The sequence below is a fragment of the Panthera leo genome, chromosome A1 (assembly GCF_018350215.1).
Source record: "Panthera leo isolate Ple1 chromosome A1, P.leo_Ple1_pat1.1, whole genome shotgun sequence".
NCBI lineage: Eukaryota > Metazoa > Chordata > Mammalia > Carnivora > Felidae > Panthera > Panthera leo.
Window position 1 is genome coordinate 129,276,798 of NC_056679.1, and position 144,179 is coordinate 129,420,976.

Genomic DNA, 144,179 nt, shown 5'->3' on the forward strand with positions numbered 1-144,179 from the left:
TAATCATCAATGTGACAGTTTCAAAGGCAGATTTATACATGTCCTATGGGTGACTCAAATACCATGATATGATTTTGGGAAATGATGACTAGTGCTGGGAAAAGTTTTGGAAAAAGCAAAGTAAATCCTTCCCCATTTTCCACTGCAGTTTCATTATGGAATAATTAAGGATATATTGAAACCGCGCAAAAAACTTTTGGTGTTTATATGTAAAACGTAGTTAGGCTCTTGTCTCAGAGAACTGTAAATAGGATTTTCACCTGCATCCATACCTGGCAGGACTTCAGTCGCGGGGAAAACTGGACAGTTCTTTGCTGTGACCGTCTCAGACATTGCAGAAAGGCTGCGTCTCTGTCCTTGTCCTGTAAATGCTGATAGTGCTTCCCAGTTATCGATACAACCAAAAACATGCCCTCAAGCTTCCGCAGTACTCCTGCTGAGAACCACTGGCCTTGAGAGACTAAGGAAGAATAGTGACAGTGGACCGAGGCTTCCTGAAGCACATTGCATGAGAACCCACTGCCTGGAACAGGAGGTGTGTTTCCCTGGGAAGGAGCCCCAGCCAGATTGCCTCCACTAAGCTGAGTGTGCAAATCCACGACTGCTGAGTGGACACAAGTGGCTCATGTTCTGTGTCACAAAGACAGAAGCTGGTTTCCCAGGATAAGACATTTTCAAGATGCTGAGACATAATTACACATCTTTCTAGGCACAAATTAGCGCCATTGGTGTTTCTACTCTATTAGTCAAGTGAGGCCACAGTCGTGGCCTTGTTCCTGTTCATCCTGGAGGAGAGGGAGAAGTAGATCAGGTAAGCCTGGCTCTTCCTGGCTGCCACCCATTTCTCTGGCTTCATCGGGTGCTAAGCCTCTTTACGTTTACTCTGTTAATTTGTTTTTGCTTTTGCTTTTGGGGTTTCTAGAAGCTTTTGGAGGTCTCAGTGGTCTCTTATAAACCATTCTCTGTGCCCACAATGTTCTCCTGCTTTCTTATCCAGTTTAAATGACCCTTCCTTAGGGAAGCCTTCCTAGACCCCCAAGACCAGGTCACAGATGGGCCTTCTTTCCACGTCCTGTCCTTTCCGTGTCCTGTCTTTCCGAACTTCTTTATAACTTCAGCCACAGTACTAACTACAGAGTGATTCCTGCTTAAAGTCTGCCTGCCCTTTCACATGGGAACTAGTTCCACTTCCCAGCACAGTGCTTGACACCAAGCAGACGCTCACCCCTTGATTGCTGAATGCATATGAGTCAAAGTGGAGGGATGTAATTAATGAATTAATTAATTGCATGTTTATTTATTTATTTTGAGAGAGAGTGCACATGCATGCATGAGAGAGAGAAGGGTAGGGAGGGCAGAGACATAATTCCAAACAGGCTCCACACTGTCAGCACAGAGCTCAATGTGGGGCTTCATCTCATGAATGGTGAGATCATGACCTGAGCCGAAATCAAGAGTCAGGTGCTTAACTGGCTGAGCCACTCAGGCTCCCTTATTAATTTATTTTCATAATAATGATGAATTTGCAGGCCAGGAGTCTATGGTAGGATTGAGATAACCTAAGAAATACAGGGAGGCATGGGGCACCTGGGTGGCTCAGTTGGTTAAGCTTCTGACTCTTGATTTTGGTTCAGGCCATGATCTCATGGTTTGTGAGTTCTAGCCCCGCATCAGACTCTGTGCTGATCATGCAGAGCCTGCTTGAGATTCTCTTTCCCTTTCTCTCTCTGCCTCTATGCTGTTCACATTCTCTCTTTCTTTCAAAAATAAATAAGAAAACATTTTAAAAAAATACAGCAAGGCACAGGTGAGTTCTTCTGAAAGAAAAAGGAAGCTATGGGATGTGGAGAAGTTTCGGGGCAACCATACAGCCGGCTGCCTGACTATCTGCAGTTCTGCTGGGCGTGGTTTGGGTGTATTACACATGTGGTGTCTGTAGATCAGCAGGAAAAGGATATGTGTGGACAGAGTGAGAGCAATTCCAGAGAGCTCGATACACATTCCAGGGGGTACAGATTACTAGATCTGCTCATGAGCTGGAAGGAGCACTTAAACTTTTGCCCCACTGGAAAGTGACTTCATATAAGGCAGGGCCCTAGCTTGCTTTCCAGTGTCCATTGTTTCTAGACTTTGGAGAAGTGAATGAAGTCCCTTTGCCTTCAGGTGTGTCACCTGTGAGTGGGGACATTTGCTATGTCAGAGACCATCGAGGAGGATAGAGCATGGGGTTTGAGCAAGGCCTTTGTATGTTATAAAGTATTACACAAGTGTTTATTACTTGTTACTCTCTTTACGGCCCAAGCAGCTTCCTCCACACCATCTGTGATGCACCTGGAAACCCTGAAGAAGCCCGCATGGTGCTGTGCTTGTTCAGTGATTACGCTCAGCCACTCTACTGAGCGCCCGCTGTAGGCCAGGATCTTCTCTAGGCCTGGAGAACTAGAACGTAGGGTGAACAAAACAAAGCAAGTGGCAGTTAAGTGGCACAAAGCAAATTAAAGTGGGGTAAGGGGCCAGAGATGGACGGAGATGGGGTGTGACAGTTTGGCTCGGACCATCAGTGACTCTTGAGTAGAGAGATCTGGCCAAGTGAATGAATGAGCCTCACGGTAGTGTATCAGGGTATGGATGAGGTTGTTATTTAATTGAATCTTTTCAATAATCCTGGAAGGCAGGTATTTTTATATGAAAGGATATGGGAGCAAGGAGGTGGGAAGCAAGGTGCCCGAGCAAGCAGGGCAGGGGAGCACAGGGCGTGTCTCGTCCTGCAGCACTGCTCCCCATCCTGTGCCCACACTGCCCCTCTCTTTCCATCATCAGCCACGTCATTCTGTCCTCCTCTTTCTCTTCCCACCCTGGTGACATGGGCCTTTCTTCAACTTTCCTGGGGTGCTGATTTTAAGCTCTGAGCTGGATCTCGCACACGCTCATTCCTTTCCACCTCCTCAGCCAGGTCATCATCATCTCTTGCTAGCAGAAGCTCCCAACTGCCCTCTGTGCTTCCAGTTCATTCTCTGAGCAGCAGCTCAGGTGATCTTTTGCAAATGTAAATTGGATTGTGTCACTCTGTGTTGGAAATCCTCCAGTGGCTTCCCACTTGTGCTCAGAATAAAACTCACACTTCTCGCCCCGACTCTAGCCCGGTGCGATCCCGCCTCTGCCTACCTTTCCAACCTTTTCTTGTGCCACTTTGCCCCTTGTGCACTCAGATCTTTTTTCAGTTCCTGAAACATGTCATGCTCTATGCCCTTTACATTCTGATCCAAGCGCATGTACCCCCTGAGCTCTAGCCAAGTTTTCTTCATTTTGAGTCTTCAAATTAAATGTCACTTGTGCAGATAGGCCTCCTCTAGTCCCCCAGCTTAAATTAGGTCTCTCTTGCTATGATAGACTATGATACCATGAAAAACCATGGCCAGAGGCTGGCCATGGTAGGCAGGCTTCACCGCAGCCCCAGTGATCCCACCTCCTGGCTTTCACAACCTCGGGTAATTCTTACCCCTTCAGTGGCATCTGAACCCAGTGATTTGATTTGAATCAATAGAATATGGCGAAGGTGCAAAGATATCACTTCTTCAATTAAGTTACAAGAGATCATGACCTTTGCCTTGCATTCTTGGCCTGAACACTTTGTTGAAGCAAGTTATCATATTGGAGAGACCCAAGTGGCAAGGAACTGGGGGCGGCTTCTGGTCAACATCCATCCAGGAACTTGGGCCCTCGAGAAACTGAGGTTGGAAGTAGAGCTTTCCTCGGATGAGCCTTCAGGGGGAACCACAGACTCTGGGCTGACGTCTCCAGTGCAGCCTTGTGAGAGGTTGTGAAGCAGAGGACACAGGTATGCCGCACGTGGTTTCCACTCCACAGAAACCGTGAGATAATAAATGTGTGTTGTTTTCAGGTACTCAGTTTTGGACTAATCTGTTATGCCACAACAGGTGACTCTTACACGGTCTGAACATTCATTCATAAACATTTTTTTAATGAATGAATGATTGCCTCTTTCATGCTGTGAACATATTAAGCAAGATTGGGGAAGGAAGTGTCCCAAGACACCAAGATCAAGCTTATAATCTTTGTAGCTCTCAAGTCTCATAGGGCTTTATTTCCCAGGCCACATAGCAAACTGAATAGAAGGCCTGTTGCCTTCCTGAAAAGCTAGTTTTAAGCAAATGACCTTACCTTTGACCATTCTCAAGACCATCTCTTGATCCTCTCAGGATCTGGTGTTCTAATAAGATAAATTCCGAAACCCGATATGCATTGTTTCTGACAGTGCATGAATTCTCCAACTGCACAAATAACCCCACCCTTTTTCCTAGTTATCAGTGATGCCACGCTCATGTGATAATGCCCCGAAATGAATAATTTATGGTTTATGAGTACACTTCATGAATATACAGGATGCCATATAAAATAACATAAATGTTTCCTAATAGAATTAATACACTTTCCAAGCAGTTCAGCTCGAGGCAATTATTGCACTTCCTGGGAGATACAAATTACTTTGCCCTCAGCCTCATGCCAAATAACCCCCCTAAGACACACACTAATTACCCAGAAATACACGGCCTGCCATAGCTCATTGACTAATTGACAATCAGTTTAAAACTTCAGCAAAATATCTTAAAACTTAGGCTTCGCATTTAGCAAGGAAACCCATTTTGTTTATCTCCCCATTTTTGGTCTGCCTCATTGGCAGAGTTGTAGCTTGGCTTGTCAGTAATGACTGAGCAGACTTATTATAACGATCAATGGTAAAGGAACAGCATTCCATCATAGCATGTAGCATTTCCATCTTTCATTTCTGTGATTCTATTAAGAACAATTACCAATATTATATCCGTTAATATGGTACAAAAATAGAATGCAACAGTTACTGCTAATGTGGTCCATGAAGCTCACGGTATAGCCTCAGCCACCTGCTTCCTCTTGCACTTGGAAGATGCGCCTTTCCGTGCCCTGTGCCCGTTACCTTCTGATCCGGGCACGTGCACCCAGCACGTGATCGTGCTGCACCTTCATGCCTTCCTCCTGCTTCAGAAAGAAGCTCTGGGCCAAAGCCAAGGCCTTGGGAATGGTTCCACACTATATCCTTCCTATCTACAAGTCACTGTTGGCAACCTCCCTTCGTTAGCAAGTGTATGCACCTCCCTGTGCTTGAGTCTTCTTTCAGAACATTCCAAGAGTTGACATGTCATCTCAAAACTTTTTCTGGATTTTCTAGCACGGTCCAGTCTTCTAAGGGATGTGTACCCAAATTTCAGACAACTGACTTGTAATGAAATATCCGGGACATAGCCTGTTCATGCACTGGAGATGGCTGTCACAGGTGGTGTGGAACAGATCCGGAGGGGTACAGAGCTAGGAGATGCAATTGTCGTGGGATCGTTAGACTGGTGCATCATCTGGTTGCAGCCACAGAATAGTCAAATAAGAGTGGCTTGAACAGTTAGGAAATTATCTTTCTCACAGAACAAGACTTCCAAAGGCAAGAAGTCAGGGGCTGGTGTTGCGGCTTGTTGATGGCATCAAAGTCCCCGCTCCTTCTCTTTTTCTCCTCTTCCATCCTTGGCATGTGGCAGGTTGTCTCCTGTTCTGGAAGTAGGAGAGGGGTCTGCACCAGCTGTGTCTAATGCTTCCAACAGGAAAGTGCAAGCTCTGCCCTACATATTCATCACACTTCAGCTTAGGTCTCAGTAGCTAAAACTGTGTCACACTGGCCATTTTGGCTAGAAGGGAGGCCTGGAAATGGTGTTTAGCTGGGCACGGTGCTGTCCCTAATAAATCAGGGCTCTTTTAGCAGGGGTACATGGACACAGAAGTGGGGGGCAGGATAAGTGAGTGTGTCATAAGTGGGAAGTTCTGAGAGAAGAAGGGATTGTCTAAGCTGGAATGTGAGGGATGGGTAAGATTTAGGCAGGAGACAGGAGAGGAAAAGGATCTTTTGTAAAGTTACAGTGAGTAACTCTGTGCAAGGAAGTATGACTGGCATGTCTAGGAGATTGGGGGAACATTGCTCCAAGAAATTTTGTTCTGAGAAGTTGGAAAAAAGTCAGCCCAGTGAGGTGTGTCCAGTTCTGGGAGGAACCCCCCCCCATCCCTGCCCCCAACACATTCCCCCCTCATGCTCCCTTCTGGAGCCTCCTTGGTCAGATTCAAGCAGACTTTCTGACCAAAAAGAATGAAATCTTGGGGCGCCTGGGTGACTCAGTCGGTTAAGTGTCCAACTTCAGCTCAGGTCATGGTCTCACTGTTCGTGTGTTCGAGCCCCACATCGGGCTCTCTTAGAGCCTGGAGCCTGCTTCAGATTCTGTGTCTCCCTCTCGCTTTGCCCCTCCCCTGCTCATGCGCTCTCTCTCTCTCTCTCTGTCTCTGTCTCTCTCTCTCTCTCAAAAATCAAACATTAAAAAAAAGAAGAAGAATGAAATCTTAAGAGGATTCTGCTCCCTGTACTTTGATCTCTCCTCTAAGCCAGTTGTTTGCAACACTGGCTACACATCGGAATAACTTGGGAGAAGTTGTAAAAATCCTGATACGAAGGCCATTCCCCAGACCAATTAAGTCAGACTCTGGGTGGGGTAAGTGGAGTGCTGGTAAAAGTTTAATAACTGGCTCCTTAGGAAAAAAAAAACCACAAACCCATGCATGTATATACATACCTAAATTTATTATAAATTTTACTGATACAAAGAATGTGTAGCCTACCACTTACAAACGATCATAAAATAGACAGTACTCTTTTTTTTTTAATGTTTATTTATTTTTTTGAGAGATAGAGACAGAGCATGAGTGGGGGAGGGGCAGAGAGAGAGAGAGAGAGAGAGAGACAGAGTCTGAAGAGGCTCCAGGCTCTGAGCTGTCAGCACAGAGCCTGATTCAGGGCTTGACCTCACAAGCCGGGAGATCGTGACCTGAGCTGAAGTCAGACACTTAACCGACTGAGCCACCCAGGCGCCCCTAGACAGTACTCTTTATTATAGAATGTTCTTTAGGCCATTGATTCTCAGATAATGCTTTCCTTTTTTCTTTTTTTCTGAGCTCTTGTGTCTGTAGTTAGCTTATGGCTGTGATTTGACTGTGATTTCACACAATCAGACTGCACACGAATGCTTGGTTACTTTCCAAACTCACCCATTGACTCATGGATGTGATTCCATCATAAATGTTAGTTGACATTTTCGTTTACGTTGACAAAGAAGATGAACACAAAACAACAAAGATATATGTTAGAACTTCACTTGTTCATCAGTGACACGAGAGATTTCTTTGCTGATGAGGCCTTAGTTTTCAAATACTGGAAGAATAGTTCCTTAATTTTCTGTGCCATTCACCATGTGACATTTAGAGATATGATACACTTTTAAGTTTAATTTGTATTATTAACCTCTCACCTGTCCCTTTCATAAGTCTAGACCAGGGCTTGGCTAAGTTTTTCCAGTAAAGAAACAGATAGTAACTATTTTCTGTTCTGTGGACCACAAAGGGTCTTTTTCTCCTTGCCCCCCTTTTTATTTTTATTTCTATTTTTTTTTTAATGTTTAATATTTATTTTTGTGAGAGAGAGAGAGAGCAAGAGCGCATGCACAAGTAGGGAAGGGGCAGAGAGAGAGGGAGATACAAAATCCAAACTAGGCTTCAGGCTCTGAGCTGTTAGCATAGAGCCTGACGCAGGGGTTGAACTCACAACTGCGAGATCATGACCTGAGCTGAAGTTGGATGCTCAATGGACTGAGCCACCCAAATGCCCTTGTGCCCCCCCTTTTTTTTAATTTTTTTTTTAACGTTTATTTATTTTTGAGAAGGAAAGAGACAGAGCATGAATGGGGGAGGGTCAGAGAGAGGGAAACACAGAATCGGAAACAGGCTCCAGGCTCCGAGCTGTCAGCACAGAGCCCGACGAGGGGCTTGAACTCACGGACCGCGAGATCGTGACCTGAGCCGAAGTTGGCCGCTCAACCAACTGAGCCACCCAGGCGCCCCTGTGCCCCCTTTTTAAAACAATCTTTTAAAAATGTAAAAACTCATGAGTCATGCAGAAACAGACTGTAGGCCAGTCTTGGCCTGTGCACTGTAGTACGCCCATCCCTAATCCAGACATCAACACAGCAAATCAAGCCCTGATTTATAGTATTTGCTGATTCCTGTGGTGTAAAGATTCCATAAGCCACCAGTGTGACAGCACTGAATGTGGAGCTGGGCAGAGATGCGTGATGACACATCATTAGGTAGTGTTTCCACCATTCAGGTGCAACAGACAATCCCAAGAGCATAGACAGTAGTCTAATAATCAGAAAGTGATGAATGTTGAGTATTTACCACCTTTATTTTATTTTTTAAAACTTTTAAAGTGATTTTTTAATGTTTTATTTATTTTGAGGGGGGGAAGGGGGAGAGAGAGAGGGAGAGAGAGAGAATCCAAAGCAGGCTCCTCGCCCAGTGCAGAGCTCAGTGCGGGGCTCCAGCTCATGACTGTGAGATCATGACCTGTGCCCAAATCAAGAGTCGGATGCTTAGCTGACTGAGCCACCTAGGTGCCACAAATACTTCTATTTTTAATAAGACTCATTTGTTTGTGTGCTTATATAATCTGTTTTTGCATAGTGGCTGTGTTTAACAACTGGCTTTGGAAATGTAGCATTTTCTTGTGAGCTGGGAAGAATTGGCTCTGGTACACCAATAGATGGGATTCAGGTGTCTTTCTGTGAGGGGAGGGTATTTTTTTTTTTTTTTTTTACTGTTTTATTTATTTTTGAGACAGAGAGAGATAGAGCGTGAGCAGGGGAGGGGCAGAGAGAGAGGGAGACACAGAATCCGAAGCAGGCTCCAGGCTCCGGGCTGTCAGCACAGAGCCTGACGCGGGGCTTGAACTCACAAACCGTGAGATCATGACCTGAGCCGCAGTCAGATGCTTAACCGACTGAGCCACCCAGGTGCCCCGGGGAGGGTATTTTTTTAATAGACTTTATTTTTTAGAGCTGTTTTAGGTTCACAGTACTATTGAGCAGAAATTACAGAGATTTCCCGTTTACTCTCTGCCCCGACATGTGCATAGTCTTCCTTTTATTATCAACACCCCCCAGCAGGGTGCTGCATTTATTACGGTTGATGAACCTCCACTGTCACCTCATTATCACCCAGAGTCCATGGTTTACATTACAGTTCACTCTTGGTGTTGTACATTCTATGGGTTGGACAAATTTATAATGACATATATCCACCATTATAGTATCATAAAGGGTAGTTTCGCTGCCCTGAAAATCCTCTGTGCTCTGCCTCCTCACCCCTCCATCCCCTCTCCACACCCCCTGGCAACCACTGATTTTTTCTTTTTTCTTTTTTTACTGTCTTCATAGTTTTGCCTTTTCTGAAAAGTCATATAGTTGGGCTTATACAGTATGTAGCATCTCAGTTGACTTCTTTCACTTGGCAATCTGCATTCTGCCTCTGCCTTTCCCAGTAGTCAACTCCTGGTTTTGTCGCACCTGAGTTATTGCCACTCTGCCAGCCTAACGGAGCCTCCTGTGGTCACCTGCTCTAATTAACCACCATGCCTTCTCTTCTGCCGACACAGGTAAGTCAGCAGCCTCAGTCTTGATTATTTATTTGCAACTCCAGGGCTGCACTCCCCCATCTTCCTCCTGGAACTAGTGCCTGGCACAGTCCGTACACAATAGATATTAGAAGAACGAGCTTTCCAAGGACAATCCGGTTTCTACCACGGCTCTGTAGGCAGGAGAAGCCAGGTCAGGGAGGCCTATCATGAAAGTCATTTATGTATTTGATCTCAGATCCATCATCTACCTTCCCCACTTTGAACCTCGACATACTGCCCTCCTGCAAGCTTCCTTGTCACCTGGCTTTGGAGATAGTGTGGTCTGTGGAAGACTGGCGAGCAATGGGAGAAAAGGAGCCAGAGTATTCCCCACTTTTTCTTCCTGCCCTGGGTGGTGTCACCGCAGTGTCTGTGCCCTATTCCACACTCCAGCTCCTACTTACCAGTGCCTTCTGTGATCGTAGCTTCCTGGATAGCCCCGGCTCCGGGGCTCTGCTCTTCTCTGGCCCCAGGTACTGGCTCCCACTTGTGCTCATTTGCCTTACCATGCCTTTCACCTCGTTCAACATCTTTGTAACAACTCCCCAGCATTCCTTCTCTTGAGGTTCGTTCTTAGCAGGACCTTGTCAGATTCAGTTTGATATGCTTGGCTGAGGATTCTGGGCTTCATGCTTTATGGAGGGTGGTAGGACAATGCTGAAGGTTTCTGAGGAGGAAATGGATATGATCAAATGGGTCTTTTAGGAGGATTCATTTAGCGGAGGTGGAAGGAATGGACTATAGGATCTATGGATCCCTGGAAGATGTGTAGATAGCCTTTACGAGTCTGTGGATATTCTACAACTGTATACAAAATTTTGTGTATATGTGTGTAAGTGTAAGTGAATTTTTTCTGTGGAGGGAGGCCATGCTTTTCATCACATTCTCTGTGAGATTCTAATTGTGTTAAGAACTACTAGGCTAGAAGTAGGGAGGCCAGTTAGGAAGCTAAGTAGTTCAGTGTGTCACTGAGGGTTCTGGCAAAAAACAGCATTCACCTGAGAATGTTCCCATGGCGGCCTTAAAGAAGAGAGTGCATTCAGAAATATGGGCAGGTTTAGATGAATGAGGAAGAAGCATCGGGGCACCCAGAGATCAGCATCAGTAGGAAGCTATCAGCTTCCCCCGCCCAAGGACTATAGGGCAAGGGGATGAGACTGAATGAAGGGGGCCCAGGACAGCTGGAACCCCGGAGGAGAGGCCACTCTGTGGAGCAGGAGTGCTGGAAGGATCAGCCTCTTCAGAAATGGGGGATCAAAGCAGGGAGCCAGTAAGGAAGGCACATGCTGGCCTTTCTCCTCCCACTCTCTGATCGACTATCATCAGGGCCTCCCCATGGTCTCTAATCACCAAGGTTTAGAGAGGCTAACCTTCCAAGTGAAGCTGGGTGATGTGATCAGCAGGGCCAGAGCAGGGCAGCAAGTGTGGGTAAATGGATGGACTGAGACAGAGCAGTGTCCCAGAAAATAAATAACACACAGAGAACATGTTACTTAGAACTTCTAGAATTGTCGAAAAGGGGCTAGACAGAGTTGAATCTGACTTCTGACTGATTTCTGACAAATCATCGTCTGATTTCTGAATTCTGCTTTTTATCAGACTGTCCTACACTAGGTTGGCCCTACCCAGCGACACCAGATAAAGAGAAGCAAATATAGAGGATTTTGTTGTTGTTGTTAACTTTGTCCTTCCACTACTGCTTATAAGCTCTTTGACGTTGGAAGTCACAGAATGTCCCTGAGCCTCCCTCATCCATAAAGTCTGAAAGTTGCATTTGATGTTCTCTGTGGTGCCTTCTGGCTTGAAAGTTTAATGATGCTGTAAGGGGCGCTTTGGCTTCCTTCCTGTGAAGGGCGTTCAGTGTTCTGGCTCCTTCCAAATAGGTGAGCAACCTTCCCTTGCCTGCCATCATCTGTGAAGCCTGGAGACCAGCAAAGGCAGCAAGTACCCTGTCCCTCTGAGGAGCCGACTGCAGGCTGTTAGCATTTTATCGACTTTGGCTGTGCTGTTAGTTTTTAGGATTCGTAGTGAGACGCTTTCATAGATGTTTGAGTCAAAGTGTTCCCTGGGCCGAAGGAGCATAGTTTTGAAGATATGTTTGCATTCTGTCTGTGTTCTAGAGAGGCCTAATATAAAGAAACAACCCAGCAACTCTGCTTGGGAGGGATTGGGGAGAGTTGCTGAAAGGAGCTTGCTTTTGTACGTGTTTCAGAGATTTAATTTTATTAGCCGATGCAAATGATCTGTTCCACACATGTAAAACAAAAGGACAAGAAAATGATCCCTGTGTCAACATCAGGATGTCTGACTTAAAATCCCATTCAAATAACTCCCTAAAAATGATCAGACACTGAATACATTATTTTTCTGACTTTGACAAAACCAGTCTGCACAAAGAAGCGGCCCCATGAGGTTATGGATAAACCAGCCACGTTAAAACTCCGGCATTTTCATGTCAGTCACAGATTTTCTTAAGGGCCAACTCACTGTTTAAGGACTAATGTGTTTGGAGAGGGGAAAAAAATCGCACTGTGTTATTAGGCAGAATCCCCTTTATATACAGGGATTGGATCAGTTTGACCCTGATTGTGTTGCCTGCTTTATTGTCCTACTTCAAACACGGGGCCCTGGGCATCATCTTAAGGAAGGGCTGATTGAACTGTCGGCCTGACACTTGTCAGCTGTGGATAATACGGGTTTCAGTCCGTCATGCTCACACATAAATGAACCATGACAGAGATAGACTGTTGAATAGAAAAAGCAGTTTTACTGTGGATAACCTTTCTTGAATAAATGCAACAAATAATAAAGTCTGAAAAAGGGGACATGTACCTTAGGAGAGCAGTGACGTTCCGAACCAAATGGTTATTATCTTTTGGGGCCCTCAAAAATTGCCCATCTATCAGAGCATGTGATGGAGAGAAAAGGGAGAAGTGCTATATGATTATAAGAAAAATGACGGCAGTTGAGTCCATGCAGCCTTCAGTGTGATAGCACATAACAAAACCCCGTTCCAGCTCACCGGGGTTAAAAAAGGAGGCATTGTTTGCGTACCAAATGGACTCCACAATTGTTTGTAGAAGATGGTGGCACACATCTTAATTACAACGGCAGAAAAAGAATCTGAAACTATTTCTCTCCAACGTCTCTCCCTTTTCATTTAAAAAGAAAAAGAACTCCCCGCAGAAATGGCGGAAATTCTACATTTCAATCAAGATGGTCCAAAGAATGATTTGAATTTACAGGCCTGTAATTGGAACAAATTGGAAACAAAAGAAGAGCTGGTTGAAGCCACGTGATGTGGCCACAGTGCTACTATGTACAGTAGTCTGCTAGGAAAAAAAAATCATGTTTCTTTAAAGCGAAGCTAACTCCGCTGCAAAGCTCCAAGCAATTTGCATAAATGTCTCTACCATGATTTTTTTTTTTATTTATGGGCCCTAAGTTTCTAATTAAATACTAATTAATACTATCACCAGAATTGTCTCCCATCCCCAACTCTTCATAGCTTTGTCACTTTGATTAATGCATAGTCATTTATTAACTTATTTAACAAGCCAGGGTGCCTCATGACAAACTAGATTAAATTATCCTCATAACAGTCTCATTACTGAAAAAAAGGGAGTTTTAAACTTAATAAAAATTATCCTCAATAACGTTAAAGCTTTTCCACCGCACCCTTAAAAGATAGAAATAGGTTTCTTGTTTGATTTATAATATATGGAGTTGTATAAAGCATCCATTAATAAAATTTATAAGTTCATTTAAGCTTGCACATTACAGTAGTGCTGTAGCCTTGGGTGCTTATTATTTAACTTTTGCTGTAGTTATGAAGATAATTAATGTCCTGACCAGACAGGGACTAAAATACCCACTAGAATGAGGTAATTAGAGACATAAATAATGTTTAGGTTCTTGTGTGCTGCTTTCTAAATTAATTGTTTTGTTTTCCACCCAAACTTGATAAAGAAGAAAATAAGAGTTTACCAAGGAAGTGTACGGTGAAGGTGAGGTGTTTGTTTCTGGCGGATCTAGAAACTGTTAAGAAGCCTCACAGTTTCTGGCCTGGAGGAGGGAGCTGGGTGTGCCGGGGCATTCAGCGCTTCCCCGGGAAACCGTGGGCCCTCCTTGCTCTCTGGCGCCCTCCAGTGGTCAGGTCCTGGAGGCGAGCACACCTTGCAGGCCTGCGGATCCGTGGACCCCGGAAGCCCAAGGGGGTGAGTCAGAAATGAGAACTGAAGGAAGTGTCTTCATACAGCGATGGTGTAAGCTTCTCAGTCAGACTCGGAGGAGGAGAGCCCCCGGGGTGGGGGGGGCGGGAGAGCCGAACAAGTCTATGGCAGCAGATCTTTCATGCTGACAAGGCAGAACATGGGAAGCTGTGGCAGAGGCCTGCTGGTCTCAAAACAAGTATGTGTCAAGACATTAGAACATATGTGGAGCGCTGACCCGCGGTGGGGTGTATTACCATAGGAATGCAGCACGTCCTTGGGCTTATTCTGTTCTCGTTTTCGGTTTCTTGCTAAGATAGCACTCTCGTTGAGATTCCTAGGTAATCTGGCAGGAGGGCGGTGGAAATGCATGCACCGATGGAAACGTGTCTTGTTAGTTGAGCTTCCTTATGGCCTGTGGTGTCTCGAGTCTTTGGGTGGGGGTGTCGGAAAGGGGCACTAGCTCCCTTGTTGCAGGTAGAGAGCTGATGTTCTGTATGGATATCCCTTCACCATTTGCGAAGCCCTTTGACACGCATGCTGAGTCCCTCCGGCATCCCATGAGACCAGAGGGAGGGCCTCTCACTGTGGTTGCTGAGGAGCCACGTGGTGCCTTGGATCCACACAGTGGCCCATTGGTTACTCCAGCCCTGGGAAGAGCGCCTGGTTCCTTTCCTTTTGGTTTCTGGTGTCCCCCCCCCCCCCCCCCACTGCTGCACCTCCCCTCCATTTCTTCTCTCTCATGCCCTCCTTCTCCCTCTCACCTTTCCTTTTAGTCCTTGATTCAGAGCAGAGATAACAATAGCTCTACCTGTTCATGTACGAAAATAGCTCACTTGTCAGAGCCGCACGGGGACTGGTGCCTCAAAAACTCTGTAAGTGGAAGAATGGCTCAGAGAATTTTCTTCAGGTTTAGAGTGTTCTGTGGTCATCGCCATCTCTAGCTCACGACCCATCCCCGGGAGGTAAGTGGATGGCAAACATCCGCATTATTTATAACCCTTGTTTAGCATTGATTAAGATTTCCATCTTGGCAAACCTATTAGTAGAGACCTATTAGTAGACGTGGCTTTGGCCCAAAATAGATCAACATTAGGCCAGACCTCAGGTCCCTGTTTTCCTTAGTTTCCCCCTGGCAACTTTGAGTCCAGTGTACTAAGTACCCAGCTGGCCCAGTATTCATTTTGGACAAGTGGGCCAAATTAAGTTAAGCAGGGCCCCTAAGAACCACGTGAGATGTCCTAGGTTAATTAAAATAAAGTACAGTAAGGGAAGAGCTCATGGTCAGCACAGGAGGGTGAGAGCCCAGGGGGCTCTTATTCCTGCCTAGGTCCTGCCATTTGTGTCTCCCTGGGCTTTATCATGATGGCCTGAGATGTGGAGTGGCAGAGGGGGGACGGTGGCAAGATGAGAGGGGATTAAGGATTAAGGATGCACAGTTGGGAAAAATAGAGAAGTAACTGTTTTCAGTGGTTCTCAAACTTTCATGGGCAAAACAATGCAGATTCTCTGGCTCTGGTTTCAGAGTTTCTGATGCCATCTGTCTGAGGCCCAGGAGTCTGCATTGCTAATAGGCCTGTGACTCTGATGTAGGGGTCAGTCCGTGGACCCCTGGTTATAAAATATTGGTCTAGGTAGGAGGGTACAAAGAGAAGATGGAAGAACTGACAGGAGGGGAGAGAATTTTGCCCGAATCATCTTCACCCCTCTGAGAAAGTGCCATGGTTGTTATGTGTCCTTCTAAAGGCCCGGCTTACCTGGGGATGTGTCTCCAGGTGGCAGATGGCAGGCAGGGGGCAAGGAATGTACAGATGTGAAAGATCCCCTCACCAGAGGAGTGTTTGGTCACAAGCACATGTCCTTAGCTCTCCCCAGCACGTCTGCTAAGTGTTTGCCCTGTCCTCCTTATTGCATCCACCGCAGTCAAAATTTGTCACTCCCCTGTCCACCTCTTCCTTCTGACAGCCGAGGAATCCTTCTGTGAGGGGAAGTCTGAAGGAGATGGGGGTGCAGTAGGACCCTGAGCCCAGGCTGCTCCAAGCATCTGGGGAAAGAGAAGACTGTCTGGAGGGGCCCTAATGCCTCCCTCCACAGCACCCCCACCCCCTCCCAGAATAGGGAAGGTGAGGCATGGGCTTTGATTAAGCTGTCTCAGGCGCACATGGCCTAAGTCAGGCTGGGGTCAGCTGCGCAGTGTCTGGCTTCTGAAGGCCAGTCTGTTGGGCGGGTCGGTGTGCGACAGGTGCTGTGAGAGCAAGTGTTCCTCATACCGCTTCAGAACTGAGCACGCGCTCAGCGGGGACCTCCTGACCCACTGGGCTTTCTCCACGTGCTCCTCATGCCTTTACCACGATGCAGGCGGGGTGGTGGGTGTGACACATGTGTATATAGTTCAGCACAACAAACACTACTGGGTCACAGGCAAGTGCTAGGCACTGTGCTGGGCGCTGGTGATACAATGATGAAGGGAGTTTTCTTTCCAGTTGGCTTGACTGTGCTCCCAGAGGCTATCAGTGATGTTGCCCTGAGGGGAAAGGCTAAGTCTGGAGAGGTCACCTGGGGCTCAGCCGGTTCCCCAGCTTCATGCAGCCACCTGGTATAGAAAGGGAGCCTCATGGCTAGATGGATTCAGGTATGGTTTGCAGGGTGAATGTGACTGAGGGAAAAAAGTGACAGGGCTTAGGACTGTGGATCTCAGACTGGGGTATGCAAACCTCCAGGGGCTGTGTGAGACAACCCACCCGGAATGAGCCGAGAATACCAAAGCTCTTACTGTATTGGTCATTCGAAATCTTGTCATATATGCCTTTCTATTTTTGCGGAATGTTCTAAAATGAAGGAAGGTCAGTCCAGTAGTAAACTTTATGCAATTTATGAAGGAAGGAAGGAAGGAAGGAAGGAAGGAAGGAAGGAAGGAAGAAAGGGAGAGAGGAAGGAAGGAATGTCAGAGATAGGTGGTCAGTTATGTTTCTTGTTTCACGTTGGATGTGTATCATGAAATGAACTGACAGGTCATGGGTTAGAGTACTGCCAAAAGAGTGGCTGAAGCCCTGGGTCCTGGAGTCTGGGCTGGAAGGAGAAGGAAGCAAAACCTTGAGGGAGCCGAGAAGATGGGGAATGTGGAGAGAATGGGGGATGGCAGCGCTCCACCTGATGCAAAGTCAGAGTTAGTGGATTTAAGCGAACGAGGTCTTAGGAGAGGAAGATGAGATCAGAGAGCCAGAGGAGGACTGAAACTGCCTTGGGTGGAACAAGGCAGGTGATTCAAAAACCACCTTGTAAAACAGGGCAGGGAGGGAAGGAAGGGGAGTGGGGGCCGGTGCGGTGGATGTACTGTCCACGTGGACATTAACGTGCCTGACTTGATGGCAGATTGCAGGATAGAAAAAAAGATGGTAAGCCACTAAGGTGCCTTTAGAAGGTCTGTGGGGGGGTAGTGGTGGGCAACCAAGTGGCACAGGGAGGGAAGGAGGGATTGACTTGAAGGAAAATGAGTAAAGGTCTCTTTGAGGAGAAAAGGAGGACAGATCTGGGAGTCTGGGAAGAGTGGAGAGGAAGGAGCAGTGCCCAGGCTCCAAAGGAAGCAGGAAAAGAAAGTTCCCTACCCCTAGGCTAATACTGAGGAGGTTGCTTACCATGGAACAGAGTTCCAGAGGGATGGAATCAGGTGTGCAGTGGGAGTAGGTGTCGGAGGAGGGGAGGGGAGCAGGCTGGAAGGAACCCTGCCCGCACTGGTCAAGGCGTGGCCTTCTCCACGGTGGGGAGGGGAGGGAGGAGGAGGCGGGGCAGGGGCCTGTTTGGTGGGTTGCAGAATAAACTTTGAAATCACAGGTGGCATTAAAAAAAAAAGGAATATACAAATGACTTTTTCGTTCAAAACCACAAAATATGTTATCTATAGACATGCACAGTGACAGCCATAAACCATCCTGTACCTTGTCAACTGAAACCCATAACCTGTTCTTTAGTTTTCAGTTTCTCTGACCTTATTGGTGAGAATCATACTTTCAACTTCTGGTAACAGTTCATTAGTAGCAATCATGCGCGATCTGAGGCATCAGAACATGCTACCTCCATGCCACCTTCACCCACCGTGCCCATGCCAGGCTCCTCCTCCTCTTCGGGGTCTTCGAGATCACTTGTGCTCGGTTTCACACAGCAGGGAAGCAGCCCTCAGTACCTTTAATAGTGCCGACAGTACCTTTCCCGCCCTAGCCGCAAAGTCTCGGAGCGAAGCATCACAACCAACTTCGGAATGGTTTTGCCTAACGTTCTCAGCTGTCAAGGGCCCTTCTGGTGTTCTTGGCAAGGTTATTGCAGACAGTTTGAATGTTTTCAAGAATAATTTCTGCATTGGTTTTTGAAATCTTCATTCATTGGATTTAGTGAGTCCAAAGGTGAAACACATGGAAGCCAAGCCCAGCCACCTCCTTAGCAAGATGCCTTCTTCAAAACCAGCTGTAGCAGCCCCCAGTTGCATCGGGAACGCTTCCTTTTCATTCACTGTACCTCAGTTGTCCCGCCAGACTGCAGCATGGCTGTTGTATCTGAACATTTGCCATATGCTCATTCAGTTCTCCCTCTTCGTCCTCACTAGCAGCAACCTTTCTTGAATACATTTTTCAGCTTGTGACTCATCACCTTTCCCTTTCAAGAGCGAGGAGTCATCTTTGGTCTCAATGAATTCTACTTTTCTGAGGCCAAATATCTTCAAGATTTAGGGTCAGCCGCTCTCCAAACACCTGCAAATGCATTTAAAAATGGGTCAGTTCCAGGGTAGAGTTTTTCTTTTATGATACCAAATGTATTCATAATACATTATGCAGGTGTTTTGATGAGAATCCAGAAACATCTTGAGACACCATATTTCTCAGAAATGTGAGAATTTAAGACCATTGCTGTTCCAACAAGTCTTGTGTATAGAGCTTTTTATTGCATTCATTTGCATTATTTTGTTTACTTCTCAGAACTCTGTCAATTAGTCGCAACTCCATCTCACAGATGAGAATGGAACACAGAGAAAACTCACCTAAAGTCACACACTAGGAAGACGGTGGAGCCAGAGCTAGGCCCGGTGTTCTCTACGCTAGATCATTCTGCCTTTCAGGATTAAGGGCCAATCAGACAATAAGGTCATTCCACAACCAGGCACCTGGCAGGTTAGAGCTGAAAGAGACCCCTTTCTGTATGTAGTTCAAGCCCTACCTTCCTAGATATTCAGTAAATGTATCTAATTAGAAAAAAAAAATGTGAATCGTTTGACTGTATACCTATAAATATTATCCCTGGAAAGAAAAGGAACATTTGGTAAATGTACAAAAGATATGGGAAAAATTTGCATGTTATCCTTGTGGAGGGACCATGTTAATCTTGTCTGTATTGTTCCGGTTTTAGTATACATGCTGCCGAGCACTCTCCAGAATATTTTAAAATGAATATACCACGATAGAAAACACCAAAATGTATCACATATAGTAAAGGTCAGTATTGTTTTGTGAGACTTTTGTGTTGGTTGCATATATTTGTAGATACTGCGGGTCATGATATAGTATTTATTTCATGCTGTGGATTGTGCTAACAAATGGCGGAAGGCCACTGGTGTGGTAGAAAAAGCACTGGAAAATGGGCTCAGTTACTGGACTCGAGGCATTGCTCTGCCAGTAACCACCTGCGTGAGCTTGGCCAAGGAACTTAACCCATCAGGGCTCCATTTCTTCATTTTTAAAATGAGAGGGTCGAGCTAGATGTTTTTGAGATCCCTTTCCCTAAGATTCTATCATTCTGGTGATTCTCTCATGGCATCGATGAGGCACAAAAGCCTTTGAAACGAGGAAGGTGGGTGGAGAGAGGTGTCAGGAGCAGCAAGGCAAGCACGAGCCGGGTGCAGACACACAACTTTCCCACAACAGCTGCTGCCCCGGTGCTCATTCTTGCTGCTTGTCATCATGCTGGTAGCACCCCAAGATGTTGCCGCCACGAGGGTGTGAATGATGACCGTGCTTAAATCCAAGTTGGAGCCTGTGGACAGCAGTGGAGGTGAGGACTGCCAAGCACACACACCTGGTACCACTCTTGGCACTGCGAGGTGCTCAGAAGCAGTTCTCGATGACAAGCATGATGAATATTCCAGGGAGGAAGCAAGGGAAAGGCAACCTAAATAGAAAAAGTTGAAACTCAGAAGCCATATTTCCTCTACAGTCTATGCAGCCCTAGAGTAATAAAGGTTTTCCTTAGAAAAAAAGAGGGGAGCAATTTCAGAAAATATGCAATGTGAAATGTTTAGTATCATTCCTTTTCTGGTGTATACTAGCACTTAGTTTTCTGTAAAGAACAGGGACCAGTTATCACTTCCCACTCATTTGATGATAAGATGTAAAGTTAATTTCATGGTGGAGAAATACCCAAGAGATTGCTTGCTTTCCATTCATATAGAAGACATTTTTGACACAAGCACATAGGACGTGTACATGTACGCATACACACATGTACACACACGAGACCTGATAAATACATTAAATGTCTAAATTATTAATTGATCTTAAGACAGCATACAACATGACAAGCAACAAGATTATCTGTGTGATATGCACCCACATGTAGAAACTGAGAATGTGTTTTTTTTTTCTCACATAGAGACGTAATACCAGAAAACATTCTGCCTTTGAAGAACAAGAGTACAAAGGTGTTCCAACAATTGAAGGTTACAGTTTTGCCCAATTGCTTATTATTCATTGCACTTGGAAATAGGACATGGAGGGGACAATAACCTTTCCCAGCCTGGATCTCTTTAGCATGCTTTAATTTAGTGTTACCCCCTAGGTAAGATTTAACAAGATGTCTCTGTTGGCCTGCAAAAACAAAACAAAACAAAACAAAAAAACCTGGTTGACAAGAGCCTTGTGTGTCAGGAAGCAGATCAGAAGTGGACTTGGTTATTGTTAAACACTGTGTACTTTTAAAGAAGTAGATTAATAATTTAAGGCATTTTAGTACTTGTGGAGAGCCCTGAACTGACAGCTCTAGGGCCCATTGCCTGTCTGCAGCTCAGGTGCATCCTGGGTCTAAACATGGAAACAACCCCATAGATGAGACTCTTCCAGTCACTCCAGCTAGACTGAGGAGAAGACACAGCCTGGTGGTTGAGTCTCACCATGACTGTGGCCGTGCGGCAGGCACTTCTGAACAGAGTCGGGAGGAGATGCACTTGCTAGACTCTCCTTTTTGTGTAGGTGACTGGAGAACTTTAAGAGATGAATACTTTTTGTCATAACCTATTGTGACAGACACTAAACGCATGAGACTACTGTGGAATGTTGATGTAGCGTCTTTGGTTGGTCTGTTTACTTCCAAAAGACAAACACAAAATAAAACAAAATCCAAAACCAAAACAAAAAATAACTCCAAACAAAGTCCCAGCCACAGGAAAAAAATACCCAGCCTATACTAACCGAGTGGCCGTTATTTTTGGCTGTGGGCTGGGCTGGTGAGACGCTGTTTGGCCGGCTGTCACTGTGCACAGCCGTCTGACTGGAATTTTCGTGAGCTGGGAAAGGAATGGTTATATTTGGCCTCTGGAAGGGAAGTTGCTGAGATAGAAAGGCAGCTTTGGGTCATAGGGTTTGAGCCCATGCCAAGGGGAGGGGAAGCGGGTCACCCGTTTCCAGCTGAGGAAGTTGGTGGGACAACCAAGCTGAACCCTCTGGTAAGGTTGTGGTGGGGAGCCTACAGGGGAGTGTACCACACATCCGGGCTGGACTGCTGGAGAAGCTTGTTCCGGTCCAGTGAGCCCCGCTGCCCCTGGCTGAGCCGGCCAGGACGGCCAGTGCCTGCAGAACAGGATTCACTGACATCTGTTTTCCTTTGCTTTGCCGCCAGTGCTCAGCGTAGGTTATCTCCTGGTATTGATTCATGGAAGTTTCCGTGTCGTTTACTAGTTATCATTTACACACCCTCTGTTCACTACTAGATCATGGGTGCTTCTGCTTTACCTTCAGGATCCTCAGAGCTTCCACACACCAGGACATTTAAGAACCAAAACAGCATGAGGTTGCCCCCTTCCCCCCCGTGCACTCTGGGTTATGTATATATAAAGTAAATGATTAAATCTTCAGTTGTGTTATAAAAAGAATGACACTTGAGTCATGATAGAAAAACAAGATTGTTGTTTATGAATACACCACTGAAATATGCATTTTGTAAGGCTCATTGATTTATTTCCAATTCGAGAAACCACATAGACATACAAAATGGTTCATTAGGTATTCATTATACCTCCTTAGCTGCTTTTATTAGAAGTGCCCCTGGTGCCAATGGCAAGGCTGATGGTTTCAGGGGCTGAGTCAATGCTTGAAGCTCATCAATTTCTCATAGGCAGCTTTGGTTTAAGGTATTTCGATGATTTTATAGAAATGTTTTATCCCATTAAAAGCTATAACTTAAACTGTGGTGCGGGGTAGGCACACATTCGATGATGAATGGCTCTGTGTAAGAGATTTCCAATTTGTCAAATCTGCATTAAAGAACTATATTTGAAATTGGTTGGAAGGTTGGGTGAATTCTCCAGATGAAAATGACATTTGTTTTATGGATCCCTCTGAAACAATTCCCCCAGAGTTTTCATTTGAATAAATCGTGTCCAAGTTCAGCACTCCAGAAACACCTAGCCTGGTAGAGTTGTGTCGGATGCTCTTCTGGTTCCTCCTTTTAGGAAAGAGGGCTCAGTTTTCTGATTTGTAAAGGAGGCAAGACTAGATAACCTGGAGGTATGAAGCTTTATACCCTGTCATTCGTTTCTTCATTCATTCATTCATTCATTCCACATGTATTTATTGAGTAGGTGTGGGCATGTCCTCTCACTAAAGAAATGGCAACAAAACCTAGACCTCATGCTCATGGAGATGATATCCTAGGAGAAAGACAATAAACAAAGAAAATCATTTCATAGATTGGTAAGTGCCCTGAAAGCAGCAGAGTATTGTGATGGTAGGTTGTTGGCAGGTGGCCCCGCACCTCTCTGAGAAAGGGTCACTTCAGCTGAGAAGCCACTGGAGTGAACATCTGAAGGAGCAGCATTCCAGGAAGAGGGGCCCGCTAAGGCCATTGGGTGGCAATGCAATAGTGTGCTCAGGGAAGAGAAAGGCCTAAGTTTTTTCTTCATGGGTCTTCTTCCCCCACCTCTAGAGCTGTGAATATTCTGCTGCATGGAAATAATGAGACCAGGGGTGTTGTGGGACATGTGTAGAGTGGAGGGAAGTGAGAGGGAACCCCAAGATTGGGGTGGATAGCCATGTTAAGGTAGACTAGGGTATGCTGCAGTCATGAATAACTCCACGTCTCACTGCCTTAACCAAACAGGATTTCCCTGCCTATGTCATGGCCTGATTTGCGTCTGATGGTGCCTCTCTCTGCAGGGAAGCAGATTCTTGGTATCATGTGTCTCCACCATCTTGAAGTCCTTTCTTTGCAGCCTCATGACTTGGGAGGGGAGAATAAGTAGAAGTCTGGATTAAATGTTTTAGGGGCCAGGGATACACTGGCCACTTGACTGGAATCCAGGTTCATGACTCTAAGTATAAGGGAGGCTGGAAAACATGATCTTGCTGTGAGCTGAAGGAGGAGTAGCTGAACTGATAAACAGTCTTGCCCACAAGAAAGGAAGGAGGAAAAGAGGGAATGCATTCCCTATATCCCTAAAGTCCTGCACAGCACATGTTCCTTCATGGCCAGGAGTGCTGGCAAAGGGCTGAGTTTGTCCTCACAATGTCCTTACAATGATGGTTTCTCTCCATCCCACCAGACAATACACAGAGAAGGGGGGAAATATCCTAATCAGCTCTGGAAGGGAACTCACCTAGATGAACCCCCAACTTTAGGCTCAAACTCAGTCATTTCACTGCCTGTTAAGAGTCTGGAGGAGAAGTCGCTTTTGATGCTAGAGACTCCTAACTCCTATTGCCTGGCCTTTCTGGCTTCCTTCTGCCTGATTTCACCCCATGTTAATCCAACCCTGCTGTTCATACCTCAGACCATCCACTCTAGCCAGGCCTGACTTCTTGAGGCTTCCCACTCAGCAGAAAACAGATTTTGTCTCCTGTGTTCTCCCTCTCATTCTCTTGCAATGCCTGAATGCTCCCCTCTATCAAATCCTACCATCCTTCTTAAAGTTTATTTATTTTTGAGAGAGAGAGGCAAAGAGAGAGAGAGAGACAGAAAGACAGAGAATCCCAAACAGGTTCCGTGCTGTCAGTGCAGAGCCTGACGTGGGGCTCGAACTTAAGAACTGTGAGATCATGACCTGAGTCAAAATCAAGAGTCAGATGCCCAACTGACTGAGCCACCGAGGTGTGCCAAATCCTACAGTCCTTCTTATCTTTGTGGAACCTTCCTTGCCTTCTCAGACTTCAATGGAGTATAATCACAAAGAGGCTGTATGTCTCTTCCGTTCAAGCTTCCCATGCTCAGGTGGGTCCCTATTTCCCCCTCCTTTAGAGACATTTCATGCAGATTGCATTGTTTTCTGGATCCCTTTCAACTATTAGACTAGCCTCAATTTTGAAAATGAGGTTTATTTTCAAGTATTAGAAGTCCAGTCCAGTCTAATGTAAACCTTCAGTCTCACCTTCAACTCGGAGTTACCCTAAGTTCAGGGTTGTGCAGTTGAGAAAGAGGGGTTGATTTTCTATTTTCCTTCCCTCTACCTCATGCCCCTGGGGGCTCTTTCAGGATTCAGGTTGGTATTGGTCAGATTAGAGGAAGAGGGGCAAAAAAATAAATCTGACATCAAGAGTCCCTACAGGCTAATATAGAGAGGCCACACAGGGCAGTCCTTTCTAGCAGGGACCATCATCCGTTCTCTGCTGGGGTGCATTTTGGGCTACTTTGAAGAACCTACTCTCTCTGATCACGTAAACCTCATCCATCCATCTTCCTGCTCTGCTCTATCCACTCTGGCCTTCTTTCCACATCTCAGTGTTGACATGTTCCTTTCTGCCTCAGAGCCTTTGCAGTTTCATCCCTCCAGCTGGGAGCCTCCCTCCCTAACCCCTCGACCAGGTAACTCCTAGTCATCTTTCAAATCTCAGCTCAAGCATCAATTCTCTGGACAACCCTAACTTGAACTCAGCTCAGGGAAGCCTCCAATCAGGCACTCCCACAGTCATTAATGAAGTCATTGATTATGTACATAGTTGTTTAACATCTGTCTTTCCCACTTGAATGTGGATTCCAAGAGGGCTTGATAAACAGACATTTGTAAGAATACGTGGATTTTCCCAATAAGCTCACAGGCACTATGACGTGCCAAGCAGATAGTAGGTATTCAATAAATACTTGTGGCACTGACATGAAAAGGAAGGCAGGAGCCATCCCTGTTAATCCCTGGATTAGTTATATGACTTAGCACATAGTAGGATTTCAGTAAATTTCTGTTAACCCAAGTGTTTTGAACAACCTGTTCAGAGTTAACCTAAATAATGGAGAATTGGCTGAAGTGCATTTCTGACCTGACCTATGTCTTATGGGTGTTTCTGAATGTCATTCAAAGAGTTGCTGTGTTATCTTTGGTAAGCCAGACCACTCCTCTGCGGACTTCATATTCCAAGGTTCAGGAGGAATATGTAGCAAAGGGACATGGATCATGTGATCATAGATCCACAGAGTGACGAGTTCTAATAATTTGTCCCTTAGTTCCCTTCAGTACACTTGTATCTCTGTCAGCCTAACCAATCCAATCCTTGGTTCCCCAAGCAGGGTCCACCATATGTGCCTTCAACCTGACTTGCATGAAGACTTGTTTTATTAGTCACAATTAGTTGCAGGTGCAAAGACTGAGGGCACAACTAACTGTAGCTGGAATCACCTCCTCACATACGAAATTAAACACTTGCACACTCAGAATTAGGTTCAAGTGGCTAATTGCACCCGGAAGTAGGTAATTGCAGGTGCAATTAGCTGCAAGTGCAGTTTTTCACCCGAGACTAATTGCTCCCAAAGTAAGGAGATAGGGATTGAAAATTCAGCACCGAATGGATGTGTGGTTATTGCAACCACCTGTGATTTTAATAGTTCCCCCCCCCCCACCGCCCCCCGACTTACAGTATGGTGGCCTCCCTTTGGTCTTTATGAACAGTTAGGTTGCTAAAATTTTTTGTATATCGTTCTACAGGATTCTTTTTTCAAGTTGGGTTTTTATTCCCTTGCAAAGTACCTCTTCTTGAAGAGTTCTGGAATCCCCAGCTTTTTAAAGGACACATATTTCTCTACAGTGTATCTTCACCTAAAGCCCCATCAGAAATAAGAAATGGTCAATAAGTTGGACCGCTTAGTGGGTGCTAACTTCCAATTAATTTTTTAACACAGTTTCTTGAGGATTGTCATTTGAACATGATGGATGAAAAATTTCTTCACCTCAAGTGAGGAAGAGATGGGCTCTCCAACAAACTACCCAGAAAAGCGTCTTTACTAGCAGGTTCATTCTGACATATTTTTTCCTAATAGCTTTTCTCCAATACCAGTATAGGATTCCACTCAAGAAAACAAAAACCACCATAGTGTGTTTTAAAGTCATTATAAAATTAAAGCATAATTGGAAAAAAACAATGAATTTTAATCTAAATTGCATTCAATAAAACTAACCAAGGAAACCAAAACTGTTAATACCAGTCCAGAAAGTCTTTTGATCATATGAACATTATTGAGGGAAGGAGTTGATGACCATAGTTGTTTTGACAGAGAGAATTTAATAAAGGCACTTAGTTATATTGGTATTAGCAGGCTGAAGTGGCAAAAAAAGGAACCCTGAGGTATCTCAGAGATAACTGCAGGAAGCACCTACCACCAAAAGGACTGGGAAACAGAGGCAAGAGGCTGGGTTGTTAGCACCTAGAAGCTCGAAGAAGCTTCTGGAGCAACTGTAGAGCTGTCACGTAGACCTCGGGTGGAGGGAAGCTGCCTGATGGCTTACTACCTCAGCAGCTTAGAGGGGGTACCACACAACTGAGAGCCAGAGCTCCAAGGAGAGGGCACTGTCCGGCAGTTCCCGGTGCCTTCAGCACTTAGGGGAGAGAGCCTGCAGAGTGGGACCCAGAGCCCTGAGTAGGGCTGCCACCTAGGTAGTACCACACTTGTGAAATGACAGCACGTGTTCGTAATGGGGGAGATGCCTTCAGGGTGTACCCCGGAGCCTGGGGCTTGTGGTCTTGGGTCAGATCAAACCTGGATGCAACATGTCTTTATATAAGATTAGGAAGTGACAGGGGTGCCCGGGTGGCTCATCTGGTTAAGCGTCTGACTCAGTTTCGGTTCGGGTCATGATCTCATGGTTGGTAAGTTTGAGCTCTGTATTGGGCTCTGTGCTGACAGCATGGAGCCTGCTTGGGATTCTCTCTCTCTCTGTCACTCTCTCAATCCCTCTCTCTCTGCTCCTCCCCTGCTCTCTCTCTCTCTCTCTCAAAATAAATAAATAAACTTAAAAAAAAAGTTTTTTAAAAAAGATGGGGAAGTGGCAGCTGCAGAAAAGAATTTCTGGAGAAGGCATGTAGGAGGCGAAGTTGAGCCTGTGTAGGGTGTATGCTTTCATGTGTGTCTTTTTTCTTTGTCCAGCATTTTTCTTTGCATGGCTTTATTCATTTTATCATGAAGCAGATTGCATGGGGAGGGGGGAGGGAGGGAAGGAAAGAGGGAGAGAAAATATGACTATCATAATGAATACAAGCCAGCAGTGGCCTTAAGACGGTGATCTTAGCAGGTGCCTCCAGCCAGCCCTGCCCAGGTGTCTGTAGCAGATTCCACATCTGCACATTCACCTGGCTGATCCATATCCCCTCTTCCTTCTTGCTGCCAGAGTTCAGGGCTGCCTGAAGTCCACCTCCTGACTTGTGCAGAGTGCTGACTCCTCCGCGTCCCTGCTTAGTCATTCCGAAGTGGGAAGGGATCCCACCAGCTAAGCTGGTGGCAGCCTCAGCTGAATGCCAAATCTGACTGGGCTGTCGACCCCTTTGAACTCCCTCTGGCTGCGGAATCTGCTATTGTTTAGATCCTGTGGTGTGCAGAGACTGGCGACAAAGCCCGGTGGTGAGGAGAGAACGGGAGAGAGATGGCAGCCCAGGGGGAACGGAGCGGGGGTGGGGGGTGGGGTGGGAGGACTTTGACTTGGCCTGGGCAGCGCTCGGAGGGTCCAGGGTGCTCTCTGCTGCAGGAAGGTGATGTTTACTTGGCTACAGGGCCAGCTCCCAATGGACTGCTTCAGCTAAGCATTTCCTTTTGGCAAGGGGAGCAAATGTTCCTTTGCCCTTATCACTCTGCTTGGTGGCAACTTAGGCTTTTCAAGAGGGGACATAAATATTAGGGAAAGTTGGGTCACCTACCAGCCATTTAAACCAAGAAAAATAAATCTTTCCTTCTCAGGATAACAAATAAAACCACACGAAGGAAAGTGCTGGATACAGAGAAAGTAACAGCTTTTAAGAATCTGACTAACCTGCAACAGTCACTAAAGCATTTGATGGTGTTTTTTCCCACCCCTCCCCTTTGCAGATAGTTTATTGTTCATTCATTCATTCATTCAATCCTTAAGTGTAAGTTGAGTGCCTACTGTTGCCAGTGCCTTGAGATAGGACCCCCAGCAAGGTAGATAAAACATCCTAACCCCGGGGACCTTATATTCTATGGGGAGGAGGGTCAGCTATCTCTTACATAAAATTTCTTACCATGTTTTCACTTGTCAATCAATCCTCATGAGCACTTTCCTTATTATTATATCATCTTTGTGCCCATTATCCTGATGATTGCTTACTTTTCCAAGTGAATGAGTCAGAATTTATTTGACCAGCTCACTACAGTCGGGGATGAGCTCTCTTTCCAATTTTCACAGTTTTAAATAATGTGATAAATGTATTTGTGTGGGCGATTAAAAACACTTTTTTCTGTATTTTGGATGTTTTCCTCCTTGGCCATATCTCACAGTACCAGGCAGGACTCTTGGTTACAAACAACAGAGCCCAAATCTGGTAAACATAAGCAGAAAAGGAATGTATCAGAAGGCTCTCCATCCAGGAGCTTATAGGATAGACGGGAGGCTGGAGAACCAAACTCAGAAAAGCAGCAGGAATGAAGGGTTGAGGCACCAAGAGTATAGCCCAGGTCCCCTCCCAGAACAGTGTGCTAGGAGGCTGCAGTCCCCTTCCTCCTGGACACAGCTTCAGTGCCGTGGCCTCTTGACTCTACCCACATCAGGAAGAATCTTTATCTTCCTCAGACCTCTTTCTCACCCCCTCCCTCAAGATTCCGAGTTTAGGATGTGAGCTTGGGCCTGGCCTGGCAGATCACCTGCCTGCCTCTCTGTTTCTTACGAGCGAGAGGAGGGAATCCCACATCCTTCCTTGGCTGTCCTAGTAGGAGGTGGGTTTCTGCACACTCCCCCCATCCTTCAGTAGTGGTGGATTCTGGATAGGAAAAAGAAAAAATATCCACTACAAACACATTCCCTTGTTTATGCTATGTGTTTATTATAGGTGTGGGGGGAGATGGTCAGGGAGGGACATAGTTAAAAGACCATTCAATTTTGCCTGCCTGTGGAGGGCATAAATACTGCCCAGTAGTGTTGGGATATGAGCCGGGGTGTTGGGCCCCTGCACCAACCCTGAGGCGCTTAGCACTCGGGCCTGGATAACATGGGTCAAGTTTACCCTGATAACCGCCGTGTATGGGTAAGAAAACCGGGGCTTGAAATGGATCTGTGGCTTCTACGAGATCACACAGACAGGAAATGTGAGCCTTGAGTCTAGGTCTTCTGAAACCCACGAAGGTTACTTGACTCGTACTGCTTCCTAGCGCTGGGCTGGTGGCTGGTTATAAGGCGTGCCTGGAGCAATCTAGGCAAAGGCGCTTTCAACAAAGGGGCCTTTGTAACAAGCCTTTCTTTGTTTAGCCACCAGACTGTTCCCTGGAGTAATTAAGGCCTGTAGTTCTTAGATATAAGGCTGGCTGACATTACTTGACATAATACAGCAATCTGAGCTTAGATGCCAGTGCAGCGTTTGAAATGCATGAGCCAGGGCAGACCTTCTCCCAAACACCTGGGCGCTAGCCACGTGGCTGGATGGCCCTGCCTCTCTTGCCAGCTCTAATGATAAAACAACACCCTCTGGTTCTACGGGAAGGGGTGCTAGTGGCATGCAGCCCCTCTTGCTGTGGCGGTATCTCCAGTACCTGCAGATGGACGTCTGGCCCGCTGCTGCCCAGAGGAGAAAGGTCATAATCTTCCGTGCATCCATGCGTACAGGCGATGCCTGCCTGCATCTTTTCTTGCCAGTGCACAGGGCCCTTCTGGGGTGGTAACTGCTGTCCTCTGTCCTGAGAGATAGTCTCCGCTTAATTCCCATGGGGTCTTGGGAGCATGCATTAATATCAGCTTGTACTGTCATCTTTCCTCCTCTGTGAGCCTTCACCTTTGTGTTAAAAGTCCCTCATCTAAGGGCAGAAACACAAGCTTGACTCTCCCTGGAACTAGGAAATCAGCCTTTCATCGGACTTGTACCGCTGGGGACCATGAGGGTCACCAGACAGAAGTTCCATCTCTGCCCTCAGAGCGCTTTCGATATCTCGGAGGGTGGTGCCAATTTGGAGGGGAAGAGAGAGAAGGTGCTTTCTTTAAAGACAGTGCCTGGGTCGTGGCCTTGACCGATGGCTGTGCCTCTGCTGGAGGCCTTTGCTTTCCCTGACCCCCCAGAACACACTGGTGTACAGATCGTCTGCCTGGCAAATCAAGTCAGGCTTTTAGCTAGAAGTGGAACTTTGGCATTGGTAGAGTTAACATTTATAGATTCAACTATTTGTGTGTGCCCTTAAGGGCTCATGACATGAAGTGATTTTTAATCACGCTGAAGCACACATTTCCGTCACATGCGGGTGGGTGAGTCACTTCACTACTGAGAATCCGGCATCAGTGTTTCAACAGAGTTTGGGGCTCTCCAACCCTCCTCACCAAAGGCAATCCGTGAGGGGAACTTTATGCGTTAGCAATATTTGGGGATTTGGAGCATCGTGAGGTTCTCTGGCTGAGTCCCCTGGCCGAGGTGGTGAAGGCCCTGGTGTCTCAGGCTCACCCTTCACCACTTCCGCTTATGCTGCACGTCCCTCCTGAACCCTCAAGCTTGGGAGCAGCCTCTTGCAGACTCGCTGCACCTGCTCACCTCAGGACAGGGGCAGTGGCACAGGCAGGGCGAGCAGACCTCCTGGCTGCTGCGTGTGGTGTGGGACTGCAGTGTCTGCTGAGAATTTAAAGCCAATAATAAAATCGACTGTAAGTCAGTCTGCTTTTTATTATCCCCATGCCGGCAATTCTAAACAATGTCAGTGATAAAATACTCCTTCCCCAAAATCTTTTGTTGGTCCACGTTCTAAACAATTGCTGTAGCGACTGTTGAATTTTAATTATATACAGTCATAGAAGTGTGTGTGTGTGTGTGTGTGTGTGTGTGTGTGTGTGTATGCCTCAAATTAGCATATTTTATTACTTGTCTTTTAATAAATATTATATCCCACCTGAAAGTTAATCAGAAGAACTCCCAAGAAGAATAGTCCAGGATGGTTCGAGCTGGCTTGAGGCATAGCTTGTGTCTCCAGCCCCCCCAGTACTAGGTATTCCTATATTTAGATGACAGGTAAACAATGATAGCACAGTGATTGCAAAGCCAAGAAACAAAGCCTGAGTTAATTCAGTTCTGTCCTTGCACATGACCACTTGGTGTTTTGGGGTTTAAGATTTCGTAAATGCAAATTCTTTCATACACGACGTATTTGATTTTGAACAGCATTTTCAAAATTGAAGTTTATTCTGTCTAAGGGATTGTTTTAAAACAGTGTTTAATAAATAATGAGAATAATAGTAATTACTGATTATTACAGGATTATCGCTGAAAACAATTTTGTCACCTGGAGGAGGGCATTAAAAAACATGATCCGCTTTGGGTGTCAGGCACGTGAGATCTGCCACTGCCTGTGCCAATTCAGACAAGGGAAATCACTCTAGTTAGTTGAAACAGGAGGGCATAAATAATCAGGTATTCAGTGGCCTACAAACGCTTTGAAGGGCTAGGGAAGCAGGCTGGAGTCAGAGCCCCTAGAAACAATTTCAGCTCCAAGAGCTACTATGTGCTCTGTCGGGAAGGCTGTACTCCCACCTTCCCACAGCCTCTGCCGTGACCTGGGCCAGCCAAGTCAAGACTCCGTGCCTTAGGGTGCCCTGGTGGCTCAGTCAGTTAAGTGTCTGACTTAGGCTCAGGTCATGATCTCAGGGTTCATGGGTTTAAAGCCCACGTCAGGCTCTGTGCTGTCCAGGCTCAGAGCCTGGACCCTGCTTCGGATTCTGTGTCTCCCTTTCTCTCTGCCTCTCCCCTGCTTGCACTGTCTCTCTCTCTCTTTCAAAAATAAATAAACATTAAAAAAAAAAAGCCTCCATGCCTTGCCTCTCACCCCACCTAACTGAGCTCTAAATAGAAGTCTTGTGCCAGTGCATCTAATCGGCAGAACCTAATCCTACCCGGACGTCTACCTGCAGAGAAGGGCAGGGAACTTTGTTTTTTGTTTTCCGGTGTCTCCAGTATGGGATGGTGCCCTGGAGAAGCTCGGAATGGAGGTTGAAGAAGCCAGTGAACAGCATTCTCCACACTGGCCCTGCCAGGTCTCTCCATGTCACCTTCCTTTGGTCTCTGGAGGGGTAAGGAAAGCCAGATTCTGTCCAATGCTGACTTCTGGAAATAACGGCTGTCTCTGCAGTCAGGTGTTTGCAGGGCAGCCATTTTTGTGCTGGTCCCCTCTCCTGTCCTCCGCGGGGATCTTTCCTCCCCCTCTTCCTGGGCTCCTCCTCCTGGCTCTCCTGGTGGGGGACATTGTGTGGTGCTCTCCAAATCTTTTTTTCACCAACTCCCTCACATCTTTTGGGGAAGAGTGGCCCCCAAACACCCCCAGCTCTCCAAGAAGTCACCTACTCACATACATGTGTTTTCATCATCATTGTTCTTTTACAGTAACTTTTTTTTCAGGGATTCTTACTACACATTTGCAGATTAATTGCAACCCTTGTCCTCAAGGAGTATTTGGTACCATTCTTGTAACATTAAAAATACTCTAATTTGCATCTGCACTTGGGCCCTGAAACCTCAGCTATCCTGTACCTTGGGTGCTTTTGAGTGATGCTGGGACCAAGGAGTAGGCTCTGTGACAATCACCTGGAGGGTGACATTGCAGAGGGTGGCAGGATGTGACCTTGGCATGGAAGCGGCAGATAAGGTTTGAACCCAGTAGCCATCCTGCAAGCCTGGAAGTAGAACCTGCTGGACAGCCACAAACACTATGTGAAACTGCTCATGAGGCCGGGAGGGAAGAGCCTATGGCAGTCTGCAGCCAAAGAGGCTGGATTTCTTTGTTGCAGCTTTTATGACTGTGTGGCTAAAAGACCATTACCTCTCTGGGAATGGATTTTACTTACAGTGATGGAGGTTCTCTTTTTGGCCAAGTGGGACTGGGCAAGGAGCTGGCACAGAGAGAAGTAGGAAGCAGGATTTGTGGCATCTGGGATATTTTCCTCTGGAAATATTGCCTTTGAGACAGCATGAGTTGTTAGCATGGGAGGCTGACTCCTTTCTCTACTCCCCCTCACCCACAGCCGCCACCAGGATGCTCAGAAACGTGTCCACAGCCCTAAGCCCCAGCATGGAGTAGAACTGAGGAAAGGAAGTGGGTCCAGCATGTCTTTTTTCTTCCCCTTCCCAGTGACCCCCACAGGTTCACACCAGTCTTCTGAAGCCTTCTCCTCTTCCATCCCTGCTGCTTGCTAGTGGCCGGAACCTCGTTTTACTTCTGATAATGGAGTCAGAGAGTTTGACCCATAACCATCACTCCACTGAATATAGGAAGTCTCACTTCCTTATTTATTTTTTAATAGTTTACTTTTTAAGTAAAAATTATGTATATTTAAGGTGTACAACATGATGATTTGATATATATATGCATAGTGAAATAATTACTACACTTGTTATGGAACATGGGTATTTTTTCCCAGAATTCCATGTCCTCTTCAAAGTATGCCTTCCCAATGTTTTATGAGGACATGACATACCACATATTCAGTTTTATGTATATAACATGTCTCTATTCAGTTCATGTAATACTTATTTGTATACATGTACAATGCTTGTGTATATGTATATTTGTGCGAATGTGTATGCTTGAAAATAAGATAGCAACTTTCTAGCTCACCGCACAGTCCAGAATGACAAGGCATCTTGCCGATGCCTCCAACCAAGTAAGAAGTCTTTCCAGAAATGGGCATGGTCAAGATCAGGCTCTTCTTGAAAGATACAGCTAATTCTAACCGGCACATTAAGATTCTAAAGTTAAGAGCACATTGTGAAATGTGAATCGATGTGACATTGTCAAACAAAATGACCTGTGGGCTTGGGAAGTTGGCATTTGTAGGAGGAGGCCAAAGTGTGCATCTTAATCTTGATTTCCTTTGGGAATATTTCCTCCATTGTGTTCCTGACTCTGATTATGTTCTTGTGCAATCAAAATAGCTCTAATCTCCTGGACAACTAACTAACTAACTAACTTCCTCCCTTCCTTCCTTCCTTCCTTCCTTCCTTCCTTCCTTCCTTCCTTCTCTTCCTTCCTTCCCTCCCACCCTCCCTCTCTCTTCCCTCCCTTCCTTCCTCCCTTCTTTCCTTCTTTCCTTCCTTCCTTCCATTCCCTCTTTCTCTTTCTTTCTTTCTTTCTTTCTTTCTTTCTTTCTTTCTTTCTTTCCAGGAGAAATTGTTTTGTTTTGGTTTCTGATCAGCAACAACTGTTTGGTTTTTAAGATCTAAGTCTACATGTGTGCACAAAATCCCAGCCCAGTAGGAAAAGGAAGGAATTTAAAGTCCTGCTTGGTGTGTAAATTATTTAATGCACAAGGACCTCAAGTGTTCAACCAGAAAACCAAAGTTCAGCATTCAGAATTCGACCTCAAAATGGCATGAACAATCCAATAGGTAAGCACAGATTTCTTCTTTATAGCCATAATCTCAGGATATTATGAAGCTTTTAGCCTTAAGAAAATTTCAGTCAGGATTTGTATTTAACATCAAGTTTATCTTTCCCTTCATTTTAAATGTATAGTAGGGATGGAGTAAGCTGCATAATAACAGAGATTCTGAATTCTAATATAAGGTTTGTCACCTTATCTCTTCTTCTCTGTCAATACATTGTTTGGCTAGTTCCCTATTGCATACTTGTAACAGCTGTTTTTGGGGATCTTGAGCCAAAGCATACTGTTTAGAGTATCCATCCATCTCCATCTCTGGACTTCACTCAGGCCCTCCCCAAACTCTCTTTCAATTTCTCTGGCTATACACTCCAGTGAAGTGCAAACAAACAGATCATTTTCTTGATGGTGATAAGGCAGTAATAGACTTTACCTCATTGCCTAGTGCCCTTCAGATATGCTTTCTACAAAACTCCTCAGCAGAACAAATATAGTTACTGAATCTGGTTACTGGTACACAATGAAATAATAGCTAAATAACATAGTCACATGGTTATAATATAGTTAAATCATGCGGCAAGTTGCACACGATAAAAAATGTGGTTAGGCAGGGGAATGAAATTAAGGGTTAGAGGTAAAAGAGAGTGTGTATCTTTAGATGTGATCTGAAATGAAAAGCAGACACCCTGGAAAGGACATAGAAAGATGTCACCAGATGATGCCTGAGGAAGTGACTCCTCTTGTTAAGTAAGGCAAGACTTGGTAAGGATGTTGAGAAGGGCATGTTCAACTGGCTATATATATTATCTTATGTATCCTTTCCTTTCCCCTTCCAGAGAAGGTGTCCTATTTTAGTCCTTATTACCTCTCTCCTGGTCTTTACAATTGTTAAATAGCTGATCTTCCAGTTCTCTTCTGATTTATCCCACAAAGCATTGCCGAATCCATTGTCTTTTAACACCACTCTGGTTATATCATTCTTCGGTCTCATGTCCTCCAGAGCTGCTTATTACTCGCTGAAGTAGAGTGGATACCAATTTCTTAGCCTGGTATTCAAAGCTTTGACATATTCTTTCTTCTAGGCCTGCTATCCAAAGTGTGTACCAGCACGTCAGCATCCTCTGGGAACTTAGAGAGGCAGCATCTCAGGTCCTACCTCAGAGTTAGTAGGAATCTGCATTTTAAAAAGATTCTTAGGTGATTCACGTGCACAGAACATTTGAGGAGCACTGCCCTACCTAGCCAAAACAAAATACCCACAAATACACTCCCTACTTTACTATTTTGGGTTTTTGCATATGGAATTACCTCCATGTTTACTCCACCTTTGCCTGTCCTTTCACAGGATCCTTTTATGATCATCTCAAATGTAACCTCTTCCATGGAACCTTTCCCAGTTATCCCATGGACTAGGCAGATCAGCCTTTAGAATGCCTGCCAAGCCTTTTATTAATTAAACTGTCCTTGCTGAAGGGGCAGCTTTATTTGTACCCCCTCACTGGGTGCTTTTGGCCATAGAGAATTGGCCTATGGTTGGGTACTGAGCATAGATTAGTGCATCTAGTGGCTGGCCAATAAACCCAGAGTGTGGCCACATGAAATCTGAGTAGAGGCAACTAAGTTCCCTCTCTGCTTTTTAGAAATTCAAATAAGACAGTTAGCAGTGCTTGCTAAAACTAAACACCAGGAGATAGAGTCAAGGTCGTGAGCAGTCATGTGCAAACCATAGTTATGGGGAAATAAAAACTTTGAGTAAGCCAAGTCAGTAGAGATAGGAGGACAGACCAGACCAGCAGACATGGTAGAGATGCCCTCAGACAAAGAGATAGAATAATGAGTACCCAGGCCTGTCCAAGTTCTTGATGACTTTTCCATGCAAGGTGTTGGGTTTTTAAAATAACACCTAACCCTCATGACTTGAGAAAACCTGCATAAATCTCTGTTCCTTGCAAATGAAATAGGCACTTTGAATCCCCCCAAATGGAGCTGTTGGCTCCATCCTTAGACTGCTCTTTAAGACTGTATATCTCACTCTTGTTGGCTGTTTCCCAGCCTTGCATTGTAACACCCATGGTTCTTTATAAACATCAGCTATTAGCAACTTGTGATAAGATTGTGTCCTTCTCATTTTTGAGCATCTAGCAAGATGCATGCTAATAGTAGTGGTAGGATTGCCTCAAACTGAATTCCATGGAAGCAAAAACATTACAGTGAAGAGATCAGGGAAGGAAGGTGATAGGATCTATTATTAATAAGGGCAAGTGAACTGAAGAGTGGCCAGCGTTTACTTGAAGCCTTTGGTGCATTGTACCAACCAAGCCAAAGAGCCACGAGCCGATGTGTATTTTTAATGCAAGCTGTTCAGTGTCATGGTAGCAAAATTAGTAATTCCCATCTCTTAGGAACCTGATCTCAGCTAACACTATTTTATCAGTAAAATAATTTCTTGTAGTGAGTTGAATATAACAAACACATGTTTCCAGCTGGTCAGCAATCTTCCTTCTTAACCTTTCATCTACTCCAGGCTGTTCCTACAGATTACAGGACAAATGATATTTGGAGAATGATGGGTCCCAGCAGATTGAAGGAGGCAGCTTCATTACTTATATTTAGACAGTTGTCTCCCACTGAGGGTCAGTGTGGGTCTGTTATGTTTGTGCATTATGGTATATGCAAGAGAGCTATGCACACAGAGAAATGGTTCTGTGTGTGAGTGTGTGTGAGTGTATGTGTGTGTGTGTGTGTGTGTGTGTGTGTGCACGCGCGTGCACACACGTGTTTCTGTTAGTGTGGAAGCTCAAGTTGAATTTGAAAAGCATCATTATCATTGTTTGGAAGGAAGGCAGAGAGGGGGCCCTAATTTTACAAGTAGATGGGGATTTCTTTTCCCTTTCTCAGCTCCCTCTAGGAGAACATCATGCTCCAAATCCGGAGGTTTCATCTGCTTTTAACCTGGAAGCTTCTTCTTTTATGGCTTTGTGACTCACAGGGCCCGGGTGGTGGTTGCTTTTTCTGTGTATAGAACTATAATCCTTCTCAATTATCAAAGACATAAATTACTATTATTTCCTTACCAGATCGAACATCTCCCTTAAATATGTGAAAGAAAAATTGTTGGTTGTCTGGTGAATTTTCCTCTTGGAAAAACTGCCTATTCTTAATCTACAAGTTCAATGAAAGTTCAAAAGTTTATCAGTGCAAACTCTATATTCTAATAATTCATCACCCAGCTTCTACATCCACATTAAAAGACTCTAGGCTGAGGTGTTTTGTCTTCTCTCCCATGTAAAAGTAATCAAACAGCACATTTCCTGGGCATATCGTGAATACCTATTGATCATAATCAGAGCACAGATGGTTTGAGAGAGCTTGGCTGCCATACAGGCCCTCGTGTCAATCACAGGGACAAATTGATTTTGACTACCCAGCCACAATTCTCCTACCCTAGCAGAATTCCATTCAGGGCTTCTGTTTGGAGAATTTTGAGCAGACAGCATTTCTGATGGAGTGTCATAGTCCAATGTTATTGTAGAGGTAAACTTGATTACTGAGACAATGGTTATTTTAATGTACTTCATACTTACCTTTACCACAGGAAGGTCAATACCTTTCTCCAGTGTTGAAAGAGCTCTTATCAACTTAAACTTTATCCTGGATTTTGTCTGCTAATTAGGGAAAAGGAATATCTTGATTTGCATTTTCTATGACAGTATGAAGGACCATTAATACTTTTCTGCAACTGGGATTTGTTTTCCTACTCACTTTTTTAATTAATAATTTCTATTGACAAAATTAAAGAGCCAATGCTTATACTATCAATCTTTCCCTTATGGTGTAGGTATGTGTACTGGAGAACAATCTGGGAGGAGAAGGTTGATACTCCCAATACTATTATAAGCATTAACATCCTCTATGAAAGCCAGGGAAGAAAGGCCCTTCTTTGATACTATCCATTACTGTCCATTACTTTGCTGCTTCATACATCAAGGCTTCCAGGGCAAGTTCAATAGGAAATGGGTCTGCCTCCATCAGGGAAGGGTTTGGGATATGCATGAATGGCTTGGGGACCAACCTCTTCTGTCCTTATCCCAGTTCCCAGCTCTGGGCTGGCCTCTTTTCCACATGATCCTCCTTACTTGTTACTTAGCCTTCTTACACTTTTTCTCTTGACTGGCTCCCCACCTGTGCCCTTACTGATCGTAGGGGCAGACTTCATAGGTGACTGTGCTTTTATGTTACTTTCTTATTAAACATCTGAACTGTTCTCCAGCCATACTTGATTGAACGAAGAGTAGCTATTTAACTCAAAGGGAGCCAATCCATAGACTAGTCTAAACTAACCAGAGACCCCTCCAAATTCAATTTCATAGATTAAACAATCTGTAATCAGATAATGTTGGTTGGTTGGAATCAAAGGCCATGCAGGCCTGGAGCAGCCATTTTTGGTTTTGTGTTCTCTGTTGAGTCAGCAGGGAAAGCTCGACTGTGAAGACAAGCAAGAGATCAAAGCTGGCACAGAGATGAGAGACCTCAGACCACCACCAGGGACAGATAGGGTAATCCAGGCTCTCAGGTTTGTAGTGACCGACCTAGAAAATATCTTGTGGCCCACCATCCCTATCTCTTGTCCTGGGATGCTCTTATGCTTGCCTGAGGTGCTGAATAGTCCTTAAAGTGGCTTGAGTGAGTTTCTGTTCTTCACAACCAAATATGCCCTGACCAGAAAGTATCCTGTTGGAGAGATTCAAGTGGGGAATTTCAATTTCCTTCGCTCATCTAGTCCCAATGCCTGGGAACTCTAGAAAATCATGGTGCCCTCTTTTGTTTAGATGCATGTCATTCCACAAGAGAGGATATGCCAGGACGAAAAGGTGATATTATTTTAATGTTCAAATCTCTTACCTACAAAGCCCTCTATACTCATTCTCTGCCTCTTGCTCTGACAATTGCTCCTGCTCTCTGGCATTGACCATTTACTTAAATCATTCTGCTTTATTTATTACTTTCTGTGGTAAAGTTGGCTACAGATTTGTTGTAATTCTTCCCATTGAAAGATGAAGTCTAGGGGCTCCTGGGTGGCTCAGTCGATTGAGTGTCTGACTTGGGCTCAGGTCATGAGCTTGTGGTTGACGTGTTCGAGCCCCGCATCGGGCTCTGTGCTGACAGCTCAGAGCCTGGAGCCTCTTCCGATTCTGTGTCTCCCTCTCTCTCTGCCTGTCCCCTACTCATGCCCTGTCTTTCTTTGTCTCAAAAATAATAAAGATAAACATTAAAAAAAGAATAGAAAGATGAAGTCCAATCCCATTCCCTTCAATATGAACTGCTTTTGTGACCTGCTTGATCAATAGAATGTGGTAGAAGTGATGTCTGGATGTTCCAAGGTTAGGTCATAAGAAACCTTGGAACTTCTGGCTGTGCCCCTGGGAACACTCTCTTGGAACCCTGAGCTGCTATTATAAGAAATCCTATTACCCTAAGGATTGTCATGCTATGAGGAGCCCAAGTTGAGGTGAGGGAGATGGTAGGTAGAGAGGCAGGCCAAGGACTCCAAGTGCCAAACCTAAGAGTGCAGAAGCCATCTTGAAGATGGACCATCTAGCCCCAGTGGACACCATGTAGATCAGAGATAAACCAGGCAGCAGAGCTCTTCATGAATTATTGAGGCACAACTATTATAAGCAAAATAGGTTTGTTTTAGACTACTAAATTTTGGGATAGTTTGTTGCACAGCAACGGATAACCAGAATATTCTAAGTCATCTCAGGGCTACTTCAACCTCCTCGTCTTTCCTTGCATGATTCCCTAGCCCAAGGACACCTTCTTCCATCCCCTCTACCTCTGTTTTAGATATCAGGACAAGTATCTCCCTCTCTGAGGGAATATATTTAGCCAAGGCCGCTCTTGGAACCTTTTGCTTATGCAGTCCTGTGTGCCTCTTTGGTACGATTTTGCTGTCATGTCCTAACTTCCCAAGGGCAGAGTTTATCCTTTTTTTTTTTTTCCTTTTTTTCTTGTCCTGCGCCTTAATAGAGTCCTGGGCAGCAGGGATTCAGCATATGTTGAGGCTCCTAAATGTTCTCATCTTGAGACGCAGTAGCCCTACTCACCTTAAACCAAATTTATATTGGTACTAATCAAAGGTTTGCCTTCAATTACACATTTCTGATTAGGCATTTCAATTTAGAGGTGCTTCCTATTTTTTATTCTCAAATTATGTGTAGAATGTAACTTTTGGGGTGGTTGGGAGAAAAACCGCAAGGAGCACAGAAGGAAGTCCCATGTAGCATAAATAATGAACAGAATCAAGTGACACCCTCTGAGTTTGTCTGCTTGTCAACAATGCCTGGATCATTTATGGGAGGTCAGGGTCAAATTCTGTTTATAGTTGTGTTCTAGCCAGGGTGAGTGAGTGGTTTTTAACCACATCACCTCTTTCTAAAACCTGTTTTGTTTGGACTTCTCCCAGCCCACCTCAATGAACTTTCACATGTTCCCAGGGCATTTTTTTTTTTTTCATTTCCATGTACCTTTTGGTTTCCCCTTCACATGGAACATTCTTTCCTGCAGTGTTCAGAAAACTCATTAGCGTCCAACCTCCTCAATTAGGCAGAGTAAACACTTATTACTCCGAACTGGCCCCCTACTGCAGGAGAGATGGATAGAATTCAAGCAAAATGTTGGCCTAGTACCCAAGGATTTGACCACGACGTTTACTTCTCTTCAATCAAATTCAGGTCACATCTTCCTGTAGTTTTCTATATAAGTAATTAAGCTCTTATCTTCAATTTTCAAAGGATCACTGTTTCCTTTGCTACATGTATCCATTTCCTCTTTAATTCATGGTGTGTACTTATCTATTATTGTATGCATACCATTCATCTGTGGCATTATCTGCTGTTAGATTTTCCCATTTTTCTTAATCTGACAATCACAGAATCAGCAACATGATAGCAGGCGAACCAAATTGAGAGGCAGAGATCTTTTTTAATGCTGCGAAAGAAAAAGAAAGGGCACATTTTAAATGTTCTGCTTCTTAAAGAATTCTATTTAAAAAAAAAACTGTGAAGTTATTGCACTTCTCCCTGGGAATCGCGACTGTATAAATTCTAACTTTTCCCAGTGTTCAGGCACATGGGATCCAGGGAAACATTAGCCACGTTCTATTCATGTTCATAGGTCGTGACTAAGATAAATAGATTTTCAAGAAACACTGATGTGGGTGTACTTCAAGTGGGAGGAATTTCATGTTCCAGTCTCCCTGCTGAACACCTAGAATATTAGAGACTTGGGAAGTTTGTGCTTGACTCCTTTTCAGAGAGAACGTGACTGAGGTCACAGCGTGATAAATCTCTGACACGACAGTGCGAGGGAACAGGCATCGGAACAGAGGGGAGCAAAACAAGCCGAAGTGAAAAGTTCAAATGCATGATGGTATTCTTACAAGCGAGGCAGCTGAGGGTTATTAAAGAGCAGCTTTCATAGAGGAGGTGGCTGATCATCCTCGTTTCAGACAGGAACGCTCTTGTGCTTTCTCTTCTCTCTGTTGTCAGTTATAATCTTGCACGTACGCGTGCACTCACACACACGCGTATGCACACTGCGTATTTATACTCAATGTTCAATCTGTTGAAAAGTATTTACTCTTCTTCATCAGAATGCTGAATTGTGACATATATCTTCAGTTCCTTAGCAACAAACTGTCATGTCACCCTTGTGAGATCCTGGTCAGCTGAGAGGGAGGGGAATGCTGAATTGTGATGGAGAAAATCCTTATTTTAATCACAAATGTGTATAAGAACTGGAAAGACAATATGAAAAGGCAGGTCAAGGAAGCTGCATTTGAACAAGTGTTTTTGATTAAGGTTTGTGTCGGCCCAGAAGTCCCCTTTAAGTTCCTTTTTATTGAATAATTTCCCTTTGATCCTTGAGTAACTAAAAGAAAACCCAGTGCTTGACATTAACGTGGGACCAGAACCCTGTTGTAGGATTCCTTTGCCCTGACTGCTGTCAGGGGCTCCACCAGACAGGAGCCTCAGCCAGCAGGGTGTGAGCACCCTCCTTTCTACAGCAGGCACTCCCCATCCCATGTCCCCCTCGCAGCTTTTCCTTTCCCCTCTCCCTTGGGGGGCGGGGTGTGCAGGACACTGGGCTGCAGCCATCATTCTGTGTGTGCCTATTTCTTTGCTTGTCTTTGACTTCAAAGAGGCTTGACAGTAGGCACTGATGACGATGTAAGAAGCTGTTGATTAGCTCAGGAAATGGACCCTGGCAAAAGGGCAGAGGGACCAGACATTGGGAATGTTGATAATTCAATCTCATATTCTTTCTTGTTCCATCTGTTAGGAGTGATGTAAAAATAATTTCTAGAGGCAAACAAATCATTGAACGACACTAAAATTGGAGCAAATGGGAGCAAAATTAGAAGGAAAAACTGCAGAATTCTTGAGAGAAAGAGGGAGAGAGAGAGAGAGAGAGACCCAAGAAAGCAAAGATTATGTAAACAACTCTGAGCAGGTTTTAAAAAACCGTATCTCTGCAATTTCCCGAATTCCCAGTTTCCATATTTAAATGTCTGATCAGTCATTCAGTTCCAATACAGACATGATGTTTGAAGGCCACTTTGTGATGGTTTTACCCTGGTTTAGATTATTTGCAATCCGGAGGGAAAATGTGCATTCTGTGCGAAAGCAAATAGAAAACATATCTGAGCACAAATCAAAAGAATGATTACCACACTCTACGCTCTGTACCCATTACTGGGTCCCCAAGGCTCTCGTTCTGTTTGTCTTGGCGCTTTTTCTTTAGCTGCCTTTGGTTGGACAGGGTGGGAACAACAGCCACCAGCACCACCCACAAAACCCTGAGCAGAGAATGAGGGCAGCGGAAATGGACAGCCTGGAAAGATGTGACATCTTTCAGGGGCTTGTGCTCCACACTTCGCTGTTGGGGGAGCCGCCTGGGGAGAACTCCCAGGGCTCCCATGGAGGTCTTTGCTGACTATGTGTCAGGAAGCGCCTGACCATTGGCAGAAAGGGCAGCCCTGCTCTCATTTCGATCTCTAGCGAGCTCTTTCTCAGTGGATAATGAAAAATGACATTTGCACAAAGTGGAGAGAAAGAGCATTGTTTCTATAACACATTACGCTTTGCACTGCTCAGGAGACAACATTTCATATCCTATAAAAAGAATTATCTATATAACTTACTGTGCGTGGCAGAAAAGTTGCAGTGTGTCTTTAAAAGAGCTGTCTTCGCACGACAAGAAACACTTTGTCTCTCCCACTCCCCCGGCCCCGACAGAATAGCCTGTGTTTATAAGCAAATCCACTCAACCCCTTAATGATGACCTAGAGTAAACATCTGACATACACTAGCTTTCGAGCTCTCCTGTGTTTAGGCATGAATTGTTCATTTCTATGCCTTTTGTATTCAGTCTGAAGGAAAGACAAATGATACAAGGGATGATTTACATTATCAATGGAGGCAGAGGTTATGCCTGTGTTTATCTGATCCTCTGTTATCGTATAACAACCGGTGGGATAACCAGCCTGGTACACAATGACCGTTTAGCTTCAGCCACTCACCCACCTACCTCATTTCCAGGTTGACTTTAATTTTAGAATATATTAAAAGGACGGGCCCTGGAATTGCTAGGCTCCTTTGGTTCAGGCGGGCCTGTAGGAAAAGGATGGGGCTCTCATTTAGTGTCAAGCTTCCTCTCCATCAAGCCTGCCAGGGTATTGCAACTGGGATGTTTCTCTGTAATTGCCCTAGGAAGATTGGTACTCAACTTTGTAAGGATGCCATGGGTGCCCTTCTCAGCAGAGCACTAGAGATTTGAAACAAATCACCTGAACAGGAGAAAGGACTACAAGGAGTGTGCATGAGCCTGAGGAAAAGGTAAGCTCATTTTTCTTCTGAATAAGTTTATAAGAACAATTAAGTCATCTTATGAACCATCAGTCTGACCAGGAAGAGAACTTCATGAAATCAACCATAGGCAACCAGGACAACCTGAATGTGATGTTTGAATATGATGCCCCAAGACTTATAAGTCACTGAGGATCCCCTGTGGAATGAACTACTAATTCTCATGTAGTAGGAATTCATCTCTGAAGGAAGAAATGCTTCTTGGCTGCCCAGGGTGCGTCTGGTCCTGGATGTGTCAGTCATCCAAGTTGCCTTAGCCTCCACTGCAGACAATCCCTGTGGAACCCAGAGAGACAGATGGTGGTCAAGGCAGTAGTGCTACAAGAGAAGCCAGTGGAGTTGGAGCAGGGATGGGGGTAGAAGATATGATGGCCCCATATATGAGGTCCCGAATTCTCTCTGAACGAGCTCAAAGAACGTGGGAAAAGTTTCAGTCTGGATCAGATGGAAGAAACACACTCTACCTGGTCGTTCTTACCAACCACAACTATAACCTGGACAGAATAGATGAAGACTCTGAAAACTAAATAGTAGCAAGTAGATTGGCGAAGAAGACCAGAAATTGGAGTACCATGGAAATCGTGGTGAGTTTACCATTTTTTCCCTCTGATTGCCCCCATCCTGAAGTCAGTGCAGCCAGAAAACCAGAAGTGGCCTCCAGGGAACTGGCTGGGGAGAGCTCCAGGACAGCTCAAGCACTGGGGAAAGAGAGTCCTAATTCTCAGAGTGCAAAAAACCATCGTTTCTTTTTTCTTTTCTCTCTTCCTCACACCCCAGTCCCCAAGCAATCCCTTAATGGCAGCAATGGGAGCAAAGGAAGCAATAAAGAGCAGAAATCAATGAAACTGAAAACAGAAAAACAATGGAGAAAATTGTAAAAAGCCAAAAGTTGGTTCTTTGCAAATATAATTAAATTTGATAGGCTTCTAGCAAGATCAAAGAGAGAGAGAGAGAGAGAGGAGAGGGAGAGAGAAGACATGAATTGTCAGTACTAAGAATGAAAGAAGATATTGTATAAATCCTACAGACAATAAAAAAAGATCATGAGGGAATACCACAAACAACTCTATGCACATAAATTCAACAACTTTGAAGAACTGTGTGATTTTCCTTGAAAAGCCCAAACCACCAAAATTCACCAAGATAAAATAGATAACCTGAATAGTTCTAGAGCTATTAAAGACACAGGATTTTGTGGTCTAAAATCTTCTGAAGAAGAAATCTCCAGGCTCACTGGTTATTTCTCTCAAACATTTAAAGAAATTAGACCAGTTCTATACAGTCTCTTCCAGAAAATGAAAGAGGATAGAATCCTTTCCAACTTAACTTAGGAGGCCAACATTAACCTGGTACCAAACAGATCCTATCATTTCATTGATTTCTGTTCTCATTTTTATTACTCTCTTTTTTCTGCTTGCTTTAGGTGTATTTTGGTTCCCTTTTTCTGCTTCTTTAAGATGGAAGTTCAGATTATTGATTTGAATACGTTCTTCTTTTGTAGCATTATTCTACGCATTTATAATGCCACAAATTTCTCTCTAAACACTGCTTTAATCCGTTTCTCACAAAGATGATACAAAAAAAGAAGGCTGCAGATCAATGTCCCTCATGAAGAGACACAAGAACTCTTAGCAAGTCCAATCCAACAATATATATTATAAAAGAATATTTTACCACGATCAAGTGCAATTCACCATATTAACAGTCTAAAGTTAAACACACTCTTACCAGCATCCAGCAATCCCTGGGTATTTACCCTAGAGAGATGTAAATTATGGTCCTGCAAAAACCTATTCGTGAATGTTTGTAGCATCGTTCTTCATACGTGGAAATAATCCAGATGTCCTTCAACAAGTGAATGGATAAACAAACTGGGGTGTGTCTATACAATGAAATACTTAGCAATAAAAAGCAACAACTTGGATGAACCTCAAAGGCATTTGAAAGGCATTCTGAGTGGAAGAATCAATTCTGAAAAGATTATATACCATATGATTCAATTTATGTGACAGTTTCAAAGAGACAAAACTATAGTAATGGAGAATAGAACTAATGGGTACGACGAGGGAATTTTTGGGGGCAAAAGAATTGTTCAGAGTTCTTATGGTAGTGTTTGTTATATGTATCTATACAAGGGCTAAATTCCATAGGTTTATACACACACACACACACACACACACACACACACACACACGCACACATTTTTACATACAGTAAAAACGTAGGGAGCAAAACTCTGAGGCAGTCCACCACAGATCTTTCCCAACCCCATCTCTTTGGGGTGCCCAAGGCTGCCTGTTCCTTTCCTTGTTCCCTGTTCCCAGTCTCATGGTGCCTGTCTGTCCTCCTCCATATCTCTGCTGTCCTTAGGCTGTGGCCCCTCACCCAGGCCTACCCCTGCCTGAGGCTATAGCTTCTATCTATGCTCTTCTTCTTCAAGGGCAAAATCCATTGGGTTTTGATTCACTTCATTCAACAAACCAAGAGAAAACAAAAGCAAGAGCTGTCTTGATTTCTTTTGTCCCCCCACCCCTGTGTCTAAGGCATTAGTGAGTGCTGCTTTTGAACTCAATCCAGAACCTAATCACAGCCATTGCTGTCCTAGGCCGAAACTACTTCAGCCACCTCTCATCCCACATCCTCACTTCTACCTTGTCCTTGCTATCATCTGTCCTCAACACAGCAGTCAGAGGAATCTTACTAAAACAAATATCATGCCATTTCTCTATTTGAAGTCGTCAAAGTCTTTCCAGTGCATTTAGAATAAAAGGCCTTACTCTGGCCTCCAAGGGCCTCTGGAACTGGCCCTTGCCTGCTTCCCCAGCCTAATCTCCCTCCATCCTTCCTCCCACACCAAGCCCCAGCCATGGTGACCCTCTTGCTCTTTCCAGAATGTATCAAGCTTATTCCCACTTTGGTGCTATTTTCTCTGCCTGGAACTGGTTTCTCCCAGCAATCTGTATGGTTGCTGCTTCACATAGTTCAAGACTCAGTCCGAAAGTCACTTCCTCAGAGAGAACTTCCCTGACAAATTGTTTTAAATAGCTTCCCCAGCTTTCCAGTCTCTATCTCCTTAACCTGGTTTGTTTTTTCTCAGCACTTAACCACTCTGTGCAAGGCTTTATTATAGATGCAGACTTTCCACTGCAATACTGAATCCAAACTCCTTCCCGTGGCCTGGAAGACTCTGTGACCTGGTTCCTGCCTCCCTGTCTGACACCAGAACCCTCTACTCCCTAGGGACAATCTCCCCTTGCTGCCCCACTCACTGCTTGCTCGCCTCTAGTTACACTGACTTCCCTATGTTCCTTGAGCATGCTAAGCATAATTCTACCTCAGGATCTTTGCCCTTGCCATACCATCTCCCTGGAGTGCTATTTCCTCATATAACTTCCTAGTGTGCTGCCTGCTGAAATGTGACTTAATGAGAAGCCTTCTTTGGCCATTGTATATAAAGTGTCAAACCCTTCATCATTTGGTATCTCCCTTATCTTATTTATTTTTCATAGCAATTATAACTACCTGGTTTGTGTATGTATATGCATTTCTTTTTGTATTAACTGTCTTTTATCACTAGACTGATTAAAGAGGGACTTTGTCTTGTTTATTGTTGTATTTGGGAATCTCAACTTTGTACCAATGCCAGTTTGAGGATGTTGGGTGCGGGGAAGCAGTGGGAATATCAGGAGCCCCAGGATGGCTCCTGGCAGTTTGGCTGTTGTTTCTTGTCTGTCTCTCTCCCCTGGGTGTAAGCTCTATATGGACATTGGCCAGGGGGCACTTCCCAGTGCATTTGAGGTGCCTGGGAATAGCTGTAGAATGAATAATGGTAGAGGCCTTTGGTTACGTAAAAAGGATTTTCCATTTTCTCAGAGGAGAAACCCGTATTCTAAGACCCAAATGCAGAGTAATAGTATAAATTGAGGGTAGAAGAGTAACTACTTTAGAGGCTCTTTCTGACATCTTTGCATTTGCCCTTGACTGATAAACACATTTTGATGGGCTTCTGTTGTTCTTGTGATAATGATAATATGTCTTAACATGGCTCCTACCCTTTCCTCAGCCACACTCCCTCCTGAGCTCCCTCCCACTTGTCCTTAGCCACACAGCAATATTTTCAATTCCTCTTCTATATATATTCCTTCCCTCCCCAGGACCTTTGCCCATGCTTCTTCCCCATGTCTGAACCACTCTTCCAGTTCTCCACCTTTCCCACAACTGCCTCCTCCACACCCTTCTACCCATCTTAACTCCAGCCTCACCTTCCCTCACACCCACAGCAAGTCTGGCCCCAAGATGTGCTTTCCTGCATACCACTGATCACAGTTGTGACCTGTGTGTATGATTATATAGTGAGGACTCCCATGAAGGCAGAACAGTGGCTGCTTTTGCCCCACCACAGTATCTCTGGGAACCTGGCATGGAATTGACTTTTAATAAAGATTTGTTGGGATGCCTGGGTGGCTCGGTCGGTTGAGCATCAGACTTTGGCTCAGGTCACCATCTCACAGTTCATGAGTCTGAGCCCCACATTGGGCTCCGTGCTGACAGCCTGGAACCTGGAGCCTGCTTTGGATTCTGTGTTTTCCCCTCTCTCTGCCCTTCTCTCTGTCTCAAAAATAAAGAAATGTTAAAAAGAACATTAAAAATTATTGAGTGAAAACAATTAATTAATGAAACAAAAGCTACTAACTTTTCTGTAGAGGTCCAACTTCAGGACAAGGCAGTGAAGGCACTTGTTCAAAGGCATAGTAACCCATTAAGCTCTTGTCAGAATAAGAAAGATGCCATTGTGTACAGGGGATGGGAGGTAGGACAGGTGAGTTTCTAGGGGTAGAGAGAGGAGAGATGAACTTCGGAACTACTAAGAACTGCCCCTCCGACCTGAACAGGTTTCCTCGTTGTTTGACAGTATGACAGGACCAAACTTTGAATCCAATAATATGGTTGGTTCTCATATTTTCTTTATAACATTATGTGGAATTCTCTTTTTGCCTTTCTACTGAAACTCAAAGGATAGGAATAAGAACATATCAATGAAATCAGTTCAACACAAGGTGACCTTCAAGCAGGCAGCTGTGTCCCACTGTGTGCTACCTGGCCTTGTGTATGGAGTGGGGGAGAAGACATTTCCAGAGGCCAAGGCACCTCTCCTTGTCAGGGATGGTATGGAGTTGACTCAACCCTCAGGTAGGGGATGAGGGGTCCTCTTTTGATGACCTTTAATGGGCCTTTCCACCTGGAAATGCTCATAACCTATGCCCATGCTCTCTGTTCAGTCTTGTCCCTACCTGACCTTTGCAGGAAAGACTAAATCAGTGTTTGCCAATCCTGCAGTTCATTGGAATCGCATGAGGAAGTTTAAACGTTCTAAGGTCTAGGTCCTGCCTGTGGCTAATTAAATTAGAATAGCTGGGGGTAGGGTCCAGGTGTCAGTAGTTTTTAGATGCTCCCTAGATAATTCTGGAATGCAGCCAAGGTTCAGACCACTGTGAGACCTGTAGCACAGTCGGCTGATTTCCTCCTTTCTTTCCTGTGGTTCATTCTGCTTCTCAGCAGATGGGCTAAATGATAATGGTGTGCATGGTAGCAGACTTCTGTGATGGCTACCGATGATCCTGCCTCCTGGTTGTCCTGCTTCTGTATAACCCCTGCTCCTTGACTGTGGGCTGCACTTGAACTTGGATCAACCTAACCATGTAGAAGAACATAGCCACCACAGTCAGAAGGGTGGGGAAGGTGAAATGAAGAACGCTGCATTCAGGTGCTCCATCTGTGGTAATCAGTGACCTCTGCCACCTCGGGTCTCCCTCCTCTCTCTCCCTCTGTCTCTCCCTTCAGCCCAGTGGAGAGAGGGGCTCTCTGCCCGTGGTGCTCCACGCATCTTGATAGAACCTTTCTTCAAGGCTTCTGGTTCTGCCCCCCTCCTCCTTTTCATTTTCTCCTTCTCTCGGCCGTCTGCTCTGAACTGGAAGCTGGCATCATGGCCCTTCTCTCTCTCAGCTAGAGAAGCATCCTCCTCCCAGAGTGGAGCCAGTCGGAACAACACTCTGCACAGTGCAGCCGTGAGAAGCTGCTTATCTAGATCATTATTACACTCATTACTATGGTGTGAACTCAAGCACCAGGGCCAAGGTCTCATGGATGCCTTGGCTCTGGCTGTGGGCTGCTCTGGCAGAGCCAGTGTGTGGTCTCTGAGAGGGGAGGTCAAATCAAGGTTTCCTGACCACTGGGGATCTTGGAATTTTGTTAGGGAAATTTGGATTGCCTGGCCAGTCGGTTCCTGCTCCCTTAAAATTTCCCCAAGCGTCGGAGGAGCTGCCGTGGGGACTCTATTTCCATGTCCCCAGTTCCCCCCACCTCGGAGGTGCCAGCAGTCCTTTTGTCGGTTTGGCTCTCCACTTAGATCATTGAAGTGATTTCAGGTCCAACTGGGCAACACTCAGCATTTCATTTATGTCTTGGCAAGGTTACCATGTTATTACTTAACTGTGCTGCTGCTACTCAATAAGTGGGAACTGATTGAAATAACCACAGGAGTTGCTGGATTCCCCTAATTTTAGCACAGAGTTAAAGCTCACTCCCACAGTTGGAAGTTAAAATAGGCTCCCAGCCCACAGAAATGCCCACCCACCACACTTAATTGTCACACCACTGATGCCTGTCATGGAAGGAGACGTGGAAGGCTGCAGAACATTCTTAGAAGCAAGATTCTTTTCCTCGGCAGACGCCTGAGGTCATTTTGGCCAGGCCCAATTTCTTTCAGACCCTATGCCTGTGGAAATTTGCATGACTGCTTTAAATACTTCTGTTTTCTTCCCTGATTTGTTTAACAGGCGGTCCAAGTACACAGCACGCAATAGAGCAAGGGGAGAGAACAGAAACTTCTGTTTGGGGGTGCCTCTTTAAATGACTCATTCCTGGAGTCCAGATGTGTGGAGGGCTATGACCCTGAGCAATCAAGTCAATTTGGAAAGCAGAATAATGATATTTAATCCAAGCCAATGTGCTTTCTCTTGGTGTCACAGCAATCAGCCACAACCCAAATGCCACAACTTGAAGAGAAATTTGGAGTAAATGGCTTCTTGTGTAACTCCTTGCAACCCTGTCCAATTTTTTTTGTTTTCTTACTTTTCGAAACTGTATTTTACTAGAATTTTGAAGAAATTCTCTGACAAGTTATTTCTTACAGTGTGCTCACTGCTCAATATTTCTCATCACTGTGCAATTTTGTTATCTTGCTCTTATTTTAAGTCATAATCTGCCCTTAACATTTTAAAGGTGTGCTTTCTTTTCTTTCTTTCTTTCTTTCTTTCGAGGGAGTGAACAGAGGAGGGGCAGAGAAAGAGGAGAGAGAGAATCCCAAGCAAGCTTCATTTGCACCTGCAGCGGCAGCAAGGCTCGAACCATGAACCACAAGATCATGACTTGAGCTGAAACCAAGAGTTGGACGCTTAACCAACTAAGCCACCCAGGCACCCCTACCCTTAACGTTTTAGCACAGCATAGCTGGTCAGACCATTAAGGGCAAAGCAAAGGAATAGAATGGGGAGACTTTTAGAGAAAGAAAAAGCCTTTTTTCATGACATATATACTGAGAGGACTGTGGGAAGCTCTGAGTTCTGTTAAGTCTTCTTGGCCAACCTTGATCATTCACTTCTACCCTCTCCATTGCCATGGCCACTGTCTCCTCAGCCTCATGGCCCCTCAGCTGGAGTGCGTAGGAGACTCTCGACCCCCATTTTGGTCATTAGTGTCACATGAATAGTCCTTATAGATATCTGTCCCAATGCCATTCTCCTTTCTGTTGCCTGTAGGATCAGGTAGAAATCTCTTGGGCTTTCATTGAGCCAACTGGTTCCTAAAGACATGCTGCCTTTAGGGGTGGGTGCCCCTTGGTGAAAACTTTTTCTAATCAGACTCACAACTTCCTTAGCACACCTGTTCAAACTTACCTTTTCAGCTCTGTCAAACTATGCTCCACAAATGCCATGTCTTCCCTTCTTTTGCCCACATCGCTTAGTCCCACATGACCTTCCTACCTGTCCAAGGCTCAGCTTGCCTCTGCTCTTCTAGGAGCCTTTCCTAATGGTTCCCAGAATGCAGTGGTCTTCCCACTTTTGCATTTCTCCAAGTACTTTGTGTGCTCTTATCATGCTAGGCTCCTAGAATGCCCTAACCATCGTAACTATTCGCTGATTATTATTTCAGAATCAGTATATTGGGCACTGAAAATGGGCAGGAGGTTATGCATCCCAGAAAAGACAAGGGAGACACAAACAAAGGAATGGATAATTTTATCTCCAACCTGATGCTTTCAGTGTTAGCTGAGTGCTCTCTAAAATCTTTCAGAATTCCCACTTTGGGAATTGCTGTGTGACAGAGGTCTGCTGCTGTGGTGTTGGGGCCACATGCACATGGCATCAGCCCTTGCCTTTCAGGAACCGATCATGGTAAGAAAGAGACTTGGGCTGGTTCATTTTTTTTTTCCCAAAGCTGCAAGGAAATCAAGTCCATGACCATACTTATTCACACATTTAGTGAATCAGGCCAAGCTTAGAACTAAATGATGAAAATGAAAATTAATCAGGGACTCCCATGGGTCTCACATATGGCAGTTTTGAATCTTTTTTTTTCACTATCATAATTGTTTTCTTACTCATTTTCTTTGGTTGAATACACAACCACAAAAAAACAAACAAACAAACAAAAAAAAACCAACCATGAGGCAGTAGTGGTGGTGGAAATGAATAAACCCATGGAAACAGTGGAATATCTACAGAGATAAGATTAGGAAGGAAGGAAACAAAGGCAATTTCAGCGTCTCTGGAAGGCATGCACACCTTTCTTTGCCAAGACCCCTAGATCAGGTTGTGGGACCAGGTGGCAGGTGTTTCCTTGACTCACACAGAAAGCAAGCCATGAGCCTCTGCTGCTGTTGAGGTGAGTTATATCTGGCACATTAAACACCATATCCTGATCCTCCTTTCTGCCCTTCCCAGAAGAGATAAAAATGAACAAGTAGTTGAGAAAACAGTCAGAGGGAAGGCTTTGTACCCCCTCTTCATTCATGGGGATTTAAAATAAAAGCAGTTGATGGCATTATAAAATAGGGTTATGTCCCCTTTATTGGACTTTTGTGGAAAATGAAACCACAATAGAAAACAAGCAATCATATAGAATATCATGCCTGAGAACATCATTTACCTTCATAGAACATAACTGCTTTCATGCACTGAAACCTTTTCTTTTCACACTAGTTAACAAACAGCATTAAGCATGACGCAAGTCAGATTTTGAAAACTTGTCTGGTGCCTTTCATTAAGAATTGAAATCTGTGTAGGTCTCTTGCTCCAGGAAACTATGTTTGACATTTTAATAGTATTGCTTCAGCAAGAGCAGAGAACATCCACGAACTTAGATTTGTAGAAGGTAAATCAAGAATTCATCCAAAGTGGAATGCCTTCTTCTGAGTGACAGGGTGGTTTTTATGTGAGATGTCAATGTAGCTTCTCCACCTGACATAAAAGTTTCAATTAAAAAAAAAAGCCAAACTACTGCTGATTTTTTTTTTAATCATGCAGTTATCTAAAGTGGTTTTTTGGAAGAGACTATCAAGGAAGGACTGGAAAGTAGTTCTTATGACTAGTCAGCTCTAGGGGTTGGGGTAGCCAACATTTGCGGTGAGGGACCTCAGAGCCCCAGGGACCTCTCAGATGATTCATACTCCTTCGATTGTTTGACACGGTCCTCTGGAAGGGACACAGTGAGTTAACATGCACCAGAACAGATCGAATGTACAACCAGCTGGTAGTTTACTCTTGTACTGGAAGGCTGCTTTTTCTTACGCATGATTCTTTGTTGTGCTAAAGAGACATAAATGTATAAAAGCCTAAAAGTAAGCCTTCAGTTCTTTATGTCTGGCAAAACTGTCAGGACAATGTGCCTGGAGGATATCTCCACCATGCTTGCCTTGCAGGGCTGTTGTGATAGAATTAGATCATACTGTAATAGTCACCCCATACACGTTACAGCATATCAGAACGAACTTATACATTTTCTCAGTTGAACCTCACAACATCAGTGGGAGGCAGTGAAGGCAGATATTATTATCTCTTGAGAGGGGGTGACCCTGCTGCTACAGCATAAGCGAGGCTTTTGCTGTAGGAAGACTGTTTATCGGTTGTATTTTTAAGTATTTTATATTGTATAAGGATGTTTATTGCAGCAGTGTTTATAATCAGGAAAAATTGGAACCTACCTGAATCTTTGTTAGCAGAGGGCTGATTAAACTATAGTAGTGGCTTACACGGGATACAGTACAGCCATTAGGGATTTTGCGTTAGAGGTTTTAGAAGTAAATTCATTAATGTTGAGGTATATTTATTGATGAAGAAAATTATTCATTGTATATTTAAGCCAGTAACCAATGCAAGATGATCCGTTTGCAATTAGGAGAAATGCACATGGTAAAACAGTGATTATCTTTGGGGGCTGAGAATACATGTGGTATTTGTTTTCTTTCTTATGCTCATCTATCATTTCTAAATTTTAACATTAGTCAACATTAATGTTGCACTAGTCAACATTCACAATCAGATTAACTTTTAGAACAATAATTAATGGAACAGGTACAGCCTCTGAGCTTCATGGGTAAAATGATCCCTTGACTTGTAAGTGTATCACCCATGGTCCTAGCAGGGCCCTGAGTTCAACCAGATGGGGAAATGCAGAGCATGAATTAAGGCACAGTTTACAGTGGTGTGAAATGGGTAAGGGGTGTAAACAGAGGTGGGAGCACCCAGATACCAGAAACAGTGGGAAGCCACAGGTGCCACAGGCGCCCCAGGGCAAAGGGACAAGAGGAGGAAACAGTCACCAGAGCCCAGGGGCTGGTGCTGTGCAGGAGGGATACCCTCAGCGGAAGCTGGAGTGGAGAAGGGTCACAGGTCTTGTCAGACACCAGTGAAGCAGGGAGGAAATACTCTGATCCCTTTCCTCCTGCCTTCTTCTTTCCTGCTGGCGACTCCCATTGCTGACCAAGCCCAACAGGAAGCCCACCGGCAAGGGAATCAAGAACAGTTCACAGCACTTAGCCTGCTAGTGCACAGAACAGAGAAGGCAGGAAATAGGTCTGACGATGGGGGACACACAGCAAACACAGGGAGCAGAACCCTGATGTCAGTCCCCTGGAGAAAAGGGCGTCTCCTAGTCAGAAAAACTAAAACAGAAAGGAAAAGCCTGTTGGGGCCATACGAGGTGAGTGATCTGGTTTTCCTGCTTGTGCTGAGAGCTTCAGAAGCATGGGGATGGGATCACAGGTCACCTGGCCCAAAGTGAGCACAGAGATTCTTTGTGGGCTGTTACACAGAGAGAGTTGTACATTCCTCCTCTTGCCTGGGTGGAAGGGGGAACTGCTAGGGAAAGGTAGACCCACATCACCCTGGCTCTCCCAGGCTGGTTATTGCTGTCCCATCTCTATGCCCATTCCCTCTTCGACTCCAGCATCCTCACCAGCAGCCCCAAATGAGAGCAGAACATGAGAGTAGAGGGAGCGCACATTTATTGAGCAGACGGCTGGCACTATGTGCTCTAAGCACTCCTCATGATTAACTCACTTCCATCTCTCAACATACCCTGTGAAGGAGGTGATGTTGTTTGCCACTTTATTGAGTGGCTAAGGGCATGAATAATGGAGCCAGATCATTGGGTTTGAATGCTGCCTCTGTCATTCCCCAGCTGTGTCACTCTGTTTTCTCATCTGCAAAATGGGGACAGTAATCCTGTCTAGTTCAGGGGATCATTATGAGGAATAAATGAATGAACTCTGAGTAAAGAGTTCTGAACTGGGGCTTGGCACATAGCAAACCATCAGTAAATGTTAGTTGCTATTGTCCTCAGCTCCCGCATAAGGAAGATAAGGGATAGAGATGTTAAAGTAGTTGTTTCGAGTCGCAGAGCTGATGAGCAACAGAGTTGGGACTCTGACCAAGAAGTGGGGTTCCAGTATTATACAAAAGGGCCACTCTTTCCCTCCCTGCTACTTTGAAGCAGAGGGAGTAGAATCGCCTCCTCGGGTTTGAAGTGGATCCACACTCTGTGCCTGCCTAAGATGCAAAACAAGTTCCTCACATTTTGGGACACTCTTCCCACTGTGCAGGTGACAGTCTGCAGAAATCTCATTCATCCTTCAAACCTCACTTCCTCCTGGGTCACTTCCTGCAGGTGTGTAGACCCCAAGCATTATGCAACCAGCAGACAGGGGCAAGTGAGTGGCTGCTTCTCAGTTTCCTATTCCTTGAGATAAGACAGGAAAGAAAGCAGGGTGGTGAGAATTTGGGGGCCCAGATCCACCAGGTGGGTCTTAAGTTTCCAAAATGTGCCCCCTGGAGAGCCATGGCAAATATGTGTTCCAGTTCAGCTGCCTGCTCTGGGGTGAAGGAGAGGATGTGGGCAGACTCCCTCCTTGCATGGAAGATGTCAAGTGCATTGCCATTATCACTGATCTGTTCACTTGAGAAGGATAAGGAATAACCCCTGGGGAAAGGTAATGAGGAAGAGCCAGCACCAAATGTGGAGGTAAATGAAAGAGCTCTAGCTGGAATTTACCAATTCTTTAAACCTGGGCCACAGTACCATCCTTCCTGCTCTTTAGTTCATTTCTTGGAAACCATCTTACTGTGTCTCTTTCTTGGCTTCTTCTTAGAGGATCTATAACTAGATCTTTCATTAATTTCATCTTTCATTTCACAGTGAAATATGATCAGTTACCACTTACAACAGAACACTCTCACAGCTGTGCCACCAGCGAGTGAAAAGGCCCCAATGTCCCTGGCTTGTTGGAAGCACAACAGTCAAATGGCCATTCAACGAATCTCTTTTATCCTGTTTTTGGCCTGGCATTCAATATACATTGAAATAATGAGAATGCACCACATGTACACAGTTTTCCAGAAGTGTAGTAACCAGAGTCACAAGAGATTGTTTAGTGTTCATAAAACCCAGAAGCTCCTTCAAAACAACAAGCACAAGTGAAAAATGTATAATTTTAAGTTTGTGCCGTGTTTTGTCTTCTTCCTTTACTCCTCCTCATCACGTTGCTTTCAGGAAAGGGGTCATTTAGTCAATGGCAGAAGTTCTTTACCAGAACATGAGCTGGCTCACAGACACTACCGAGCCATGCCCTGGCTGGAGCCTGACACCTGGCCTGGCGAGAGTAGCCGCCATGCAGAAGTGGTTCTGGACTCGGTTTCCTCATCTGTCCATAGGAGGGGTTGGCCTAGCCTTAGATAATTTTGTTTTATTTTCAAAAACATGTTTTTCTCACTACTTCTGGACTGCTGAGCTTTGTTCTGAGTTTTTACTTAATTAAGAAAAATAATGCTCTTAGCTTTGAACCAAATGTGAGGCTCTCAAGAGCTAAACAGCACAGGTGGGAATGGGGTGGATGCTGCACTTTACTGGTCTATAGGATGATCTTCTGGTGTATAGGAAATGTGGCCTCCTTGCGTGGAGGTTCCTCTCAGGTACATGACTTAATGAGCCACTAGTTCCTTTTGGGAATTAGGAGCCAGCCACCCTTCCTCTGGGCAGATGCAGCCTGTGCCAGGACTCTGCCTAGTGAGTGAAGACCCACCCACCCCCTAGACAAGGTCCCTGTGCAGTGCATCACCTGCACAGCCTACCTGAAGGCCAGTGTGATGGGCGTTGCATCCACAAATAGAGGTTATCTATAATAGGCTATCTATAATAACCTAAGCAGGAACCTGATATTTTGTGTTCTCCAATTTTTTTTCTTGCCTAAAAATAAGCAGGCAAGCAAACAAGCAAGCAAGAAGACAAACAAAAAAGCACCTTGGTGCCCACGTGAGTAGAGATTGCTTGAATTACAGCACATGGACCCCTCACTTCACAGAAAAATCATGTTTTGTGAAGAGGTCTGAGATAGCATGTTAGCCTAGGTTCTCTCAGATAGCAAAACCTGAGAAAGGAGCATGATGGAGGTGGTTTATTTGGGAAACACTGGCACCAGGAATGGGGAAGTAAGAGATGTCAAACAAGATGGAGAGAAAGGAACCCAAGGTGCTTTATTGTTCTAGTTCCTAGTGTGGTCAAATTGGCTCTGTTCTCCTTGGACCTTTGAGGACCGTCCTCTTAAGGAGAGGAAGTGAGGATGGATCATTTCCTGGCTCCTGGTGCCAAGTGGTCAAGGGTTGCCTCTGGGGTAATAACTCCTCAAACATCTAGGTGTGCACATACATCAGAATGGTTAAGCGGATGGCGGTGTTGGCAGAGATGCTGGGTCAGGGAAGGCAAACCCACATCCATTTCCGGTAAGGCTGAGACAATGCTCCCTCCAGGATAGAGGGTATCTGATGGAAAAGATCTACCTCCAAGTGACTGCTGGTTTCCTTAAGGAGTGTGTGCCATATGGAGGGTTCCTTGTCAGTCTCTCTGGTGACTAGTACAGCAGTTTCAGTGATTCAGTACAGTTGCTAGACCAGTCTTTGTGAGATGGCACACATACTGTTGGGACCATGCAGACCCTACATCTCTGCTCCATGTCCCCTCTGTCATGCAAGTCCTGGAGGGGCTAGGGAAAGAGGCTAGCTGGCATCCTCAAGACATCCTGTGCACCTAGTGGTTTGGTGCCACACTTGTAGGGGAGGTGCTCTGGTGCACCTGGATTTGAGACAGAGATCCGAGTGTTGTGTGCCCAGTAGCATAGGTCCATCTATAAGATTTTCTCCATGCTTTCTTTTTTGTCTCCAAACTTCAAGCCTTTGAGGCTTCTGACCCAATCAGGAAGCCATTCACCACCGCCCATGGGTCCAGATATACCTGTAACTCAGACTACTTCTCCCTACCCATAAAGTGAAAGGAGCAAGTGGATTGTTCACAGCTCTGCTCATTGGAAGGAGTGACCTTCAGTATCCTTCAGGGCCACCCTGAACAGGGCTATAGTTTGGTGGTGGTCCAATTATTGCTAGCACTAACTTGTTAAGACAACCCATCTAAGAACTAGGTCCAAGTTCTTTCTCACTTGTTGGTTTTAGGGAATCATAAGGCCTTGGGTGTGAACTGAGCAAGAGAGGTGGATAACACAGGAATATGAGGCAGATGGAAGTTCCTTCTGTCCTCCTGATACCTTCTGGCCCAATCTCAAATGAACCATTTCCATTGTATGACGTATTACTGCTGTGCCTGTCCAACTTTGTCTAATACTACCCAGCTCATAATGGGCAGTTCTGGCTGCACAGTCACTTGATGTCCTATTGTCAGGAGATCCATCTCTATCAGGGTCCAGGAGATGCTTTTCAAATGGTTTTTCATTTTCTGCTGCAGAAGGAAATTCTAGCTCTAGAACTCTAGGATCTGTGCCGCAACTCTTTTTATTGGGCTTGATGGAGACTACACTCATACAACATCTTTATTCACAGTAAATGGCACCACTAGATCTACTGGTTGTGTGGCCTGAGTGGCAGGGCCATTTGTATTATGGCAAGATCTGCTATAGATTTTGCTCTGACACTCAAAACTGGCAGCCTTCCATGTCACCCAATAAAGGAATCCAAGTGGTATTCCCAGGAGGAGAATATGCTGCCTCTAATTTCTGAAGATTTTTAGTGGTTTTTAAACACCTCAAAATTCTTTGACATTCCTGCCATCAAGAGACAAGGACCATGTCCCTTCTTCTGGGATGTGGGAAGGGTTTTTACTGCTTCAACCAGCAGAGGACGACAGAAGGTATTCTCTGTGACTTCTGAGGCTGGGTCATAAAAGGCTATGTAGCTTCTCCCTTGTCCATTGGGACACTTGCTCTTCCGACTACCCTGAAGCTGCCATTCTGTGAAGAAATCCAACCCACATGGTGAGGCCATATGTTGGTGGTCCAGTTGACAGTCCTTACTGAGCTTAGCCTTCAAGTCTCCCAGCCCAGGCAGTAGAACTATAGGTGAAGACGACCTTGTAAGATTCTGGTCCAGTTTGAGTCACCCCCCCAACCATTTGAGTTCCCCACCTAAAGCTCCAGCCAGCCTTTCTCAACTGAGGTTCCTCATGTGAGCTAGAGAAGACAGAAAGTGATTTGAGTGATTATTTTCTGCTATTCTCCCAAGTATAGTACATAACTGGTACCATTCTAAATGCACAGGAGAGAAATTAGTTCACGACATACAAATGGATGCCTTAGGGCATCAGGGCTTAATTCTACCATGGAACCCCAGTTTAGAAAAGCTGGCAGAAATCCAGAAGTTGAAACAAAACATTCCTGGTGTCTTGTCCAAATTCCTGACCCTCAGAATCCATGAACATAATAACATGGCTGTTATTTTACATCACTAAGTTTTGTTGTGGTTTGTTGTGCTGCAATAGAAAATTGATAAGGTACAAAATCTAACATCCTGTCCTTTACCTCAAAGATGGAAGATGATGTAGCAGCATACCTCACATCACTGGACTCCTAAAAATGTCATTGATGGGCCAGGTTGGGGAATCTTTGTGGGGTTTAATTTCCTGACACACAACTTGCTATTTCTATTTACCAGGTTAAATTTGCATGATGTCATCAGTATAGCATTCCACATATTAAAGCAATTAAGATCCCTTCAGACTACTTTGTCATTGCACAAGAGGCTTTACATAGCCTTAAGCAAGACTACGAATGTGTACTGATGTCCTTCTCACTTAATTGAGAACTGCTTTTGATCCTGGTTATTGATGATGGGTTGAAAAGAATATGTTCACCAGATCAATAGCAACATACGGAGTGCCAGAGGCTGTGTTGATCTGTTTTAGTAAAGATATCATTTATAGCTAAGCAGTTTAGATTGAGGCTACCAGTTGGTTAAGTTTATGGTGGTCTACTACCGTCATCAGTCATCAGTCATCATAATCTGTTAGTTTATGTTTTCAAGGGCCGTACAGGTACATTATACACGGACATGATGGAGAATATCATATCTGTGTAGTTTGTCTTTGATGGTGGTATTAATTCTCCTTTAGGATGTAGTGTTGACTTGGGTTTGTTCTCTTGGCTGGTGGGGTTGGGGAAGGATAATTTCAGAGGCTTCCACTTTGCCCTTCCTACCTAATAGCTCTTACTTTGTAGGTCGGGGAACCAGCAGGAGGATACTGACAGCTACTTTGTTTATCTATCCAAATCATGCACTTGGGGAATGGGGAAATAACTACAAGGTGTGTGTGTGGACCTATTGGATCTCCTTTGAGGTGTGCTTATGACAGCTCACAATTTTCTTTTTGCAGTTCTGCAAGTCAGGCACTATCTTAGTTGGCTGTTAATCTGTTTCCTCGCTAGGAACACACTGGCCTTTTAGCCACTGCCACAGATGCCAGAGGGCCAAAGCATCTTCCAGCCTTTGTGTCCATATGGTAATCACATATACCTTCTACGTCACTTAAGAATTGCCACCTGACGTCTAACATTCCAGAGTTCTATCATCCTTATTGATGCTAAGGAGTTTAGATTATGGCACCATTTCCTTCTGCCAAGCCCAGTGTGCAGGGACAGCCACTATTGGAGTTACCAGGGCTTTTTTCATCACTGCATCTCTTATTGCTTTAGCCAGAGTAATGTACTTTGGGACTTTCTGGGGAATATAGACAGATGGAGACTTCTCTGATCTCACTAATAAATCCATTTTAACATTTCTAATCCCCCTTGGCTCTTCCTCGATAGTCTGCCAAATTCATTCTAACAACTCTATCTTATTTAATATAATCCATTGTTATATCCAAGCTTCAAAGAGTCATGCCAGCAGTGTGTTATGACTGGATCCTGATGTTTTTGCCAGGCTGTAAAATCCTGAGTCAAGGAAGAATGCTCCCATGTCAATGAATTCTTCCCATTCATCTTTATCTCCAGGTCTCCATTATCCAATCCTCTCAAGATTCACTTCCATGGGTCTCTTGCTGGTTTCTGCCAGTGCCTATTTGTCAGATCTTGCAACTTTTTTGGTGTAGAATGAGCAGGCATTCTATTTCTTGACTTGACTTGACTCCAGTTATTGGTAATGAGAGGAGGGCAAGGTCAGACCTTGAGGAGGACAAGCATTGTCTTATGAAGCACCTGTTTCAGATATGGCCTTGGCAGCATTTCCACATAAGGGGGATCTATTTTACTCTGGAAAGGGGATATAGTTTTTTTCTTTGAGTCCAGAGTAAATGGCAAGATCTATTTTTTCCCATCCTTTATTTGTTTCCTATTTCCTCTATTTCCGCCTTCTTTTAGGTTGAGTATTTTTTATGCTACTATTTGATCTCCTTCATTGTCATCTTAGTTAAAACTCATTGTTCTGTTATATTGTACTTCACACATAGCTTAAGAACATTATAATAGAATACATCTATTTCTCCCCTCTAAGGCTTCATGCTAATTTTGTCATACATTTCCTTTATGTATATAATCAACTTTATATTACTTTTTGGTTTGTTTAAACAGCCAATTATCTTTTAGACAGCTTTAGCTAATTTTATAAAGTCTTACATACTTACCCTTCCAGAACTCTTCATTCCTTTGTGTAGATCCAGTATTTTTCTTTCTATCTAAAGGACTTCCCTTTAAATTTCTTGTAGTGTGGATCTACTGGTGACAAAGTCTTTCTTCTTCTGTGTGTTTAAAAGTCTTTGTTTTGTCTTCATTTCTAAAATGTATTTTCACTGGGTACACAATTCTAGGTTGACAGTTTTTCATCTTTAAAGATATTGTTCACTGTTACCTCACTCGCATTGATTCTGATGAGAAACGGCTGTCATTCTTTTGTTGTTTTTCCTCTGTGCATAATATGTTGTTTTCCTATGACTGCTTTTGAGATCTTCTCTTTATCATTGGTTTGAACAATTTCTTTATGATGTTTGCTGGTTTAGTTTGCTATATGTTTCCAGATGCTTGGGCTTCAATTCTTTTTCCATTCCCCACCAACTCTCCCTGTAGCCCCCAATGACATGAACATTGGACTACTTGAATCGTTCCAAAGACGAGTGAGTCTCCTTTTATTCATTCTTTTTTTCTCCCTGTGTGTAATTAGACAGAGGGTCTGCTGCTATTTATTAAAGTTCCTTAAAGGTTTTTTTTTTCCTCACAATAGCCAATCTGTCATTAAATCCATTCAGTGTAATTTTTATTTCAGAAATTATAGTTTTCAGGGTGCCTGGCTGTCTCAGTTGGTTAAGTGTCTGATTCTTGATTTCAGCTCACGTCATGATCTCGTGGTTTGTGAGTTTGAATCCCACATCGGACTCTGTGCTGATGGTGTGGAGCCTGCTTGGGATTCTGTCTCCTTCTCTCTCTGTTCCTCCCCTGCTTTCTTTCTCTCTTAAAATAAATAAATAAACATTGGAAAAAAGTTTTTAAATACAAATAAAAAAATTAAAGAAAGGAATTATAGTTTTCCTCAGTAGCAGTTCAACTTGGGTCTTTTAAATATCTTCCATGTTTGTACTTCACTAGTTGACTACCTGTAAAACAGTTTTAATAATTGTTTGAATGTCCATGTCTGCTGATTCTAACATCTGTGTCAGTCCTGGGTTGGTTTTGATTGGTTATTGTTTGTCCTAATTATTGGTCATATTTTCCTGCCTCCTTGCATTACTGGCAGTTTTTTTTTTTACTGGATGCCATACTTTGTGAATTTTACTTTGCTGGGTACTGGCTATTTTTGTATTCCTATAAATATTCTTGAGCTTTGTTCTGGGATGCAGTTAAATTGCTTGTAAACAGTTTGCTCCTTTTGGGTCTTGTTTTTAAGATTTGTTAGGTGGAACCAGAACCGTGTTTATTCTAAGGTGGATTATTTTTCAATTCTGAGAAAAGAACCTTCTGAGTACTCTACCCAATGCCCCATGAATTATGGGACTTTTCAGTCTGGCTGGTGGAAACAGGCAGTATTCATGGTCCTGCTTCCTCTAATTTTTCTGGGTGATAACTTCATCATTGGGTAGCTTCTTCATGTGCTTTCTTTGATCAATACTCTGCTGAATATTCAAGGGGCTGTCTGTAGATAAGGGGGCCCTCTGTATATAGAAGGGCCCTTTCTTGTTCTGTACAGCTCTCCCTTCCTCAGTAGTCTGTTCTGCAAACTCTAGTTGCCTTGGTCTCTAGGAATCATTTCCATGTTCTCCAGTGAGTCCACTGGACTTCTGTGCTTGGATTCCCCAGTCCTGCACAAGGGCCTGAAAACTCTCTCAAGGCAGCAAACTTTTGTAGGGGCAATTGTTTGTTTCCCATTTCTTGGGAATCACTGGATTTTGTTGCCTAATATCCCGTGTTTTAAAAACTATTGTTGCACAAATTCTGTTCATCATTTTGGTTATTCCAGATAGAACAGTAAGTCTCTATTATTCCATCTTAGCTAGTAGTGGAGTATCTCTCTTTAAAGTATCCAACTGCATTGGATACTACATTCAACCTTTCATTTGTAGAGCATTTGCAAAGATCTTGAGTGCAGGAACCAAGCTGACTTAATCTTTATAACCCTAGATGACTAACACAGGACTTTGCATATAGGAAGTGCTTGGTAAATGGTTGGTAAGTTGAACTACATTTGGACAAACAATGAAAATCTCCCAAAGTGGTATTTTTTGCCTTATGCAAGAAAGAAGTATCTAACTTAGAGTTCAATAATGGAAACTTTTAGAAGTAGTAATGATCTCTCTATTATGAGAAGTATTCAAGCAGAGTGAGGGTGTTCATTTGCTGGCAGTACGCACTTCTGTATTGTCCAGAGAAAGCCTCAATCTGATGCCAGTTTTCCATTAACATTTCTCAGCCTTACTATTTTTGCCAAATATGAGATATGAAAATAATTATTAAGGACACTTTCTCTAGATTAATTATAAAAATGATAGTGCCCTCTAAACTTTTCTAAAGCTGTGCTCTCTATTATTGACAGAACATTAGCTAATAAGGAAGCTTAGATACTATTATCCACAAATAGCTGATTGAGAAATGGTAATACATTGGGTGATTTGGGACTTGTTTTAAGTTACACAGTCAGCTATAAAACCAATTCAAGAACACGGGTGCCTAAATGCAGAAAAGTATTCTTTCCCTTTGGCTATGTTGCCTCAGAATACCAAAGGAGGTTCAAAAAGTCTAATTCTTATGTTTATAATGTGGGTCTTAAAAAGTAGGCAGAAGCAAAGCTACTGGAACAACTGTGGGATTCAGATAACATTGCATGTGTCTCTACCATAGAAAGTAGCAATTGGAGTTGCTGGCAGCGGAGGTTAAACAATAAGAAAATGGAGTAGGGCTCCCCAAGGCCCTGATGATCTGAAGAATCTAGACAAGCACTGAATGAATTTGGACAAGCAAAGGTTCATGTGAGCTAGACAGTTTTCAAAGTAGATAAAACACATCCAGTAGCATACCCTCATTTCAGATAACAGAGTTTCTGGATAAAAGAGTTCTAGATAGTCAGGGACTTCAGAGCATAAACAAACACAAGGGACAAAGAGCAGGGGGAAATAATTGAGAAAATTCATGAAACAAGGAAGATGGTATATAACCACATTCTCTTTGGCTTCTGTTGGTTAAATTACCAAAATTTGCTCAGGCAGGGTAATGCACAGGATAGAAAATATTGGGCAATTAAATAATCTCTCTAGTCCACGTCATTGAATGCCAAAATAGTATTGCCATTTACGAATGCTTTAGGAATGAAGGACAGAGTGAAGGCTATAAAGAATAAGATGAGAGCATCCTGTTTGCTATGGAAGAGCAGGGTCACAGGGAAGGGGGCCAAAGGGAGAAAGGGGCAGAAGGGATTCATCAGGGTGTCAGAGTTAGCACTGAGGCTCAGTTGCGCTTATGTGGCACAATGGAAATGTGGACGCAAACTAAACAAGCCTGGAATATTGAGCAGGAATATCAAATCTGGTTAAGAACAGTGGCTCTATCCACCACTACCAGCAGTTCTCTGCCTCTACCACTCTCTCTTTTTCTGTCTCCAAAACCCATAGCCCCCTCACCAGCCAGCTGGGAACTCCATGGCTTTGAGACCTAGCAGAGTAGACATAGGACCCTGGAAGAGGGGAGCAAATGAGCCCTGGAGAAGAAAATATAGAGATGGTTCATTCGAGAGAAAAAAGGGGTGAATCTGATCATACTGGAAAGGGGAAGACAGTGGATGGGGGCAGGGGCTCCATTTCTGATTTCTTTTACCTCTTTAATATGGTATTTCTCCCATAGAGTGAAAACAATAGGAACATAAAATAGTTTTTTTTTTTAAATGTTTATTTATTTTTGAAAGAGAACGAGTGTGTGTGTAAGCAGGGAGGGGCAGAAAGAGAGGGAGACAGAGAATCCAAAGCACGTGCTGTCACCGCAGAGCCCAACATGGGGCTCGAACTCACAAACTGTGAGATCATGACCTAAGCCAAAATCATATGCTTTACTGATTGAGCCACTCAGGCACTCTGGGACATGAAATAGTTTTTGTGAGAAAAATATTCCCTTTTTAATTCTGTTTGTGTATTCTGAAGAAGTCTAGAGAAAGCCACAGTTAGAGCCACTTTTTCCTTAACTGCTCCAATATTGCCTCATCTTTCCCACCCCCTCCTTGATAATGAGTGAGTAGACATCATGTTAAGAGCCCTGGTAAGCAACTCTAGTTAGCTGGAATTCAGTCACAGTGCTTTGTTTCTGCAGTATTTATTTCTATTGATGGTAAGTGATCTGGTTTTTAATTTACAGTAGCTTAAATTTCCTTTAAAATGAAATTTGACAAAAAAGTATTGTATTAAAATTCAAACTGCGTGATTTGAAACTAATTATCAAACAAAAATTCATCACTGACCTAAATGTCAAGAAAATGTCAGTTTGGTATGGTGGAACTAAACCCTGGTCTGGGAAGCAGGACTCTACCATGAACTCCAAGTAGGATTTTGGATCAGAGTGATTTCATTTTCATTTTTATCAATGGAAGTCATAGCTGCTAGCCAGAACTTAGCATGAGATGTCCACAGTTTTAAATATTAAGTTACTAAAGTTCTAGCCAAAGGCAAAGAAATAAAATGTTTTAGTGAGTCCGTGTTAACTTACCACACATATAAGCTCAGAAATATTGAAAGGTCATGGGAAGACCCCCGTTCTTAAGGGGCTCTTGGGTGCCAACCATTGGAGTAGATTATTTTTAAGGGATGTTCTGGTTCCAAAATGCTGTGCCAAGAATTTAATCCAAGGTCCAGCAAAGGCAATGATCTGATAAGGAAGAATAGTGACAGATTATCGCATTAAAATCTCATTTTCTTTATCTCTACACCTCACCTATCAAGTAGGTAGCCTGGAATGAGTCTACTTGAAACAGAGGTCAGATGCCAAGCATAACCACTTCTCTTGTCCCCTAAATTCCCTTCTCCTAAGAAAAATGTTTTCATCCAAAGTTTTACAACTTTTTTTTGAAGGTCAAAGGAAGTGAAGACTTAACTAAGTGAGATGGGCAAGGAGAACAAGGTGGTTGGCTCTGGTTGACCTACATTTGGCCTTAATAGGAGAGACTGCACCTCCCACCTCTGTGAAGCTTCTCCCAAAAAGCCTGCCACCCAAAGAATTTTCTATCTGTAGACTCCCTGTGAGAGCATCCCTTCTCTGTATTCCAGGGAACAACAGAGGTTAGGATAGTAGCTTTAGAGTGACAGCCAGGGTTCAAATTTCAACTCCCGTAGGGAACCTCCATTTTATTTAAATTTGCACATTTGTCTAGCATAATAACTCAGTGAAGTAGGTTCAACTTGAGGGCAGTGGCTGTTACTACAAAACCTTGGTGTGCATTAGAAAATCACATGCCCCTCTCCCTAAGCCGAACCATTCTGTCTCTCACACATACCTCTGGGCGCATGAATCACAAAAAGCACCCTGGTATCAGGGCCAATGCAGTTTCCATTTGGCGGGGAGGGGGTTGGCAAGGAGAACAGGGAGAAGATTCAGCACTCAGCTTCCCCTCCCCTGGGCACTTTTATAAAGGGCTCAGTCTACCAATCCTTACACAGTGGCCTGACAGTTATCACCATTTTACAGCCAGGAAAGGTTAAATATTTGTCTTTTAAAAAGATCACCCTGCTGTTTTGTAGAAAATGAATTGGAGGAGGACGAGCTTGGATGCAAGTAGCTATTTGAACCTGCTGTAGCTTTCCAGGTGAAAGATGATGGGCATTCAGGATAAGGGGTGGTGGTAGGGTGGTGAGATGCAGACAGATTCCCAGGATGTTTAGGGGACAGAGTGGACAGGTCTGGAGGCTCCTGTGAGGATTCAAGAGATGATGATGATGATGATGATTGTAATGGTGATGATGGTGATAGTGATGATGATGGTGTTAACAGTTCTATTTATTGAGGGCTTGTTTGTGCCAGGTAAGAACTTACTTACTACATAAGTTATGTGAACCAGGAAAATTGAAGACATTTCATTCCTGCATGGTTGCTCTGAGGACCAAAGATAACCTAAAGTGCTCATGCTATAGTAGACCCTTTGGAAGTGGTAAATATTAGTCTAATTATTAAGGAGCAGATAGCATTTAAAATTCCTCTCTTACGCAAGAAGTCTTAGCTTGTGTGCATGGCCAGTGGTAGGTCAGATAGGTGGTGGAACATAAGAAGACAGTGGTTTCACTGCTCACTGACCATCAGATTAGATTCCTTGTGTAACTTTTAAAGGTTGGTCTGGGGTAGGACATCTGTGTGTCAGTGTTTTATAGGCTCTCCAGATTGCCAGGGGTAAGAACCACTGAGTTATGAGTCTTTGGAATCAGACAAATCAGGTGAAATCCTGGCTCTGGTCTTCAAGGTATGGTTTCGAGAAGAATGGCATACAGCCTCTTCCAGGTTATGTGACGATTAAATGAGGGGTGGTACATACTCCGTGGTACCTCTGGGGACATCTCTGTTGATGCCTACCTTAGCATGGTGCCTGGCTCCTAATGTAGGTTCAACACATGTGACTGCCATGACTGTGGGGTCAGGAAGGAAAAGGACCCAAAGACACCATGGACCAGCCCCGGAGCCGAGAGCTTTACATCCATCACCTTGTTTAATCTTGGCCCACAGTATGGCTGTCTCTCACAGAAGCAGAAACCCAGGCCCACGGAGTAGATCATCTTCCCAAGGGCGCCAAGAGGAAGAGCTGGGATTGGAGTCCTGTTCTATGTCTTTCTGCTCTATCCCACAAATCAAATTCAAGCCATGCTTGTTATTCTGGAGAAGGACTTGTTACAGAATAGTACCAGGGAGAAGCGCCCTTGCCTATCCTGGTTTGAACTGCTAGACTGAGCCACACAGTGAATGAAGGACAGGGAGGAACCCATAGCTAGCCGGGGCAGCTCAGAGCCTCTCAGACAACAGTGGCGTGGTGGGTGATAAGCAAGGAGGGAAGTGTGGGGAGAGGAGGTGGGCAAGAAACCAGGAGCAGAGAATCACGTATCTGGTATATGACCAGGGTAATGAGATGACAAGTCAGCCAATACAGTAGCCGGTAGACAGTAAGTATTTAGTAATCATTAGTTGCTTTTTTCCTCTTTCAGAGCTGCCTTCTGCCCCAAAGAGCAGGAGTCCATCTTCAGTGGGACACATCTGTTGGCTTGTCTGCCCACGCTTCCCCTTTCTGGGATTTGCTCGCCCGGCTACATGTTTATGAGGACAGCCGTGGTCATGCAATGTCCCTTTGGTTTTGGGGGGATTTTGAAGGGGTATCTGTTAGAGGCAAACAGCCACTCTGTCCTGGGAGATTTTGACTTTCTCTTTTTCATGCGTTTTTGCTTTTATCAAAGTAGGTAATCTGCTACTGGCCAGATACCCAACTGCATTTGGATACTGTAGTGGGGTCCAAGGACTACCCAAACCACTGCCTGGGAATGCCAGTTTCTCATAAAGAGTTAGAAATCAATGCTAACAGCTTCCCTGCTAAGTGAAAAAATTACATAATTCCTTCTGCACCACTGCATTAGGCAGATTTTTTTCTCTTTCTGAACATACAGTAAATCCCAAGTGTTTTAAGCCATGGTACCTCTCTTTAAACACAATATGAAATCACTACCAAATTTAAATAAAAAATAAATTCGATGTAGCTCTAAGAGATTCTCCTGCCAAAAACTCTCACACAATTAACACACTAGCAGAATGTGTTGCTAATTTCATGCCACTGGAGTCTTTTCTACTTCAGAATATAGAAACAAAATCGGGTCAGAGCTCCAATAATAACAGGATTTTGTTAAAATATACAGCCCTGTGGTGCAGGTATGTTGGAGGCATGGGCGAAAAGTAGAATCACAGTGATGCATGAAATAGCTTACCCCTGCAAATACAACAGCAAGAATTTGTCTCCAGCTTCTCTGCCGCAGGAGAGAGAGAGAGAGAGAGAGGGACTGAGAGAGTCCAGAACTGCCCTGTTCTGTGGGGCAAAAGTGTCATTATCAGTGTTTGTCCATCCACTCACTTCTACAAGGGAGGCAAGCACCAGTTAAATTAGACTTGGGGACCCACAGCCCGTAAATCCTAGAGCTCTGATTCTCCTAGTATCTCTCAGGCTCCCTCTCTCCATCCTCACCTCCCACCTCTTCGCCTCCTAACACAGGCCTGGTCTTTTCCATAACAAAAACGGCGATAATGAAAATATTTTGGCAGCATTCAGGGCCTTTCACATCGTGACCCTGACCTCCAAATCAATTTTCTTTATTCTTAACCCGACCTTGGCATCCATTCTTGCTGGTGTTCAATATTGGTTACAAAATCCTGAACTCCCCGAGACCTTCCCTCCTCCCACAGATAGCCAAGGCAGGCCACACTGCTGAAGCAGGCTCTTGACAAAGAAAAATACGAAGGAGATCAACAAGCACTATGAGTTCTATAGGAGTCTCATTTGCACCAAATGCCATTAGCCCCATTATTTACTCAGACAACAGTGGAGGCAGCCGCAGTCCCCCGCTTGTGTAGGGCACCCTGGATGACACCATGCATCACCGGCCGCACAGAACTTCACTTAAATAGTGATATGTAAGGTAGAGCCTGTTACGTTTAATCCATCACCCGTGGGTTCGCCTAGTGCAGAGACTGGAAAAATTGTGCACATTTCTCCATTGCTGCCTGCATTAATCCTAGGAAGGGAGTGAACTGAAAAGAGAAAGTGCCAATTTCAGCACACATGTTAAAAAGAGAAGCAAAGAATAAAAGGAAAAGAAAGCATCTCCCTGACTCAGATGGGGGAGGGAGGTTTTTAAAGGAGAAGACGGCTTTTCAGAACTCTGTGCATTTACTGTGAGAACAAGTACCCACAGAGACCAGAGTTCGGGGTCATCATACATTTAGGAGGAGAAGTTAGCTGGCAGGGGCTATTTTTCTGCAAATTAGTTTTCTCTCAAGGGTAACGGTGGGGGAGGAGCAGAGGAAAATGAATTGGAGCCGTTGAATAATCGTGTATTGTTTGGCTGGTTGCGGGACCTCTGAACTGATGCTCTAAGAAGCCTTTCCAGGCCCTCCTTTTCTATGGGCCAGGATGGGAAGCCTCTCACAGCTGTTGATGAGTGTCCTATAGGGGCAGCGATGGGGACAGCAGTGTGGCCCCACAGACAATGGTCCACAGAGCGTCGGCTCCACTTGGCAAGAAAGGCACGGTCTGCTGGTCATTACTGCCGAACACAGGGCTGGACAGGTGGCCGAGCAGGACAGTGAGAAAGGGCAGGGTCCAAAGTCTGTGCTGGTCACAAAGAAGTGAGGCGAGGGGCAAAGGTAGAAAAACAACAATATAGTAGGAAACGATAGACCAGCTCTCCTTGGGGGGAGGAATGTTTATAACATGAAAACGGATGAGTTCATCTGGAAGTGTTTGTCTCATTGCTTTCGGGTCCAGGGTCTGGTTGGAATGCTCGGCATCGTGTTTGTCCTGCAGATGTTTTCCCACCCTCACTTTGGCCCTTACAAACACTGCCTCCTCTAAACCAGCGCTTCTCAGCTTCCCTTAAAGTTCTCCACCCCCCCCCACCCCACCCCCCCACCCCCCCACCCCCGCCCCGTGGCAGAGGAGCTCAAAGTCCACACTCGGGGACTCGAGGGGAGAGCCTGAAAGCGCCCTCCACGAAGAAGAGACTGGGCTGAAGTCTTGTATTTGTGTATCTTTCAAAACCTGATATATTGTGCGGTAGCCTAAAATAGCGAACGTTCGAAATGACCATTTAAATTCCTTTCTTTCCTCAATTCTAAGGTATCATTCTAAGATGAAACTCAATCCATACCTGAGGGGAAAAAAAGAAAGAGGACAACACCCACAGAACACATACTTAGAGAGTCAGAAGCGTCCTTCCAGATTTCCAAGGCTTAAAGCATGAATTCGAAAAAATCTATGTCATAAAATCAAGGAAATGTGTAATTATAATCACGGAAAATGGAAATGTCAGGAGGTAACAACCAGTTTGGCCTGTGGCTCCACACATACTGGGGTACACACCAGTTTGCAGAGCATTACAGTGGGGACGGCTATTGTAAAGTGATGAAACACAGACTTACCTGGTTGTAACCACCTTGTAATAAAATGCTGTGTTCTTTCATTCTGGTGTTGTCAGAGCTCAGGGCAGCACCAGGCACACAGCAGGTGCTTAATAAATATTTGCTGAATTGAAAGTTGTTGATAGCAGTCCGCATTCATGCTCCCCTCTAGGTAGCCTGTGACTGGGGGGGGGGGGGGGGGGCGGGGTGGTGAGTGTGGGAGGGGACGTCTGTTTCCAAACAGTGTGATGGGCTGCCCTTCCAGGGAGGGCAAAGCAGGCTGGAACAGCATGGAGTAGGTGTCCTCAGCCTTCTGTCAGAGTGTAGACACTGGGCTCACGCCCCATCTCTGCCACTGACTAGTTGCACAATCTTGAGATCTCCCTTCTCTGGAAAAAGGAAGCATCGAGACCCACTCTCTCGAAGGTCTAGTTTAATAATTCTACGATTCTGCATATTTGGATTTATGTTAAGAGACTGTTCTTTCTCACCAGTCCATGAGGGATGATACTACGCAAGGACTGAAGCAAGGTGCAGGGTGAGGGAAAGAAATCTGCTCTTGTTGTATCCACTGTACCTCCCTTGCTGGAAGGGCCCTGTAGGCTCCCTGCCTGAGAGGCTGCTGACTTCAGTGCCCTTGGCCTTGTTCTGGGAAGAAAACACTCAGAACTGAAGACATACTGTAAGATAGGGTGAAAAACACTGCCACTGTCTTATGAATTCGCCATAGATGAGGTAATTCACAAAGCAGGTCACTGTAATTCATAGTCTACTTCCCCTCTTCCTCCCTCCTCCTGCCCAGGTGTCATTTTCTAGAACAGAGCTCACTTAGCAAGGGGAACCAAACTCTGGTCAAACTGAGCAGGACCATCTTAAGTCAGTGTCATATATTATTGGCTCAATGTTTTGTTGTTGTTGAAACTGATTATTCATTAAAATTAGCCAGATTTTAGAGTCAAATCAGCAGGAACAGGACATGAAAAGAAAGAAACAATGATTCCAAGTTGAAAACACCAGGCAGAAATATACCCTTTTATTTTGTTCAGTAAAAAGTGAAGTTGGTGATTCTTAAGGTAAAAATAGTGTTTCCCACTTGAAGAAAAACCAAACTTATACAACTAGATAAGTTAGAGAGTAATGCTTTTAATTATAAAAGGATTTTGCTTTCTACAGTGATTCATCCTATGGCCCCAGCTTCCTAGAAGAATTTAAAGTACTATTTAATCTCCCCCACAAAAATTCATATGCCACTTTCAAAAACAGATGTATGACATTTGACTTTATTTCAACATAAATAAAACACAGAGCACCAGATTCTTGACCTAAAATCCCTTTCCTGAAGTATGGAAGCCTTGAAATTCCATCATATTTACTCACTCATTCAAAAACATACTGTTCAAGCCCTAATGTGTGGCAGGCATTGTGTTAATCCTGAGACTGGATCCTGATCTCCTGATGCTTTTTTCTTCCCCATGGCTTCCATTCTCGCTGTGTCCCATGTACTGGGTGCAACTGTGTGTCTGATGCTCTGGAAAAGGGGGTAATCATATTAGGATGACAAGTAATGCCCTTCAAGAAGAGAATTGAAGTCACAGCTACAGTAAACAGTCAAAATAAACTTTAAGCCTGAGGTTGAGGAACTTTTACTCATGGAGATTGGCCAAGAGCTATGGCTTCTGAAGCACAGTCCTTGGACCAGCAGCACTGGTATCATCTGTGACTTCTCTAGGAATGCTCACTCCTGGGCTCTGCCCCTGACCTGCTGAGTCATGTCTGGCAATGGGGTTCAAGAAATTGTTTCAGCAATATTCCGGGTGCTTTTTATGCACGTTAAAGTGTGAGAACCACTGCCCTGAAGTTAATCAGGTCTCGTCTGGGCAAAGCCCCTTAAGAGTCTTCTTTCAAATTCTATCACCCATTGCATTCTTTCACAAGCCCATGATAATCTCTAGTTCCATGTTCAAAATCAAACCAGTATCTTGGTTTAGCAAGTCACTTCTGCAAAGTTCCAAGTCAGGGAGAAAAATAGCAAATTCTCTGTGATAATCAAAAGGGAAAATATTTGGACAGGTAATTTTAGGAGCCAGCTATGGATCGCTATGTACAATAATGGAGTTGAGCAATTAGGTTTGGAAAGCCAAGCACAGAAAATAATTAACCCACAAAGTAATCATCTTGTAAGTCCCAAAGCTAATGATTAAAATAAACCTGAAACAAATGATTGTTTAACTTTTAAGCTGTGCTTGTTTTAGCCACAGTGTACTTCAGGTGTGAGCTCCCGGGAATTCTTCCTGCCTGCCGAGATTGGCTTTGGGACAAGGGCATGTGTCCATTCTCCTGCCTCTCCTTCCCTGGGGAAGGTTGCTTGAGTATCACAAAATACCGCTCCAGCATGGGTGGAGGAGGTTGTCTGGGCTGTTCAGCCCTGCTCGGCACCGGGGTGCCTCAAGCCCCCGAATTTAGTCTGCAGCTGTGGTGGGCTTCAGCCATATTGAATCCTATATAACCTTGGAGGCTGGGTTGCAAGCTTCGTCTTTATGCAGCTTGCTTTGCACTTTCATTGGTGGTTTATTATTGCAAAGCATGATGCTCCCCTCCCCCCACTCTCTTCTCCACCCAAAGAAGTGAATTAATAACTAGAAAACAAGACAGAAATGAGATCTAGAAGGGCCTGAGCTTCTGAATGTCACTGTGAGCAAACAGCAGTGGAGAGAAAAGGTTCCTTTCCATCTTTATGTGCAGTGCTGTCTGTGCATTGACTTGTTTCCTGACACATGAGCCATGGCTTGAAAGGAATTCAGGCCCCAGCAAATTTTGCATTGCGCTTCAATGTGGCCTCTGGGATTGAATAAGGGCAAATCTATTATACTGTTGCCATGGAGACCCTGGCACAACTGCTGATAAAGAGTGTCTGATGTTTGGTAGGCCTCGTAGCATGGTACATACCATTTAAAGGATGGTGTGTGTGTGTGTGTGTGTGTGTGTGTGTGTGTGCGCAGTGACTGGGGGAGGTGGGGTGGAGAGCAGGGTGTAGTGGGGAAGGAAGGAAGGAGAGGCTGGTTTGGCATATCATGAAGGAATGTTCTGTGTTTTTACAAAGAATTTGTAAATACTTTCTTGCCTCTAAAACATTAATTCTGCCTTCTAAGAATCTACACGTTAAACAGATGGGGGCAGCAGAAGATCCACAGACTTTCCCCTTGGTCTAGCAAAATTAGTCTTTAATTCCTCTGAAAGAGAATTGAGCTAATACAATAAAAGTGAAAATGCGCTCTTTTGCGTCCTTTGATGAATGCTGCCTCCATTCAGCTGTCTGTCTGAGGATCAATAGTAGGTTTGTGAGGATCGCCAGCGCTTGCTAAGCGGGCTAGCAAGATGATGGATTTTAATCATTAAAATGATTTTATAAGCACGAAACAAAGAAGGCTGACGGCCCTCTCCCGTGCATAATCTCAGTTTTTTGCTGTTATTGATTCTGCCAGCCCTAAATTCCCTTCCTGTCTTGAAGGCAAATCTCACCCTCCCCAAATTCCATCCCACACAACCATTTCTGGCTCCAAGTGATCAGTAATGGGCAACTTGAATTTTTTTTTTTTTATTGGTGCCCTTTCCCCATGAGCCCCAGACCCAGGGAAGGATGGCACATCCAGGCCCAGCCCAGCCTTCTGGCTGGCGAGGTTGGAGGCGAGGCGTCTCAGGCAGAATCACCTACAGTAAGCAAGCTGTAGAGTGAGCGGCTCTAACAATGGGAGGCCGGGCGATCTGCGACAGTTGATAGGATTATTATTATTACAGAGCGCAAAAAGCTTCTGCTTTCTTTTCTGCTGCTTTGCAGACCTCATAAGGCCTCTCTGTGATTTCTGCATAGTTAATTTGTCAGTTTATAAATTACCACATTATGTTAACGCTGAATGCTTCAAAACACAAATATATGCACAGAGGGCTTGAATATTTGAAGTGTTTTAGTACTATGGGGAAATAATTTTGTTGTCAAGCTGTGGCAGATATAGAACTGCTAGGGGATACATGGCCATTTCATCAGGACTGTGTCGATGATGGCCTGTGAACATCCAAGGGGGAAAATCATCTTTTATCACTATTGTGTACCGTGCTGGTCCAGATGGAGGATAAAACATGCATGAGTTGCCCGCAGCTCTGAAAATAATTATACTCATTTGCCAGAAATGTAGAAAGTGCATCCAACCAAGTTACCACCCATCATAGTGACACTCCGTTTGCATACTGATGAAGTTTAAAGCCAGAGACAATGGCGTTGGTATCAATAGCGAGGGGGGGGGGGGGCTGGGCACCACCAGTGCCGTAGGATTAATAGCGCCATCATTTTATATTATGCAGCATTTCACTTATGCTGCATATCAAAAGACTACTGCCTCTGAGGTTCACCTCACTGTTTATAAGATTACAGTTTGCTTTAAGACTCCAAACATTAGCATGGATTCTTTTCAGCTTCCACAAATGAATGCAAAAATATCTGTTCGATAAAGTGCCTAGAATGTAATTACGGGTAAATATGTTTGGATGCCATTATGAGTGCCTGCAAGTGTGTATATGTGTTTGTGAGTGTGGGTGGTGTATACATACCCACATGCACACGCGTGATTTTGGAAGACTGCAATGGAATAGAAGATAATATGCGCATGCTAAGTCCTGGTGCTACTGCAGAGTAATTGATGAATGGGTTTTTAAAATGTAGAAAGAGAATGAATACAAGTAGGACCCAAGAGAATAATTCTTTATATTGCAATCAGCTCAGTTTATATGTACTTGCTTTAATCGTAGAAATCAGCAATAAAAAACATAGACTTGGTTATTTAATCCTTACTGAGTAAAAGAGAATGTCTTATAATGACCCTCTAAAATATTACAAAATATTGAATTATTTCACTATGCCTCTCATTTTTAGACAACCGTAAAATAATCAGTGCAGCCAATACCAGAAGATTAACAGATTTCTTTACACTTTTGAATCCTGCAAACGTACATGTATGAACTAGGAAGAGACACTTTTCTCATGGAACTCTGAATTCTCATAGGTGTTTTACGGTTTGAAAATAGCCCAATCATGATGTTGTCACAACGCTTATTTTTAAGTAATGATTTTAATTAAACCCTCTAAAAAGGAAACAATTCTGTACCTCTCTTATATGGGCTGTACTCTGATGATTACATGCGTGCACTTTCCCATTTTACTCTGGTGTCATGGGGGCAAGGATAACAATTTCCATCTCATCACAGGAGAGAGAGACTATACTTTACTCCGCCCAAGACTTCAGTGAAATCAGAGGAAGAATTTTACACTATAAAATTACAATAAAATAGCTGAGCAAAAAGCATGGTTTCAACCGAAGTGGACCAAAGACAACAGCGTAATGCAAGATACCACAGAATATTTTTATATAGCAACAAATAGAGATTTTTTTTCCCAGCTAACTGGGGCAGACTGGACCAATAAATTTTTTTTTACAGGTTTTCCAGTTCTCTTTCCCTCAGAATGGCCTTTGAAACATGAAGGGAACGGCATTCACACAGCTCAACAATGAGTGGTTGAGCGAGAATGAGGCATGTGAGCCTGGACCTGGAAGGACGTGAGTAGGTGGCAGGATATATTCGTGGTAAATTGAGCACAGAAAGAAGCAGATTTACAGAATGCTGCTTCTCCCTTCCCTCTCCTAGGATAGCACATTGGCTATGATGAGAATGCCATTGGGATAATACCATTGTGAGTCCAAAACTTCTGAGAAAAACAGGGGATGCATTTATTTAAAGTTCACTGAGACATTAGTTCAGTCTTCTGGTTTTCAGAACTGTTGTTACTGATCAGTTTTTACATGCCTGAAGTTCTTCTCATGGTCTCAGGTCTCAAAGGAAACCCAGTGAACAAAGAGACAGACAGACACATGCACAAACATGAGACTTTGTCAAGAAGGTACGCATGATAGGAATGGGCATTTAGAGAATGCTTTGCCATGTGGCAGATGTGAATGAGTGAATGAGTATGTGTGTGTGTGTGTGTGTGTGCGCGCGCATATATACACCTTATTTTAAAGATGTATGTATCTTTACTTGTTATAAAGTTCAAACTATCAGTAAATTAGAGTGATTTGGACACAAGTCTGACTCCTAAGGCTGCACTAATTGTATCCATCAATGTATACCAGGCTTTCAAGTGTCTATCAGAAATACGTAAAGAACTAAGTGCCATGACATGGAGCAGGTAATGCCTCTCTGTTGATGAAAGAATGAAGTGAAAAAGGAAAAAATATCAATAAGTGATCTTGATAATAACAGCAATCAAATATTTGAATGCTAATAGCCCTGTCAGCAAAGAAGCAATCAGTATCTTTTGGTGACAACACACTTTGGGGGATAAATAAATCTGGGAATAAATTTCCCTACACACTACAGGTCAAGATGTGAAGCTCCAAACTGTCTTGTTGAATTCAAACAGTGCCTTCTGTTTCTTTACCCTATTGACAGTCTTCACTGTGTCACAGAAGGTATTAAAAACAAAAAAGGGGCTCTTCCTCTGCCTCTTCCCCTATTATTTCTAAACAAATAAGTCTTTTTTTTAATGTTTACTTATTTTGAAAGAGAGAGAGAGAGAGTTAGAGCAAGAACAAGGTGGGAAGGGACAGAGAGAGAGGGAAAGAGAGAATCCCAAGCAGGCTCTGCACTGTCAGCACAGAGCCTGATGAGGGGCTAGATCTCATGAACTGTGAGATCATGACCTGAGTGCAAATCAAGGTTGGGTGCTTACCCAACTGAGCCATGCAGGCGCCCCCTGAATAGTTCAGTCCTAAACCCAGTCGATATAGAGCAAAGTTGGCATCTACTCCAAAAGAAGGAGGGAAGCCACAGTAGCCCAGAGTGGGTGGCAGAGCCTGAGTGGACTAAGGCTGGTAGAGAGTAGAAGACTAGCTTGGCATAGGGTATCGGAGCCTGAGCAAGGTAACGTGTGCTCATGCAGGGAACTGGCCCAGTGTTAGGGTTGCAGGCTGTCTGTGCAGAGAGGGGACTAGGTATGTGACAGAGTCCACCTGAGGAGAGGAAGGTAATGGGAAGAAATTCTGCTTGGTTATATACGGGAGTATTGATCAGACAAGTAAGTATATTAAGGGTAATGAGAGCCAAATTATTCTTTGTTGGAGAAGAGAGTTATAAATATGGAAAGGGAGAAAATTAGAACAAACTTTGTGGTCTTGTTTTGGAACTGGACCTATCAGTGTGATGCATGGTTTTCAGTATATATAGAGATACAGAAATATATATATAGTCATTAGCTCTGTCTGCTGTGATCACCTGGCAACAGCAACAATCCAATAGTGATGAGCACACTTAGTGCCCAGATAATCGTTTCCCCCCCCCCCCCCCCCGATCATCGTTTCTAATGCCATTCTCCACTAAAAGGCAACAGGACTCCATGGAGAAATGGCCAGTTCCAGAGTTAGGGCCTAGAAAATGCAAAATGATCCTGGAGTGTCTTCTTTTTCAGGAAAGTCAACTGAGGCACAAAGAGGTTCAGGAACTTGCCCAAGTCACACATCTAATAAAATTGCTATTGAATTATATGTGGTTGAGACAACTCCAAAAGGGAAAAAATTAACATCTAGAATAGTTCTGCACTCAAATGTCTTTACATTCTATCTCCTTCCGTAAAGGAAACACAAAGTGGAAATCAGAGATGATGGATTCTGACTTAGGTATATGCAATAAAAACACGTGGAACTCTAATTGGGAGATTAAGTTGCAAAGAAAAACTGTCCAATAAAATGTTTTAAGTATTTACGTAACATTTTTTAGGGCTTTCCCATTTTGACAAACTTTAGTAACTAACCAAACAACTCCCAGCCCTAATCACCTGGAATAAAGCAGGCTTCCATTGCCCCTTGGTAACGTCTGTTGCTACATACAACAAAGTCAGTGAGCACACAAGGCAATTTTGGCAGGCCATCAATGATGTGGATGGGAACCCAAGAGTTTTCTGAGTCCTGCCACCCCATAGTTGTGAAACCTTGTCAGAATCCTTAACCACTTTGTGTTTGGGTTTCTCTGTCTATTAAGTAAGAGACTTGGACCAGAGAAGAGATTCCAGTGACTTGTCACATGTTTCTGTTTTTCTCACACTGAGGGGGCTGAATAAGCCTTAAGAAATGTATCCAGTGGCCACTTTTAGGCTAATATGCCCTGTCACATTGATAGGTTGTGTCCCAGCCAAGATGGCTGATTAGCTAATCAGGCTCCTCCAGCTCTTGAGTGGACCTCAGGCCTGGATGGCTGTCAAATGGCCATATGTAAATGATGAATGAAATGACACGCTGAAGATTACAACTCTGACCCACCAGCCTAGGTTGTTAAGATAAGTCAGTGTGGGTCACCTTTCCCACCTCCCACCCTTCTTAGATTAAAATCCTGTCCTGTCCTTTCTCTCTTTCTCTCTTCTCCTCCCCCAATTTGGAAAATGTATTAATGCTTTCATCTCACTGAGATGGCTGGGAATACTATGAACGCTATTGTATCTCATAGTCTATTGATTTATAGAGGTTTGTGTTTTTTGTTTTTGTTTTTTTTTTTTAGCATTAACTTTTTAAAAATCTGAAACAATTACAGACTTACAGGAAAGTTGTAAGCGCAGCATATAGAACTTTTTTCTTGAACCATTTGAAATACACAGTATACTGTTTGGATGATCAGGCTGGCAATTATATTTTCTAAATCACAAGATTGTTATGAGGATTAAGTGACTTAATATATGTAGGCCAAATAATGCTTCACCCCTTAATCCAATATAGAAAGGTAGAAAACTAGAAAGAACTTGTGGGGTTGGTTTGGAATTGGAAATATCAGTGTGGCTGGTGGTTTTCAATATATTAGATATAGAAATATAGGTGTAACATATATTCCTTAGCTCTGTCCACTATAGGAAACAAAAGTGGTAAGTATACTACCAGTGCCAGGATCTTGGTTTCTAATGCCATGCCTCACTGAAAGGACTTTAGGACTCCTTGGAGAAATGGCCGATTCCTGGGTTGGGTGAGGGAAAGTACAAGAGGAATTCGAAACATCATGTGCTTCAAAAGCAAGGAAGTGCTCAAAGACTGATGGGGATATATCAAGCCAGTTTGAGGGAGATGTCATTGGCAGAATTTATGGCATTGAAGTAATTATATCAATAGATTATAACCCATGAATAAAACTATGCGTCCTTATGGAGACAAAGAAGGAATGAATGGATTGAAAGTTGGATGAGGGCCCGGGTATTTACCTAGTTTCAAAGTATCTCCTTATAAAATACTTAACTACAAAGGACAAAAAGAGCAGCCTTACAGTGTAAAAGTCTTTCAGATTCCCCCTTAATCAAGTGATTCAAGTGAATGCCATCAGTAGTGGGACAAATAAAAATCATAATATCTGATAAAATGCATTCAAAGGAACACAGCATCACTTTGTCACTTGTATGATACTCCTGAATAAAAGAATGAGGAAACATTGGATAAATTCATAATGAGGAACATTCTACAAAAGAACTGGGCTGTAATCATCAAAATTGTCAAGGTCATGAAAGTCAAGAAAATATTACAGAGTTATTCCAGATTAAAGACGACTGAAGAGATATGGCAGTTAATTGCAATGTATGGTTTAAAACTGGATTCTTCTACTATAAAGGACATTATTGGAACAACTGTCAAAACTTGAATGGGATCTGAGGATTCGGTGGTGGTAATGTACCGATGTGAATTTTCTTATTTTGATGGTTACCTTGTGGTTATATAGCAGAATGTCCTTGTTTGTAAGCAATGAATGTCCTAATTCCTGAACTTGTGAGTATGTCACCTTACCTGAAAATGAGATTTTGCAGATCTGATTAAGTTAGTAGTTTGAGATGGGAGATCATAAGGAATTATGCAGGTGGAACCTTATAAGGGAAAGAAGGAAGCAGGAGAGTCACAATCACAGAAGGAGATGTGTCTATTGAAGCAGAGGTTGTAGTGATATGACTCATGGAAGAAGGAATGAGCCAAGGAATGTGGGCAGCCTCCAAAAGCTAGAAAAAACAAAGAACGGATTCTCCCCTAGAGCCTCGCGGAGGAATGCAGCCCTGCTGACACCTGGATTTTAGTCCATTAAGACCCATTTTAGAATTACTGTTCTTATTCCACAACAGTGAGAGAATACATCTGTGTTCTTTTAAGCCACTAAATTTATAATCATTTGTTACAGCAGCAATAGGGAACTAATACAGTACCTATGGAATATTTGGAACAGTACCTGGCACATAATCAGCATAGTCACTTGTTTCTTTTTGTTGTTGTCATTCAGTCTTTTCAAAGCATGTGAGTTAGTTTTCATAGGATTAAGAACTCTGTTTTTTGTACTCAGGTTTGTTGGTTTACACCATATTTGATACCATCACACATCTATAACCTGTATAGGTTGGCGAATAAAGAGAATGGACTCTTTGTTCAGTCTGCTGCCTGGTCTCCACTTGCCCCTCCAGTTATGTCCTGTGGTGGTCTCTGGAGGCTGATCAAATGGACTGTATCATGGGCTTTCTTGCCTTTGGCTTCCGTTGTTATCTACAGATACAGTGGGCAGAAGATCGAGGGGAGGAGGAAGAGCAAAGTCAGGGTGATGTCTCCTCACCTCCTGCCCTGCTGGCCCTTGGCCAGCAGTGGCTGCCTTCCTCTTCTGAAGGCCATTGTTCCTGTTGGATGGGCCCTTCTATGATTGTTTTGGTCTCTGGTACTTCTTGCTCTTGCTCTTTCAGGACTAGGTTGGTAATGGCTGCCCACTGTTGGTAGCCCAGGTACTTCACCTTCTGTTTTTGACAATGCCAATGTAAGTTCATTGAACTCTCCTCAGTCATCCACTTTGTGTGCACCATACTGTGTGTGTCGTTACTGACACAGCAAATACCCATATATTTCCACAGCAGAGAACACAAATGCCCAGGAATCCTGTCAGGAAGGTCCTTGAGTGGCTTAGTAGCCATAAGTAGTCAGCACTCCATGGGCACACAGAAAGAATGGAAAGCATTGGTCTAGCTAGGACCCTTGTCAATAGCCTCCAGCCAAGGGCCACCAGGAACACACACGTAGTAGAACAAGTTGATTTTAGTACTTGTTGCAGTGAAGGAGAAAGCACACTATGGGACCTATGGTGGCATCTTGGCAAGGAGGTGCTGGAAAGGACTGACAGGATGTTGGGTTGTCTTGGGTGATTTGGGGGAGGATTTAAGGAAGCAGGGATTTGATCTGGCTTGGATGCTATGACGAAGCAGGAGTAATTCTATGATTGTGTATCTCAATAAATTTTATCTGTAAGGAGGCCAGAATATACTGAGGATAAAGCTATAATTGGTAAAGTAGCATCAGGCACTCGTATTAACTAGGAGTGGTGGGGGCGGGGGATCTTTGGTATTTTGTAGTTTGAACATTATTCTTGGTTTTGTCTGTGTTAGATATGATGACAGAGTGATCTTGTTTTAGTCTTGATACATCTTGGTCACAGAATGGCCTTGTCTCATGTTGATTTTCTGTGAAATTATTTTTGTTCACTAGGAGAACACCAGGGCCTAGCAATCAGTGCCAGGACAGCTTCTAGCAACATCCATATGGGAGTCAGGGAATACTTTTCCCTTTCTCACCTTGTGTCATGAAGACCGAAGTCTGATCTGCATTGAATCACCCATGCAGCTTATTAAAATATAGATCTTAGGACTCTGCCCCCAGACCTATTGAATTAATGTCTAGGGGTAGGGCTTGGAAGTCTGTATTTCTAATTAGCATGATGCATCATTCTTATGTACACCAGAATCTAAAGCCTACTGGTCTAAAAGAGAGGTATCACAAACCAAGTTTATAAGCTGAGATTTGTGGTAACAGTTCTCAGTGTGAGACATCAAGAGCCAAACAAAGTGTATGTTTAAATTTTCATTAGCATCAAGTTCCAGCACTTTGGAATTACAGGATTTTCACTCAGTGGAACCAGCCTTTGAATTTACAAGGTTATCTGTTCTTATACCTTGTGTGCCAGTTTTAGAAAAACCTCAACTAAGGAGGTCAACCTGTAAGTGACAGAAGAGAAGGGGCTGATCATCTATTACCATAAATCAATAAAAGGTAGACACCAGTAGAAAGGCTGCTGCCAAACCGAGAAAAAAATCCAACAACATTGAGAAATTGCTTCCAAAGTCAGTGAGAACATTCACAAGGATAAAGCACAATTCCAGAGGCAGAGCTTTTCAAGATGCATAACTGAAATCCCATTTAACAAGGCAAACTACAGATCAGAAATGAGATGCCTTAACTGTAAAACGTCTAGTAAAATTACTGCAGATAGAAACACAAAAATCTTCAAAGGAAAATTCTCAAGAAAGAATACAAAGAAAGCAGAAATGAATAAGTTAATTTATTCTAAAACCACAACTAGGAAGATATTTGGCCTTCTCAAGAGTCAGAGAAGGACTACCAAAGTCTAACTAAGACAGAGCCTAACGAACTTTCAATCCGATTTTGAGGCATTAGCGAGATTTCCCTATTAAGATGACAGGGGCAAGGAGACTTGAGGCTCAGACATGGCCACCAAGTCTAGATCAGAACATTTTATGTTCCCATTGAATTTTCCTGCTCTTCGGATGTAGAAGAACTGAGCTCACCACAATCAAATAACCCCACCAAAGCTTTCCTAATAGGAAGTTAGGAAATGAGTCTTCTTAGCCTGAATAATGTGTTTTGTCTTAAAGTCTATTTTGTCTGTAATCTCCACAGGCAGAGAGTCTGCATCTATAGCTCATTACCATTATTCTGATGATAATGTTACGTCTCATCAATTACTTGGGAGCAAGGTCAAATTTAGCAGCCAAATCTCCCCTTTGGTGAGACCATCAAGAATATATCTATCACCTCCCTTCCCAAGATCTACATGCCCTGCAAAAGCGTCTATGCCCATATTCTCTTTCCCCTCCCTCCTCCCTCCCTCTCCTCCCTCTCCACCTCCTGTTTCTGTCACAGTATTACCAGTTACAAAATCTTGCCGGATTTAAGCCCTGATTCATTTATTCCTTTTCACTTTCGTTTCAGAAAGGTCAAGCAAGGATGGTTGAGAAAATCATGGAGACATAAAAAAGGGGAAGAACCTGCATGTAAGAGAGAAGATACTGTGTGACTTTGTAAATAGATATTGGAAATTAGAGGTAGGTGGTTCTCTTAGAATTTTAGTCCATGTGGAGGAACTTTTTGATTGAGACTATGATTATATACCATACCACTGAGATTTATTTTAATTAAAGGAAAGAAAAGTTTCTCAGCCAAGCAAACAAAACAAAAAGACAAAACAGTGAATATGTGTGTGTGTGTGCTCATATATATGTGTATGTATGTATATATATCTCAAAAATTGTTTCACTTTCATAGTAAACTCACCTGGAAAATCTACCTTGATGCATGCATCTTTGACAATTGGCTCAGGCTTTAGATTTTTTTTAAATGAAAGTTCAGCTCAATCCCACAATTCATTTACTCAATTTACTTCCTAGAATTTTTAAGCAAGAGTTCAACCTCACAAACACAGCTATACTTGGCAAACAAACGTAAAGAGATTAAAAGGACCTGTTTAATCACTTTTCAGAGCATTTATCAGCACCATGCTCTAACCAACTGAGCCAATCGGCTTCAGAGCATTTATAAATTAAACTTGCTTCTGAATAGTTAGGGTTAAATTGGTTCAAAAAGCACTCTCTTAAATTTGACTTTTTCTTCTTGAGGTACTAAGCCTTTTGAAAATGCAAAACTCCTAGGAGATGTAGCATTTTTGGTAGACTGCCACCAACCCCTGAATTTCTTTATCTACTTGGAATCTATACTGTTAAGTGCATGTATATAGATTCAGAACCATCTATATTCCTGGTAATTTTTAAAATAATGACCCTCTTTATCCATAAAAGTGTTTGCCCTTAAAGATTAATTTGTTTGATATAATATAGCCACAATGGTATTTTTAAAATAAGAATTTGTTTCATAAATCTTTTCTCATCCCTTACCTTTTTGTCTTTCTGTGCCATTATGTTTAGGTCTTTTATACAACTGAATTTTAATTTCATTCTGAGAATCTCTGTCTTTTAGACATTACGTTCAATCCATTTATATTTATTGTGATTATAGATATTTGGTTTTATTTCCACCGTATTATTTTCTGCTTTCAACCAGTCATACTTTTACTTTGCTTGTTTTCCATTCTACACTTTTTTTTACAAAGAACTCACATTATATTTATTCATATTATATAAACATTGGAGCTTCACATTCTATCCACCATGTTTCTTAATTACTCTTTCTATTTTATGTCCCTTTATCTTACTATCACTCACAATGACTCACTTTTGGAATGTATTTTTCTTATGTTTACAACTTTAGGTTCTATGGTAGATGTCCTGATTCCTAGAAGGTGACTGCTTCCACCAGGGAACACAGTAGTTGTCCTATTTAAATGTTAAACTAGGATTTAAACTAGGCTGCCACTGGGTCACTTAGAGTTCCTCATGCCAAGGGACCAGTAGTCAAAGAAAGGACACACCAACCTTGCAAGAGTAATTCACACTGATCAGGATACAACTGCTATTATCTAATGAAAAAGAGGAAGAATATGTTTCATATTCATTGAGCAATTGGGACATGTCTTGATACTGTGCTGCCAAACTGGGGTGCTTAATGGATAAGTGCAATAGACACAACCTCAAAAGGACATGCTGATTAGAAATTTAGGCCTTCATAGCTTCCACCAGTTAAGTTACAAAGAGCATAAGAGATACTAGCCAAGGGTGAGGAGACTTTAGAATAGGTAGTAAAGAAAGGAGATAACGAAAACTAGTTGTACTTTTAAAACTAGTTGCAGCAGCAAAGACTGGCATTTATTTCCCTTGTATGATTCCTTAGAAATTGAGACCAACTAGGATCTTGAGGATGCTCTTCCCAGATGGGACACACTTACCACAAAATGCAAATGGAAATGGAGCTTAACAGCTCAAGTGGAGTAGAGTGGGTGCTGTTGTGTGCTGCTCAGAATCCCCACCTCCCATCTCATTTCCGGAATGAGACATTCATTTGGTGCGTGGTGCATTGGCTGCTGCTGGCTCACTCTTGGGTCCCTCTGGGAATCATCTTTGGCCAAAGGGAGCCATCTTTCCCAGGTTTATGACCTTTTCTCAGGGGCAACTTGTGTCCAATGGCTGATTGATGTTGAAATATAAAGGCCCAGTTTTGTTCTCTCAGTTTGGGATATTCTTGAAGATCATCCTAACTCCAAAAATCCTCGTGAGATCAGCTGGCTGCTCTGTTGCAACTATGTCACTGTATCTCCTTCTGCCTAATCCTTTCACTTCCTGAAATGTGTTTCTTAGATTATTCTCCAGTAAACCTTCTGCATGCAAATCTCTATCTAAAAATCTGTTTCTAGGAGATTCTACCCAAGACATCATCTTTTTTCAGATAATACTTCTATTATTGTAGGTTTCTGAGTACCTATTCTGTTTGTGTACCTGTATCTTGAACCATAAACTCACCTTCAGTGGAAACTTTCCTCTGAAAACCCTCTGTGGCCTAAACTGTAGAAATGACATTCCACAGAGATTTTCTGTTCACTTCTGCCAGGTACTCTAGAGATATCACTGTCCCAGGACTAATTTTTATGTAAATTTCTAATCTTGACAATTCCCAAACCATTATAGAAGTGTACATTCTAACTTTGATACAACATGAGGCAGAGGCCTGAAATTTTATTTTTCTGGGAATGATTTTTTTTTCCTTTTCCATAGCCCAGAACAGTAAACTTTATCTTTTCTCTGTTAAGGTGGGGAAATCTTTTTTCTAAGCCCCTCATTACAGAGGCTACATCCCTTTGAGTATCTCAGCTTCTTCATGAAGGGGTATTAGCTCCCATTCAGTGTCTCATTGAACCCATAACCTCATATCCTGGCTTGACTGTGTATTAAAACCTAAACTAGCATTTGATAACCATCCATGAGGAAGCTTCAGGATCATATCTTGAGCTTCTAGCCCTTAATTTCAGGCACCTTGAAATTTTCATTTAGTTTTTGGAATTTGATATGCATGAATATGATTTTTAATATATTTCCAGAATCTGAAACTATTGCAAAGTAGCTAAATGTTTCTTGGAGATAGGTGTTAGTAAGAAATGGAAATCATGAAAGTACTGACCTTGGAACTGACATGGAAGAAATAACACAACTGAGAAGGAAATGAAAAAAATCAGATTATCTCTTTCATGCTCAGGTCAGGCTCTGAGAGCCTAGGCATTAACATGGTAAAAAACTGATCTAGAAACCCAGGGAACTTCAAGTGTCTCCCTAATGGCACTGTGAGTTCTTTGAGGGAAGGAACTGTGTCTTATTTGCTGTGGTATTCCTCACATCTAGTTCATACCTGGCATATAGTAGATTTTCAGGAGATACCTTTTGGCCAAATGAATGAGCCAGAAATAAAGCAGTGCTGTGCAAAATGGTGAGATATTTTCAAACACACAAGAATAAAACATAATGTTATATCAACACTGGTCTAAGAAGAATATAAAAAAATAATAGAAAAGGAAAATGTGAACCAAGTTATACTCATTCTTTCCGGTGTTCTTCCAGTAAGTATTTATTGAGTGTCCCTGGTTGAATCTGGACTGTGCTAGGCATGGAGAATGTGATAGTGGGAACAGAAGGTCATGGTCTCTGCCCATGTAGAGATCTGGGACATGCAGACTTTAAATGAAAACACTAAAAGCAAAAAAGTAAGTATAAAGACTTGGGTGACCAAATGATATATTAGTCCAGGAAAATCTCTCTCCATTCCTGTTGTCTCAGTGTACTTATTAATAGTACCCCCATTCACTATCAGAAGTGTCTCAGGTTGTACAGTCATCTTGAGTATGACTGAAAGGTATGTGGTGTTAGCAAAGTGCACAACAGAGAATCATCTACTCAGAGAGTAGAAGAAAGACAAGACTGACCTGAAAAATGGTAGATGGAACACATGGCATATGTGACTGTGTAGGAGTGCAAGTGGGGAGACCCTGCCAGGCAGATAGAATACCATGTGCAAAGCAGGGTACATTGGGGAATCAATAGGAGGCTTGTCTGGCTAGAGTATCAAGGGCAAGAGGTAACATTGAAGGATAGATGGCATCAGACCATGTGGGCCTGTGGAATTTTATGCATTTTGGAATTTTGTTAAGGGGTAACTTTAATCAAGGATGGCGTTGGGGGAAGTAGGGAATTTAGCATTTTGAAGGATTCCCTTTGGCTGCAGTGTGGAGAATAGATTTATGAAATTTCAGGAAGCTAGTTGGAAAGCTACTGCACTAGTCCAGTTAAGACACGATAGTAGCTTGAAATAGAATGGTGGTAGAAATGAAAAGAATTAAATGGATTTGAGATGAATCTAGAAGGCAAAATGAACAGAACTTAAAGATGAATTGGCTATGGAGAGAGGGGAATAGGGACGCACATAGAATAGATTTCTGGCTTATGCACCTGTGATTTACTAGGCTAGGGAATACAGCTAGTATTAAGACTGGCATATCTATCCATCCATGTAGTTACCTCTTCAAGAAACCGGCATTCATGGGGGCGCCTGGGTGGGGCAGTCGGTTAAGCGTCCGACTTCAGCCAGGTCACGATCTTGCGGTCCGTGAGTTCGAGCCCCGCGTCAGGCTCTGGGCTGATGGCTCGGAGCCTGGAGCCTGTTTCCGATTCTGTGTCTCCCTCTCTCTCTGCCCCTCCCCCGTTCATGCTCTGTCTCTCTCTGTCCCAAAAATAAATAAAAAAGGTTGAAAAAAAAAATTAAAAAAAAAAAAAAAAAAAGAAACCGGCATTCATTGACACTGGTATATGTCAGGCATTGTGGGTAATAATAAAGGTGTTTATTATGAAATCTAACCCACAGAGTATAAATACACACATATATGTTTTACCAATTATTGTACTTTCAGCTGTAAGTAATAGAAAACTAGAAAATTCAAGTCAAAATGTGTAAGCAGTGAGAACATTTGTAAGTCCTCAAATGGGGAGCTCCAGGTTGGCTGATTCGGTTGCCTTCATGACATCAAGGATGTTAGTTCTTTCTTTCTACTCTGCTGTTGTCAGTTGACTTTTCCTTGACTAGTACCCTATATGGTTGCATAACTCTTATCCCAGTTCCAAGCACATGTAGCTATGTCAGCGTTCAGCAGAAGCATGATGATTTTGCCCATGTGTCTTTTTTTTTAAGCTGACAAACCTTTCCTAGAATCCCTCCAATAGATTCCTCCTCACATCTTAGTCATCACAGAATGATCTCTCTGCTTATTCCTAAGCAAGGACTGGTGAGAGAAATAGGATTGCCATGATTTGTCCAGTAAGGCACACAGCCAAGTATAAGAGGATGCCTAGTCAAACAAATTTGAGGTTTTGTTTACACGGAGAAAGAACGATGGGGCACCTGGATGGCTCAGTCAGGTAAGTGTCTGACTTTGGCTCAGGTCATGATCTCCTGGTCCATGAGTTTGAGCCTTGCCCAAACTCCCTACCCCCCGCTCCCTGCCCCCCTCCCCCTCCCTCCCCTCCCCCGCTCGCCTTCAGGCTCTGTGCTGACAGCTCAGATCCTGGAACCTGCTTTGGATTCTGTGTCTCCCTCTCTCTCTGCCCCTTCCCTGCTCACACTCTGTCTGTCTCTCTCTTTCAAAAATAAACATTAAAAAAAGAAAAAAAGGAGAAAGGGCAAAATGACTATTGAGTAAGCAGTTGAGGGTGTCTGCCCTACCTATAAAGCAAGGCAGTATTTGTATGGTCTTAGGAATGGTTCACAGTGGTTCAAGAGATTGAAGCAGAAGAAATCACCTTGGATATTGGAGAATAAGAAATGTTTCCAAGGCTGGGGAAGGTTATTAGGTTTATGTCACTCTGAAGGCAGAACCTGAGGTCTGAGATTATAGCACCACTTAAAAGAATACAACATAAATCCATCTTTACCCATTGATCCTCCCAATTCCAGGCATCCTCGTGGCTTTCCTAAGTTCCTCCACAGTCATATAAATACTGTTTCTTATTGTTTCTCAGCTTCACTGACCTGAAAGAAGAAGGGTTGAATGATATTTTGCATAAAATTCTGAAATATTTGTTACTTAGCTCTGGCTCAGTCCAAGCCTGACCTGTTTCTGTCATTACTGCTGGAATAGTTCTCCAGCTCTTGCCAGATTTTGAGTTGTCAGGATAATAATTTATCCATCTTGTTGTCAGATTCACAGCTAGTTTGCCTGACTCTAGGGGAATCTAGATGACTATCACTACACACAGTATGCAACTCATATATTAAATGCATTTAATTCCAAATATCCTCCCCTGCCATACCCCATATGCAGAGACTTAACCAAACTACTGTCGGAATAGCGTATTCCCGTATGATGGAAACCTCTATGGCCCACCAAAGATCAGTTTTCCTCTAGTTTCCTTTAAATGCTTACTATCAAACTGGCCTTATTTACTGACCACAGTTAGTAAGTCAGTCTCACGGGTGTCTGGGCCCAGAGCTCTCTTGTGTTTCTGTGTTCCTTCCATCCTCACTGCCCCAGTCAACTACTCTCAAATCAGGCCTGTTTGTCAGAAGAGTCTCAATTTCCTGGTATGGTCTGTAACCTTTTTTTTTTTTTTTAAGTTTATTTATTTTGAAAGAGAGTTTATTATTTCAGAGAGAGAGAGAGGGAGAGAGAGAATCCCAAGCAGATTCTGCACTGTCAGCACAGAGCTCAGTGTTGGGCTCGAATTCACAACCCATGAGATCATGACGTGAGCCAAAGTCAAGAGCCAGATGCTTAACAGACTGAGCCACCCAGGTGCTCCCCCCACTCTCATGGGTCTGTAACCTATTTATTTTATAAATGGCCAATTGCAGTTTAAAGAGAACTCTCTGAATTTGCTTTTACAGGGCCAACCAGAAGTTATTTTGCATGTTTATGAATTTGTCCCATTCTGCTTCTCTCCCTTACAATGGGTCCTTTTCAAGGTTTTAACTACAAGCATTATATTACCCTTCTGACTATCCCTTTCCTCCTCCTCTAAGGATTGCTTGGAAAGGAATCCAATTGTGGGAAGATGTTAGGTCTTTCTCAAAAGCATTCCGTGTCAAATAACAAGCATCCAGTTGTAGTTCAAATAAAACCCTAAAAGTGATTTAAGTGTTAAGTCAGAGTGGTAATTACTGGTTTTGAAAGCAAATCATAACGACTTTTTACAGTTGTACTCTGTTATTCTTCCTTTCTCATTCTCTAGTCAGTGTTCTTCATTACATCACCCCAGGAAAATACACAGGGAGAAAATATAGCAAGGCACATGAGATGGTCCAACACCCCGGTTACCACAAGCAGCCTGATAAGATTTGGTAGGTCACAAGGCAGTAGCACGACATCTGGGCCTCCTTCTCTTACTTTCCTTTTTCCACCCTCAAAACTATGCATGTAAGTACCAGTGAATCAGTTAACCAAAATATATCAAGTATCTACTACTGGTTGGGGAGGGACTTGTTAAGCAAGTCACAATTTAATGATACCTCTAGATGCACTCTCATTTGTTGAATGAGTTGTTGAATACAGGTATTTGGCAGCTGGCCTTCTGTGAGGTAATTTGGGGCCCATGATCCTTATTGATCTACCATCCTCTAGGGCCTCCCATCCTCTGCATGGAGTCAACACCTGTGTGAAGAGAGAATAAAGGAGCAGCAGGAGGTCTCCTGGTCTAGGCCTGGAAGTTCTGTACATTATTGTCACTGATGTTCCAGAACGTAGTCGCACGGCCACACCAGATAGTAAGGCAAACTGAGAAATGTGATATAATGTTGTCTGGGAAGGAAGGAAAATGACTGTAGTGGATGACTTGCCAATGTTTGTCATACGACATGAGAAGTATGGTATAAAGGAAACAGCTTGCTTGTGTTCCTTGCATTGAGGAGGGCACCTGTTAGGATGAGCACTGGGTGTTGTATGGAAACCAATTTGACAATAAATTTCATATTTTAAAAAAAAGGAAAAAAAGAAAAAGAAAAAAATGTTGATTTTTTTTTTTTTAGATATCAAGATGCTTTAACTTACCAGTGGATTTTATCATTCCATGTATCAGGGTATTTTCTAGGGCATGGACACAATAAATAATTTTAGTGAGTTAAAAAAAAAAAAAAAAGGTATTTCTGGTAAGAGCATTAGAATAGTTGATGTCAGCAAAAGTAACCATTAACTAATTCTTCAGTACAGATACCCCAGGGTGACTGGGGAATTTTCTCTTTGTGACACCTTGCCTTTCTGTCCCTGCTTCTCAATTCTTCCTGTCTTGGCCTTTGTTCAGGTCATTTCTATGTTGGTTGTGTCCACATGGAACCTCTACCTGCCTGGCTTCTGGGAGAGGACTATTTTCTGAACATGTCTTGTGTTTTTCTTTCTTCTGCAGGCTTGCTCACATATTTTACTCTTACCTAATGCTGTGTAAAAAAACAAAAACAAAAACAAAAACAAACTATCACCCCAAAGCTCAGTGGCCTAAAGTAACAATAATTATTTATATCTCTTATGGTTTCTGTGGGTCAGAAATTTGGGGAGCAGCTTAGCTTGCTGGTTTTGACTTGGGGTTTCTCGTGAGGTTTCACTGAGATATCTACTGGAGTTCTTAGTCATCTAAAAAATTTGATTGTGGCTTGAGGATCCCATGGTGGTGGCTCATTCACATGGATGGTGAGTTGGTGCTGGCTGTTGACAAGATGACTCAGTTTCTCTCCATGTGGGCTGTCGCCAGGGCTGCTTGAGCAGCCTCCTGACGTGGCAGCTGTTGTCTCCCAGAATGAGCTTTTAAGAGATCACATACATTCCACGATGCCCTGTATGACCTGGCCTCAGAAGTCCTGCACTATTGCCTCTGCCGTACTCTGTTGTTTATCCAGAACAGCCCTGATTCAGTGTGAGAAGAAACTACACAAGAGCATGGGTATCAGGAGACAAAAACCACTGGAGGCTGGCCACCACCCATACTTTGCATTTGGAATATATCCCCGCCTCAATCACAGTTTTGCAAAATTCTCTCCCACTTTTTTTTTTTTTTAATTTTTTTAATGTTTATTTTTTTTTGAGAGAGACAGAGACAGAGCATGAGCAGGGGAGGGGCAGAGAGAGAGGGAGACACAGAATCCGAAACAGGCTCCAGGCTCTGAGCTGTCAGCACAGAGCCCGACGCGGGGCTCGAACTCACGGACCATGAGATCATGACCTGGGCTGAAGTCAGACGCCTAACCGACTGAGCCACCCAGGCGCCCCTCTCCCACTTTTAACACTCAGTTCAAAGCCTATTCTTTCCATGAAGTCGGTTCTGATCACTCAACAACTAGGTTTCCTATCATAAGTCTTACTGTTCTACCATACATATGGCCTTTATCCTTTCATACCTTGTTTTGAAGATGTACACATCTGTCTTTGCTTTCAGTTGGGATTTAAGCATTTGGAGACATGCCCTCTGTCATATAGTTCGCATTCAAGAAATATTTTTTAGGTAGATGAATGAAGGGCTGAATGAGGACTCCAAGCCAAAAGCCCTGGTTCTCCTCCTGGGCACTTTGCCCTGCTGCTTGGCCTCAGCCCACTCTCTTCCCCTCAGTCATAGTTTCTTTATATAATATAAATATAATAATACTTACCCACCTTTCCTTACAGAGGTATGGTTTTTAATGTTTTTTTTTTAATTTATTTTTGAGGGGGGGAGGTGCTGAGTGGGGGGGAGGGGCAGAGAGAGGGGGGATACAGAGGATCTGAAGCAGGCTCTGTGCTGACAGTAGAGAGCTCCATGAGGGGCTCAAACCCACAAATTGTGAGATCATGACCTGAGCTGAAGTCAGGGCTCAAACTCATGAACCTTGAGATCATGACCTGAGCCAAAGTCGGATGCTTAAACAACGGAGCTACCCAGGCACCCTATAGGGGTACTTTGAGATTTGAAAAAGGTAGCCTCAAGAAAGAGTTTTCAGGTATATAAACAACAAGGGCAAGGTGAGGTTACCTGGGTCACCAGTGTTGGCTGAAAGGAATCCTGTTGTCACAGGTGGAGGTCAGTCAATACCTTGATTTCATCCTCAAGGAATAGTTAACACCTGTATCAAGCTGTCAGCATATAAATGCCCTTCATTCCAGCAGCTGCTGTCAGCATAGTTCATGGCTTGTCCACCCTCGGCAAAGAGGACTGCCTGAACCAGGGCTGAGCCCCTTCACAGTCGCACTCTGGAAATGTTGAAGCTCAAAGGTAAGGTCTTTTTTTTCTAGTAGAATTCTCTGGTGTCCTCCTCCTTCGTGTAGTACGGGTTTTCAGTTTTTCTGTTATAGACAGTTGACCAGGTGCAATTTTTTCCAGCCCACCCTTTAAAAGATATTATTCTAAAAATTAACGTAAATTCATCTCTCTTTTTGGGGTACAGTTGAGGCATTTTCATACATGTGTAGAATGACGTAGCCACTACCACCACAATAGGGATGCAGAGTGGCTCTTTCACCCCAGGCAACTGCTTGTTGCTTTCTCTTTGTAGTTGCAACCGTTCCCCGCCCCCCCCCCCCCCAAACCAGGGGAAACCACTGTTTCGTTCTCTATCACTACAGTTTTGTCTTTTTGAGAATGTCCTGTAAATGGCATCCAATAGTATGTAACCCTTAGGGGTTGGTTCTTTTTACTTTACATGTTTTCGGGATTCATTGCCTTTGTTTCTTTTTCTTAATGGGTAATATCACTTTGTAAGGATGATGTATTCCGTTTGTTACCCATTCACCTGTTGAAGTGCTTTTGGAGTGGGATTGCTGGTTCACCTGGTAAATGTCCATTTAGCTTTGTGTTTAGCTACCAGACTGTTTTCCAGAGTGGCTGCACCATTCCAGATGCATTTGCACCAGCAATATATGAGAGACCCATGGTTCCTTGTTCTCACCAACGCTTAGTTGTGTATTCATTAAAAACAATTCTCATAGATAAGTATTGGGATTTCATGACTTTAATTTGTATTTCCCTCAAAGGTGAAAGGCCTGTTCAAGCCTTTGCCCACTTTCTAATTATGTTGTTTTCCTCCTGTTGAATTTTGAGAATTACCAATGTATTCTGGATATAAGAGTCCATATAGATTCTGCATTATACATGCATAAATTCATGAGATAGCAGAGATTTTAAAAAAATGGTCCTTCAGATCTTGGCATACTTTCCCAAAATGCTCGCTAATACTTACTTTTCAGTTTCCTTGGTGCATTCCGTCCAGGTTCTATTCCTGAGAGACACACAGTGGAGTGTGCTTACTCCATTTTATCCAGAACTGGAAGCATTCGATATAAATCTTACTCTTCTTAGGTCTTCAGATTTCTAGTTTCTGTGTTTCTGTGTTCCATGAAGGTCAGAAGCAAGGTTTATCATCTTTGCATTGCCCTCTGAGCCTGGCAGAGTACCTTGAATGAGATTTTGTGAGTCACGTATTTGACCAGGGAACACTGGGATGGTTGTGTCTGCTACACCATGTGGAGTCTCAGCAAGAGTGGCTGAAATGGCTGGATACGTTTGTGACCGTTTGATTGTGGTCCTGTATCTGGGTCCTAAGTTCTGCCCATCAGCTGGATTCTTCTGCTCTGTGCGACTTCCGCCTGGGCTATAGTATCTGAAATGGCTTCTTGACTCCTGTGTCTGGTGCCAAAACTAAGACCGCTAGAGCCGCTAGGGATGGCTGGCAGCTTGTTCTCCATATGATTTCATTTGTGCTTCCTCACAGCATGGCAGTTTCAGAGTAGTCAGACTTCTTACATAGTAACTGCATTCCCCAAAGAAGTTTACCTACTTATTTCTAATGTTATTCCACTTTGTGGTACGAGTGCATTTTTGTAAACTACCTTCGATTCATTTTAGAACAAGGTGGAATATAAATATGTAAATCAAAGGAAATATAAATTAGGTATCGAGGGAAGATAAAGATGTGTGAAGTTGTTTCCCTAAAGGAGTTTAGAGTCACGCTGGATGGAAGAACTGTAGTCATTAAAAGTTGGCAAGCAGTAGGAAGTGGAGAACATTTGTTTCCTAAAGAGTTGTGTATACAGTGCTATAATTTTTTTTCAGGAAGCAGTAAACACTTCAGGCATCATAAAGGAAGTGGATTTGAGCTGTTTTTCCTTAATTTTTAAAGAGAGAGAGTATTTGGACCAGCTGAGGGAGCTGGAACAATCCAAAAGAGCAGGTGGTTTATGAAAATGTAGACAATGTCAGAAAAGTATAAGGCATATTTTGGGTCCTGGCAATCAGCCAGTTTGGTGCAGTCTGTCCATTGAAATTCTGGGAAGGCTGTTTTCCTTGCTTATGTGTCCATTCACCCATTATCTGGTAACTGTACCTAGGTTTCTTTTTGGGTAACCATCCTCACACTACTCCAAGCCCAGTAGGGAACCATGGGTTTAAGGCTAACCAGAGGAGTACATTCCATGGGATAAAATAATGATTCACGAAGTCAGCAAGATGGAAGGGTAAGAGGTCACAAAACTCACCTCTCTCCTCCTCCTCAGCCCTGCCAGCCACCCCACCTCAAAGAAAAAACAGTAAATAAGTACAAACTGGAGAAAAAAGCTCAGGAAAGGATGCATAAGCCACTCTAAGCCAATAATGCATCCTTATTTCAGAATGGTCAGAGATAAGACTCTGTTACACATATAGGAAATGAACATTTGAACCAAGTATCTGAGAAGAGTGAGGTGGTGAACACAGCATGTAATTAAAGAAAAGGCTTATGGGTAAAAATCAAAAATACTGTGCAGGCTTACAAGGCCTTCTGTAATGTAGTGCTACAGTTGTCACTGTCTTTGCACCTTTGCCTTCCCTGTATCTCCCTCCTCACCCTAAACTTGACCTGTTGTGTGTACCAGATGCCATTCTCTGAACATTCCTTGCTCTCTGAACTTCATGTCTTTGCTGATGTTCTTCCCTCTCTCAAGTGGCCCTTTTTTTTTTTAATTTGGAAAGCTCTTTAATCATCCCTGTGGGCCCACCTAAGTGAACTTTTCCTGTACAGAATTCTGACCCCCCCAATCACCACCACCGAGGTTATTGTGATTCTTCGTCTACTTCTCCATTATAGTATTTACTTCATTGTTGGTCATTGTTTTCATCTGTCTCTCCCATGATTGTGTGAGCTCCTTGAAGGAACAAAATCTTAAAACACCCCAAATCCCTTCAAAGCATTTAGCACAGTACTTAGCATCTCCTAGACAGTAAGTACTTAATAAATGCTTGAGGAATAGGTAGTGAGTACATTAATTAGAAATGGCGGGTAACAAAGGAAGAGAGACCTTGCTGGAGCTCCCCGGCTTCTGTCATGACTGTTCCTGGAAGCTCTTCCATCTGTGCCTGTGGATTACTAGGCATCTCTTACTTGATTACCATAACTTGTTTCTCCTGTGTTTTCCAGTCTCCTTTTAGCTAGGTGTGGCCATGAACGGATTTTTTTTTCAGTGGGGTGTACCACTTCCAGGCCTGGACTTCCATGCTCCATGGAAATTTTCCCTTATTTCCCATTTCACTGCCTGGGGAATGCCCAGAGTGACCTTGGAAGCCAAAGATTAAAAGCAGCCTAGGCTCTGTCAGCCTGAATCCTTAGTTGACTGCATGAAACAGAACCCTTCCCCTATCCCCCTTTTTGCCAATCGAGAACACCTGTGCTGAACTACTACACAGAGAGAAACTTCCCTGTGTCAGCCACTGTACTTTGGGGGTCTTTTTGCTTGTTTCCAAACAAACTTTGCTCTGACTCATATAAGACTCAATAGAATTTTGTCAGTTAAACTAGATTCTGAATATGGTGAATATTGTATACAAGGCAGGACTTTGTTCTGGAAAGCCTTCCTGTTGTCTCTGGCCTTTACTTTTTTAGAAAAAGGTCACTCAAGGTATGAGGCACCTGGGCACAGTTTTAGAGCAGTAGGCTGAAGGTGAGCAGGTTAGTTCTATTCCTGGGTCTGCCCCCCACTGGCTTTGGGTTCCCAGCCAAGGAAAATGACGGCATGGATGCTAAAACAGCCACCCAAGGGGAAAACCCATAAAAGCAACAACAATCGCCCCAGCAGAAACGCAGGTGATGGTGATTTCTGCTGCAAGAGAGAATAATGTTCTTATGCCTCCTCTCTTCCAGGCTTCACTAGTCTTAATGCATGATGCCTTCCAACCCTACAGACTCTGCTTACTGATTCCAGGTCTGGCCAGCTGCGAGGAGCATTTGACCTTTCTCTAGTGCCGGCAGACTGCAGATGCACCAATCAAAATGTCTCTGTCCTTGTCAGTGTCAACTTTCTAAGCCATGGGATGAATATTGAGTTTATTTAGTTAAAGACAAACAAATAAAAAATGCCACGAGGAAGAGCACTATTGCTGGAACCCGCCAATCAGTGTTTCCAAACCGCAGACTTTACTGGCCTGAAGTGTAATCTGTTTTTACAGAGCCTGTCCCCAACACATCCACATCCTGGGAACAGGCTCCTTGAGTGTCCATTGCCCACCCAGAGGAGGGATAGCTATTTCTTATCTTCTTCTACCAGACTTTTCTGTGTTTGCTTATGTGGGGAAGGAATTACAGCAATTGTTTCTCAGGGCCAAAGTTCTCAAACAGTCAGATCGCGAATTCTTCATGCAAGGGATTAACACTTCACTCAGTCTCCTCACTGGAACCTTTCATGTCTCTAGGACTGAATGCCCCATGATCTGGCCTTGGGCCCTAAAGGAATTGCTACCACTGACCTTTAAGTAGGCATCAGAATCTCTTGGAGAATGTCTTCTAAATGAGTATTGGCTTGCATGGTTCACTCCCTAGGATTCTGGCTCCATACATAGCAGGTGGGGTCCAAGATTCTGCAGTTTTAGTTGTCACCCCAGGTGAATTTGATGCTGGTGGATCTGAGATCACACATTTAGGAACATCCCTTCCTATTGGCTGTGGAGTAATCTTTTAAAAACACAAATAGGTTCATAAATAGCACTAAATTTTTTTGATGACTTGCAGTTGCCATCAGGATCTGGTCCAGACTTCTTAGATGGCTGACGAGGGCTCATTGATAGGGAAGTAGCCTTTGCTTCTCTAGCTTCACCTCTTAGCACCTGTCCCCCTTGTCCTCTTCATTGCCGTCATTTTTCTAATCTGTTTGTACTGCTTTCCCTGCTTTGTGAATGTTACTCTCTGCCTGGAACACTGTTGCCCCTCCGCCCAGTCTTTACCTGGCTAATGAATAGGCAAACCAGACCTCCTTTCTCCTTGGGAAATCTTTTTCTTATTTTCTAAGGAGGTGCCTCATGTCTTGCTTAGGGCTCCCTGCCTGCCCCTCTGGGGAGAGCACTTGGCACTGTGTGTTTGTTCGCCCTTCACTGGTCTTTGTCTCTGACCAAAGCCAGGGCTTTTGTGGCGGGAATCATGGACTTGTCTTCTGGTCCCCAGGAAGTTTAGTTAAGGGGCGGGACTGTGGTGGGCAGAAGTGAGCCTGAAGGTTTGCTCTTTGAGGTCTCAGCCTATAAAGGATCAGCAAACATTGCTAGAATAACGTGGGAACTGCTTCTGCATCCACCAAAATGGGCAGTCTGATGAAGAAGTAATAAAACATTTTTCCTGGTGTATATCTATCACTGTTAAGTATTTTTGCAACCTCATCTCACTTGTGCAGTCAATACGAGTTGGAAAACAGAACAAGAACTGGCCTAGTACCGTTGATATGCATGCTGGAATGTTTCAAGACTGTTATAACCCAGGTGCTTTTAATTCAGAGGCCCCACCCAAATGTCCCAACACAGGAAAATAACCCATATTCTGATAGAACCTATGTTCTATCTCACTGTATGATTTCAGTAGAATTGCTGAAGGTCAAAGGAACCCAGGTCGCAGCATGAGTGGAGAAGAGCCATACCTTCTTGACCTGCTCCCATCAGGACTGCTTCCTGTGAAGGAATATTCCCAGCAAGTCACTGTATGATTGGGTCTCCTTATTGGAGAAATTTAGCCTTCACCTTAATGAATGTGATGGCCTCATGCCTCCTTGGCAAAATTGTCAGCATGAAGAACCTGGCTTGGGAATTAGTTCCTCATTTTTTGCTCAAAAAGTTTGCTGAAGGGAAAGTAACATGGAGAAAGCAAGCAGGTAGAGTTCCGCCTGACTGTTCCATGCATGCACCTCATAATCCACACAATTAACCCCAAAAGCCAAGCTCCCTCTTTCTTACTCCCCTGGGGAAACAAAGTAAATAAAAAAAGAAACTAAGCAATGTTAAGAATAGGAAGCACTTGCTCCCTTTGAGAATTCAGAATGTGGGTGCCCACCATCAATTAATACCAGGGAAATAACAGGAAATTCTCTGGAGGGAAATGTGAAAAAGGGAGGCACTTGCTTTTGAGCTGTCTGAATAATGAGCCTATGGAAAGCCAGTATCTTTATTTTTCAGGCTGTTGCTACCTTCTCGTGAATACCACTAGTGTATTTCCTTCCAATAGCTTTTAGCCTTCCAGGGAACAACAGAGCCTTGCCATTCCCCTGGCTTCCCAAGAGCCTGCAAAGCAGACATCCCTGATCCCATTCTCTAAATGGGAAAACAGAGGCTCAGAGGTTGAGTGATTTATTTAAAGTGCAGCATAAGCAAGCAAAGAAGCCAGCAGGAGATAAGAGCTTGTCTAACTCCCCAGTCAATTTTCAGTTCCCCAGATAACAAAGAACCTAAATAAACCTACATCAACACCATATGGTATCAGCAAAGCAGGGGGATGTTGGGCACTTGTATTAAAATGTGCTATAAAGGAAAGATAGTTTGGATGTGTGAATAGTCAGGGAGCAAACCATTGTTTTGATAATTCTCAACATTTTTAGTTCAGTAACCCAGTATGACATAAGTTTTGATGGACTAGACAACTTGACTAATACCTATCCAGTCCTTATTTTTAACAGAAAATATAATAAGTCACAATTGTTATGAATACTCAATAGGTAACAGCTTAATTATGCATGCTTAGAACTCTGGCTTATAAATATGCTTCTTGGTGGGAAATCTTGAGGACCCTTTTAAGAACTTGCCTTGAGTTTTGAAATGAAAATACATTTTATTGTGTTCTTGTGTGATAAGCTGTTACAGAATTTTCTTCAGTGCCAGTAGGAAATGTAGATTTGGTTAAGCTACACTGCAAACCTGTTAACCTATAACAGTCACCAACTAATCCAATGTACGGCCCCCTGGACACAGTGATGCATCCCACTAGGCTGCCATAAGGGCAAATACGATTTGTCTATAGAATTAGGCTTCGCAGTTAGAGTCCCTGTTTTGGGTGTGATATCCTGTGGACTGCACGCAGATTTAGTGTCCCCAAACAGATGGGCTTTCCCTTTATGGGCCACTCTTAAGTTTTCTAGGCAAACTGCAGCTGCGCTAATGTCCCTTTGTGTAAAGGAGTGTTTAAGTTGAACCACTTCCCTTTACCTGATGGGTATTCAGAGTTTTGAGCCAGGGACAACTGGGATATGCCAACATCTGCAGAAAAGGAAGATTTCCTTCTTCGTGCTCTTTAGGATTGAGTGTGAGAGGCAGGAAAAGCTTCTCTGGGTAGCAGTGAAGGTCTTTAGTTGCAAACAACAAACACACTGTAGCTAATAGAAGCAGGAAGGGGAGTTTGGCCAAGGATTCGTGGTGGATTATGAAGTTTCTAGGAGCTACGTTGAAAAGCTAGGAGGGTTTGCAGATAGGAGCAGTGCCCGTGCCATACTGCCAGAGTGTTCCACAGGAGTCCTGCTGCTTCCAAAAGCTGGATGAGTCTCTGCCTTCCTCCCAGCATGTTTTCCTCATGGCATTGTCTCCTTTATTCTTTCAATCTGAAATATCGTCAGTTATTAGTAGATTGGTGACAACTGGGTCACATTTTTGAAAACCTATCTCTAGCTACAAAGGAGCCTGGGAAAGCAAGTGTCTCACCTCTACTTTGGGCAGGCAAAAGATTTCCCAAACGGTGAAAGGATGTTCAAAATATAGATGGTGACCCACAACATAAACTATTTCTACTATGTCTACTGTTTGACTGTTTAACAGTCCTATAAACTTTGTTCCATACTAAAATTCTAAAGCCCTCCAATCTCAACAACAAAATGCTTCCGCCCAACATCATGCAGTAATTCCTTGTAATGGAAAAATGTGCCCACCTTCCTCAAAAAGGGGGTCATGTCTTCTCACTTGTCTCACCAACCTCTTAGCTCAAGTCACCAGGGGATGTTCACCTTCTCCAACTCTGTTGCAATTTCATCTTGATATTCTGTGACCCAGAGACTAAAATGTAAAGTTAATTACCATTTGATGTTATCCACATACCCTATAGAAAAGGGAAGGGAAACAGAAGAAGGGGAAGAAGGAAGAATACTCAGTACATATATATAGAAAGGAAGAGAAATAAATGGCTGCTGTTATCATTGTCTCCACAAGTGGTCTCATGCATGTGCATGGTTTAAATGACCTCATCCTCCACAGCCATGCCATGTTCTTTTTGTCTCCAGAACCCGTGTGTCAGCACGTTACAATTCTTTACCTGACAAGGTGACTCCAGCTTTCACTTCTCAACAAATGGAACCTCCTCTTAGCAGTCCTTCGTATGTATGGTTGCCGTGGAATTTTACCAGTGGACATGGCAATACGCAGAGGGACCCAAAAGGATCTCCTGGGTTCCCAAAATAGCCTTTCTACAAAATGGCATAAACTACCCTATATTGCCTTGTTAATCAGAGTCAATCTTCCCAGTCAACACTGAAAACTCCTTTGTTGCCTTTTTTTCCAGTGCCATGAAAGTCTAAAATATCCTCCTGATAAGGAGTTTCATTTTCTAATTCTATGAAACATTCCATGCTCCTGATAGAACTCTTCTTCCCTTGACCACCCAGACTTTAACATTGGCAGTGTCCATAATTGCAGGGATTGAAAACAAAACTTTTTCAATAAGATCATTAGATGTAACATTGAGAGCTGCCCTTTTGTTTGTATCTTTTGGTTTTAAATTCTGTGTACTTTGGTTATAGAATTGAAAATAGTGTCATACATTTATCATAGTTCAGAGAATGTGCTACGTCTTATACACACCACCCCAAATTCCTAAGGTGGTATTGGTCGGCTGGCACCAGCTGGCATCATACCGAAGAATTCAGTAGATCTTTTCCACCATTCTGCAAATCCAGTTGCTTTTTGGTGATAGACCATGGGAATTCCGAATTTCCTGAATCATTGAAGGATTCTTAAATATGCTCAAGTAAAATTTTCTAGGACTCATTCTTCCTACTAAGGTGTTAACTCTGGTAGAAGACACTTGGATAAGCTATGATTTCAAAATTTGTTGACCCCATAAGGGTTTAACTCTGACTTTAGCCTGAAAAGTACTAGAAGATACTGTACTTGGAGGACCCTGTTGCTCTGACCATGCCCTGAGCAGAGTTTAAGCTCCCTAGTGCTGATGGAAGTAATCCTTGAATTATTCATGCCATTCACATTGTTTCCATGCCAACCCTTGTTTTCATGAGATATGAATTCCAGGTACTGCAGGCAAATATTTAAAATAATTTACCAATGTCCCATCTGCTAATGCTGTCTGGGGTTTTTACTGCCTTACTCTCACTAGATGGCCCATTCTTGTTGTGTTTGTGACCCAAAATCACTCCTCAAATCATTTTCTGTATTGATCAAGGTGTTCTTAGCTGCAAACTACAGAATCCACTTAAGCTAACATGTGCACAGGTGTAATGTATTAAGCCATATTAAGCAGTTTACAGAGGCCAGAAGATCAAATATAGAGGTGTTAAACCATAAACAGGGTCCACATGACCCCGAGCCTGCTGCAGTGGAAGCCCTCCTCCTGCTGCTGCCAGCATAGCCCTATGGCTCACTTGGCTGATGATGGGCATGGGATGCCTCCACTAGGACTTGGGATAGGGCTTCTTCTGAAAAATGGCCCACTCTCTCTCCAGCACAGTCTATTCAACATTTCCTACTACATGTCACTCTCTTCTAAGCTTAAATCTCACAAAGAAACATTTGATCCTAGGTCCTTGTCATGTAACTGTGCCCTAGCCTGCAGAAGAAACTGGGAGATGTAGGGTACTGCAGGATTCAAAAGGTGGGAAATTTCCTTGATAGATCAAAGATATTCCAAGCATAAATAATGTCCATTACCACATAAAGCTAGTTCCCATTTTATTTTATTTTTAATGTTTATTTATTTTTGAGACAGAGAGAGACAGAGCATGAATGGGGGAGGGGCAGAGAGAGAGGGAGACACAGAATCGGAAGCAGGCTCCAGGCTCTGAGCCATCAGCCCAGAGCCTGACGCGGGGCTCGAACTCACAAACTGTGAGATTGTGACCTGAGCTGAAGTCGGACGCTCTACCGACTGAGCCACCCAGGAGCCCCAGCTAGTTCCCATTTTAATTAGAGTAAGATTGTTTGATTCTGAATAATATATTACATCAACCCACTGGTACATAGGAAATCGTGAATGGAATCTAGGAAGGGACTTCCAGAAGTGATCTGATTGAGCCTCAAATATTTGCCTCCTATAAATGAAGTGTACAGAATTATTTATTCCCATTGCACTGGTGAGGCAAGTGAGTCCTAAGGAAGTCAAGTGTCCTGCACACTGCTATTCAAATTCCCACCGAGATGTTATCTTTCTTAAAATTTGATTTTAATGCTAGGCATAAGTTGATACATAGAACAAGGCTGAACAAGTAGATTGACAGGAATGCTCAAAGACTTCATATGTTTTTTGAAAGGAGCCATGGGAATTTTATACAATGTACTAAAAAACAAAACAAAACAAAACAAAAACCAACCCAGCAACTGTAGTGGACATCTTTTGTTATGTGCTTAACATCTGTTCCCCTTTCTTTGGGTAGTAGAATTTACTGCTAGGAATTCCACTCCCCTACATTTTAGCCCTTGTGGTTGGCTAACCTTCTGTCCTTCCATTCCCCAGCCCTGGATGAATACATAACACAGCTGTGAACAATCAGAATATTCCATCTCCCTGCATTGTGGATAGCCATGCCACCCAAATCTGTGTGCTAAAATTCTGTCTTTGGTGGGAATACTGGGTGAGGAACTCCCTTTCTCCCAGTCTTCAAGTGGCAGGTATATTCCTAGAGCTCCTGGGGTCCCCATACAGATGGCTGCCTGAGAATAAGATCAACACTGAGAAAGCCAGAACTGAGGGGTAGGGAGAGTCTGGATACTGATGATCTTTGTAAGCCTCTGGATCCAATCAATCAGTCCACCCCTAAGAATTTCAACTATTTAAGCCACCAAATTTTTTCTGTTTTGATTTTTGTCTCACATGACTTTTTATCAAGTTTTTTACACTTGCACCCGAAGGAGTCTTACCTGATCACCCATAAGGAGGCTTCTACATTGTTGTGGCCTCTGTGGTAACCTCTGGGTGAGGCATGCAGCCTCTTGGAGTGCAGGATATCAGAGTGCCTTCGAGGTCACTTAGTCCAGTGCCCTCCACTTGGCAGTTCTAGTTCCTTCAAAGGCAGTTAGGACACCAAGCACCAAGTCAGCCATCCTCACTCCCAGGTACCTCTATTCAGTTTGTATCCCACACAATAAGTCCATATACCGCTTTACAGAAGTCATAAAATTAAGTCAGGATGTTCCACACCCAGGTGTATACACTGTTTTGAAGAAGGTTCCCTTAAGGCCTTGGAATTCCTATTATAGGACAAGACCAAATTGTAAGAATTAGTTCATCTTCCAAAAAAGAAGATTATATTCCTATTTACCAGTGAGGTGGAATGATTAGATAATTCCTTGAGCATTTCACAAAAAGATTATACCAAAACCACTGTTGATGTTGTCTGTAATATATGTATCATGTCCTATCACCACCATCTTGGTGCATGAGGTTATTTCTCGTGTGGGAGGGGAATCTCTCTAGTGCATTGCCAAGGAATACGGTGCCCCTGAATGAAAGAAGGCTGACAAAAAAGAGTATCTACTTAATGATACTATTTACATAAAACTCCAGAAAATGCACATCAACCTACAGCGACAGAAAACAGATCAGTGGTTGTTGGGGATGGGGATGAAGGGGTTGTGGGGGATGGATTGTAAAGGCACACAAGGAAACTTTGGAAGTGACAGGAATGTTGGGTATCTTGATATAATGTAATATATCAAAATATATACACACACACACACACACACACACACACACACACACACATATATTCTCCAAACACATTAAATTGTATGCTTTAAGTATGTATATAAAAAAATAAATAGGTATAGTTTGTTGTATGCAAAAATCAACCTCAAGAAAGTAGTGAAAAGAGAAGTGTATGTACCAAACTAAGTAAATGAAGCATGAAATGAAGAGCAAATCGAGCTGTAAGGCATATAGGAATTTAGTGGAAGCCTCCACCATCCTGAGTGAGCCCCTTACGCCTAGAGAAGCTTACCACAAAGTCAGACGAGCTTCCCAAGCACAACCTACCTTAAAAGGCCTGTTTGTCCCATGTTTTTCCCAACCTGTGCACATCAGTACCTGAAATTCCTACCAGTATCCTCCTTCCTGCAGAGCCACTGGAAGCAGGGCCTTTTCAACAGAGTGTGTGTTTCATGCTACCTAATTAGCTAATGCCTTTCTTTATTTACACCGGTGGCTCCTAACCTTTCCTCCCGGGAACCCTAAATTATACACCAGGGAGATTCTGTGACTCAAAGGTTCAAAAGTAACTCATATTTTTTCAAGCGATGAGTTTGCATGTCAGGATAATTAGGAGAACCCCCAAAACAGCACTTAAACCTTGGGTGGCACTTACTCCTCGCCCAGTCCTTCTATCTCTAATGCCCTCCTCTGTCCCTTGATCCACTCACTTGGAAGCAAAGACAGACCATTGTGACTGTGACTGCCTCCTTTGACCCTGGCCTCATGTTGCTGTGATCCCACGGCTGAATTTTCCTTCCAGCTCTTTCATGCCTGTCCAGCCCCTCCAATCCATATCATTTATTGTACTGTTTTTTTTTTTTTTCTAAAAAGTCACTCAAATGGTTCTTTATGATCTACTGTGTAGATCTTTAGAAGTGCTGCTTTCCATGCTGTCCTGGGTAGCTTTGCAGAGTGATTTGTTGAGCATGATCTATCTATATGGGCCCACAGCCACTGTGCCAAGATTGGTGCGTGGGAATAATAGATAGGACTGGTAAATGTAGAGTGTAGGGAGGACATGGGGTTGAAACCAGGAACAGGAGGGTGCCAGGTCCTGATAGGGGTGCTGATAGGCTGGAGTACAGGCTGTTGGAGGTCATATGGAGACCCTGCCTACTGTTTTGAAGAAGGACTTCAAGTCTGTCTGCAGGACTTCCTCTATGTCCTCTTTCTCAGCAGTTCAGAAACATGCTGTGAGGCTCTGGACACCCCTCTTCCGGGCAGTCTATCCTCCGAGGAGCCTGGAATCCACACGTGTCTTGTTTCCACACAGAGGAAACAATTCAGATTTAAGTTAAGCTTTTAACTTAATGATGCGCTAATCTGTGCATCTTGAAGGGGACAGTGTGGAGCCTTGCTTTTGCTCTTGTATCTATATCCTGGTGCAGTCACACACACAGGCCTCATTTGTGAAGATGTCTCTGAAATGTATTCACTGAAGATAATTATAGAGGTCTAACACTTCTGCTCTTCAATTAATGCTATAAAATTAATGGTCCTTCATTTTTACATCCTATGCAAATGATGGTGTCATCTCCAACTGTAAGCCTCTCTACTCGCACACTGAATATGATTAGTGTCCCTTTAAGCTGAATTAGAGCATGTGACCTTCTGGGCTATGGCAGGAGTGAAACCTTCGCACGCTATTTCCAAGGTTTCTTTATGATATGTTCTTAAAAAGCAGAAATTCAGACTTGACACCAAAACATGTTTCAGTGACTGATCCTTTGGGGCTGTGGCCTTAGGAGAGGGCAGACAGGACCTGGAGAACAGCCCATAAATCTCCTGTTTTCAGCCTGAGATTTGCCAGGCTCCATAATCAGCACATTTCCAAACAAAGGACCGATAGATTCCTGTAAGATAATGAGACAGGTATAATGGAAATGCAGTGGTACTCAAATATTGTACCCATTAGAATATCCTTTTGCAAATAGACCCAGGGGAATGCTTGGCCAGGGAGTAGATGTATTTTCTTGCCGACAAGTTCTGAGAACTAACAAAAATGGCTGGCACCGTAGCTCAGAAAGGGAACCAGTAAGATTATTTTATTTCGAAGACTGGAGCAACAAAAACTTAGGACTTGGTGGCTGCTGACAAGGATGGTGACATGTTTCAGGAATCACAGTGCGTGCATATCCATTCCAGGAGATGTGTTCCTGCACTGCAGGCAGTTCGCAGGAGCTGAAGATACTGGAGAGCTCGAGTGCCCTCACACCCAGAGTCTGTATCCTCACTCTGCTTTGGAGAGTTTTGTCAAGTAATGGGATTCCAGCTAGTAGTTGAATGCTAGGGAGAGGGAGCACTTGAAGAGGACTGGGGACTGAGGAAAGAGATAGAAGGGACATGAGAAAAGGAGAACATAAAGAACCTTGACCAGAGGAATTGAATCATAGGTTGATGAATTTTGAGGTCTCTGGCAGCCAGGATCGCTTGGATTGACAGATGCACTCCTGAAGCCAAGTTCAGAGTCATTCATGCTTTGTGATCTGCTGAATTGCGTGAGAGACAAATATTCAGAGAATTTTTGTCTCTGAGGCAAGAGAGAATTCCTTGGCCACAGGAACCCTGACTGTGAGTTGAGAAAACTCAGAAGCCTGCAAGAAGCAGGTTTAAATAGTGTACCTGTAGCCGCAGGTTCGCCCGGTGGGTAATGGGAGTTGAGTGTAGGGAAACTGCTGAGTTTTTGCAGGAGGGATGTTGCATCTCAGTGAAATAAAAAGTTGGCAGTGTGGGTGGCATCACTTTGCACAGCCATGTTGCTGGTTTGTGAACAGCTGTGGCTGTACCAGGTAAGCAGCCTTCCTGGTGTCCTGCTCCTTCAGAGTAAGCCTTTCAGGGAGATGCCCCAACACATGGTTATGGATCTGTAGGATGAACATGGGGGCTGTATCAGAAATAGGAACTGACTTTTGTGTGTATAATGAGGGAGAGAAAATCGTATTCACCAGAATTCCTCTTAGAGCTCTGAATATATTCGAATGAAGAAATATTTTAATAAGCCACTTGGGGTGGAGGGTGAGACCCAAGAGTATCGTCAAACTAGAGAAGTTATTATTAAACTGCTCTGCATGTGATAAGGAGAGGAATTTGTCATAATCATAAGAGGGAAGAGGAGAGAAAAGAAAAGTGAGGGGAAATGGGGGGGTGTTGGTGAGAGGTGGTGCCCTATGTGAGGAGAACCCCTCTTCATGGCTCTGACTCCAGCCCCAACTCTTAAATAAAGTGAGGAAGCTCTTCATGGGTTTTTGTTTTTTTTTTTGAAGATCCCTGAAGGAGCTGAGTTTTGGGTCTGGTTAAAGTGGGTGAAATAGAGGCAGCACCCATGAGTGTGAGCCTCAGTGGGGAGGAGCCCACTAGAGTGTTAATTCTGGGCAATCCCAGGATCACAGCACAAACATTGGATTTTAATGGGTGGTAGAATTGGTTTTGAATCAGGTTCCTCTTACTTGTCCAAAGGCAGGGCAAGTGGGAGCGTGGGCAGCTGAAATCTAGGTTAAGATATATATATATATATATATACACATATATATGTATGTATATATGTATACATATATATACACACACACATATACATATATGTATACATATACATATATATATATATGACCATAAAGCAACTGGAATATCTGAAGATGCCAGTTATTAGTATATTTTGTATGAGACATGCTATTTAAAATAAAAGGAAATATTATAGAATCTAATGAACTTGGAGATAGGGTCTTTACAGAGGAAATTAAGGTAAAATGAGGTCATATGGGCAGACTATAATCCATGTAATTTACTTGGGAGATAGGGCTTTCAAAGAGGTAATTCAGTTAATCTAAGGCCATTAGCGTGGCTCCTTGATCCTCTATCACTGGTGTCCTTATAAGAAGAAATATCAGTGTCAGGCAGCCAGGCACAGAGGAAAGACCTTGTGAAGAGGCAGCAAGAGGGGGTTGTCTGTAAGATTAGGAGAGAGTCCTCACAGGAAACCAACCCTGCTGGCATCTTGGTCTTGAATGTCCAGCCTCCAGAACTATGGGAAAATAAATGCCTGTTGTTGATGGCACCCACTCTGTGGTATTTTGTTCTGGGAGCCCAAGCAGACTAATCACAGAAGGGAATGAACCAATACTTGATTAACCTGCTCAAATGAATCCCCAGCTCTTCTCCCCAGCAAGCATCTCACTCTGCTTGCAGACCCCGCCTTCTTTCTCCCCTTGCTTTCATTGCTTCTGGAACAGTCTGCTTCACGTTGTGAGACTCCTGTCCTGGTGATTGTACATCGTCCAAAAGATGGGGAGAAGCACCACCTAGCTTGTGGAGGGTGGGCATTCTGTGAGGCCACTCTGGGTCTTCCACCTGTCCACTTCTCGGCCTGCCTTTGTCTTCTGTGGATGCGAATAATGAAACTCTGAGGATTGACAATAAACTTCATATAGTGAAAAAAAAAGAGAATATCAAATATCTTTCACAAAAAAAAAAAACTCTGAGGAGGGATGGGCATTTTTTTTTAAATGATAATAATGAGTAAACTACTCAAGAAATTACACAATACATAGGAGGCTGTATTTCTGCTTTTCATCTCTCCTAAAAGAGAAATTTTGTCCCAATACTTAAAGCATTTATTGTATCTTAAAAGCACACTCTTATTTCTGGTTCAGAGACTTACTGTGGCATTTATAATTATATTCTGGAGACAACATTGTTAAAAATTTGGGTTTTTTTAAAAAGTGATTTTTAAAAAAAATATGTAATTACCTATTCTCCCAAAGTGGTGTGATTTGCCTTTTTTTTTTTGTCATAACTCATCCTAAACAACCCATTTTTAAAGAAAAACTCCGAAGTAACACATGGGTGCCTTGGCCTTGGCATAGTTAAACTGCGACACATGGTGATTTCTGCAGGAACATTAAACTGAAGTCATAACAATGGGTAATATTTTAATATAATGGAAAATGATCATTAACTTTTCTCGACAGGAAGGAAATGAATTTTCCTCCTTGTACACATTCTGAGGAAAGTAGGTATGAGAACATTTCAAAGGCTGTTCTAGCCAACCAGAATAGGCTGCAAGAATCCTACTGACGATAGCTTTACAGAGTCTGGTGTCAGCAAACTTAACCGATAGAGCTTGAGAGGAAAAGAACGTGGTTCAATAGGTGTAAAGGAATAGGTGTAAATGAACTTCAGATTTTAGAGTATGATTATTCTTGCACAGAGTCAAGTACCTTTCCCAGGAGTCTTTCTCAAATCTCAGGTGAATCACTATTTTTATCATGTTTTCTCCCCCACCCACTCATAGCAGGTAGACTATTAAACTTCCATAGGCCCATTTCAACTTAAAATGGTGCCCAGTAATATGCTAAGTATGCCTTTATTGAATGTCCTGTGTAAGTCACGAGTGCTTCAAGGTATTTTTGTAGATATCTCGGACTAAGGTATAAATTGTGTTTTCAGAAGTCGTGAGTCTCAAAAGTTGTCTTGGCTACAATTTTGATTTTGTCCCGGTCCCTCAGGCCACCACCCCTCAGTGATTCTCACCTTGTCCCACCTCTTGTAACCTCTGTGTCTTTTTCATTTTTGTCTGTCGCCATAGTCCTTAGCTGCCCAAATACAAACTGTCGAGAATAGATAAACACTCGAGGATTCTCCTCCCAACATTTACATCCAAGTCAAAACAAAAGGGAACAGAAGCCAGATTCATGAATTCATTGATGAAACATCAATGAGGGAAATACAAAGAAAGCAGACTGATTCTTAACCCATCAAGACAAAGTAACCAATTGATTCAGTCTTGCCATTTCAGTGTTTTTGGAGATCATGGACACACACCTCTGAGGGTTTCCCCTTGCATCCCACATTGCTTGTCTTACTGGTTTGTGGGTGGGTGTGTACCTTCTGGCTGTTCACTATTACAGAAATGGCGATCTGGCACTTGATCCCCTCCCCCACCATCACAAAGCAGCTGGTTGTTACACAGACTGGGATCCGCTCACCACCCACCTCACCCACTTTAACAACTGTTGGCACGGGAGTCTGCAGCGACTGTCGCAGATGTACACTCCTTCCCCATGATGCCGCCCCCCACAGCAGTTCCCTTGCATGATGACCCCTGTTTGTAGCTGGCAGGACTTGTCTGCAACTTGCATCATTAAGAAAAACCTTTTCACGCCTCTCCAGGTTGTCATAACAGATCAAATTTTTGCCTACTACATTACTCCCCTCCCCATCCTCCTGACGCCCATTGAGGCCCTGGGAAAGGAATTTCTGCTGGAAGTACTCCTACTCTGGGTGCTTGTGAATCTTTGGCAAACTCTGCGATGGCCCTGTCCTTCCTCTCCCCAGTCCCTTTCTCCTCGTGGGCATAAAGAACTGGCAGAGAACCGCATTCCTGCTCTCCTGTCACCGGGCTGGGCTGTTCCTAGCTGTGCTGTGCTCCCGTCAGGCTTGGGGTCCTCACAGTCTGGCAACAGAGTTCTTCTGTGAGCAGTTCTGGAGGGGCATAGGGCTTTAGTGAACAACAGAGGAATGACAAGATTTTTAAAAATTCCATCTCGAAGTCGGCAAAATCAACCAAACAGCAAACAGAAACAAAACAGAAACAGGTTTTTAAAAATGAAAGTCTGACTTGAGTCTCGGCTATCAGGATTCTGATGGATTCACTACTGAGTGATAGCCCATGAAATATATTTTGTCTGCTCTACTTCCCACCCTCTCTGTATCTTTGCATTCTTCCTCCCCATACCCTTTTCATCAGGGTCTTAAGCCCTTATAATAAAAAGTAAAATCAGGATGGAGTTGGAGAGGTCTGGGAAAGGACGGAGAAGCCAGTAAACATCAAAATCAAAATGTCTTTCCATCTTTTCCTCTTACTTGCTACTTTGCCCAAATGAAGGAGATCTTCCTTCAGTCCCTCCCTCCCTAGCCAGGGCCACCACGAGACACTGGGTCTTAATTTTTCCCTCTATTTGAAGCCTAGTTTTTTTTTTAATTAATATACTAATACAGGGAGATGTCTAGAAATAGAAAATACTAGAAAGAAGGTTGGGACATGACAGTGCTGTTCTTGGGACAGTGAGGTAAAATAGAGAACCTGAAGTCAGTAACTGCATCCAGGTAGGTCCTTGTAATAAAGGACTGTCCCCTATGCCCACTATAGTTGCTTAGTGGTAAGGACAACAAGGACAAACCCAACGTGTTGGCTGCTGATGTTCATTCAGTCCTCACTTCTGCTCACAGTGCTTCCTGGCAGTCGTCCGTGGCACCATATGCTTTGGGGAGGTGGGAATGCTGAATGTTGAATGCTGTGGTAATGGGGAATTGAGTCTTACTGCTTCATAAGATTCCGGGTGGCAGAATTGTTCTGAAAAAGAACATGTCCCTGTAGGTGTGTGATGGGAGTCTCAGGACAGGACTCTGAGGGAGTTCTGAGGGACTCTTCAGGGAGTCTCTCCTCTATACTGTTAGTTATATGGGCGAGGAAATGAAGATCCAGAGAGGCAAAGCAACTTGCCCAAAGTCACATCGGTGGTTAGTGCTTAGGTACAGCATTAGAATTCACATCTGGAACTCCTGATTTCTCACGTCCTTGAGACCAATGCACCACTCGTGAACCTCAGGCTTCAGGCCACACCCTGTGACTTTAAGGGTGACCCTAAAGGTACTGATGCTTCCCATATTTTTAGCCAGTAAGGTATCAAGAATGTTTTTTGCTGTCTTATACCAAGCAATTAATATGAAAACACGAAGAAGTAATATAAAGAAAGAAATATGGCTTTCTAGTCAAAATCAATAGCAGCTCTGCATAGACCATGGCTTATGCTCTTGGAACCTTGGTGTCCTAGTCTGGAGATCATGGTCATAGCTTAGGATACCACCTCTTGTGAACATGCACGGTAACAGATGCAGAGCATCAAGCAGAGAGACTGGCATATAGTAAATACCTAATGACAGTTATTTTAGCAGGAAGTAAGTGTCCTCTAAAATCCCACAGTAAGCCCTGAGCCCAAGAAGCTAGGTCACTGGGACAGAAGCCTGGAGTATTTGTGGCACAGGAAGAAGTCTTGTCACATCAAGGTCCCTTCAACTGCTGTTAAAGCCCAGGCAATTAAAATTCCTAGACCAAGGGCACTTGTGTATGGACATATGTATTGGAATAACTTTTTTCTGATGAGATGATTTCCCAAAAAAAGCATCTAAGAAAATCAGTGTCTGAAGTGGTATCTAAAGGAGGAAAAAGTGGTTTTAGAACTTTCCAGTGATGTATGGATGCCTGGTGAAATAAAAAGAGAGAAATAGGCTTGAATGAGAAAAGAATTAACAGGAAAAAATGTTTTAGAAAGAACTCAGAGTCAGAAGAGGGAGAATCAAATCTTAACTTTGCCTTAATTGCTGTGTGACTTCAGAAAAGTCCTTTAACTCCTCTGTGTTTCAGTCTCCTCATCCGTTAAGTGAAAATAAAATTAAAGGCCTCATAGTGTTACAGAGATAATGTATAAGGAACTCTTTTGACGAAATAAAATGTATACACTTATTCATTTTAAGTATATAACAAAGATAGTTATTCAGATTTTTTTTAATTAAAATAATTTTTTTAAATGTTCATTTATTTTTGGGAGAGAGCCAGTGCACGAGCAAGGGAGGGGCAAAGAGAAAGGGAGACAAAGAATCCAAAGCAGACTCCAGGTTCTCTACACTGTTAGCACCGAGACTGACACTGGGCTCAAACCCAAGAACCCTGAGATCATGACCCAAGCCAAAGTCCGATGCTTAATCAGCTGAGCCACCCAGGTGCCTGAAAAGTTACTCATATTTGATTAGGTTTCAGAATTGGCTTTTTTTTTTCTTACAGAGCAAGGTAGGAATTAAAAAGAAATAAGACTTGTGGTTCTGATTGATGTGAGCTTAGTTTCTTCTAATGCAATCCTGCCCTTGAGCAGTGCACTGTTTCACACATGTCTGTCTGAACCATCTGACTTGCGTTTGCCTCATGCTTGAGACCCAGCCCCAGAGAGGGGACGATTGGCAGGAGGTGGAGGGAAGGTCAGTTCAAGTGGCAATTCCTGGAGCGTGGAGAGGGCATAGCCTACTTTTCTCCATAGACCCCTCCTCGGAGCTACAGTAAAGATTGGGCACCCCACGGAATGGGGAAGGAAGGTGAAAGGGGAGGAAGAATGTTTTCTGAAAATATAGCCGCTCTTTTGGAATATAGAGAGCAGGTGATCTTTATTTTGAATTGTCCTTCCCATCCTGGAATGTGCCCCCATTGCCCTGGATAAAGGTAGGCAACCTTGTTCCTATCTCTGTATGCATATGAGCACACATGCAAGTACACACACACACACACACACACACACACACACACACACACAGGCAACACAGCTCACGGGTTCTGCAACATATCTTTGCCCGGTGTGTGCATCCTAGAGCAAGTCCCACTCACACATCTGAAGCCCAGCCAGGATGTGAGCTCTGCTTCCACTGGCAGCATCCCTAAAGAGTGATTTTCATTTTGGGGTGCCTGGGTGGCTCAGTCGGTTAAGCATTTGACTTTAGCTCAGATCATGAACTCACAGTTCATAGGTTGGAGCCCCACATCAGGCTCTCTCCTGTCAGCAAGGAGCCTGCTTTCTGTCTCCCTCCCTCTCTGCCTCTCCTCTCTCTCTCTTTCTCAAAAATAAACATTAAAAAAAGTGATTTTTATTTTGCAGCTGGTCTAATAAAGAGGGTCAAATTGCCAACATCATAACAGACTTATTCCTTGATTAGAATTATTTGAAGTTGTACTCTTGATGATCCAGGCACCCAGATACTCAAAGCCAGGGAAGACAAGGCAAGTAATTAAAATACATAAAGCAGAGGAGGCAATTACTGGCATACATCATGACTAATAAAACAACAATTTAAAAAGGCAAGCTTCTCTACACCCTGAGGCTAGAAAACTCTGAGTCTCTGTCACATTTGGGAGACGCAAAAAATTCCTTAGGCAAGTGCACGGAGACCCGCCAGGCTGCCACGTCCTTACCACACAGTTTGGACACTTTTAACAAGGCCCTGCAATTGTTGTCCACAACAACAGCACTGTGTGTTCTTTGGGTAGTAGCTCGTCTTAAAGACCTAATTCTCAAACTTTTCTTTCCCAAACATATATAAACATGGTGCTTAAAGCCTGATAGACTCCCAAGGAAATACACAGATTTCTATTTTAAGAAGTTAAGAATTAGGAAAGGTTAATCTCTGTGATTATTAATAGCTGCCAGAGATTAAGGGTACATTACTAAGGGTTGCTCTCCTACTGGCTTGTGCCACACTGGGCGGACTGAAGGCTGCCCACCACCATTCAGGATTCCTGATGCTGTACCACAGAAGAAAGAATATTCCAGCGCCAGCCAGAAAGAGGGTAGTTATTACAGGGACAAACTTGAATCTGTCTCGAGTTGTAAAAATAAAGTTGATCCTTTAAGAAAGTATACTTAAGCTACTAGAAACAAATTTCTTGCCACAGACTTCAAAACTGGTTGAAAGCTCCCTGTGTGACAAACAGTAGAGGTTAAGGACCACTTTTCCAAGGTAGCTCCTAAGGGCTTCTTGGTCCACACCCAGTGTTATGAGTCCTTGTGGAAGGAGGGAGGGAGTGGAATAGAGGGAGCCTTGGCCTGAGGGTACAGCCCAGGACCATCAGCCCTCTGGCCCTTATTGAAAAAAAAATTTTTTAAGGTTTATTTTTGAGAGAGAAGGAGACACAGAGCCTGCGCAGGAGAGGGGCAGCGAGAGAGGGAGACACAGAATCCGAAGCAGGCTCCAGGTTCTGAGCGGTCAGCACAGAGCCCGACGCAGGACTCAAACCCACAAACTGTGAGATCAGGACCTGAGTCAGTCAGATGCTTAACTGAGTGAGCCACCCAGGCGCCGCTGACCCTCTGGCTCTTAATACTGAGTGTCCACTGTGGGCAGGGTCTTGTGCTCTTTGGTGTGAGGAAAGAGACCTACAAATGGAAATAAGAGGCTTAATTTTTGTTGTGAAAGTACTGATAATCAAGATGGGCAGGACAAACACAAAAGACCATTCCCAGTTAGTGTAAGGACTGTCGTCAATGCTGCCTCCTCTTGTGTGATATTGTCTACTTCTGTGTCCCAGGACTTAGCAGAATCCCCAGCATTTCAGCATGGTTGCATTTAAGGCAAAATGAGAAGAAAACCAAACACTAGAAATGAGGTGCACCTAGTGTTTAGGAGACAAAGGATTCAGTTATGTGGCTGCTGGTAGCTTGCGTGAGGTTAATTTGGCAAAGGACAGAGGAGGATAGGGGATGGCCTTCTTTAGTGGAAAATAGGCATAGAGGCACAAATGGAGGAATTTTGAAGGGGAAAAACACAAAGATGGCTTTAGCAAATGGCCCTTGGCTGAGAGTACAGAGGTCTCCAGTTTTAGATATGTCATATTTCTGGAAACCCGACGAGAAAGCAGATCACCTTCCAGCTAGTTCCTGACTGACAGCGTGCCCTCTACACCCTTTGCCCATGTGTACATTGGCCAGAGAGAGGGAGGGCAGGAAGGTAGGGAGGGAGGGAGGGAGGGAGGGAGAGCTCTTTGTGGGGAGAAACGAGGCTTGGGATGTTGCGACCGTTCATGGGGGAAAGAAAGGTGTTGCCTGAAATGAGAACCGGGAGTCCTTAGAAGGGGACTCGGGTGACGCGCAGGCCCAATAAGGCCTTCCGGAACATTCTCACTGGAGGAGGGGCTGCCATCTGCAGGCTTAGGAGCGTTCCTGTGGCTGAACACCTGGCCTAACCCTAACACGTCCCTTTAGGGCCTTTAGGCAGAAATAAGCAGGAAAAGATTAAGCAATGTGTGTTTTCACAAAAGGAAAAGCAGAGGCTTGACTTGGGGAAATGTCTAAATGCTGTGTGGTGCCCACATCTCCACCTCTAGCCCAGAAATTGACATCGTCTGAAGCCCTTACCTTTATGTTGATTACTCCCTTTCCTAGGGAAGATTCTGGATTTCGAGTGGGGTGCTCGGCTGCCAGGTATGCTTTTGCTCTGTAAACTCCCCAGATGCTGACCAGAGAATGGAGTGGGAATCCCCCAGGGCCTAGAAGGGAAGCCTGAGAGCAGCGTACAGATACATTTTCTACAATTTAAATGAGACCCATTTCTCAGCCAGCTCACACTCATGAATCCTGCAAGTTTGTTCTTTCTGATTTTAAGATGCCTGAACCTGTGACTAAAAGAAAATGGGTCAAATCCCATCCTAACAAATCTCAGGGGATATTCTAATTCTTTGGTAGCCCTTCACGTTGCTTACATTGGGTATTTGCCTAAAGGAAGTAGGGCTTGGAAAACATCTGGTTCTACAGATTTTTGGAGGAGATTCGATGCAATTTGTTGGTAATAGGATTTGATCTGTACTAAATCTGAATGTCTGTGTTATTTCAGTGGATTTAATGAAGTTTTGTTTGTTGTTGAGATAGATGCAATATCACCTCTCATCCTGTTTTCTGTGGACTCCAGGTGGAAACCATCAGGCAGGCTGATAATAATAGTATGCTTCATAAGGACGCATTACTTTGTCAAGGAGTTCAAATATGATCTCATTAATATCTTACCTTGGGGAAAGCTGAAGGGAGAGGAGATGAGTTGTTCTAAAATAAAAACACATGTGAAAGCAGCCATGAAATAAGGACCGACCTCCCTAATGCTACTTGTGGCAGTTAGTTTCCAAAGATGGCTCCCCCTCCATGAATCTCACCTCCCATTATTCATGCTTTGTGTACTCCTCTTTGCTTGAATCTGGCATGTTCTATGACTTGTTTTTAACCGCTGAAATATGGCGGAAGTGACACTGTGTGACTCCCGAAGTTTGTGCCTAAGAAGCCTTGCCTCTTCTTTCGGGATCTCTTGGAACATTCATTCTTGGGACACTCCCCCTTAGAACCCAGCTGCCATATAGCGAGAAACCCAAGAGGAGAGGATGCACACAGGTGCTCCAGTGGACAACCCCAACTGAACTCTGAGCCAGCATCAGCTGCCAGCATTGGGAATGAGCTGCCTTAGGCGTCGGCCCAAGTGAGCCTTCAGACAACTCCAACCTCAGCTACCCTCTGACTGCAACAGGATGAGATAGTCTAAGTGAATACCACCCCCGAGCCTTGTTAACCTACAGAACTCTCAGGCGAGTTAATACCTTTCAACCACTAAGCTTTGGGATGGTTACACAGACACAGCTAACCAGAACATAGCTCTTAATGTTTGATGATATACTACTTGGTGAAAACTGAATCTAGTCCCCTCGGAACAGCTCTTGAAGACCGCCAGTTACCCCTGACCAAGCTTTTGCTAGTGCCTTATGGAAAGGTCCTCCTTGCTGCTGTTCTTAGCTCTGGATTTCCTTCCTCGCTGGCTTCAGAGAAAGCAAAACTCCTGTCCTTGGGAAGCGGGCATGGCAGTGGTGGGGCCAGTGAAAGTGGGAAAGGAGAGGCATGTTTCTCAAGTAAATTCCTGTGGAGCACGTGTTGCAAATTCATACGCCCACAGTGCTAGGCAGGCAAGGGTAGAAGACGCCTGGGGTGGCAGAGATGCTACTGAACTGGGCAGCTCGTGCCTGTTATGGGAAGCAGATGCTACCGCCCAAGATGGCCCCTCTGGTCCCTGCTGCCAGGTCTTCTAATTTTTGAAGTGAAGCTAGAACTCTATTTCTTTCCCGTAAACATTTCCACATTTCCTGTTTTTTTTTCTTCCGTTTTTAACGTTGGCAGTGATTTCCAAATATTTGTAAATGCTGTGTAAATACAACATACCGGGGACTCCAAAGGCTGCTAGTTTGATGTGTCTACCATAGATGGTAGGAGAAAGCCCAGGCCAGCCTCACATAAGCACCCCTGCCCTCCTAACGAGAGTAATTGTATTCTTCCTCTATGCGGTGTCTTATGGTTTACAAAATGCTTTCACATTCATATCTCACTTGACAGCGACAGCAGGTAGGCATCTTTTTTTTTTTTTTTTTTTTTTTTTTTTTTTTTTTTTAAAGAAAACAGGCCCAGGGAGGTTTTGTGCCTTGTCTGAATCAACACTGCTCTTGGGGAGGTTGGCTTCCTGCTCCTTGGTCCACAGCTCAAAGAGTTTCTGCTTTCTCTGGACAGGGGGACAGGGGGCCACTTGAGCCCTGAAAATATATTCATCCTAGAATAGTAAAATCAATGCTGGGAAGCTAAGAGGTAGAGAAGAGGAAGGTCAACAGAGTGAGAAGCTGATTTGGGGCCTTCTGGAGTTCCCTGTGTCTTACATTCAGTGGTCAAGATGGACAGCCCTGAGTCTTCTCCAGGGAGTTGAGGTGAATGCCCATGTCACCAAGCTAGGCGAGGGGCTGGGTCCTTGAAAATGCCCCTTCTTCCTGCTTGTGGTCATTGAATCTGAACATCTCTGACCTCAGTTTTGCATTTCTTCGGAGAACCCGGAGAGAGGGAGGAAAGCAGCGTATGAGGCAGCATATGAAGCCATTCCCTCGCTCAGACAGAGGGCATGATTCTACCCCATCTGTAGCCAGGGCAAAGCCGGCTGGAGGAGGCCTCTGAAATGCACCCATCTGTTATGGCCAACATATCTGGTTGGGTAGGAGAGAACAGGCTTCTTTATTCAAACAAAATGCCCAAGACTTAACCCAGAAGACTCTAGATTCTACATTCTTAATGGAACAAGGAGGCCACCAAGGGGCCAGACTCTGACCTCCCAGTGTCCACAGCCTTTGGGGAGAGGTGGTCACCTGGTCACTGCTGCCCTGCGACACAGTGCCCCCTCCAAGGGCAGCCCCTTCCCTGAGCTCTCGCGGGCTCCATTGGACACAGTACTACAAATGAAAGAGAAAGCAGCACAGAAAATACCATGTATATAAAGATAAAGATTTCAAATTCTCATACCTTACTCTCCCATTCCCAACCAATCATTCTATCTTCCACCTTACTTCCCACCCCATCCCGCCTCCTGTATTGCCCAATCTTCTCTTCCATCTTCTTCCCTCACTGGGGAAGTGACTTGGCTGTAACATATATAGCAAACATCTGGAGAAAGTTTTCTGACGGGCTCAGGTCGCTTGGAGCTTAGCACATCTGGCTACACATACACAGACCTCTTGGAGACCACTGTGCCGGGGCCCAGGTCCCATGCTACTTTTTCGTTCTCCCCCCAGCCTCCATGATCAAAGCAGATGAGGCAGGGACAAATGGTGACCTGTCCGGCCAGTAGGACTGCAGGAAGAGAACCTGGACGAGACACCGGGTGTTTCCACCTCATCCTCTTCATTTAATCTTTGCTGTGGTCTGTCAGACATTGCTGTGCATGGCTCTTGGGGGAGAGGCTATGGACACCGTCCAGCTTTGCACAGGTTATAAGTGCCCAAGCAAGTTTATGAGCCCCGCTTGGTCTGCACCCCAGGGTGTTCTCTTTCCCTGAATTCAGGCCACCTAGGTAGAAATACACCCTCCCTGTATTTCCCAGGACTGGCTCCACGGAGCACAAGCAAGTCGTAAACTACCAGACTCTGCAGGGCGTGTTCTCGCCTGTCTGTGCTAAGGGCGAGCCCTGGAGTAGTGCAGGGCACATCTTGCACGCCCGAGGTGGCCGCCTGCCTCCCACTGCAGGGAAGGTTGGTTTTGGTTAAATAAGAGATTCTCTCTTGGAGGCAGGCCGAGATAAAGTACTTAATCAACTACCCCAAATTCGGGCTGCTGAGAAATAGGACAGTAGTTTTAATTTGGTTGAGGAGAGATTGCTGTTTCCAAGGTTGTTGAGTGCTGTGCCTCCAGGAGTTTAAGGCAGTCAACGGAGAACACCTGCCTGGCAACCGGAAGGAGCCAAGCCTTGCCCTCTGGAGGTTGAACTTGCTGCCCAAGAAGACTTTTTCAACCGGGGGAGAAGGAGTTGTTCCCTCCAGCAAAACAAAACAAAAAATACAAAAGCACCAACCAGCCAGGTCTAGAAAGGCCTGGTTCAGTTCCTTTAAGTGCATCTGAAGCCGCAGAGTCCAGTCTCCAGGAGGCAGGAATCTGTTGCCACGTGCCTGACACACCCCGCAGGCTCGCCTAGGGAAGGAGAGCTGTTAGCCACCCTGCGTGCAGTCCCAGAGGGAACTGCCTAATCAGAAGAGCAGGGCTCTGGCATCCAACTCGGGGAAGGGGGGGCAGCGGGAATGTGTGAGGAAGGTATCATTTCTGAAAAGAGAGTGTGATGTGCCAGGCAGGGTTTTTAATATTCAGGTTGAAAAGGGTTTTAGATGTGACTTGGCATCACCAGCAATAATCTACTTTAATTCAATTTGCCATAAAAAGATGCCACTTTTGCTTTTTACATAACACATGAGAAAATGCAGCATTTGCCTTGCTAAGTACCTTGGCTCTGCTCCTGTGGTAAGAACACCCCACACGGGGAGCCTCCGTGTCAGGCTGCCGTCCGGCTGGGTCCACTGTGGCTCTCCCTCACCCCGTGGCTCAGGCCACTATACTTAGTTCTCTTTTCCTTGAGAGATGTTCCTACAGGTCCACCACCTCAGGGGGGAAAATGATATCCAAACCATGCTCCTAAATTGTCCCTTGTTTCATTTCACTTTGTCCTGAGGACCGTCAAGCCACCAAGATAAAGAGAGCTCCTGCGACACAGTGAGGCGGTTATCGTGAACCCAGCCAGTTCTTGTCAACTGTCCGCATTTCCTCTTCTACGCACACAACATTAATCTCTACATAGCTCATGTCCCCACATAATTGACGAGCGCTTTTTCTCAGGATGGTCAATGGGATCAGATAAACAACTGAAACTTGAGCCACTCCATTGCTCTACCCCATGGAGACTAAGAAAAAATTGCACATCTAGGAACAATATGCGCAAGGGTGGTCTCCTGGCAATTTGCAGCCAATTACAAGTGTACATTGCTTTGCACAATGGATGTGCTGCTGAAAAGGTTATATGCAAATCGAATTTTTGTAAATTGAATTATATTTAACACGCACCAAGGGAACTGGCTATTTTAGGGACACCAAAGTTGAATTCATTTTGTGGAGCAGGGAACCCTTTGTAAAGCAAATTACCATCCTCCAATTCGTATATTCTTTGATAAGGTCAGGTTTTATTATTTTGGACCTTTTTGAACTAGAGCATACCTACAGTGTTAAAATGGTAATAATGAGATATTCAGAGCTGTCGCCAAATTCTAGAAGTAAGAGAAGACGAACTCTGATTCTCCTCCTGAAAGAAAAGATGAACTGGAAAAAAGAGACTTTCCCATTTTGATTTGCTACAATACCCAGGGAGCTATTGTTAGTATTTTGGTCTCAGCCCAGCTGACTCCCCTAAGTGATGGCTCTCTGTGCTTCTCTTAGATTAGTTCCTTGTGGACCTTCAGGCTCCTGAGCTGGTAAGTTCCCCAAGTGACAGCCAGCCTCACTGTGGCCTTGTTAACCCTTAGGCCCTCTTAGCACCGGGCCTGGGGCCTGTCAGCTGTTTGAGGGCCCAGAAAATGTCTGAGACCTGGAAGAAGACAAAGGAAAACTGCAAATCAAAATTAATAAATGTTTAATTAAAGATCTACAAAATGCAACATTATGTCAACTTCATTAATTGTTAAGGTTGGTATTCATGAAAATTTAATTAGCTAAGAATTAGAAAAGAAGAAACAAAAACTCATTATTCATAGCTGCTATAATGGTCCGTATAAAAAAAGTCCAAGGGAATCTAGAGACAAACTGGATTAGTAGATGGAGACTGGGTTACGCTGTGGTAACCATCCTGAAAGATCACGGGCTGAACACAGCAGCAGTTTGCTTCCTTCTCTTGCAGTGTGTTGACGTTCTGAGTGACTCTCCACCATGTGGTGTGATTCATCAACAGACATGTGGCCCCCTCAACGCTTGGTGTCCACACCTGTTTCAGCAGAAGAGAGAGAGAAAATCACGCAGGAGATTTTCACTTCTTTAGCTTGCCAGTGACCCTTTTGGGAAGACCCATGTGGGACTCCCACCCGCATGTCATTGGTTACAGCTGGTCACGTGTTGCCTAACTGTAAGGGACCTGGGACGTGTAGTTGGTTTCGTTTTGTTGTTTTGTTTTGTTTTATTTTTGAATGCTCAGGGAGACCTTGTAATGTCTACCGTGGAAACTATTAAGTAATAAGAGCTCAGCAAGATCAATATACCCAAATCAGTAACATTCTGATAGATCTGTAACAAACAATTAGAAAAAATAATATCTTTAGTGTGCAATATGGGAATATTCAAATATCAAACATCTTGGGGCCTCCAAGCATAAGAATGGCCTACCCACATCACAAACTCTTACTTCTGCAGTTGAATTTTCTCTATTTTATTGTCACCGAGTTATCAGATACCTCAGGCATGTGAGGGAAAATGATCAGCTTTTCTAGACAGCCCACTTCATCTTGGCTCGTCTTTGGGTAAGGTGCAAGATGGAGCAGTGGGGGCCTTACGGTGATGGACTATTTACAGCTGCACATTCATCCCTGTCGGAACAGGTCTGGTGACTGTTGGGTAGGGCCTCTTGATGGTGGTTCACATGAAGGACACAGGCACTCCCTTGAAGGAAGCTACTTTAGGGGAGAGACAGTCAAGGACACCAAACTGATCCAAAGACTAAGTTCTGGGAAGAAGAAGGAAGTGATTTTGAATTTTCCTGAGCACTGCTCAGAGTGACTTTGGTGTCTTACCCGATTTGTCAGAACGATACTGAGTCTTTCCTGCCCCATTCCTTTAATTGACCACTACCAGCACATTAGTCCTCTCTGCTGAGCAGCTTTCTTCGGCTCCGAGAAGAGTTCTGCTATGCTCTCTAACTTCATTATCCTTTTAGGGTTTCTCATGTCCCCTCATTTGCCCCCTGACTGCTATCAACCAGAATTCTAGTGCAGGTAGCCAAATTGTTCTCTCCTAATAGATTAGAGGTAACCACAGACAGAGGCTTTCTCTGGAAGACGAGAACCCGGGAAGAAAGAGAATTCCAGAAAACAGAACATTTCACTTGCCTCCTGATTTTGCCTAGAAATGCCCTGAATGTTGCAACAGCACATGAAGAAATGCAGGCTCTGAAGAGATCTACTGCCTCCCCGACTCATGACATAACCTTGTGTCCGACTTAGTGAAGTACCAAGCAACATCCACATGGGAGCTAAGCAATTTGCCTAATGATGGTAACATGGGAAATCTTCATGAACCCCAGGATATCAGAAACAGTGTCCAACCTCCTGCAGCAGTGGTATAAGGAAGCCAAAGTCCCATGTGGGCCAAGTGAGTGTATGTATTGCAGGGAGGTCTTGGGAGTTAGCTTACATTAGAGTTTCCTAGGATGAAATCAGAAAGGTCAACACTCGTGGGTATTGATAAGGCATAACAATAAAATATTCTGATTGATTTTTTTCATTGGCATGACCTAACTTTAAAACAATGACCACAGAATTAGATAAAATGATGAGATTCAAGAACATGGTTTTTTTTTTTTTTTTTTCAACTTTTTTTTTTATTTATTTTTGGGACAGAGAGAGACAGAGCATGAACGGGGGAGGGGCAGAGAGAGAGGGAGACACAGAATCGGAAACAGGCTCCAGGCTCTGAGCCATCAGCCCAGAGCCCGACGCGGGGCTCGAACTCACAGACCGCGAGATCGTGACCTGGCTGAAGTCGGACGCTTAACCGACTGCGCCACCCATGCGCCCCAAGAACATGTTTTTAAATATCTCTTTGACTTGTGGCTCTAACATGAATAATTTGATATGTCTATCTCTATGTATATATAATGACACAGTAAAGAGAGAAGTTGAATCAATGCAAGTGGTCAAGTAAGATGTAGTGATTGGAGACTCTAAAAGTCAGATATAAGATAATGATATGATGTTGCCATTTGGCAAGGGTGGACAAAGCAACTATAAATTTGATAGAGACTTTGTGTGGCCCGTCAATGTCATAGACACAAATATGGTTGGTGTCCTGGCTGATGGCCTCTTTAATCACTAAGTAACCTAATTCAGTTAAAAATGTAGTCCTAAAAACCGCTTGTGAAATTGTTTGTAACAACATAATTCTTTCCTTAGTGGATATGCATCTCTTAACCCCAGGAACATTTTCAATTAAATACATATTTTTAAAGAAAACCAATCTCATAATATTAATATTTGGGTGTTTCTGAGTAATATGTGCATATTTAGTATTTGGGGAAACTTGTAATGATTAACAGAATTTAGCTTATTAGAATACTAGGACAGGGTTATAATTCCAATTTAACAGGAGTAGTTTTGTGATTTTAAGCTAAAACTTTTTAGAAAAATGGGTTTGCTGGTTGGACAAAGGGTGTGCTTAAAAAGAAAATTGAATATATGAAAAATTTACATACTCCATTTAAAGTTTCTAAAGGATTTTAATAATTTGTAAATCAGACAAAAAATTAATCAAATGCCCCCTTAAAATCAAGTATTAAAATTTTCTTGATTTTGAAATAATATTTGGAAGTTGAACTTAAAAACCAAATGTATTTGAAAGTATAACCTTAATAAATGAAGTATTAATTTTGGAAACAAAAGTAACCCTCTGAATAATCTTTTCTGAGCATGAAAAGTTGCATCAAAGATACCAAAAACTAGGGGCACCTGAGTGGCTCAGTTGGTTGAGCATCTGACTTCGGCTCAGGTCATGATCTTGTGGTTCATGAGTCTGAGCCCGTCACTGGGCTCTCTGCTGTCAGTGCAGAGCCCGCTTTAGATTCCCAGTTCCTCTCTTTCTCTGCCCCTCCCCAACTTGCATGTGTGCGTGCTTTCTCTCTCTCTCTCTCTCTCTCTCTCTCTCTCAAAAAAAAAAAAAAAACCTAGTAATAAAAATGTTTTTAAAAAAGACACCAAAAACTTATGTTGATCTTTTTTTTTAACATATCAAAACTTTCACATCCAGTAATTATCATTCTTTCAAATAGCCACTTTGGAGGCCCCACTTAGGTGATATTCTATCACTCAAAATTCTTTTCAAACTCACTTTTGAGATTATTTGCAGAACCAGCTTAGATTTTTCCCCCCTATTTCAAACATATTCAGAGATTGGAAATTGGATGACAGAATTATGTAACACCCAACTTTTTTAAAAAAAAATTTTTTTAACGTTTATTTATTTTTGAGACAGAGACAGAGCATGAACGGGGGAGGGTCAGAGAGAGAGGGAGACACAGAATCTGAAACAGGCTCCAGGCTCTGAGCGGTCAGCACAGAGCCCAACACGGGGCTCGAACTCACGGACCGCAAGATCATGACCTGAGCTGAAGTCGGACGTTTAACCAACTGAGCCACCGAGGCGCCCCTGTAACACCCAACTTAATATGCCACCAACCCAAGGCATCCGCAATTTAACATAGGTCACCCAAAAGTAAGAGCTCCAGGTGTGGAAGAAGAGCATTTCTTTTCTTCAGGTACTTTGACACCTTTCTAATCACACCTCTTAGGTAACTGACTGTCCTCTCATCATAAGTAGTAAAGAGAAAGCTTTTCTAGCTAGAACTCGACCCAAGCACAAATTAGAACTTCAACTGAAACTAAAATTACCAAAACGTCTTCATTGGAGGGACCTGATCCAGAGCCACTGACAGAAGAGGGGAGGTGTCTTGGTTAAGTCTGGGGATTTCTCAAGTGTTCTTGACACTCCCCTGGAGTGCTATTCAGAGCCACTGCAAGAATCCAAAGCAGGTGGTACTGCAGAACCGGGACGGGCAGAGACAGTAACAAAATGGCCCCAAAGACATCATGACTCAGAGTGCCAATCCACTAGGAGGTAAATGAAGAATACCTTCCGAATGTGCTTGACTGTACGTCCCCTTCTGTTCAAGGAGCCTAAGACCCAGGAGATTAGAGTAAGATTTGGGGAATGGGAAGAGGAGGCTGATTAGGAGGAAAACATTTGAAAAGAAAAATCTTTCAGTTTGACCTCGGGTCTTAACCACTTCCACAGAATTTAGGTACGAAGGATCCACTCTTATTGATGTATATATTTTGAAGTGTTCAGCTTCATACACGTTTTGTTTCCTCAAGAGTTTGAACACTTGCAAATCACTAGCTCCATAATTCCTCCCACCTTTATCTAATGTAATTAGTTAAGAAGTGGGTCATAGAATGGAGATTTATTCATCTTCCATAAATAAAGAAAAGTTTCTGTAAAAATGACATTCACACCCAATTTTCTTTTGATCCCCATTAAATCGATGATAGTGAACAAAGTGACTTTTCAGTATTTGCTCTGAAGTCAATTGCTTTTAATGCCTGTCAGGTAATCCTAAAAACAAATTCCACCAACCTTTGTGGGGAATTTCAGACAAAGGCTACAAAGAAGCATTTCCACAAATGAACTGTGTACTTTGTACCCCAACTGTAGGCTACCTTTAGAGCAGGACAGTGCCACATGGCTTGTGTGCTGTTGATCCACATCCCACGCAAGTCTGTGTTGATGCCAGTGACCTGAGGAGACCAGAGAAGCCCTGGGTACGTTTCAGAGTCATTCATTTGTTCCTTCATTCACTTGTTCATTCACATCAAAACCTTATTAAACACGTAACATGTACGAGACACTATGCTAGGCTCTGGGCATCTTCTATTCACAGATCAGCGTTTTACAATTTGATTTCTTTGTTTAAAGTACCATCAAGGACACAACACCTCTCTCGAGAGACTTTCTACTTAGCATTGGAAATTGGAGTGTGGCTCTGCAGGCAAAGTAGATTACTAAAGATTAATAAAGATATCAACAGTCTAAGGGGGTTCTAAGTACTCATTTATTCCAGAATGACCCTAGGACCTCAATTTGAATATATGAGTAATGGGGGAAAATGCCTTCTCTCCCGGGGATGATAATGGCAAATTTCTAGCAAAAACGATGGCTGAATATATGGGGCAAGGAAAACAGTATGTGTGTGGAAGGGAGCTGGAGAGCCCTGAGTTCACAGGCTGGCTCCAACATCTGTGAACCTGGATGTGTGGGGAAACCATTCAGCTCCTCTGTGCCTCAGTGAGCTCACTCATAAAGCAGGTAACAGTGCCCTCCTCCCAGGTTATTGTGACAAATACGTACCACGAGAGAAGAGCCCTGCCCTATGTCTAGCATGGTAGGCACCTAGATAAGCACTGAATGAATGAACAAATGAATGAATGGAAAGGGAGCTCATGGATAAGCTGGAGAATAGGAATGAGCATCAAGAACTTCAAAGAGGAAAAAACAGGGTGTCTTTTTTTCCTTTATACTTGCTTTCTTTTCTCTCTGGCTTGGGAGGGTCTGGAGAGCTGTGTGTGGAGAGACCCAATGCTATAAAGATAGCTTTTCTGAATTCATGGGGGACACACAAGAGGACGAGAATTCAGTTCTTTCCGAAATTGCTCAAGTAGGATCGTCCTGTTTCTACAGAAATTCCAGAAAGTCAAATATCCTTTATTAAAGATACTTGTATTGAAGCAGTTGCCCTACTTTTAGATAGGAAATGATGCTTGTTGTTCACTTGGGCCTCTTCAGAAAAACAGGCCTCAGATTTCTTCCAGTAGCCCTAGGAGTTTGTCCAACCATGTTCTCCTCTTAACTCCTCCCCATGGCTTGCTTAGCTTCCCACTCCCGGTGAGGCTGGGGTGGGAAAGGGGAGCGCCATAAAGTCACATTTTCCATACTCACCCGCACAAAGAGTTTTCAGAGGTCACTGCAACTGTCTTTGAGGTACCTTATCCCTGGTCTCCCTAGCCCCCCAGCCCTGGCACACAATGATTTTATTTGCTCTGCTCTCCAGATAGTTTGGGAAGGTGCCGTAGAGGATGATTTGTATATCTGCAAAAACTTCAAAAGTTATAGCCCTCTTTAAAATGACTTCAGCCTATCTCCTTAATGTGACAGCTTCAGTTTACTGATCTGGAAAATGGAACACAATACCTTTGACACTGGGTGATGAAACAAGATAATGTCAGAAGATCACCGGTCACCAACCGGGTGCCAAGGAAAAGTTAATTTTGATTCTCAGTATATCACACAAGGCTCTGATCCTCACTTCATCATGTAGAATGAATTAATGTTGGGGCACCTGGGTGGCTCGTATGTGAAGTGTCCAACTCTGGATTTTGGCTCAGGTCATGATCTCACAGTTAATGAGTTCGAGCCCCATGGATTCTCTTTCTCTCTCCCCTGCAACACACACACACACTCTCTCTCTCTCAAAATAAATAAAGTTTTAAAAAAAGAGGATGAATTAATGGCCACTGCTTTTCATCAGCATAAGGCAAGCTGACAAGAGATGGTGTCACCAGTGTGTGTGAGACACGAGCATCTGTGGCCTTGGGCATAGCATGTGGGGTTTCTGGGGAACTGTATACCCTGGTCTGGGCCAGGCTGTCCTTTGTGGGGCTGCCACTGTGGATGGCATCCTAAAGGGGGCATTATTCCTATATTTATCCAAAATATCTGGCTTGAGTCAGCAGGTTAGGCCATGTCCTGCTGCCCTCTTACCCCTCACTGACAGTGTCCCTTGGGCATGGCACTTCTAGCTGTCTCCTCATCAAAGCCTTGGTGTGCAATCTTACCATGGTCATCCTTTCCCAGCTCTTGGCATGTCCCCAGTCTCAGTGACAGGATACACAGAGTCCAGATTTACAATATAAATGCATTTAGAGTCTAGACTTCTTCCAACAACACATGGAAGAGTTCGAACCAGTGGGGGAAACCCAAGCTTGCAAATCTGTCCTATAGCCCTTAAATTAGGGAGCCAAGATGCAAGAAGCCAGGGTCAAGTTCAAAAGCTTCAGCCTTGGGCTCCTGGGCCGGGAAGGTGCCTGCTAGGATGTACATACCCCATTCCCCAGTCTGTTTTGTCCTGAGCTGAATTTTACTCCATCACATGGACAGGTTCTCATTCCCACCACTCCCCCATGCAGATGAGGACTTGGGAGTTATTAAGAAAAGGAGCTCAATTGTCCCCCTTGGCTTATCGTTACTAACCAGGCAGAGGAAAGCTTCAGCCCACCATTGGTTTAGATTGGCCCCTTCGTTTCAATATTATTAATTACCCAAGTTAGCATACAGCATGTCAACATCAAACCCCTACTTTTTTTTTTTTAATTAACTGTTTCATTTGCAACCCCATGGCTGTACCTGCTTTCTTTCATGTCTCTGGGACCAAAGCAGGAATACCTCACAGATTTGGTTTTAACTCTGACCAACCAAGTTACTATACTGGGGACTAACACAGGTGACTCCTTCCATGGGAGTCCACCAGGCTAATCTTTGGAGGTGACATTTCCATAATAACTTAAGGTTTGCCCAAGTTCTCTGTTGCATCCTGTGCAAAGTAAACAGAAGGGTTAATTTAGTTCTCTAATCTCTTGTTATAAGCCTAATTATTTTACATGTCTTCATTTCATTAATGAATTGCTGCTTTTTACATGCAGCTCCTTCCCCATTGCTTTTGTTTAAACCTCCTGGTGGGAAGGGATAGATTAATTTTGTTGTGCCTTAATGAAACTGTATGCTACATTAGATTTAACCATTTGGCATGCACTGCCAACATCACCATTATGCATAATGAATTATTTTTTGTGAGTCCCAAACTACTATAGACCTTCAGTGTTCTCCTTCAGATATTGTGACTGTGCAACGGGCAGGCACAGGACACCAAGCTTGGTCATTGCCCCTCGTGTCTAAGGAAACTGCCTTGTGGCTTTTTACTTTCTGTCACTTTCATGGAAGTGTCTAGATTTCCCCTTGTCATGAAGAACTCAGATGTCCAGTTGAGGTCCAGTGAGCATCTCACATGAAAGCAGCAAGTCAATTTTGAGGTTGTGGGAGCAGAACACCGTGCTAGGCACCTTGAGGCAAAATGTTGTTTGGTCCTTGTCTTCAATTTAAAACCACAATCACGCATTGTTGCTCCTGTGTCTGCAGGTCATCTGGGCTCTGCCGGTGTAGACTGGGCTCGACTGGTAGCTGTGCTTCAGTTTGCAGCGGCCAGAGCAGCTCTGTTCCTCATGTCTCCATCCTCCTGGGACCAGCAGACTAGTCAGTGTCTGTTTTTCTTATGCTGATGGCAGAAGTTCAAGAGGGCAGGTAAGAATGTACAAGACCTCTTAAGGCCTAGGCTTGGAACCGACACACTTTTACCCACTTATTGTTTGGTCAAAGCAAGTAACATGGCCAAGTTTAAAGACGAGGCCATGAAGTTTTCTCCTTCAAGAGTTAGCTGTGGCAAAAGTGGGGTTAAAGGAACTGGCAAATAATTGGAGCCAACAATTAAATTGTTCATATGTTTTTAAGAGTTGGCTGGGTTCTGGGATGTGGCCATCCCAGTTTTCAAAGCTGGAGCCATTTAATCCCACAATTAAGGTTGGCCCCAGCCAAGACTCTGGAACCAGTTTTGTCTCTAGGCAGGGGATTGAAGGATCTCAAGCCAGTGACTCTCTGGCTCATCACTGAGTTAGGCCTGATCCAAGTTCCATTAAGCCAGAACCACGTCCTGTCTGAGTTTCAGGTGCAGTGGGAATGCATTTCCTGACCCTGAACTTGGGTTTCCCCCATATCTGCTGCTGACCCTACTCTAACACACTGGCCTACCAGCATGTTCCTAAGTCATCTTCTTGGTTACTTAAGTTGCCCTGCTTGCCAACCTTTGCTGAATTGACTTTGTGAATACTTGATCTTAAAACCACCAGTCATTATTCCTTGCTTGGCCTCTCCCACAGGACAGAACCAGTGCTCCAGAATGATTTCCAGATTCAGAACAGGGGACACCTGCCCTTTCCTTTGCTACTAGAATTTGTGTTTCACTGTCCTACCGTTCAGCCTATACCTCTGATCCTGGGATTTCTCCATCTGGTGTCATTCACTGCTCCTAAATCCTAGCTCCAGACTGGAAACCCAGCTAGCAATATGGTGTAGACCATACCAGATTGCTACCAAAAAGTTGAAAGAATGTTATGCTCCCTAGGTTCTCTCCATGGGTTTGGAGGAAGGTGGGTCCCATGAATGGGTACACCCTGGAGCAATTGCTTGAGGTCAAGAAGGATGAGGAGCCAAAGAAGAAATAAGCAGTGAAATGGTAGCTCACTTAAAATTGTGTCATAGTCAAGGCTAAGTGCTGATTGTCCTGGATACAAAGACAATGAGTTACAAACTCCACCTGGATGGAGTCTTGATGACATGTGTGCTGATTCTTCAGTGTCACCTTGGACACCTTCCGGAGGGGGAGGTCGCTGTGCTGTTCCTAACTCAGGGCATTTGGTATCACCATTCCCTCTAGGAAGAACGTATTTTCCCCTGATATTTATATCCCTCCGTCCCTCATCTCCTCCAGATCTGTACACAAATATCGCCTTCTCCATGATGTCTTTCCTGATCTCCCTACTTGTTATTGCTATTCCTACCCCTCACCCAACAAGGCAATCCCTCTCTTCCTTTCCTGCCTTATTTTTTATCAAGAACACTTATCACCATCCTGTGCAGTTCACATTTTACTTTTTGTTTTGTTGATTGCCTCCCTTCACTAGAATACGTGCCCCATGATTTGTCTCTTGGCCCCTGGAACATATTATAGATGCTCAGAAAATATTTGCTGAATGAAGGAGGAAAGGAGGGATAGACAGAAGCAATGGGAGGCTGGCCAGAGTGGGCTGGGAGATAGAGACAGGCCAAGACAAAAGCATGTGTAAGTGCTTAAAGACTCACAGTCACCCTGAGGACACCAATGAGGTCAGCCCAGGGACTCCAAGGCACTGCCAAGCTTTAGCTTCCCCATTGCTTCTACTGGTTCCTCATTGTCAGCCTGTCAGGCATACTCAAGGTTCTCCACTCCTTGACCCAGAGCTGTCCGTGGTCTACCTTCTCCCCATCTTAACTACACTTGAACAAGTAGCCAGCCAGCACCCTGAATCTCCACTTACTTACCTCCCATGGACTTTGAATTAGACTTTGGTCCAGATATGTCTGCTAAAGGGAACTCAAACCAAAGTCCCAAACTAAATTGATCCCATTTACTCTGCCATCAGTCAGAGATCATCTTTCTCACCAACCGCCTTAATCCCAGGTTTTTTGTAAGCACAGCAGCTATTTGGATGTCCAGATAGAATCTTGAGCATTTACCTTTCAAAGGTGTATTGACTGCACCTGCTTCTGTCATTTCCTGTGCAACCACTGCTTCCACTCCCATCCTCCTCATCTCTTAATTGGCAAGTGTCCTAACCATCTTCCTTCTTTAAGTCCCCTTGAGCCCCATCCATTAACATTTCCCATCACCTGGGGGCCTTGTTAACATGGCATATAAGGCCCTCCATGTTCTAACTATTCCCTCTCCAGTCCCGTCTCTCTTCCTTGCTATTATGCTGAATTTTCTCCAGTCCTTTGCACAGACAGTCCCCCTGCTAGGCATTCCCTCTGCCACTCCTACTTACCCTTTAAGATTCAGCTCAAGTGTCATTATGATTTTGTCCATATTGCATAGCACATGTTCACTTTTTAAAAGCCTTATCTTCAATTGGATCAGCAATGTTTAAAGAATAATGGACTTGATATTTTTTCCCGATACATAGTAAATGCATAGTTATTAAGAATGTCCATCCACACAACCTCCAAAGATCATCTTGGATACCACCAAAGTCACCCCACTTTTTTAAAACAGTGGGCTGGGCCGTCTTGCTGTTTAAAGTCATAGAGTTGGAGGGGTGCCTGGGTGACTCAGTCGGTTAAACATCTGACTTCGGTTCAGGTCATGATCCCAAGGTTTGTGAGTTCGAGTGCTGCATCGGGCTCTGTGCTGACAGCTGGGAGCCTGGATCCTACTTCGGATTCTGTGTCTCCCTGTCTCTCTGCCCCTCCCCTGCTCGTCTTCTGTCTCTCTGTCTCTGAAAAATAAATAAACATCATAGAGTTGGAGAGAGCTGTGAGAAGCCAATCATACTGCCTTTAGTAAGATCTGAAATATTATGCTTTGATGGTATAATATTTAAGTTGTTAACAATTATTGAGTGTCTCTTACATGCTGGGCACTGTTCTGCATGACTTACTTATATTCACTCATTTAATCCTCATAATAACTATGAAATGAGACTAAAATCATCTTTATCTTACAGAAAAGAACATAGAGGCTCGGAGTGGTTAAGTAATTTGCCCAAGGTCACACAGCTGATAAGGGTTGACCCCTCTATTCAAACACAACCATTTGAGTAGAGTGAGATTATCACTTCTAACAGGTGTTAATGCCTCCAATAGTCTATAGATGAGACTGTTCTTGGCACCTAAACTTTGCTGTAGTACAGCCTGTTCTTGCTGGTGGAAGGAGGGATGCTTTGCTGGAAGGCTGCCAGGACACTCAGAAAAGTAACCTCTTGAAAGTGGACAACTCAGTAGTCTATGACTCTCTAGTCTTAGTTTAAGAAGTTCTTTGTGGCAGGAGCCAACTTGGTATCACTTTGATAGAATCCTCGGCTGCTGGCCCTTTCTGCTATCCTGTGTGTTTTTTTGGTCTCCAGAGATAGCCTGAACTTTCCAGCTCTAAGCAAGAAAGCTTTGGAACCAAATCATCCATGTTCTTCTTGAAACTCATAAGCCCAACCCCTGTTGAACATATTAGAGAATTTTGTTCTTCTGCAGAACAGGTTCTCCTACAGAAGAACCTCAAAGCCAGAGGCTGAGCTCCTGCTCCTACGTGTCACTTGCCCTATCCTAAAAAAAAATTCTGGCTTGAAATATTTATGCACCTGATTGTTTGGAAGTTTTGTGGAACCTGCATGTGTCAATTAAACAGCTCATTCCTGTCACATGCTTGTCACATTCACTGGGAGCCTGCGTGTCACAGCTTTTGAAATGACGCAGCCCAGATGCTATGGATCAGCTCAGTGTCTCTTGGAGAAACCCATGCTCAGCTATATCCCTGTGGGTGATAAACAGGATGGATGTCCCCATCCCCTGATAAAGCACTTCTATCTATAAACGCATAACTCAAAAGGAATTACCACCAATATTCTTTTAATTGGAAATATCTTTCTTCCTCCTAAGCAGATACATGCAAGCTCCTTTTCTGCAGAAGCCATCCATAGAAAAGGAACATGTGTGTGAAAGACAGCCTGTTTAATTTTTCCCTGTAATCAGCTCCCCGGAGCCCAAATGCTGAGTCTGTCAAAGTTGCAAGCCCAGGCCACTCTTCTGCTCACTCCTGCTAACGACTTACTCAGCCTGCCCTGCCCCTTCTTCCTGACTTTGGCAATGGGACTCCTTGGAAAGCCAGCACTTTCCACCCTAAGGGAGATTCTCCATCAAAATCAGACACCCTAGAAAAATAGAGCTTAGGCGAAGCGGCTTTTCTGATCCCATTATTGATAAGCTCTTAGAGCTCATCAATGAAAATTAGAACTTGTTAATCCTGTACATTTCCCCCCTTGATTTTTAATTACAGAAGAAAGAAGTAATGGATAACTTATGGGGCTACAGAGACACTGAGGCTGTCAAGAGAAAATTAAATTTACGGTCAGAGAGTTTTGTTTTCTCAAGTGTCCTTGTAAAATGCAAAAGAGGCTCCTGGCATCACCAAGGCAATTCAACTGGTTTCCTAAACTGGCAGGGTTTTCCTCGAAGAAGCCCTCCTTCATTTGCCAAGAGAGTGTATTAATGACAAGGACTGGACCTAAAGGGAACTCATTCAGAAGAAAACTGCATTAAAAGAACATTAAGGGCTATGTTTTAAAGTCTGATTTAAACTCATGAAAGCAAGGAGATTTATTGTCGAAGCCAAATCGCCAAGCTGACGCGCCCTGCCTGGTAATGCATTCCGATTGGAGCACAGGGGATTGAATCCGTTCAGAACCATCGCTCACCGGGGCCCAGGCGCTCCTGCTGGGGGAGAAGAGAACCAAAGTGGGACACGGGCTGGGGGCAGCCACATTTCTGAAAGCAGATAGGCTGACCTCCCACAGGGGCCGACCCACCAGGGAAGCAGGAGGAGGAGGGCGCTGCCAGCTGAGGTCCGCCTTGACATTAGCACAGAGCTTAGCAGCCTTTGAGCTTCCCAGCACAGGCCCATGGTTGCTGGGGTGCTGCTCCCTGGGGAAGCTGGAGGCTCACCAGGATGTTCCAACCCCTCTCTTCTGACTCCTCAACCCCTCCTGCGTTATTCTTTTTGGCAGCCCCTCCTGCAAGCGTTTAGACCCACGGCAGAACGGTCACCCCTCCCTGTCCAACCCATTGCTCTGTTTCACGTGACCACACTCTGCTTTGGAGTAATGCAACGCAGGTGTCTCACCTGGGCTGCAGACCTGGACTCCAGCCAGAAGGCCAGCTGCTTGCTACCTTGCAACTCAGGATCTGATTTCTAGCTTCGGAGTGTCAGTACCAGAGTTGGAAAGGCACAGCCAGTCACCCTAGAAAACTCGAAGAACACAGCCTCGAGCCTGTGCTCTCTATCCCCATCTCGGTGCAGGGGTGCTGCCAGGGTGCCTCCCACTGCTCCTGATGCCAGCTTTTATGGTTCCCCCCTCCGTAGCCTCATATCTGTTCTCAGTAGCTGCAGCCCTGCAGTTCAGCTTCGTACTTTTTCATGAAGCCTTGGAACTGATTCTGTCTCATGTTTTTCCTGGTGTTTCAGTGCCTGGACAGATACTCACTTCCTGGTATCTGTGCCTCTCTAAACCTTGTGGAATCTTTACCGTGTCTGGATGCAGGTTTGTCTTTTCAAGTGGCTGAATTTGGACAGCCAAGGGGCTGTCCGGATGTGGATGTGAAGTCATCTGCCAAAATTACAGGAGCCAAGAGCATCACAAGAGGAGAGACAGAAAAGCCTTTGGTGAAGGCAAATCCAGGGTCCAAGACCAGGAGAGCCCATCGGAGTCAGTGTGCAAACGTGCCTCAGAGAATTGGGTGGCAGGAGAATGGGGAGTCCAGGCAGTTGGCACAGGCCGTGTGACCCTTTCATCATGCATCTCCTTACTTGTACATTGAGTGCTTCACAATATCACTGATCATGAAGCTATGGAAGCAATAAATAATATAACAACTATGTAAATGTTAGGAGAAACAACTGGGGAGAAGGTGGGAGAGGACTTCTCAGAGGCAGTGGCCACTCAGAGTTGGGTTTTGAAAGGAAAGTAGAAATTTGCCAAGACAGGAAGTGGGTAGGAAGTGGGGGTGGGTTGAGGTTTAGCTCAGAGCATGACTGGGGTGGAGACATGTGGCCAGTTTCCTTTGGGGAGCAGAGAGCTGTGGAAGATGAGACTGGAAATGTCCTCAGGAGCACGATCGCAAAAGTTCTTGGTGTTATGCTAAGAAACCTTAACTTTCTCATGCAGCCAATAGGAGGAAGCCATTAAATGTATTTTAGGTAGCTTCCGAGTTAGTACTAGTCCAAGGTGGCTAAACCCCCACAACTGACCAGACTGCTGGCCTACTTGGGTTAGAGAGGGAGATACTGGAGGTGGGGCCCGCTGTGAACTTCCTTTCCAGAAAACGTCTCATAGGTTCCACATTTTGCATGTGATCTCATGGAAGTCATGGACCTAAAGCTATTTCTGGGAAATAACTTGTTTCCTAGGGAGAATTTCATTCTTCTTAGGGGATGTGTGCTGCAGTGTTTAAAGATGATATGTCACAATGCCTGCGACTAATTTTCAAATCATTTGTCAGCACATTTTTGCAAGTGTGTGTGTGTGTGTGTGTGTGTTGGGGAGGGAGAGAGAGAAATGAAGAAATTGAGGCAAGATGTAAACAGTTGATGAATCTAGGGGAATAGTATATGGATGTTCATCACAATTTCTTTCAACTTTTCTGTACATTTGAAATTTTTAAAAATAAAAGCAAAGCAAGCAAAACTCTCGCTCAAGGCAGAAGTAGCAGGAATGAATGTAAAGTGATGAATTTTATTCATTTATATTCCTTCACCACATACTGTCTGAATACCTACTATAGTTGTTCAATATTTAGTCGGAACAATCAATAGGACTTAGTGCCTGACGGGAGGCGAGTGGGGGAGATGATGGAGGAGGTGCGGTAACGGAGCGCGAAGTAGCCGGCGTGAATGACGGCTGGTTCAATTAACAAAGAGACGAGAAGGCAGAAGGGCAGCAGGCCGGAGGAGGGGAGAATGAGTTCAGTTCCGTGGACAGCATTTTAAAAGGAGTGTTGATGAACTTGAATGAGTTAGGAAGAGACATCAGAAGCAAGGTACAAGAGAAACAGGGTGGGCCAAGGACAGGGATATATTTGGGAGGAGGTGAGGGTGGGTGTTGTCTGCAGTTGTCTGCAGACAAGAATAATATTAGGAAGTGTTGTGGACTAGATTCACATGACCTGAGAGGGCTATATTTGGAAGATGGGAGACAGTGACAGAGATAGTTTTGGGCTCAGGGTGTACAGGGACTTGACCCCAATCGTACTGTTGGACAGCGTCAGTCTCAGAAGACAAGTCACTAGGTGTCAAATGCTGGGCATCAGTCACAGGTCAGGAAGGCAGGGTCTCTATTCTCAAACAGCTCCCATTTTGCCATCGGATCTTCACAATCAATACCGGGCAGAAAACAAAGCCGTATTGCTTGACACAGACCTTCAAATTCTTAGAAAACCTACAGTTGTCTGTTCCTTGTCTTCCCATTTCCATCCAGGCACTTAGAAGGACGACAAGTCACAGCAGATGCAAAAATTCACAGGGTGTGTTGTGGCAAATAGAAATCCCAGGAGTCCGAGGTAAGTAGCTATTTCCAAAATGTCACGGACCCTCCACAACCTCTCCTGCCTCCGTAACAGACAGTGCAGCTAGGGAGGACTGGCCTTCTGGAGAGACAGTTGAACCTGGCCTTGAAAGGGAGATAGGAATGTTCCAGGGAAAAGGAAAGAAGACATTCCAAGGTGAACGACGTAGCAGAATGGAAGCTAAACCATCCCAGTCGCCCTCCCCTGGCCTCTCTCAGGAAAATAGGCTTGAGAATTAAAAGAAAACCCAGACAGTAGAACCCTACTTTCTTCCAGGCTCTTGTCTTCTTTGACCTGAGTCCTGTACCAGGGCTATTTATTTATCTCCCTGGTTTAGGGGCTTTGCTCTCGGTCAGAGGTTGCAGGGTAAATCCCCAGACTCCCATTCTGGAGATGTTTCAACTTGAGTACCTACAAAATTTGGGGCCCCAAGGCTCGTTTCGCTTTCAGTTGCTCTCCTCCTCATCCTCCAACTAAGCCCAGAAACAACGATGTGAGCTATGTCCCTCAGTTCCCAAAAAACAGCTCTGGCTGGCTCCCCTGCTCCCCAAGGGGAAATATGAAAATTGCCTTTTAAAATTTCTCAGTAGACAAGTCCTTGTGTCTTTGACACCCTCCTCCTCTCTTAACATCTCCTTGGCTAACATTTGTGGAGCACTTTCTATGTGCCAGGCATCTTGTGGGTTTTTTACATACATTTCATTTCCATAGCAGCCCGATGAGGAAGGTGTTATAATTAACCGCATCTACAGACAAGGAAACTAAAGCTTAGAGTGCTTGAGCAATTTGCTCAAGGTCATGCCGCTGAGATGCCAGAGAGTGGATGCCAGAATCACGGGAGATGGATTCCAGTACACAAGCTCTTAAAAATCCATGCGAGGGGCGCCTGGGTGGCTCAGTCGGTTAAGCATTTGACTTCGGCTCAGGTCATGATCTCACTGGGTTTGTGAGTTTGAGCCCTGCATCAGGCTCTGTGCTGACAGCTCAGAGCCTGGAGCCTCCTTCAGATTCTGTGTCTCCTCTCTCTGCCCCTCTCATGCTCATGCTCTGTCTCTGTCTCTCAATAATAAATAAACATTAAAAAATTTTTTAAAATAAAAATTAAAAAATCCATGTGACAGCTACACTGGCTCATTCTAGAGGGCCTCAGTCCACATCCTGAACACAATTAAAAAAAACAAAAACCAAACACTGAGATACTGCTACTGTGCTTTGGGCTTTGTTCTAGGGATTTTATATGTATCAATTCCAGTAACTTCAAAGCCACCTTGTGAAGGAAGCGCTGTTATCTACTTTTTAAGGATAAACAAATGGAGGCACAGAGAGGTTAAGTGACTTCCCTGAGGTCAGAATTTTAACTCAGGCGGTCCATCCCGTAACTGTATTGCTGTGACATATTGCCTGAGAGACAAGTGTATAGAGTATGCATGTATAACTTGCAAGGGGGGACCTTTTCAGGAATGTTGCCCATGTGGGGTGGACTTCCAGCATCTCCCGTGGCCACTGTCCCTGTTACATACCGTACCCTGTACCAATGGTCATGTAGCATCCCTTTGCCGTCATCCTTGTCCCCAGAGCACAACAAGAGAGAGGATTCCTAAGTGTATACTGAACATCATGGGGGGAGCTTAATTCTCAAGTGTTAACAATGTGAAACTCTTGGAGAAACAGGTTCATAATGTGAAAATTCTGCGAGATAGTACATTGTTTTAAATTCGCATAGTTACTCTCAAAGTTAGAAAGGAAAAAGTTTCTTGCTACTGGCATTTATTAAATAGTTTGTCTCAGCCTAAATGAAAGCATTTTGGTAAAAAAAATTTTCCTGCCATCTATAAAAAAAAAAAAGAGAGAATCACTGATTTGTATATAAAGAAAGGGAAAAGGGGAGAGGCAAGGAGGAAAGACAGAAGGAGGGAGGGCATGAAGAAAAGAAAACTTTTTTCTTACATTGGACTA

The 144,179-nt window shown here is 43.7% G+C and overlaps 3 long non-coding RNA genes and 1 pseudogene across 4 annotated transcripts; 2 read left to right on the top strand and 2 right to left on the bottom strand.

The window, feature by feature from the left end:
- Nucleotides 1-19,124: 19,124 nt before the first annotated feature.
- LOC122202725 lies at nucleotides 19,125-19,219 on the bottom strand (annotated as a pseudogene).
- Nucleotides 19,220-35,653: 16,434 nt separating this feature from the next.
- Nucleotides 35,654-42,438, bottom strand: LOC122220441. 2 transcript variants are annotated; one of them, XR_006202852.1, is made up of 3 exons: nucleotides 42,267-42,438; nucleotides 41,698-41,815; nucleotides 35,654-35,999 (listed from the first exon to the last, which is right to left on the bottom strand). It is a non-coding gene; the product is annotated as an uncharacterized LOC122220441 (long non-coding RNA). The 2 variants fall into 2 exon arrangements; XR_006202851.1 differs by lacking the exon at nucleotides 35,654-35,999 and having other exon boundaries at nucleotides 41,638-41,815; nucleotides 42,267-42,434.
- Nucleotides 42,439-42,534: 96 nt separating this feature from the next.
- Nucleotides 42,535-100,694, top strand: LOC122220452. Its single transcript, XR_006202858.1, has 5 exons — nucleotides 42,535-42,687; nucleotides 44,599-44,724; nucleotides 86,344-86,456; nucleotides 96,458-96,566; nucleotides 100,462-100,694. It is a non-coding gene; the product is annotated as an uncharacterized LOC122220452 (long non-coding RNA).
- A 25,578-nt stretch (nucleotides 100,695-126,272) lies between these two features.
- On the top strand, nucleotides 126,273-140,636 carry LOC122220457. Its single transcript, XR_006202861.1, has 4 exons — nucleotides 126,273-127,802; nucleotides 130,911-131,017; nucleotides 134,445-134,606; nucleotides 138,943-140,636. It is a non-coding gene; the product is annotated as an uncharacterized LOC122220457 (long non-coding RNA).
- Nucleotides 140,637-144,179: the final 3,543 nt, after the last annotated feature.